At 46.6% G+C, this 137,258-nt stretch overlaps 4 protein-coding genes and 1 long non-coding RNA gene across 18 annotated transcripts; 2 read left to right on the top strand and 3 right to left on the bottom strand.

The window, feature by feature from the left end:
• Window positions 1-37,931: 37,931 nt before the first annotated feature.
• Window positions 37,932-92,454, top strand: znf385d (zinc finger protein 385D). 2 transcript variants are annotated; one of them, XM_040165967.2, is made up of 8 exons: window positions 37,932-38,227; window positions 44,033-44,175; window positions 62,480-62,587; window positions 75,241-75,409; window positions 85,130-85,486; window positions 86,634-86,815; window positions 89,664-89,765; window positions 91,475-92,454. In XM_040165967.2, exons 1-8 carry the CDS (start codon window positions 38,206-38,208, stop codon window positions 91,715-91,717), a joined length of 1,326 nt encoding a protein of 441 aa, XP_040021901.2. In that variant the 5' UTR covers window positions 37,932-38,205; the 3' UTR covers window positions 91,718-92,454. The 2 variants fall into 2 exon arrangements, with proteins under 2 accessions (XP_040021901.2, XP_040021902.2); XM_040165968.2 differs by lacking the exon at window positions 62,480-62,587 and having other exon boundaries at window positions 37,961-38,227.
• Window positions 64,136-69,275, bottom strand: LOC144389511 (uncharacterized). 4 transcript variants are annotated; one of them, XM_078094621.1, is made up of 3 exons: window positions 66,114-69,275; window positions 64,406-66,047; window positions 64,136-64,268 (listed from the first exon to the last, which is right to left on the bottom strand). In XM_078094621.1, the coding sequence occupies exons 1-3, from the start codon at window positions 68,760-68,762 to the stop codon at window positions 64,165-64,167; spliced, it is 4,395 nt and encodes a 1,464-aa protein (XP_077950747.1). In that variant the 5' UTR covers window positions 68,763-69,275; the 3' UTR covers window positions 64,136-64,164. The 4 variants fall into 4 exon arrangements, with proteins under 4 accessions (XP_077950747.1, XP_077950744.1, XP_077950745.1 ...); XM_078094618.1 differs by having other exon boundaries at window positions 64,406-69,005; window positions 69,091-69,275; XM_078094619.1 differs by having other exon boundaries at window positions 64,406-69,005; window positions 69,143-69,275.
• Window positions 92,455-100,479: 8,025 nt separating the features above from the next.
• On the bottom strand, window positions 100,480-106,952 carry rab5ab (RAB5A, member RAS oncogene family, b). 4 transcript variants are annotated; one of them, XM_040165238.2, is made up of 6 exons: window positions 106,687-106,952; window positions 104,860-105,086; window positions 104,002-104,153; window positions 103,305-103,427; window positions 103,057-103,150; window positions 100,480-102,135 (listed from the first exon to the last, which is right to left on the bottom strand). In XM_040165238.2, exons 2-6 carry the CDS (start codon window positions 105,023-105,025, stop codon window positions 102,020-102,022), a joined length of 651 nt encoding a protein of 216 aa, XP_040021172.2. In that variant the 5' UTR covers window positions 105,026-105,086; window positions 106,687-106,952; the 3' UTR covers window positions 100,480-102,019. The 4 variants fall into 4 exon arrangements, with proteins under 4 accessions (XP_040021172.2, XP_040021170.2, XP_077950743.1 ...); XM_040165236.2 differs by having other exon boundaries at window positions 106,691-106,952; XM_078094617.1 differs by having other exon boundaries at window positions 106,491-106,715.
• On the top strand, window positions 106,331-108,998 carry LOC120810578 (uncharacterized). The gene is made up of 4 exons (XR_013453619.1): window positions 106,331-106,467; window positions 107,604-107,801; window positions 107,977-108,098; window positions 108,743-108,998. It is a non-coding gene; the product is annotated as an uncharacterized LOC120810578 (long non-coding RNA).
• Window positions 108,999-110,945: 1,947 nt separating this feature from the next.
• On the bottom strand, window positions 110,946-113,155 carry LOC120810576 (m-AAA protease-interacting protein 1, mitochondrial). 7 transcript variants are annotated; one of them, XM_040165235.2, is made up of 5 exons: window positions 112,604-113,155; window positions 112,388-112,459; window positions 112,158-112,284; window positions 111,924-112,068; window positions 110,946-111,317 (listed from the first exon to the last, which is right to left on the bottom strand). In XM_040165235.2, the coding sequence occupies exons 1-5, from the start codon at window positions 112,970-112,972 to the stop codon at window positions 111,233-111,235; spliced, it is 798 nt and encodes a 265-aa protein (XP_040021169.2). In that variant the 5' UTR covers window positions 112,973-113,155; the 3' UTR covers window positions 110,946-111,232. The 7 variants fall into 7 exon arrangements, with proteins under 7 accessions (XP_040021169.2, XP_077950739.1, XP_077950735.1 ...); XM_078094613.1 differs by having other exon boundaries at window positions 111,924-112,064; window positions 112,158-112,302; window positions 112,388-112,493; window positions 112,604-113,135; XM_078094609.1 differs by having other exon boundaries at window positions 112,158-112,302; window positions 112,604-113,135.
• Window positions 113,156-137,258: the final 24,103 nt, after the last annotated feature.

The following is a 137,258-nucleotide window of genomic DNA, read 5'->3' as shown; positions in this document are numbered from 1 at the left end:
ACTGGAGACACGGGTGTTTTCTTTTCCACAACAGACCTCGTCCGAGGGTGCAGCAGAGCTCTCCACGACCGCCTCGTTCTATTTCAGGGTCACTCGTGTGAAACTCACTTTTCAAGCGAGGTTGGACGCATTCCAACCTGCTCCGAGTCGGAGCTGAAGACTGTGTTTTCAGGGCGAACACGAGAAAATACTTCTTTTAATCGGCATGAAGAAGTCGGTGTCGCCACCGAGACACGTTGCTTTTAACTTTGCTCCTTCTTTTTTTCTCCTCCTTAGGCCGTTAGGCGGAATCAACGATGCTCTTTCTGTCTTTCCTCACCTCTACGCATGCAGGCAGCGGGTTTACGGCGCATGCATGCTGTTTATCGTTCATGTGCTGGACACACAACCACAGACGGGAGTTCCCCGGCGGCCTGCAGAAACTCCACTGCAGCAGCTGCCCGTTGGATTCAAACCAGTGACCCTGTTCCTCCAATGAAACAGTCAAGCAAAAACACATGTTGTGCTACGTCACTGCAAATCAGTCTCATATTCAACTGTCACGGTGCATTTCACTTTAAACAAGGTCAGAGAGAAGTACTTTTCACGTGCCTGCTCTTAACATAGTCGCGTTTATTTCCTGTGCTGTCATCTGAGGATCCTCCGCTACTCTGACCCGTCTGAATTAACCGTTACACTGTCGCTGTACGGCTTTAAAACGGCTCTTTACTGCCTTCAGCTGTCACTTCACTTCTCCCTCGACGCACTCCTCCCTTCTCTCTGCGTCGGCTGTTTTCCGTCGCAAAATGTGACCCCAGCTCAAAGCCCTGTCCGGTTAGCTCCTCGGGAATCCTGCACAAAAACAGAGGCCTCTAATACTTCAGTGTCATTACTGCTGTAAACGCGGCGGCTGTAGTTCCGCTCTCGTCTCCACTGCTGTCCAGAGGTCAGCTAAGCACACGGGGGGAGCAAACAAACTGTAACATGAACAGACACATTACCTCATCTGTCGACATATTCCTCTTACGCTGAGCCCCCCCCCCCCCCCCCATCCCGGCTTCACACCACATTTATCTGCCATTATCCCGTGTGCCCTAAACAGCAGTGGGTTCCTGGGTACAGCACGACGACGAACAACAGCACGGAGGGAAGCCAAACACACCGTTAATCTCCACGGCGCAGACCAAAAAAACACAACCCGCGCCGCGAGCATTTTCCTAAATACTGGCCGCTGCTTATTGAGACTGCGTCGTCGAGGCCGGGAGGAAGGGATGCAAACGACAAGGCCACGGCGAATTTGCATCAAGGAAAAAAGGAACAGTTTATTACTGAGGGGAACACAGGGAGGCAGTCTGGAGACATACGAACAACGAGCCAGTGTGTGTGAGTGTGAATAAATAACTAGAAACAGCAGCAGCGCTCCATCCCTCTTGCTCTCAATTACATTCACAGTTTCTCAGCTTTTACTATCGGCCTATAACAGCACTCACGCTGCCAAAGTGTAAAGAGGGAAACAAATGATCGATAAATTAAGTACAGAAGAGAAACGTGTGTGAGATTGAGACAAAGCATGTGGCCACGTGCAGGCCGTTGTACATGGGCTCGCTGGCTGGGGTCACACAGTGAAAGTCTTCGCTTTGGAAACTGACCAAGACTCTCATGTGGAGCAATCAGATGTGATTGTGTCGGTAATTGGAGAAGAGGTTTGTGTGGCACCGTGGCACAACATGGTTGATTGTGTTTGAATAGCCGCTGATTGATTGCGGCCTCGCTGCAGCCAAGCTGTGCACGCCGCGTGAGAAAGGAGGACGGAATTTATACATACATATTTATTTATACATATATAGTTTTCTAAACCTGACTCACTCAGCCTCTTCAGGGCCAGGACTTCAGCCTCGCCACAGGCTGAAATGACTCCTTGGAAATACATTTCAATAGTGTATTTTGTAATGGAAAATGGGGGAAGTAATGCCAATACAATACAACCCGAACCATACAAGGGGGAAGTTATTTTCTCTCTGACACAAATCAACTTTTTTCAACCCGAGTGACAATTTTCAGCTTCTTTAATCAACAAACTCTGATAAACTTCCAGAACCCTTTTCTGCAGTTTGATGATACATATTAGTCTCGCCTGTTATTGAGAGACTAACCTAAAGACTTTGGTGTGGAAGTTGCTGAAGTGTTTTGCTTGTGATTAAGGTGTATGGATGCGTTCATTGAGGCAATGATCCATGAGAGGGAGTGATTCACAGCGACTTTACAACAGCTAGGGGCGTTGTTAAAGAGTCACTGCCTCAAGTAGCTTACAGCTTTAATAAAAAGGTTACTACTCATATCTGGCAAGATTTCATCAAATAAACACACAGCGACCAATAAAAAGGTTTAAAAAATCCATTCTTCCGCAAAACAATGCTTCCTCAGCAACATTTAACTACAAAAGCCACACAATCACAGCGCAGCTTTGCATTGGTCTGCTGCTCTCGCAATCCTTCAAATCAGATTCTCTCAACAATAATCCCAATGCCAGCCAAACATTTCATTGTTTCTTAAAGGAATAGTTCACTCCATTAACCATGTAATGTGTGTAGGGGCGTGTTAGCCACCAGAGACTCATGCGCTCCTGTGAAAGGTTTGAACCGAGAGGCGCTAAAGAGAGCCGGGCCCACTGAGGAAATGGAAGCACATCACTGCGAACAGACGCCGTGCACGTGTGCTCGCACAAATTGGTTGTGTTTTGTTGAGCCAAACAATGGATGCAGGATGCTTGACTTTAAACTTGTAAAAATGTTTCATAACTTTGATTTCCCTTCTTTCTTTGCCTCGGAAGTATGTGTGCACTGATATGCTTTTATTTTACCGGTGTATATACATATATACATCTATATATATGCCACTTATCATCAGAGTGAAACCCTGAGATCGACTCTAACACAAGTCCTGGTGAAGCAATCACCGACTAACGGGGCCACTCGGCCCCCAGCGGTCCCCTCTCATCATCTGAAAACCTTTCTTTTCCAAGTTCACAGCTCAGTTCTCGATTCAAACTCCAGAGCTTGAAAGACATAAGTGAGATTACAACAACTGATTCAAAAAGAATTACGAGATTTGGTATTTTTGGTATAACAAATACATGCATGGGACATTATATCAGAGTGATGCAAACAACCACGGCAGCCATAAAGGAAACTACCCGGTGAGGCTGAAGCACATTGTGAGATTTGGGAAGGCACTGAAACGCTGGGTGAGGAGAAGCTGCTTTATATGTTTGTTTATTCCTCTCCGAGGGCTGGTGGGTTCTCACACGAATCCCCCATGGACAGATTTTGAAGTCCAACAACATGATTCCTTTTGAACCAAAACACAATCGGTATCACCAGTTGAAAGGAGGCGACGATCGAGAAGATGAGAGAAACGCCGGTCTCGCTGTGGCTTTACGTGTTAATTATTGTGCTTATCTGTGTGTAGAAAAGGTGAAACGTTTCATCACTGCAATCTGAAATGTATAAACATTTCAAAAGGATGTAATTATTTCAGCATCAGAGCTTGATGTGATTGGAGGTAAAGGTCTGAAGAAGGTGATAAATTGTAATTAGTAATCTGCTTTTCACTCAGGCAGTTACTGCTTGTTATGAGCTGCGGATACAAACGTTTGAAATTAAACTTTATGACACAATGAGGTGCAAAGAAGGTTTTGTTCTTATCAAGTTAGCGCACTGTCATCTGCATGCTTGTGTTTTAACACTCACTGTCAAGACAGTGTGTTTCTCGCAGGAAGGTTGTGTTTCATGTTCATCATCATCATCATCATCATTAGGCGTCTTTGTGTGCAGTCAGTTACAGATATTCAGACGCTGAAGCTGCTCTTGCTGAAAGTTCAATAATAACACTTTCCATATTTCATCTGGACTCTGTGTTTCTTCTTTCCCCACCACGCTCGTCGATTCTGAATGTCCGCGATGACAACGTGGCCTTTTTGCATTTGTCATCTTTACTCAAACGCTGCTCTCCTCTCTGCTATCAGTGTGTTGCCTGGAAGCCCAAAGCAGGCGTTGCTTAGTTTTGGCTGAGTCTTCGTTAACAAACCCTTTGGATGTTATTCGTGGGAGGAAATCCATGCAAACATAATTCAGGACAGAGAAAGAAGCCGCTTTCTGTTTTTCAGACTCATCTATTTGTAATGATGTTGACTTTTCTGGCAAAGGAAAAAAACAGACGAGGAAACCGGATCGGTGCAGTGCTGAGTTTGACCTGCAGGTGACAGCAGTAGCATATTTAATATGTGCATACTTATGTATGTGCATGTACATGCTTTACGCGCACACACGCACGCAGACATGTAAACAAGCCTAAAGATCATTGTTTTAATATTTTTCTTTAGTTAGATTTTGCAGCTTTAGCTCCGATTCATGTAAACTGATGTTTGATCAGCTCTTTTGGGGATAAATCTCTCTCTGCCAGCAGCCCTGTTCTTGTTTGAAAAGAAAAACAAATAAGTAAATCAAATCCATTTCAATCAAAAAGGGGGATATTTCATTCAAAGTTGTGCGATATTCTAATAAAGTCTTTTGAGATGTGAAGTGCTGCGGGACCGACTCGACCGCTGCTGTTCTCACCAGACTCCAGCTGTGTTTTCACCACTTTGCCCGCCAAAGAAAGGAGCAGTGGAGTTGCTGACTTCCCCCTGTGGGTTTGAAGTGGTGACAAATAAAATGAGGTTTTCTTTGTTCTCTGCGCTTGCTTTCTGTCCTCGAGCACAACCAATTTTTTTTTTTCTTTGACAGGTTCCTTCATTTAAAAAAAAAAAAAGACCAAAAAGGATAAAAAAGAAAATCAAATCTACGGTGTGCATGGAGTTATAACTATAATGCCATGGCAACTGCTCCGAGGCGGTTCTTTTCCAACATTTGGGATGGTAGTTTTCAGAGAGCGCAGATGATGTGATATAATTGATACAAACCTTCAGCACAGAACACGGTTTCCTTCGTGGAGCTGTGAGGTTTCATTAACCCGCTGCTCACCCAAGACAAGGCTTTTGCTGAGCATGTTGTTTCACACGATTGCTCACATTCCCAGCTGGAAGCGGGCCCGGCCCCACCTCTGGAGCAGCTGGCTGTTATTAGCCTCTCTCCTCGGCAACATGAGGTAACTCTGCACACCAAAAAAGGGATTTCTCAAAAGCAGATCAATTTGCCGTCCAAGGTACGTTGACAAAAAAAACAAAACCCCAAAGGCCGCATTGATTTTTATTGGGCTGTCCTGGAACAAGGAGCCAATCTCATAAAGTCATTTTATACGACGTGAAAGTACTCAGGACAAAAAGAGGAGGTTTAACATTCGGTCAAATAAACCCACCCTTAAAAAAAAAAAGGAGGACGAAGGGGCTCTTTCGCTGCGGCAAAATGCTAAACGCCACCTCAGCAGAGGGTCGAACCTCGTGTTGAAATCCGCTGTGAACTCATTCCCTGCTGCCGGGGATCACAGTGCAGGTTTGTCTTCTGCCGGACGGTACAGAGGACGTGCTGTGATGACCTTCAGTAAGGACATCCTCCGTCCTCCCGATGGGGGAAGGGGTGGGGGGGGGGGGGGGGGGGGGCTGATGGAGTGGTTGACCCTGGGTGTTAAGTAATGAGGTGGTGGTGGTGGTGGTGGTAGTTAAATTGAGGGGGAGGGGGCCGAGGGAAGTGTTTAATGTGAAGGGAGGAGCAGCTGGCAGAGGCAGCGGTTGGATCTGTTCCTCGGGCCCAAAGATGAGGAGCTGCAGCGAACCCCCGCCCCCCCCTCCCCACCCCCCAACACCTCGGCCAGTTCGTTCAGAGAGGAGAGCCCTGATAGCCAGATCAGAGAGATCCCCCCCGCAGGAAACACCGCCATTCCTCTCCGGCGTGCTCACGGCGTCTTATCGCCTGCTCGCGGCGCCATAACGTGGCTGTTGTCGGGTTGCGCCACTCGGCACGCCTTCACGACGCCTTCCAAATCCCCGCAGGGAGATAAGCGGCGGAGGCCTTTTAGGTGTGCAAGCGATGCTGAGATGGGGAGCAAACAGACACACGAACCTTCATGCACAGGACGCTGGGGAGGAATAGGAGGGGGGAGGAGGGGGGGGTGCTTCTCCTTGTTTTAAGTTACTCCACCGAGGCCAGTGCAGGAACCTTTTTTGGGCATCAACATGTGAACTAGTGTGTCCAGGGAGAAAAAAGTCAACCCTCAGCGAGCTGCATGTAAGACGGAGGAGAGACCGATGAAGCATTGCTGGTTATTATTTTTAATACGTGACGCTTTGATAAATTACAAAAGGTTAGCACTGTTAGCACTGTTAGCTGCTATCAGCTAGCTCAGACATCAGCCATGTTGTGAGCCTTTGAGAGGCAGCAGATATGCTCCCAATCTCGTAAACAGCACCTGTAAATAAGAAGACTGCAGATTTATTTCATATTTAAATATCCGGCCCCGTCTGACGCCTCTTCTGGACCTCAATTAATGACTTCCAACTGCAGAAAAATGTCATTATTGGTAAATTGATCAAAGGACTAACTGTGCAAAGGGAAGCCTAATATGTGAAGTGCACATGATAAAAAAAAATAAAAAATCAAATTTTTTCACAGAAATAAATCCTTAATTTCAAACAGAAAATGAACAGATGGACCCACGGTAATTTTGTCTTTGTCGAGTGCAATATTAATACAATGGTAAACTCATTTTTCAACTCTGAAATGCTCAAAAATAGGGCAGCAAGGGTTTTTCTCCAGTCAATGTTCCCACATGCACGCCGACACGGTCCGGCTCTTTCTCTCTCATTCCTCTTTGCATTTGGTGCCATTCAATTTACCCAATTGCATTTGTTTTCCAGGGCTCTTGTTCATTTGTGTGCACGATAATGGACAACTGCGTGCGTTTATTTTTTTTCCTTCCCTCCAGCTCCAAATTGCGGCGAGAAGCAGGAGGAGAATTGTAAAACACATTTATCTGCCTCAGACATCCGTCTCCGGTCTGAATATTGAAAGCAGCCGGCTCGGAGTCTTGGCGGTCTGTCCTTGGGCCTCGTCGACGGTGCACCGTGCGTCCGAGGGGAGCTTCCGCGGCGGCCCCCCGGTGATTCACGTTGCCCGAGCAGCTTTACATGCAGAGGAGGTGGACTGAGTGCATCGACAGAAATAATAAACCGTATCAGAAGCCTGCAAGTAACCGGTGAAGTGACGCAGAAGGGAAAGCAATGAAGTGCGTGGAGGTGACTGTAAATAAGTAATAATATCTGTGTGGCAACAAGCAGAAGCTGCACATATTGACGGAGTACTTTGCCCACGTCTATATATAAATCTGTATATAGTCAAATATTGGAGAGCATGCATGTGTTGAAGTAATGCTGATATATGTAACTGGATAAATGACACTTCCATTATAGTCTATGAGAATTCAGAGACACACACTGCGAGTAATTGATATGCAAATAGCCAATTTGTGAAGTTGAAGTGTTTCTTTAAACTGCTTTGAGTATCATTTGAAGCATCCTTGCAGGTGTAACTTTCACAGACTAAATATGTTGACTAAATGATGATAATGGCAAGCAATAAATTCTTAATGCTACCCTCCATGCCTGGATCTGATAGCGTCAGACACAATAACATGTCTTGTGTCATTATTTTGTATACAGGCCGCCTCTCAAAGCTTTTTCTTTTGCAGAAAACACAATATTTTGGTCTCATCGGACGATTCAACAGCACGTTGTCTGTCTGTGGCCCTTTGTTGCTCGCAGGAGAACGTTGTGCGTTTTGGGGAATCTGACATGCATGTTGATCATCACATGGAATCTCGATGCGTGCGGTTATAATGTGGACGACATGTCAACACAAGTCAACTGGACAAGAAACAGTCGACACAAATACCATGTTTAGACATATTGTCCTGTGGTCCCCAACATGTGATCAGAGTTAAGAATCAGATTTCATATCGTAAACCATGAACTAAAAAGAATTTAGTAAACATATAATACTGTAAAATGAACAGATGGAACAAATATGTCGGCAAACCTCTCAAGTAGCCGGTTACCGTAAACAAGTGTTGTTTTTCCTTCTGCTTCATTTTTACACAAAAGGACGCGGTGGGCCACGTTCTTTGTTTACGTTCAGCAGTCGAGCACCTGGAGACCTCACACGTCGGAAGTTTCAACTGTACAATTCTCCAAAAGAAGAAAAGTGGACCAAAGGTCAACCTCAATCTCACATGGCAACAAGTTAGTGTTTTTTTCCTTCCAAATGAGTCTGGACTAAATAGTAATGGACAAAAAGATAAATATAAAGACGAGTTTGTAAACTTTGAGCGTAAATCCTTATTGTCTGTCTGTCAATCACTAATTACAGGCGGAAAAACACACAGAGCCCGATGGAGCCCGATGGGGCCCGATGGAGCCCAATGGAGCCCGATGGAGCCCGATGGAGCCGGATGGGGCCCGATGGGGCCGGATGGGGCCGGATGGGGCCCGATAGAGCCGGATGGAGCCGGATGGAGCGCGATGGGGCCCCATGGGGCCGGATGAGGCCACGATTCATCCTGCAGTGCGGCGCCGTATACGCGGAACTTGTTTCCGACATCTTCCTCAGCGCAGCGAGAGAAATACAAAGAGCGTTAATCCTCGGTTGCCGGCAGCTACAGCCCTTCATTTTCCCTCCTTCGCATTGTCGTGTGAGGAGAGAAAAAGGCATTGATTACCGGTAAGTGTGGATGCAGAGGATTTTCGGCAAATTAAAGCAAGCTGCGGCACATCGTAGATTCTCCACGCTTCTCTCCACGCCGCTCGGCATCCCCACCAGCACTTTCAAATCCAATAACTCCATTTTGTTTACTCAACTAATCGTCTCCACACAAAAGACTGCCGCTCATCTGGGTCGGACCAAAGAAAAGAGCGGCTTAATGAAGAACGCACGAGTGGGGAGAAAGTCGATAGAAAGTTTTTCCCCAGATTGATTTATGGCTCAGTTTGTTTATTCGGCGACAAAATGAGCTGGTTCGTACATCTCTAGTCATGATGCGCTGAATACGCTTCCTTGTCACCGGGCAAAAGTTTCCCGGGAGGAGCTTTGCGTTCAGGTCAAGCGTGTTTTGTGTCATCTGGCTGTGGCTTCGTATCATCTCGGGCTCGCCAGGCGGTTTGTCTTCCTTTACAACCACACAAGCTTAATTACGTTGCTGCCGGACCCCTGATGCAGTAAAATGAGAGGGTTTCATGAAGCGAATCTGGTGGTCGGCGGACACGACCACCTTCATCCACAGTGCAATCCACAATCCACAGAAACAAATACAAAATCAACGTTCCTTGCGTTTATTTTATCTCCAACTGTTTTGTTCAAAACACTGAACTCCACAAACACACAAAACAAATTTCCATAACAGGAGAATACCACTAAATGAAACAAACCAAACTGCAGCCAGGAATTAAAGCATTGTTCAGAACTTCACCTCTTCACATTAATACAGAAGGATATCTAAAATAACCATGAAATGAACATTATCTCTGTAATCTCCTCTACTCAGTAACTGCAGGGATCTATGCAGCGAAGCAGTGGAGGTTCACGTTACAAAAACACGGTCTGTGTGAATATCCCTCCTCATAACGACGTCCTCACTTAAGGTTTCCGCCTTTTCATTTAATGTAAATGTTTAAACTGCAGTGTGTCACTTTCCGTCATTGTGAGGCTTCTCTCAAACGAAGGGAAACTTTCATATGCCCACTGAGGCTTATAAATATTTATATACGTTGCCTTTTCATTCATTTTCTTTAGCTCCTAGTTCTTTGTTGCCAGAGTGACCCAGTTTTCACCCCCGAGGGAGTCAATTAAGTGAATCCTATTACAGCGTATTCTACCTTAACATTATTTGTACGGGTCCGTGCAAATGTGTCCTTGCGAGAACACCACATAAACAGTTTTTATGTCTGTAGAAGGAACATGAAAGCAGACTGTTCATGAAGATTCATTTGAACAAGAAGCGTTTGAGCGACGCAAGAAATGACAAAAAAATAAATAAAAATAGGCCTTGAGAGAAAGAAAAAAGCAGTGGTTTCTTCTTCCAGGCTATTCTGGTCTTTTCAATAATTGGAGGTGGCTCCCGCCGGCATTATTCATTATCATTCCAAGGAGTCGTCTGCCAGCTAATCTGCGCTGAGGAGCTCACAGGAGATAATTGACCCGCAGGTGCCTCGTGTTTTTTGTGCTCTTTAAAGCGAAGGCCGGACGGATGCGGACGGAAGCGACGGATGTGATCGGCATGTGCCGCCGCGACACGCGGGCGCCCCTCCTTCAATAAACTCACATGTCACAGGCTCAGAAATGTGGCAGAAACTTGTTTTTTTGTAGCGCCAAATTCAAGGAAAACCTGCCGCCTAAAAATCAGCCCCTTGTGTATCTACAAAAAGTGGTTGGTGACGTCCCTGCCCGTGAAAGCTGAGATCACATCTTCTCCCTTTATATTTGTAGCCGAGGCATTTTCATATTGCAAACTAAGCTGAGCTCCAAGGCCTCTTGTATCCAGCTCCATTTTGTCTACTAAAGCCCAACCATCTCCTTTTTTCCTTCTGCCCGGGAAAGCAGAAGTTACATTTAGTTTCAACTGCTGATTCATTAGAATCGCTTTTATTTAAAAGGCCGCTGCGCCCCGACCTTCCCCCCTCCCCCCCCCCTTGCACCACACACCCGTCCGCCGTGCCTCCTTCACGGGGGCGACGGCGTTTAAGTGCTTTACTCAAGGACAGCTGCATCGTCCTCTGGAGGAAAACACATTAATGCAGACTGCCAGGACGAGCGGCCCGCTCGGCCCTTCCTACTCCGGCTAATGCACGCTGATTAAAACCGCGATGGTGTTTTTGTGGCAGGTCCAAACTTTTTATCTGCCGGGGCTTTTCTGCTCAGCTGTTTTATTCATGAGAGTCTCGTCTATTACAGACCCAATAATATGCCTTTTGATCAAAAGAGTGTACCCGAGGTCCATCATTACTGGAGCGTTGTTTACTTCGTGAGGGAGTCGGTCGGGTTTTAGTTTCCGGGTGATGAAGATTTAGAGACGAGAGGACTCGCAGGCGGCCGATTCTTTCGTTTGTTTTAAGCGAAAAAATACAATACTCTTACATTTAGAACAACTGATCGACTCCTAAATATTGCCAGTTCAATGTCTACAGCTTACTGTAGCATGCAAGTACATATTTAAGTCCAACTTTATTTTGCTTTTGTGTTAAAAAGTTGCCCTTTCTTTGTAAAAAAAAAACCCCTCCATACTATTCATCTTCCCTTTGGTAATACTTCTGTAAATTTAGAAGGTTTATTATACGTCGAGAGGCGAGCAAAGCAAGTCTGGCATGTCGGCATTCTGAAGACTCAATTAATACTTTAGACATTTGAATATAAATCGGTATTTTTCTTCAGAATTCTATACAAAGCAACAAGCATGTTGAGAAAAGAAACTTCAGAAGAAAGAACAGCTCCAGAACTGGATGGAATTAAATGTGGAATCCTCCGGTGTTTTTTAAACATTGGGTAAGTTGTGCAGCGTCTGACTGGGCGGGATGAGCTTACAGCATCTCCTTGCAGCGGAACACGTATGTTACACGCAGTAATAAATCCAGGTGAGGGGCTTCACTGGTTCTGAGACCCACACCACTGCTCTTTTATCTCTTCGGCCAGGTGGTTAATGGAAATTAATTGCATTCACTTCGCATCGGGAGAATAAAATAGCTTCTGATTAAACGGCTGCAAGGAAAGCGTGCAGAGCTCGGAGCAGCGACGACCCGCCTCGGGAAGCGTCTGCTCCAAGAGCCACGGCGTCGTAGCTCGCCGGCTATATTGCCAATATAAAGACTCCCAGTATGAGGTCCATCTTCCTTCCCGCTCAGCCAGACAGCCGCTATAATTAGATATTGATAGAAGGGCCTGTAATTAATGATGAGTCGGCCGGCAACATTATCTGCTCGCAATTTCCACCAGGCGCCCCGTGCTGATTGGGCCGCTGGGTCGCTGAGACGCAGCAAATCATTCGTCAAGTTCTCTGACCTGAAACTGTTGTAATGGGATGTGGTCGAGCCGTAATGGAAACAAGCAGAATTCCCCGGCGAAGGGTTTCCAGGGGCCTTCACTGTATAGATTACCCCTTGATGTGCTTAATGGAGTCGACCAATTATCAAAGAAATAATTAAAATCTGAGTCTTTCCAGGTTTCCATGAATCTTATACGACTCTGTGTCAAAGCTCTGTTGTAACAATTTCTTGTGGAGGACAAGTTTGTGTTTTTGAGGTTTTTACGAGCTGCTAAAAGGAACTGATGGAGATAATTGAACACAATCTAGAAGTTTCCTTCCTTTTAGTGATATCTGAGAGGTCGTGTTTGTTTTGAACTTTTAGCTCCAGAACGAGGACAACGCTTCCGGAGGAATGAGCGAAGAGGTACGGCGGGAAATAGATGAAAGGATCCACGTTTCCACCAAAAAAAGGACAATAAGCCGCGTGACGGGCAGAGAGTGTGTGTTTGTGTGTACTTGTGTGTGTGACCGATGTGCAGTGTGTCTGAGCCCGGGTTACGTGCGTGCACCGATGCGCGTAATGAACGCCATCGTCAGCTCGACTCCCCCCCACATCCCCCACGTACCCCCCGTCCCCCAGTATGCATCCTGTACATGACTGCTGCCATAAACACAAACACACACACACACACACGCAGTAGCCAGCTGTACAGTATTCGCTCCTGACCGTGCTCTTGTTCGTTGACAATCACATCCAGGGAAGATCAGTTCCACGCTCCCCGGCTTTAACCCACAGCTATTTGAATAATGGCTGCAGGCTGCTGGCGTAAAACACATTATAATGAGGAATTGGATTTGAAGGACCTATCAGACTATTCAAGGACGGCGCGCCGTAAAAAAAAAGAAGGCGGCGGCACAGGAAGAGATGTGGGACGGATAGAGGAGACGAACGTATCAGTGGGTGACATTGTTTATTTTCTACTTTGGTCTCAGCGTCAGCTTCCATGTCACACGACGGTGGTCACATGGTCCCCGTCAGCGGCCTCGGGTCCTTTTGTCCTTTGAGATGTGAGACGGCAGCGATCGAGAGCGTAGCCGGCCATTTTGCTACGTCCCATCCTTCAGAACCGGCCAATCACCGCGTAGCATCAGCCGTCTCCGGCTAGGGCCTGACCACCATCCGCTCCGTTGACTCCCATGCAACAACAACAACAACAGCAACAACAAGGTAGCTGGAGGGAGGGAGGGGGGCGGGCGAAGGGTCAATGTCCCGCCATGTTTGTTTGGTTCTTCATTGATCCTTTTGATAGTTCCTCCTGTCCATGCTGGTCCATCGTTTGCTGATGCCATTTTTATAAGAGACCAAATCCACACTCTGTGCAAAAGTCAATTTAAAAGTTCAGCCAGCTTCAGTCTGACTTTGTTATATCAAGTGGGGATCTTTCAAAGTCAGTCGTTTCGTTTTCCGCAGTAGACGGATAGTGACACAAAGAGGAAAGAATGACCTTCAAAGGTACTCGACTGTTGAGGTCTCCCATCACCTCTGGCTGTGCGTTGTAATTACTTTATTTCAGAGAAAAACACACGTGGATCTTCGCCAACATCTTCTATTGAAAAATGCTTTAATAAGGAGATAACGACGTCTCTTCTTCTGCACATGGAAGTGCAAAGCAGCTGCGCACATGTTTGAATACGAAGCGGCACGTCACTGAAACCGAACTCTGCGTGAGAAATGTGAGCAGCAGAACCAGACAGACGTTCTCCCAATTAACCATTAGTATTTGAAAAAGGCCAGTTATGTGTGTGTGTGTGTGTGTGTCTCCAGTGCTGCTCTTATTCACGCATAGTTTGTCTGAATAATTGATTGGATGCATCTCATGCTACATCTACACCGTCATGTTGGTTAAACATTTCCACCCAATTAGTCCATTCGCATGAGCTCCTAGAGAGAAGAGTTACAGCGCCGAAAGGGTCACATGGCGTCAGTACGAACCAACACTTCTGATAGAAAGTTTGGCCGGCGTCTCAGTAGCTTAGTTAATGGTGTAAATGCAGATTTGATCATGCAGCTCAGAACACAAAGTATTCGCCTTCAGCGAATCCCCCCGGCTGCAGATGTTCCAGAAGAGCGTTTTTCCCTGACGGTTCATCAACGCCGACGCGATCCCCCCCCCGTGGTGTGACAACCTGGCTTCGAGCAACATCACCCCGTTCAGGGTAACAATGGCGGCGCATATGGAGTCCATATGGGTGATTCTCTGCGGGTAATAACTAGCTGAGGTGATGGAAAGCCGTGTATTCTCTCTCGCTCTCTCTGACCTGCTGTGAAAACGCCAGGATGGAAACAAGGGGCCAAACCACCAGTAATGCTTCAACTCTGGGTCAACTCTAATTGTTCAGGTTGAGCAAATCTGGCATAGTGTTTCTTACTTGGAACAATGCGAAGAGAAAACGGTCCAAGATTGATTTTTATAGCCTCGAAGGCTAAAACCCGGGAAAGCGAGCCGAGTGGCTGCAGGGACGTTTGTGTATTTTTGTTTTGCTTAATTGCTTTATTTTGAGGTTGCAAATTTTTCAGCTGATGTTGTAAAAGAAAAATCGCAAATAGTGATCCCATTTATTTATTTTCTACTTAAGGACATTTAGTCTTTTTTTTTTCCTGGAGTGCATGAGACGTCAGTGGTGAATTATTACACGTCAGCTCCGGCCTGCAGCTCGTTTTAAAAGCGTGCTGCGGGGCGCCAAAGGTCTCCCCCAATCACCAGGAGGTGCACGCCATCCAACAAAGTGCTGCACGGAGAGGAAAAATCTGCAAGCAAAGCAAATCAAGAGGGGAGGATGAGGAGGGACGCACTGGAGCTGCAAACATGCGACATGATGAACAATCAGCGCTGCTGTCAGAAATCTGATGATCCAAACAGATGCGCGGCGCTTTTCCTACCAGCCGCCGTGGAAAAATTCATCTGTTGATGGTGAGCGGAGGCCTTTTTCCTCGGGGGGGGGGAAAGACACATGTGCCCCGTTGAGTTTTTACCTCCATCATTCAAATTTCTTCCCTCTTAAGCTCGGCGTTCAGAGCTCGGTTTGATGTGCTCCAAGAAACAGCCTGTTTTGACTGTGAATGTTGATCACGAAATCCCCCATTAAACAAACATCGAGTTTAGTTTTATTCATCATTTTGAATCGAGCTGACCATCTGTAGATTTTCCTTCAGATTCTGCGCCATTAACTTTAAAATCTTTGAACAGAAATGCTACTTTGGTTAAAATTGACTAATTTCAAACTTTGCGGAGCCACAGTATCTATTTGTAAATTTCAGGATTACTTCTTCTCCACCGGTTCCCTTTCTGCATATTTGAACAGGAACATTACAAATCAGCCCGAGCTTACTTGCTGCTGTAGGAAGTAAGTCTTTAAGTAACAAAGCTCCAAATAAACAGTGTATGCTGATCCTTCGATGCAGATTGCTGAAACATTATGAGGAATGAAAGTATGAAAAGTACGTGACACAGATATCATTTATTGTTGAATGAAATCTGCGTGCAGGACGAGAAGATCTCTGGTCCAGTTTAACTACGCGGGATTGCAAAACAAGTATTCAATCTTCACTCGAATAATCCCAGAGGCCCCCTCGTTCCCCCCGAAATGTAACCGGACTAACAATAATTCTGGTGTACAAGGAAGGAAATCCCTTTCCACGAGTGCAGCAGCTCAGCCCGACCCGAAGCAGACCCACTCACCTCCACCAAAAAGGTCAAAAGTCAGTGATTTATAAGGATTTTGAAGGTGCTTTAACGACCAAAAATGAGAGCAATTCTTCAGTATGACGAGACGAGAGAGCGCTCGCCCTCCGTTTTCCCCTCCGTTCTCCCCTCCGTTCTCAACGTATGCTGACAAGCAGGAGCAATGCCTCGAGTCTCCATACAGGCGCTACATTCCCGAGCTGTTGGCGCCGGCAGAGGCGTGAACACATGGTTGTGCTGCAGGCCCACGGGGCCGATGCACCGCTTCACACAATAGAGTGCTAAGTCGAACACGTTGTCCCCGCGGAGCGATTGTCGGCGTTCATATTTCCCCCGTAAGGCCGTCTGAGAAACTTGTTTTTTATCGAGGGGATAAAAATCACAGATCAAATTAAAATGTAATGACGTTTAATTGAACCCCAGATGTAATAAATAAAAGTCTCCTACGCAGAGGGAGGGATAGCGATCAGGCAGCAGTAATTCGTCCAAATGGCTGACGTGACTCATGGCAAAATAATTTGATTTTGAAGGGGTATCTGTGGAGGACAAAAACAATGCAAGGCTGTGAGACTTCCCAGAAGCTGCAGTGGATCCTGCTCTTTGATACTGGCAGCGCCGCGCGAGAGAGAGAGAGAGAGAGAGAGAGAGAGAGAGTCAGACGGAGGCGATTCCATCACAAGACTCTTGACTAATCTCCAACAATGATCTGCTCTTTATGAGGATTACATAACGTGCCATCATTAGTTATGTTCCATGGCACATATGTTGAGCTAATTGACAACAAGGGCAACAATCGGGGGGGGGGGGGGACGTGGAAACGCTTTGGAAAGTAGCGCAGCGACCGGACCAGATGGTTTTGTTTTCGATATCTTTTTCCCCCTTAAACAAGAAAATGTACTTAGACACTCTGTCTCTTTCATTTCAGACTATAATTATCATAAAAAACATCTCAGCGCAGCCGAGGCTCAGGCTTTAAAAAAAAAAAAAATCCAGCTCAGGAAATTGTGCGCAACCTAAAGAGGCAGGAATGCTTAAAGGGTCAGTCAATAAAGATAAATGTTCCCTACAACACAAACAGCCCCGGTGGTAAGTGAGATCCATGGATTATGCTGATTAATCGACACCAGCAGCCGGTGCTTTATTTATTACAGTAGTCGTGTGCATGCAGGTACATTTAACATTTAACCCGTCCTAAGCATCACAGGCAGAAGGAGCAAGGAATCAAACCGACAACCTAAGGGAGGACCTTACGGGACCTTTCTTACGGGATTAAGAAAGCAAAACTGAAATCAAAGCTTTAAACCAGGCAGCGCTGATCCAACGTACATCAGTATGGTGTACTGCGACGCCTTCTTCTTGCCTCTAATGTTGTAAGAAACACCTTTTAAACATACTGTTTACCTGTAAATAAAGAAAGTGAAATGTCTACGACCCGGCCGTCGTGTTGAAAACAGTCAAGACGGAGACAAGCCCCGCCCACCGGCCAGGCCTTCAGGGACTTCCGTCTTTCCGTCTTTCCATTGGTCGCTTCATCTCCTCCACGAGCCAAAGTCGTCACAGTGGCCTTTATGCCCCGCCCACTTTGCTCCAGGTGCCTTCACCTGTTTCCCCTCTTTCCTGTCCGTAGTTTGTGTTTTGTAGAGACTCTGAATTCTTACTTTAACAAGGGAAGCGCTGCGCGTATAAATAGCGGCGGGTTTGATCTCAGGCCGTCGATGAGGGGCTGGAAAACTTTGATATTTATGAGGATAGTTTGGGCGCAGCTGCTAGAAATATGCCTCTCGCTCATCTAAGCTGGAGCCGTCTCCTTCGTGCTGGACGAGGGGATGCACCCGAAACTGATGGCTTCCCTTCCCAGTCCCCTCTGCAGTATGGAAGGAATATATATATAACAGTAATTTATAAAATGTATAATTTATAATAAAAGTAATTTAAAGAAGTAAAGAAATCATTTTGTGAAAGGTCTTAATCAATTAGAATTGTTACGACTCAAACTATGATTCGCGTGTGTTGACTGATACCAGCCAATATAAAAATGAAGGATCTGTCGCCGGCCGACTGATGTTAAGACGTCAGAGACACTCGCCATCTGGCCGCATGAAGTATGAATTTCTCATCGTCATTCTTGCTTAAACTTCCAACGTGGCCGACCGCCTATCGGAACCCCGTCGACGGCGCCATTGCTCAGCCGCCTGACGAGCATCGACGCTCCGTAAGCGCAGATAAAAAGGAGGATAACGACATAACTCAACCGTGTGAATTATTGATGAGCCCGCTATCGATTCCCGGGAAAAGAAGTGAAGAAGAAGACTGCAGCGGTGACTCCGGGGTCTCCACCCCCTCCCCGCCCCCCTCCGACAAGGCCATCTGCCTCGTTCCAGCGATCCCGCTGGCTGAGCGCGGCGCGTCCATCACGCCTGCAGAAAAGGACACCGGAACCTTTCAGTCGGCGGGGATCCATTGTTCCGGTGAAGGTCAGCGCTGAGGTGGGAGTGAAATAGGGTGACACCGGGGAGAGCGATAATGGCTCATCATGGCGGAGCTTTCTCATTCGCTGCCACGCACTTCACCGCGGCCCTCTCGCCGAGCGCGCGGCCTTCCGCTTTAGACAAGGTCACACCGTTCACATCTGGCGGCGCGTGTCCTCTCTCCGAAAGACTAACCTAAAAAGGTCGCGGTGGCTGCGTGAGAACCTCCCTCGCGTGAGTCGCACGGGAGTCATCGGAGTCGACGTCAATCGCGTCCGTCGGAAAACAACTGCAGGCGCTGATTTTCCGCAGCTTCCGCTTCCGAGCGAAGCCGCCGTGTTTCCAGACGTGTCTTCGCTCAACAACGTGTCCCTGTTGCTTCCCTGCGGGCCAAATAGATGCATCGTCATTTAGGGGTTTCCAAACTACAACATTTGCCGCACCACAAATACGGTTTTAAAAAAGGCCCCATTTGGTGGACAGAAGTGGAAAAAACATTTCACTACATTTTAAAGCTTGATGTGACCATGAAGCCAATTGAAACCATCTTCCCTGTGTGCTGTATTCATTGTTGATTGATCTCACTGTTATTTTTCAATTAGATGCTTATGAAATGTAGTAGGCGGGTTGATTGCCTCCCCCCTGGAAAATACAACGTCCTTCCAAATAGAGCAATAAGCCTTCTGTTATCAAGTGAGAGCATGTAGCTGCTCATGAGTGGACCAGGATCACAGTAAGCCTTCACAGTAAGGTGTACTTCACTCCAAATGGAGCATCATTTAAACGACAACATCAACTAAATTGGACACTTTTTACTGAGAGAATACATCCAGAGTGATTTCATTTTGTTATACTTCACAACTCACAGCACAAAGGTTCTCTCCGGTTCTGCGGCTCCCTCCCCTCAGTCCAAAGACATGCTCTGGGGATCAGGCTAATTGGAGCCCGTAGTTGTGTGAATGTGCGCGGGAGTGGTTCTTTGTCTCTGCGTCTGCCCTGAGATTGACTGGCGACCAGTCCAGGGTGTCCCCCCGTCTCCCCCACCGTCGTCCCCTCGCCCGATGCTAGCTGGGAGCAACCCTCGAAGACGACCGACTGAGAATCCCCGCCGTCCGAATATTACGAGGCGTCAGCGCAGTTTGATAAAACGAACGTTTGCCACGTCCCATTTGTCTTGTTGTTGTATCTAATTCCCTCCCTCGGTACTTTTAATTATCCAGGCAGAAGAATCCGCTGTTTCTCCTCCTTCACTTAGGCGTCTTTCGTAATGATGTTGAAGACGCCTAAGAGGGCTTCTCCCCGCGCTTTCCCTCCTTGTTTGATTTGAAAAGGCCGCTGCGGGCGACGGCTCTGTGAGTGTGAAGCCGCCGACGTTTGTTTTTGTGCCGCGATGCGGTTAAAGCCGTGGGAGCCTCCGAGCCTCCGACACCGACCACCAGCCGCCTTTTTACTGGAGCTGAATCCATGCGTGTCTTTTCATGTTGTTTGGCTCTTGTTTGATTTCGGGCTCGATTTGATTTCTTGTAAGCTGATACTCAACCCCAAAATCTGTCTTTTTAATATCAAACATGAATTTCCTGTAGGCCTCATTTTGTGTCTGTGACACTTAATATTGGGCTTTTTTTTAAGCTCATATTGATTATAATAGTAACATTAAAAGAACCAAAAGGATGTGAAATTGCATGTTTTTAAGACAAAAACATGGCTGCACCCAATGAATAAAAAAACAACATGACATGAACTGTATTCAGAGAGTATTCAAATGTGAGTGTGACATTTTCACGAAATGATTTGAGGTCTCCAGTGTTCATCCCATTCTTCTTATGATCATCTTGACACTGTGCAAGTCCCCTGAAAACGGGCACATAAATCATATACTGTGACCTTCATTATTAACTGATAGCCAAAAGTGATTAACTCAAGTATGCCACAATTTAATTAGTCTGCCAACCGTATATTTTTTTGTTTTAATTCTCTGGTGAAGCAGAAGCTTGAACACGACGTTCTGTGCGGAGCTCTAAAGTCCTAGTTTACGCACTCTGGCACGTTTCCCAGGAAAAAACACAGCATCTTTTACTGCTGATGTTTTCTTGCTCCCGGTGGCCTTTTTAGCTCTATTTCTTTCCTGATTAAAAAGCTTATTTATGATTAATAAGCAGAGGAGATGAGTGAACAACAACAACTCAAGAGTCTATCCCTAGAGAAAGCAATATTCTCCTTTTCTAACAAGCCACCACTCCATCGCAAATTGTAATTACTTTCATATTTTTGGACGAAGCGAATATCAAAGCCGTCCTGTTTCATATCAAGACCAATTATTTTAATAGGAAATGACGTCATCCGAGATCCAAGGTGGGCCAGTAAAGCAACAGAGGAATGCTCCCCTGCCCATTGGCGCGCAGATGCAACCGTCTCTCTCTCTCCCCAACAAATGATGTGTATTTTCTTGCTGGTCTGCCCTAACAGCGGCTGAAAAGAGATTATTGTACGCAGGCAGCTGGATGGCTCTTTGGAAGAAGAGAAAAAAAAAGAAAGAAAGAACATTGAGAAGAAATCCCCTGAAAGAAGCCCGCTATTCGTTTTCCAACGGGGGTGATGGCAGAAATCGCCTGAGCCTCGTGGAGCAGCCGGATCAAAGGAGAAACCAGGGATGACAAATAACCCCGGGGCCCTGGGAGGGGGGGGGGGAGGGGGGGGCGCGCCGGGGGGGTCGGCTGGGATACGAGTAGTGAGACGACCCGGCCGCTGTGAGAGGTCAGCCGGAACGCAGAAAGACACATTCATGCACTCAGTTTTACTCGTCTTCTGCACCTGACGTCAATGGAACGTCAACGTCTCGTCTGAAATACGCCGATAAATGAGCGCGACTGTTGATCTGCACAGATTCAGATCAGCTTCACATTCGGGCTGTTCGAGTCTCTCAGCCCGCCGTACTTCCCTCTGAATTTTAATGGCATCGCTGACAAAGGACAACTGGAGCGGCCTATTTTCTCAGTTCTGAGTCTCTGTTATTATTCGCCCCGGTTCAATGTGTCACCAGCGTGCTGTCGACGGAGCTGTCACTTTGACGAGCTCGGGGGGGATTTTCTGTGAACACGCCGCTGGTTGGAGACACAGGAAATGGTGTGTGCGTGCCCCCCCGCCCCCCCAACGGCGTTGAGAAGCTTCCCAGCTCCAAACACAGCATGATGTTTACACACTTTTGACCACAAGCACAGTTGGTAATGTCTTTTATTGCTTAGGGCTTAAAAATAAAATAAAAGAATAAAAACCAGAGCGGAGCCATCATTTAAAAAAATAAATAAAATCCATATCGTTGGAAGACGCCTTTAAACAAGTTTTTTTTTTTTGCTTGAAGAGGAAACACGGGCTTCTCTTCTACCTCGTCGTGCCATCTCTGCATTCCTTGGAAGGAGAGCGCGCGCTAATTGAGTTATAGGAATCAAACGGGGTATTTGTCTTGCTGAGTGGCTCCGTGCGTCTAACTCGGGTTAAGTGGTCGGATTCTCTAATTTGAGGAGGACGGCTAAACTGGAGTCACGCTGCTTTCATCAGGCTGACAGGAAATTACACTCATCTGTCCTTTTTTTTTTTCCCCCTCCCTCTAAGAAGTCAGGAGGTTTGTGGTGGAAATACAGAAGTGACTGAAGACAGTCTGTTAATAGGATGAAAACAATTAGCATGCGCAGGCTTTGCTGTATACAAATCTGCAATACATTTTGAGGAGATGAATGTGGGATTAATATAAAGTCTCAACACAGATGGGAAGAGACAAACATTGCATTCCTCTTGACAGGATGTGATCGTTGTATGAAATGGAACGGCAGTTTTCTTCAGCTGATTAGCTGGCAGCTAATTTCCGGCTACTGAAGCTACTGAAAACAAATGGCAGGGTTCGCTAATTTGGGGTTAAACTCAATAATGAGTTAAATAGCTGCCTGTGTTAGAATCAACAGTCCGAAGCTTCTTACATCTTGAAGCTTCCAGCTCGCTGATTTCATGTAAAAGCCCAGATGTTTTTCCCCGGCGCGATACGAGTGGTGGAAGCCGATCGGCTGAGTCAACACCCGAGGAGATGAGGTGCCGACGTTCAGCGGGGGGAAAGAAACAAGACTCAAAAGAGCTTTTCAACGTCTTTCAAAAGATTGGGAGGCCACCCAAAACCTGTATCCACCTGCAGATTTGTTTTCAATTTCAAAGAATAATGCAACAAACTGCTTATTTATGTACAAACGCCTCCGTTCGTGCGCGGCGTCGCCGAGCACGAGTGTAAACAAGTGAGATTGGTTTGGGTAAGAATTTCACGGTCAGATAAGGCCGAGGCAGAATATGGCGGATCAGAGGAAGAAAAACGTTTCTTTGCATGCTAAGCATCTTCAGATGACGTCACCGCTCGGGGGCCCTCGAGAGCCCCTCGTGTCAGCTGCCGCGACGAGCCAATACCCAGAATCCCACAGCGCCACTAGAACACGCCCACATGCACGTGGAAGACGCATGTCTTCCTTTCACAACGCGTATTCTCACTTCACTCCTGTCCCTTGAAAATAGGGGCACAGTTCAATAAGAAAAAAAGTCACATTATTTATCTTATTTTAATTTGAAAGCCGTTGTTTTTCGTTCATTGCGTTTTCTCTTTGTAGCTGAAGCGCAGAGCAAAAGGCTTAGAGTCAAAGCTCACTCGTCTTCCTTGGTGCAGGTTGCTCAACCAGATGTTTCCATTCTGTTTTTTTGGGGGGGGGGGCGGGCACATCACTCCAATAACGTCCAATAAATATCAGTCGCAAATTCCTTCCCCAAGACCCGTCTCGACCCGGGCCAAACTGTTTCCAATACGGTGATCTTGGGTCTGGCGGGGGCTCCACTGTACCCGAGGAGAAGGTGTCTCTGATTTTTCAATATGCAGCGAGCCGGCCTCTGGACGGACGAGCCCCTCGTTGACCCCGTTTTGTTGTCCCCTAAAATCCGGGCCAGGAAGGAGGCCGCAATAAGGACGCTCCTATTGGTGAATGAGAACCTCCGGCGATATCCAACAACAGCCCCCGTTAACGCCGCAGCTCTCACTCGTTACTGAAGCATCATCATTAGATTTAATAAATCACAAATGAGTCAATTCAATGGTGCTAAATGCATAATACCTCCATAAATGGAGTTTTGTGCAATAAAATGTTTTTTTAAAGTTATATAACCTGCACTAATTGGACTCAAAATATCTGAGGCCACACATGAGAGCAAACAAGTGTCTGCAGGGGTCTTAGATCAGGTCTCTGATTGGAGAGTCACCGGTTCCCGGACTGTCTGGGAACATTTGGTTAAGGGGGGAAAATAGATTAGTGGTTCTCTCGCTCCCCCAACAAGCAGCGTTCAGCATCAGATTGCTTCCGGCCCTGGGAAGCGGGTTTGAATGGGTGAATAAGGCCGGATTAACGCTGGAAAAGAAAAAAAACTCACAGAGATCTTCTCTCGGATTAGGTCTTAACTATCAGTGAAATGTGACACAGCTTCCCAGGAGTGTAAACGCGTCTCCACAGTAGTGTTTTATTACCGAAACCGCTGCTGACGTGAAACAGACCGGATCCGCGTCCCTGCTTCCTCAGATAGTCTTTAAAAGATAAGAGTTTAAAATTCTGTCGGGAGCCAAAAGTTCTACATCTGCTTGCTGTGGTGTTAAAGAAAAAAAAAAAAAACTGGTTGACGATACCACAAAGTTTTGATTTTGATTATCGCAGATGTGTCTCCTCGGTGAGTGACTTTCCCATAAGGCTTTGCAATCTGCATGCAAGGGAATCATTTTTTTCTCCCCTTTCCCTCAGTTGATAAATGAACAGGCCTCTCGGCTGTCGGCTCTTATTTGTCAGGTGAGGGGTTACCGGCCCCCCCGCATTTAACAATGGCGTACTTTTGTCCCGTATCGTGATCCATCCCAGAGTTTAACTCACGCATTAGGTATTCTAATAACACGTTCGTCTGATGAAGCTGGGGGGGCAGAGGCATTTGAACACATCAGCTCCCGTGTGTTTGATAACGAGACGCAGCCGGCGTCACTTTTCTCTGCTCACACGGGCGCCGCTGCAGATAAGGCCTCGGGGAAACGCCGCGTTCATCACTTCGCCTCGCTGTGGCCCCGCCGGCAAAGTGGGGCTCTCAGGGCCCGTGTGGAAGACAAGACTCGGGGTTCAAAAACCCGCAGCAGCTTTCTGTGTAGAATGTGCATGTTGAGGTACTCCGGCTTCCTCCCACAGTCCGTACGCAGGCTCTGTCAGGTTAACTGGTAACGCTAATTGTCCCGTAGTTGTGGGAACGGGAGAGTGAATTCAACGGCCTTTGGATTTAGGCCGGTTTAACGTTCATATCGGGTCGATTAAATCTTTTCCAGCTCTTCTGTTTTGTTGGCGGGACTTTTGCATATCAAACTTTTGTAGAACAGCTAATCACTCTAACGACCTTGCTTTGCCTTCATTTGTTCGCCGTCTCGTTTGCAATTCGCCTGTTGACTCTGGTCTCCTCCGTTGAAGTTGGCGCGTCGCGGTGTTGACGGAGTCGGCAGACTGTAACGAGAGCCTTGTAATGATGCTCTTTAGTTAACAGTAGTGAAATATCTAATCATCATTATGTTATTATTGGAATCGCTCATCAAACTCACCGTCTGCAGAATACACAGAGTTGATTTTGCGCCCTTCTCGTGACTCATATGGCACCAATTTGTCCAAACATCTTACTCAAGCTTCTGTTAGACCGCTCAGCTCGACGTGACACGCAGCAACGACACCTCGGTGTAAACCCACGCGGCCTCACATTATTTGAATGTTTTTAATTTAAATGAATTAGCTGCATGTGCATATATATCCCACCATGAGACGACCACCCTCACGGACTTGTAGCAACAAACATGTTTGCATGTAGAGGGACGGAAGCCAGCAAAGCAACGCGCGTGTTTGTAGCGCTAGAGGCCAGAAAGAGAGCAGATGAAAAACGTTCCAAGCGCGGACGTCTGCTAACTGTGGTACACGTCAGCAAAGATTCGTTTCACAGGCGAGCAGCAAAACAAAACACATGTGCACAACAAGTAATTAGCGTGTATCACAGACTGAACATGAGAGGCGGACGGTTAGATTTGAAACAAGTCGCCCGCGGCCGGCCAGCAGAAATAAATCAAGTGTAAGGAATTTCTTTTGCATCAGCTTCACTCGGCAGATCCCAGAGAACCCGACCAAAGAACACACACACACACACACACACACACACACACACACACACACACACACACACACACACACACACACACACACACACACACACACACACACACACACACACACACACACAGCAAGCAGCCGGTCTTCTTATATGCGCTGTTCTGATGTGCACACAACTGTGCGTTTGTTCCGTCACCATCAGGCAGCAAACTCTTCTTCTGGTGGAGACGAAGCTGAAGTGTGTTTAAATTTGCATTCTTTCTACGGACCACCACAAGGCAAAAATCCTCCGGGTGCAAAAAAAAAAGTCTGGTGGTGTAGAAGACGATGACAGAATGAATATAGCAGAGAAGGATTAAGGGCGGGCTTACTGTGATTGACAGGTCACGGCCACTAGCAGCGCCTCAACACGGGGGTCAAAAGGACAACGTGGGGGACGTCACACGAGCACAGATACTAACGGAGTGTCCTTTCTTTCGGTTACTGGCACGACACCAATAAAAGAGACAGTGAGCTTTACTCAAAAGTCCAAAAAAGGTTCAAAACCGGGAGAGGCCAGCTCAGAACAAACGTGTCTCGGCTACCTGGGAACCCGCTGCCAGTAACTTGGCAAACACACAAGACAACCTGACGGGGAACAGCCGAACGTGACGGCTTAAATGGCGATGAGGGGGATGTGCTGCAGGTGAGGAGGGCAAGGAGAAGCAGGTGAGGGTAATGAGATGATGATGTGGGAGGATCTGAGATGACAGGAGAGTCATGCAGGTAGGATGGAAATAAACTAGGCTGTGGTCAAATGTGTGACAGTTCCATCAAAACTCAAATTAGCTGGCAGATAACAGCTGGAAAGCAATCTTTTCCCGCACATACAAATGGCTGAAATGAAGTGAAAAAGTAAAACTAAGGAATGTAATTCTGTTACTGGATTGTATCTCACTGACTTGTCTGATTTAACTCTCCTTCAGCCCGGCCAATGATTTATAAACCCCTCAGGAATATATCTGATGTGCGGGCCAAGCGGCCGACGGGCAGGACTCCCTTTCTTTTGGGATATTAATCCCGTTATTAAGCCGTAGCGAAGGAGGAGTCTGGGCAAATGTAACTACAGTGATGCAAGTGAAGCATGGGCTCCTGGTTTATAGTCCCGTGGTTTCAGAGCCACTTCTCCCCCCACAGTTTACCACTTTTGCCTGAAGGACACGTAAACTGAGTGCAGCGCAGTAGTCTAGTCAAATGCGTGAAAGACATAAGGGACATCTCTCCAAATGGTCGACAAAATCCATCTCATCTCATGTTAAGTGCTCTTGCTGTTCTTATTTATTTGAATTCTAATCAAATTTCCTTCTTTTCCACCAGGTGACAATTTATCTTTCCTGGGATCGAAAACCCCCCCCCAAAAAGCGGTGTCTCGACTAACCAACCGGTGTGATTATTGATGCTCACGAATGCAGCTGTGTTTGTACAGAGAAAAACTGCAATCTGTGTCTGAGACATTGAGCGTGACGAGGGGAATGAAAAACAAATGAATGAGAGGAGGAGGCCCAGGGACGCGTGGCCGCATGGCGGCGTGGGTTTGACTGCTAAGCGAGGGGCCAAACACGAGAAGTGTCTGCGTTGTTTTAAAACCCCCCATGGCGTTACATTAATTAAAACTATGAATAAATAAATGCTTCTCCTTTGTTTTTTGGTGCGTTAACCCCCCCCCCCCCCCCCACTCCAACACTTCTTCCCGAGTTGACATCCTCCACTTCAGCTGTGAGGCCTCCAAGATGATGGAGAACAAAGAGCGCTGAACCCCCGTCGGAGGGCATCGCTCTGCGTAACCTTGACAGCGACTGCTGGTGGGGGTGCAGGTAGTTCGGGGGGGGAGGAGGTTCCCATTTGTCTTGCGGGGCAGTGGCAGCGGGGGGGATTTATTGGCCTTTGGGTGTCACCCTGTGACAAGGTGCACATTCTTCCGCTGCGTTACCCGCCTAGATGATAGCGGGTTTGAAGCTCCCTGTAAATAACCTCGAGGTTATGTCTTTTATGGAGTTACATACGTTGTGTTGAATTTATGATTGAAGCCTCACGGAAGAAAAAAAATGTACGAGCAGAATTTCCAGCGTAGCGTTGAACGGATGAATGCATTCGGTTAACGGGGGGGAAAGATGGGAAAAACAATGATGTTGCAGCAAAGGTTTTGGCAACAACAACAACTGCAAAATAAACCACAGCGGGGCAAAAAGAAAAAAACTCTGAAAGGAGACACGTGACGCTCATATTCAGGTTCACGCTTGCATTTTGGGTTTCTTTTAGAACATGTTTAGATGTTCAAAGAAAGAAGTTATTTATCCCCTAATTACACTTTAATCTGAAGCGCTGCCTTGTAGGACGTCCTGGGTCGTCCTCCTGTGGGACGCCGCTTGTCTTCACAGTTTAGCATCACTTCTACAGGTGAATGTACAGTTGTGACATTGCAGTTGTTAAATAAATACTAATACTAAATAGGACTGACAGCTTGAATTCTCAATCAATATGGATATTTACCAATATTGGTTGCTTATTTTAGTGCTTGATAAAAAAAAAAAATCAATCAATTGAAAAATAAAAAGTAAGAGGTAATGCAGATGCCCGCTGGTTGACAAAGATGTGCAGCCACACGGGGCCTTTCGGTTGCTAAACGATTGGCGGATTATTCCGAGGCCTCGTTGACGCGCCGGCCACATGCATTCATTTCACCGCGGCGCCTCTTCTCTCCTCTCAGCTCGCTTATCCGCCGATGCTGGAAAGTACAGCAAACATTTTCTCAGATGGTTTACAAAGGGAGCTCTTGTTGACCGGCCAAGGGAACTTTGGATCGGGTCACAAATGAATTTTAAGCGCGGCGAGCCGATGTGTGACATGCTTGTATAGGCAGCGAATACTCAGGCTGGTGCATTCCTCACGTCAGGGAAATTCTCTGTTCTTGAAAAAAAGAAAAAAAAAACGGAGGGAAGACAGATTTGATAGGAAAATGTATCTTCCAATGCCTGGAATCTGCGCTGCAAGTCAGGGAAAAATCCCCCAGGTTTTTCCCCTCTGACACTCAGGATTTCTACAGAAATGGGAAACTTTAATGCTTCATACACCGAGGGTTTTTTTCTGATTCATTTGAGCTCGTAGAACAGGACGTAGACGAAAAGGTGACGTTTTACTTTGTCAATTGTCCCCAGCTCTTGTTTTGAAGGTGAAGGAAGTCAACCGCAGAACGGACACTCATATTGGGCCGTGCCGTCTTACTAAAGGTGAATAACCTCATTATAACGCCACAGTTACAGGTTATTATTTGTAATTATATTATTTCTAAGACAGTGCACACCAGATCCACTCCTTTCCTTTCATAATAAAAGCCTGAGAAATATACAATACGCTTGTTTAGCGGTAAAATTCATTCCCTTTTTGCATTTTGCTAAAAGGTATCCTAGTAAAATAGCTTACAGTGGTTCAGGCTCATCAGACAGACGGAGTCTACATGGAATATTCACATCAATGTTGACTTGGATGTGGGATATTTGCACTTTTGCCTTTATTCACTGATGAGTTATTAATGGGGTAGTTTGTAGTGGTGTGTTGATGACAATGATGACGTTTCTTGGGTAGGTCCTTCTTAAAAAAAAAAAGAGTGCTGTTGTTTGGCAAAACGCCAACCGGCAACACAACGGACCAACCTCCCGACTTCTTCTCTGCCGCTCCATCCAGATGGAAACGCAGTGAAACAGTAAGTGCAGCGAGGGTCGTCTCAGCTGTCACTTCCTCGTCCCTCAATGATGACCTTCCCAAGACGGCGAAGCGAATCATCATCGGCCGATGCGGCCAATCGCCCAGTTGTGAAGATGACCTCTGTTTGCCGCAGACGGACGGCGGCGTGTGTTCTCTTTCTGATTCCATGTAAAAACACACGTTTATAGTAGTCGCCACCTCTTTCTCAATGATTTAGTGCCGCGTGGGGATGCGAGGGGGAAACATCAGTTTCCGATTAAGTCACTTCTCGGACTGGGAAACCCTGCGTGTGGAGTTCGGCTGCAGGAAAAGGGGTTCAAACGCCGCTCCGGTGTCAGAAAGTAGGAGGGGAGGGCGAGCGATCCTCCGGTGTCGTTTTGCGGGACGAAGCGAACTGCGACCTGTTGCCTTCGATCACGTCCACCAGACGAACCCGGTCGAAAAAGAAATGGCAGGAACCCTTGTTTTGGCTTTTCCTCCCGTGACTGAGAGTGACTTCATCGCCGAAGGCCTCCGCCGGAGCCGGCTCTTTATTTCAGCCTGGCGTGTCCGTATTATGTCTAAACACTTTGGGAAGGAGCAAAATGGTCCAAGATTAGATAAAAAAAAAAGAAAAAGAAAAGGCAGAGCTGACATTTAGATACGAGCTCAGAAGGCTTTTCCCTTTCAACAATCTATAAACTTTGATGCCTCTTTTGTCAAAGCACTTTGGTTAATCCTTTTTCTTCTCGCGTCAGATCTCTCGGAGCGGCGGTAAACATTTATCTGAGGCAGACTTGTCTTTTAGTGGCGTGATGAGCTTTTGACACCAATTTGTGTCTGTTAGACTGCAGCGATTCTCCCCTCGTCGTGAGATCAATACCCCGGCTCCTCTCCTTCTTTACAAGCTGTAGAGGCAGATAAAGTGAGAGAGTAAGAGGCAGAGCGAGCTTGAATAGAGAATCACAACAGCCGAGCTGCAGAGTAAATCTGGAATTGGTTTTATTGCCAGAGCATGACTACCCTGATGTTTTCTGCTTGGCCACTGGGATGTTTTCAGATCAAGGTCAGCAGCTTTTTTTTTTTTTTTTTTTTTGCACTATTTGAATCCAATGAAAGTAAATGTTTCAGACTACTTTCTGGAGCCGACGCGCTTAATCTTTGAAGTTAACCACTTTCATACCAAAACTCTCCGACTGTTCAGCGTTCGGGGCAAAAGAAATAACAGCGTCTCGACAACTCTTCTTTGAAAGTCAGACTAATCAAATTCCTTTAAAGATTAGCAGCTTGTCGAGGCAGAGCGACCCATTTATTGTATAGTGAAGAGTCTCTGGAACAGATTAGGCCTTTAAACGAACGATTCACTTACAACACATTCAGTATAATTCAAGTCTCGCACAGATAAAAGCATTCGGCCGAAAACGGAGAAAAGAGTGTCTCAGTTCCTCCTCCTCCTCCTCCTGTCGTGTGTTCACATCTTCTTCTCAACAGTTTCTTTATACTGAAGCTTTGTCTCATTGCTGCGGACGCCGCGTCATCCTTCCCGGTACAATAGAACAATTAAACGAAGGGATGAAACGTGCAGAAAATCCGATTCCGTGACAGAGTAACAGGGTGGAACCTCCATCGTGTCAAAGGTCGATGACATCACAGGCTGATGAAAGGCTGACACTGGCGGGTCGTCTTTTGCGTATTTTAATGTTTCTCATTTAGAGTTTTGTGGAAAAATGTCCTTCCTTGAGCTGAGACGTTTGTACACCCGCATAGGGTTCGTGTTTATTGAAAAATTAATCAATGCTTTAAATGGATCATGGAAACGCCTGAGTTTATCTGAAAGTGATGATTCAGTTAGTACCGCCTTGTTCCTGCTGGAACCGGTGCATCTGGTCGACTAGGACACTTTGACTGTTTTTCTGAAACATTTAAAAATGCTTATTTTTCACCAGCAAAAGCATTCGGTGAGATAATTAAACAGCAATGGAGGATTACTTGAAACAAGAGATGAAGTGCTTACCGAGGGAATGAATCACGTTAGAAGGGTCATTTTCTCATAGACTTCTACACCATCTGAGCTCTTCTTTGCAAACAGGAGTCGCCCCCGGTGGTCAGTAGAGGGACTGCACGCTAGGCAAGGCAAGGCAATTTTATTTGTATAGCGCTTTTCATACACAAGGCAGACTCAAAGTGCTTCACATCATCAACATTTCATACAATAAAGTGAAATAAAATGCAGGAATTAAAAGACAATTAAAAACAGCAAATAAAATTATAAATTAAAATCTTATTTAAATTGTTTAATTAAAGGCACAGGTTGAAAGTGCAATGTAGGTCAAATTTAGCAGAAGGCGAAGCTGAACATAAAAGTTTTCAGTCTTGTTTTAAACGTGGTCAGAGTTGGGGCAAGTCTTAAATCTTCAGGAAGTTTATTCCAGCTGTTTGTTGCGTAACTAAATGATGCTTTCCCATGATTTGTATTTACTCTGGGAATCACTAACAGATTAGTGTCAGAAGATCTCAGTGATCTTGAAGGCTTATGTAGTGGAAGCATATCAGTGATATACTTTGGCCCTAAACCATGTAGTGATTTATATGTGAGCAGTAGGATTTTGAAATGAATTCTCTGACATACTAGTAGCCAATGTAAGGATTTAAGAATTGGTGTAATGTGCCCACATTTTTTGGTCTTTGTTAGAACTCTAGCAGCAGCGTTCTGAACGAGCTGGAGCTGCCTGACAGTTTTTTTTGCGAGACCTGCAAGGAGACCATTACAATAGTCTGTGCTAGTCTAGACGCTATAAGACAATCCCACATCAGTTCACTCGGCAGAAGCAGGTTCTTATAGACCCACATAACTAACCCTGGTCTCAGGTGTCAAAGCCCTTTTTAAATATATGGTTTTAGAACTGACAAAAAAGCAACAGATGCAAAACATGAAAAGCAAAAATAAAGAGAAGGAAAGGAGGATATCATTACCAGTTAAAATGTTAATCTGAAAACTACCACTGTCAGATAAAAGGTAGCAATAAAAAAATGATTCCACTTGAATATGAAATATGATAATAAAAGTAAAACAATCCGTAAAAGATAAAGTGCAAGTTCCTTCCTTCACACAATAACATGCTTCTTACTTCCCCCATCCAGGATGTGCAGCCTGTGGAAATCAAGTATCAAAGACACACTATTCACAGTCAAACTATTTTCAACTACTTTGCAATCATTGTTCTTCTACGGTTTCTTGTTCCAGCTCTGAAACCTTCCCGCTAACGATCACAGTACCATCCAGGGTGCCGCACACTATCTGTTTCCAATTACCCCATCGGGTAAAAGCGAGGGGGGGTTGCGGTGACGGTGGATGTTGAAAAGTGCTGCTAGGACACTTTGATCCTCTCATGGAAGCAAAAAAAGGAAAAAAAGGGATGAGAGGCGGATCAACCGTTTGGTGAGCGGTCGCGTATGCAGCCGCAGCACTTTCAGGCTGATTACCTGAAAACCCCATTTCTATTCCATTTTCAATCTAGTGTAACCGCGGTGGTGTTACGCGTGTCATATTATTTCTTAAATGCTGCAGGCGGCCATCTACCGCGACTGACGGATTCAGTCAATGTCCCCCCCCGCCGCCCCCGTGAAGCACTTCCCTCGTCTTCGGGCGACTCTGGAACTCGCCTGCTAGCCTTGTTTTGAGGTACCGCCACTTGTTTCGATCGCCGACGTGTCCAATTTCTGGATAAATGCCCCTTTGAACACCTTGTTTGTCGGTGTTCTACCCCCACAGGTATGAGCTGCCACCCCCCCCCCCCCCCCTCCGGCTGTTCAACCGCTGATGCGAAACACATGGAGGGGAAATGGTGGGAAACCAGATTCAATCCCAGAAGGCTTAGTGGGAGGGAGGCAAGCCGCAGCGCCGCCGGGCACACGTGTAGGCGGGTCGCACACAAGCCGCAACCGGCATGGCGGCGTTTTAATGTCGCTGTGCAGTTTATAAAACCCTCCATCACGGTCAATCGGGCGCAAAGCTCGGCCTGTGGATGAAAAGCTGGTGGTCGAGGTCGCGCCTGCCGGAGCGTTCTCCTCTGATGTGCTGGTGCTGTTCTCGTTACTCCGGAGAGGTGTGGCAGTAATTGGTGTTGCACAGTGTTACAACATCTTGCATTGCGCCCTGTCTGGTCAGCGTGGGCAAGCCCTCATAAATATTCATTTTATAAAACTACTGCATGAGAATAAGAAGTGAACTCGGAAGCAAACACATTTTGTTCTCAGCGCAGTTCTTCATTCTGAGGATCAAAATCAACTAAACACGGCAGGTGATTATTGGTAGTACGGGAAAATACTTGATGAAATTGATTTAGATTCCTGATTTGGTAACCGTAGTAACAACATGTACATGTACAAGCACTTGTATAAATTGTTTCCTGTGAATTTGTTGAAGCCCGCTTTAATGCGGTCCTGCACTACCACATGGAAAAGGTAATCACAGATTGCAAAGAAAAAAAAAAAGCTTTGTTATCTGAAATCTAAAACAAAAATCTCATTTCAAGTCTGCAGACTTTACATAGCAGATTTTAATATTTCAACCCAATGATGGATTGTTTGTCAAACACAGATTGGGGGCCGATTCCAAAGAGAGATTTCAATCAAATGTTCCACCCAAAACAAAATACAACAAACTAGTGCAGCACATGATGCTTCTCTCAGAGGCTCAGCTCCGCGCGGGTCCACCTCCCACCGGGCAGAAGTCCTCCTTTCATTCTCTCTCCAAACCTTCGGCTCCTCTCCTCCCTCTCTGCTCTCCCCCGGCTGCTTGCTGGAGTCTGCCTGTTGATCAGATACCTCTATAACTAATGAAAAGTGTCACGCAAGTGACAGCGAGATTAATGAAGTGTCCCGGGCCGCACTCGCACGCCGGGCGCTGGGGCTTTTCTTCCTGCGGGGGCCCCTTAACCGCTATTTATGGTGACAAATAATGCCCCATTCTGCCACTGACACCTGCGAGTCAAGGTCAAAAAACACACTCGCCACCGGAGGACGGAAGGATGTGAGGGACGGGGGGGATGAAGCGGCGGGAGATGGGAGACAGGGGGGAGGGGGGAGCGGATGGGGAGAGAGAAGAGGAAAAGGGAGACGCGCCATATATAGGATATAGGATAAATGTATTTACTGGAGCAGGGTGCAGTGGGGGTGGAGGGAGGGAGGGAGGGGGGGAGGGGGGGGGGGCTGACAGGGAGAATGGGCATTCAGGATTAATTGAAAACATCTGTGCTTTGCAAAATGGCTGCAGCCCAGCAGCCTGAAGCCCGCGATAGCAGAGAGGAATCACAACTGGCTCCTGAGAACATTTATTATATTTCACTGTGTAGCTGCAGCTGATGATGTCACACACTGGCTCCCAGGCGTGTGTGCGTGTGTGTGTGTGTGTGTGTGTGTGTTTGTGCGTGCTAGTGCACAGGCAGACATCGCTGCTTCGATCAAGCGTCTCATTGGCAGTCGATACCGGCGGCCGGAGCTCTGATGCGGTCAATTCTGTCTGACCTTCAGTGGGCCAATCAGACAGAGTGTATGTCTGTCTGTGTGTGTGTGTCTGTGTCTGTGTGTGTGTGCCAAAAACCAAGGTGGAGGTTAAAACAAGTGCAGGAACAGCATCCGAAACACACACACACACAAACAGATACACACACATAGACAATGCTTCTGCTATCAAATGCTGTACAACCACAAGACATCTGTGCACAGATGTGCTACTTCTGGACATTGAATTTTCGTACACGTGTTGAAACGTGAGCAAACATTAAACATTAATTGCCTCCGTCAGCATGTTTTCACACCAGGATTCTTTTTTGTAGATTGAAGATTGTCAGATCAAATATATTAAGATCCAACAAAGAAAGGCAGATTTTAAAATCTACACGTCCTGCTTCTGCTGCTCCTTTTTTCCCGCCATCAACACCTTTCCACTCAGTCACAGGAGGTGTGACAAGATGACATTCATGTGAATGTCACCTTGAAATAACACTTTTTCCTTCTTTCTTTGCTACTGAGTTTAACTGTGTTCACACGTTGTCTGAAACGCTTCCGCCAAAAAAAGAAAGCCGCTCTAATTTGCCCGCTCAAAAGAAAAGATGTGGCGCAAGGACGGGCGGGGGGGTCGCGTCATTTCACGGCTTTGGACGGCGCTCCAGATATCGCAAATGTTTGTGCACGAGCATTGAGAGAGCAAGGACAACAACCAGGAGGACAGGCTCGACCCTGCACGCGACGATCTGGATCCCGACGAGGAAGTCGTGGACAAAAACAAAAGTCAAATGAAAATGAAAAATACGAAGGTCCGCCGACCAAACGCCCTCGTGCAGTTTGCGCGGACGAAGCGGACAAATCGATTTTTTGCAATTACATAGAGCAAACATCGCAGCAGGTGGGAGGCATCGGCGACGTGTCGGATCTGGGTTTGTGGCTGTTATGTAATTAACGTTTTGCATTGCGGATTACATTTGAGTACAAAAGCCCTAAAATAAAATACCAGGCAAACCCCCACCAGAACAAAAATAAACCCGGCTCGTCATTTGAGAAGGCATTCTTCTTCTAAAAGACTCCTCAATGTGCTACCGACGAGAAATAAGAGAAAATACTTCTGAAAAGGACATTCGCGGCTCCACAGAGTGCGCCTTTTTTCAGAGATGGCACATGGAAACGTAACTGGAAAATCAATTGGTTCACCATCTCTTTATAAATGATGTGTAATCTTCCACAACATTGCAGTTTCATTGTCATTTATATTTCCCTTTGTGTTGCCGGTCGTAATGTAATTGTGTGCATTTGGCCGTAATGTCTGCATCCTACCAACACGTTCATATGGTTTTGTTATTTGGATATTATCAATGTTTTTTTGTGTGTGTCATTTGATTGTATAATTTAGTAAGCGTGAGTGGTGTCTATCTCTTTCTGTAAGTCTGTGTGTGTGTGTGTGTGTGTGTGTGTGTGTGTGTGTGTTAAGAGCCAACATGTACAGGGGAGCAGCAGTCTCATGGCTGCAGGAGCAGAGCAGCAGCAGCCTGATATCAGCTCCTGTTGAGTCTGATTACACCCAGCGTGAGAGAGGGGGGAGAATAAGAGAGAGAGAGAGAGAGTTAGTGCAAAACAAGACAGAAGGAAGCGAAATGCAACGAAAAGACTGTCAGGGAATGTGCGAATGTCAGAGAGAAAACAAAAGCGTGAGTGTCAGCAACAAAGGATGGAAGGGACGTGTAAAAGAATTGTAGTGGCAGATAAAAAAACAGAATCAATCAGTGCACTTAAGTGACTGTGTTACTGTCAGATTTCTGCAGTAATCAGATTACCTAAATGTCATGTTAACAAGAAAGCCGGTGTCCATAATTGGGGTGCTGCGATTTAGGTTTCCCTAATCGCCTCGTTAGATATCTTCTGGAGAAAAGACTTTGTAGTGGGAAAGCAGAGCATGAAGGCAAAGATTTGCCGATGCGAAAGCGTTTCGAATGAATTGAATCAAAGTCGGAGCAGAATTTAAAGTCACGCAGCCTCCAAAAATATTAATAAATCAGGTTTTAGAAAGAAAATCTGTAAAATAAAATTAAAATAATGAATTAAACATCCTGGAAAACATAAAGTTGAGAATGGGAGAGAATGCAAACTGCAAAAAAAAACAACCTGTATTGTCAATATAAATCATGTCAAATGAAAGCTGGCGAGTGTCGAGTTTGGACGCGTGCTTCGAGGCAGCAGTGGGTTCATTAAGAGATTTTACAGCTAGTGATTAAAACAATTCTTCCACCGGCGGCGGCTTCGTGCAGCACGTCTCATCTAACAAGCTTTGCATTGATGTCGATGGAAGATACTTCTGTCCGTCCGGTTGAGTCACGCTCCTCTTCTCTTTCATTTGTTGGTCACTTGAGCAGAACAACATTCGTCTGAAGTTGTGTCAGGCGGCCCGGACCAAGTCTCCCTCCAGCTCTGTTTCGGTCTCCAGCTGCTCCCCTCTGGAAACATCTGGCTCTTTACGCTCGCTTCACGATTCACGACATTCGCCCTGATTTTCCACGCGTGAAAATGTTTTTGGAGATCCAACGATCAGATCAACGGGTAAAGTCCACCAACCCGACCTCCTCCCCACCCGGACTCCCATCCACTCACTTGATGATCCAGAAGCAAAATACCTTCCTCTCCAGAAGAAGAATTCACATGCAAAGACCAAGAGCCAGATGGTCGCCAGACGAATCCCGCAGGTTAATATCTAAATATCTGGAAACCTGAGGGAGGGGTCTGTCTCACAAATAGGACACATGTAGGAAAACATCTAGTCCGGCACGTTGGTGTTTAAATGTGACGTAGCAGAGTTTGGAACTTGGCTTCAGCGGCTCATTGCTTCAGTGCACCGGCTGTAGTTCCTACCGTTCTTCGTCTGCAGCGTGGGGCCATTGCTCCTAGAGAGAGGGGGGGGGGGGGGGGTGAGACAGGAAGGGAGAGAGAGGGAACAGTCAGAATAAAGAAAAACGAGCGAGCCGGAGATGCAAGCATGGGAAAGGGGAATAGGATCAAATAAATGAGATGCAGCGGGTGGAAATGCGAGCAGAGTGAGAGTCAGAGAAGCAGAGTTGACACATAAAACAAACACGAGACACCCAGAGAGAGACACACACACACGTTGGTGAAGAGGAGGCTGTTGCTGTAATAAAATAAATAAAATAAGAGTAGATAGACACATCGGAAGAAGAGTAAAGACAGAAAGAAGGGGGGGGGGGGACCCGTGTGTGGAGGGGGGAGGAGAGGAGGAGCAGACAGACAGCGGAGAAGGGGGAGCTAAAGAGGAGGGGAGGGGAAGAGACGGGCGAGGGAGGACCAGTGCTACAAGCGAGAGAGAGAGAGAGAGGGAGGGGGAGAGGGAGGGAGAGAGAGGGAGGCAGATACGGGGGTCCACAGTCAGCGGCGGCGTGCAGAGAGCAGCATGCAGGCTGGCCGTTGAGGCTGCAGTCGGATTTGAACGCACATGCACAGACGCACACACCCCTGAGGAGTGTGTGGGACGTGCACGGGCTGCCGTCCATGGACACACACACACCGGCAGGGCAGCAGAGAGGACATACAGCGTGAGGAGACATGGAGAGCAGCATGTTTTTTGGTGAGTGTGCTTACATGTTTGTTGTAATTTCATCCTCTCGTTTTATTTGTAGGTGTGTGTCTGTCTGTGTGTGTGTGTGTGTGTGTGTGTGTGTGTGTGTGTGTGTCTGTGCAGAATCCCTCATCTAAATGTGTGTTTTCTCGCTTGTTCTGGATACTGAAAGCAAGAAGAGAAGAAGCGGTGGTTTTCATTAGGAGAAAAAGAGTGTGAAGTTACACACCTGGGTTGTTTTGTGTGTGTGTGTGTGTGTGTGTGTGTGTGTGTGTGTGTGTGTGTTCCCGTCCCCTACACTCGGGTTGCCTGTTTCTTGTCGTGCAAACTAAAGACGAGGGAAAAAAGAGCCGCCTGCACACAACAACAAGAAGAAGCGATGAGAAAGGAAGTGTGAAGTTGCGCACCGAACTGTTGAGAGGAGCCGCTCACCAGGTAGCCCTCTTCCTCTTCCTCTTCCTCACCTTCTGGTTTATTACACCCAATCCCAGGCGGATGGAACCCAGGCTTTGGTTTCCACGTGTGGCCGTTCGAGCGGCTGACCGTCCAAATGAGATCGGGGACGCGCGGGTCGAGAGCACACTTGATATTCTCGGAGGAAGGCCCCTTCCATTAGATTTGATGGAGGAGGCTTAGGGAGACTTAATGCTCCTCTTCAAGGGCTCTTCTCACGGCCGGCTTACGGTCACACAGGGAGGGGGGGGGGGGGGGGGGGGGGATCCGGAGTTCTGAGAGGGGTGATTAGTTATGAAAGACTCTTTTTTTTCTCATTCCGGTGGATTAAAGTGACCCGGAGTCACAGAGCGAGGCTTGTACGGTCTGATTACGCCGTGCACGGGGGGGAGGAATCAGCTGTCAGCTCTTTGAGATCCACCAGGTCAGGTGTGCGGGCTTCTGGAGAGCAGGCGGGTGATGCAGGTCTGGTTAGCCGGTGAGATGGGTTTTGGAATGTGGCCCCTTTTTTGACCCCCCCCCCCCCCCCAAAAAAAAAAAAGAGATGGAGAAGCTGGAGACAGCCTCAAGGAAAGAGCGGCTCGGGCGGGTCGCTGCGGTTTTGTGGGTTTTCCGTGCTTCGTTTTTCTCAGACAAAATACGGTGAAACGTCTTCTCTCACTCGGTGTGAAACAACACAACAACGGGAGTAAAGGTCAGCGGGAGTAAAGGTCAGCGTGTGCGTCGACCACGCGGCTCTGAGAAAAAGGGGATGGTGTCACTTAAGAGGGTTGATAATACAGCTCTGCTGATTCATCATGAGACCCCTTGACCTCTTTACCAACAAGGCACCGACATGGAGAAGGAAAGGAGAATAAACAGAGCGTAAGTTGCATTAAACGCCGTCCTCGTGCAGCAAAAGGCAAAGCGCACCACAACCCGGCAGGCTAATGGATCTTGAGTGCGCGCTGCAATCATGCGAGCTTTCAGAGTCGTCGGGGCCTCGTATGGAAATCTATCCGGCGCGACGCCGTTTAGCGGCGCGCTAAGCGTCTTTCTGGTTAACCTGCAGAATTACACAGCTGTGTTTATTAGGCAGCGAGCGCTACAGCGTGCTAACAGGCGGGAGGGGGGGGGTTGCGTACCTCGGGGTCAAACGCACGCGATGGAATGTCACGAGAATGCGGTGAGTTTACCTTGTGAAGGTTAAGTGGAAAATCTGTGAAAGTGAAGCTTTAACGAGAAAAAGAAAAAGGAAAAGAGCGAAGGCTTTAAATCCGCCCTTTGTGCTCACTTTGTTTGATGTAATATGGGTGAAATGGTTTTATTGAAGGGAAGCACTGATCTCAGACCATGTTAAGGGGCCAGAGAATCCAATCAGCGCGCTCCAGGAAAAACACAGCGGCGTTAATCACGTCTGCGGCGTCATCCGCATACAAATGACTCCCGGCGATATTCAGATTGATCTAATAATAATTGGATTTCTGTTTGCCGAGGGAAGCAGGAAGGTTTCGCGTTTGGAGGCATCTCTCGGCCTCTCTGGACGGATCTTATCTGAGGAGCAGCCGGGTTCAGGACGTTAACGGGCGGCGGAGGCAGAGCAGCACAAGATGATTAATTATTAATGCCGGTCGGCGTCCTCCAGACATCATTTTAACTCTCCCTCTCTCGACCGCCGCAGGAACGCTTCAGCGCAGATAAGGGAATCTGTGAGGACGGGCGGTGCAGAGGACGGCCCGCGTCACTAAACAAGGCCTCGGAGGGAACGGGTGAACAAAGGCCAGCGGGGGGCGGGGGCTTTTCATCAATTCTGATCCTTTTCAAAGATTTTCAGCCCGATCGCATCTCAGTTTCATTACACTCGTGGGCAAAGCGGGCGCAGAAAAAAAAAAAAATGAAGAAAAAAAAACGAAGAACCTCCAAAGAGCCGCGGGTTCAGCGGGTGTCGACTGGTTTGTGGTAATTTAATTAAGTGTGGTGTTTAAGAGCACGAGCTCCCCCGGAGCGCAATACATCTGCGTTCATGAGTTTGGTTTCGCCACTCTGGGAGGAACCGGCAAAAAAGCACGCGCGCACTTAACCGCAACCATTAAATGTGACACATGTGATCCGCGTGTCACGTTTGCACGCGCACCCGGCCCGCGTTCATCATCGGCAGCTGCAAATAAGGCGGACGACAGTGAAAAGAAATCGTGGGCAAAATCTCATTTGAATTCCTCCTTCCGGGGGCCGCTGATTGGTTGGTGGCTCTCGGGTTCGTTGTGGCCAGCGCTCTGCAGCTTTGTGTGAGGCCTCAGATACGAATCTGTGACCACATTTCTACACCGACCAACATTTCACAACTTCAAATTCTTCCATTTAACGAGCGCATACTTGCTTTCAGCGAGTCGCGGCGGGGAGCCCCCACTTCATTCGCCGTGTAAACACACAGTTTCATTCAATCATTCAATCTTTTCATTCTCATCATTATTTCGTTGGCTTTGACTGATTACTTTTGTCTTGATCGCCTCATGAATGCCCCTTACAGAAAAACAGGATATGAGGCCAGAGTGAATTCTTTTTTTTCCCTCCCCCCCCCAAGTGTTTTATTCTGACTCTGACAGTCTTCTGCTAGTTATTTTAATGACTCTCACCAGATGACCTTTCGGCGAGGAGGTAGTCGCTCTGGAGAGACTCTCCACCCGGGGAGTCACGATATGGAACTCAAACTTCAACTCATTTTCTTTTTTTTCGACCCAAATCAAGTGAAATACGGACACCTCTTGCAAACAAAGTTGTAATTATGACTTCCGTCTGTGGCCGAGCCTTCGGGAACTGGCCTTTTCTGTCTGCCGGAGTGATGCAGCATGTGTGTGTGTGTGTGTGTGTGTGAGTGGGACTCAGAGGTTCAAGGTCATATCAGCAGCCAGGTTCCACCTTACAATACAACACTCTCGGCTGCCGCAGGCTGGAATGCGTCATTATGCTCGGGCACGTTGGCCTGAGTGTAATTGTTGCACGCCGACTTTCAAAACACGAGACAAAAGAAATGAAAGTGGTCCTTTTAGGCCTCAAACGGGTGGAGCTCCCTGAAGGTATGTGAGGTCACGGGAGGTTAAATCCAGTTAACAGTGCGTCCGGTACGTACATTTACAAATCTGGATTCTTTCTTGGCTTCACGCATGGAATCTTATCCGAGCATTATGTTGAATCCCGTCTGTACTGTCGGTGCATGTATGCGACATACCACGTATTTCTCACTAACTTTCTATATTTCCATAATTGCATTACGGGTATTTTGACATGGAGCCTCTCTGTTTTAAGTTTAAGGAAGAGCTTGGTGCTTGGAAAAATAATTACCGGAGTAACCGGAGCTGCTTGGTGTCGCTTTTATTTCAGCCCTTAAATATGACTCCGTCACATGGTTTTAACTTGTGCCACCCCAAAATAAAGACATGTAGTTGCTCGTTTAAAATGGAAGCAGCCAACTTGTATCTGATCCCAGCGTGGCTGTAGACTGTTGATTAAAAACATATAGTCTTATACTTTAAACCAGGAAGTTAAAAAGGGGCCTTTTTGATTTCCGCGCAGCTGCAACATTAAACTGTAACACAATAGTTTTAATGAGTGTGTCTACGTAGAAACATTCTGAATGCACGGTTATACTTTTAGATTATTGCTATTCATTCTGAAGCAAATTGTACCAATATTTCTGCTGCCGGTGGAGAGAAAATCTTCTTCTGTGTGTTAAAAAATAAAATAAAGAACCCTTCAGACTTCAGCCGAGGTGACACGTCACATTCCATCTCCATCACCCAGCGAACCAAACCCCCCCGCCAAACAAACCCAGCTCAGCTTGTCAATCTCCATCCCCCTGCAGACTAATCCTGCACGTCGGGCCCTGGGGGGGGTTTGAATGGCCTGTTTTGACTTTTTTGGGGCGGGGCGGGAGGGGGGGGGGGGGGGGGGGGGGAGAAGAGTGCCTTCGGGCTGACGTCAGGCCGCCCCGCCGAGGGTGAACGGCGCGCTTTGCTGAAGTCGGGTCCAAGGCGTGTGTTCTTCTTCCAACAGATGGCAGCGCTCCGGCGACGGGAGGGGGGGGACAGAAGGGGTGGGGACATGGTGAGATGGGGGGGGGGGCAGTTTGCGGTTATTCACTCATTCTCCTACGGTCTTTACAACTTTTGCTTCTCATTTACCCCACAACCCCCGACCCGGGGGACCGGAACTTTGATTGGACTTGACGGGGGTGTAATGCTGTATCTGCCAGCGCTTCGGACCCCCGCTGAGCGGCCCGGAGTTCCACTGTTGTTTAATGTGCAGCAATAAAAAAAAAAAAAATTCCTCCCTGTGGTTCTCATTACCGCTTTGCAAAATGTCTTCATAATTCCCAGAGTTTTGGAGGGCCGTGGCGTTTTCTTTTTTTTAATTCATTCTCATCCCAGAGTGTTGAAATCAACCGTGTGCTGTTTCCAATCGGTGGTTTACATAGCGCTGCGCTGGCGTAGTCGCACATGACAATAAAAGTGAAGTATTTACTCTTGTTTGTCCTGGAGACGTGAGGACCAGGCCTCCTCTGCCACTGACTCGTCTCAGATGACGCGCCGCGCTCGAGGTCGTCGTCCCGCCTCAGTTTGAGGGGACGTTTCAGGGAGAAAACATCTGTTTCGGAGGGATAAACATCGTAGCAGTGGTCCCCCGAATGTGCAACTTGTTCTCAGTGCGTAATTATTGTTTTCAACTTGTGGGTCTGGCGTGTGACTACCGTGCGGTTTTTGACCGTTTCTGCAGACATCTTTTCTTTTCGTCATCGTGATTAGCAGCAGAACCGCGCCAGAAGCAGCCTCCGAGCTTTGCAGGTGTTCGGCTCAGATGAAAATTGGGTTAGGGTTTGGCCCCGGAGCAAAGGCCCCTGGAATAAGGGTTTAGAAGGTGGGGAAGGCGCATTTGGCCGGCCACACATTAATCTGTTTGTGTCTCAACCAGCTCTTAGGAACTTTTACAATCCGACAAAAAGCTTAGAAGTGGACCTTGAATTGAGGTTATTTCGTCACAAACTCACGTTGGATGTTATCCCCCAAATGTGAGATTAATTTACGTCATTAAAAAAAAAGAGAAATTTGTTGGTTATTTTGGGGATTTCCATGCTATAAGTCACAGCAAATTTTGTAGCAAAAGTTGTTTCCACTCCTGGCATTAATCTAAATCAAATGAACTCATGCTGGAACTAATGTAAAGGATGTCTGCTTTGGCAGCGTTAAATATTTACTTAGATGACTAACAGACTTCACTGATACGCTGTGTAAAGGCTTTAATATGCACACTAAACAAACACACTGAAAGTTCAATTGGATCTAAGCTGAAAGATCAACATGTTGCCTTTGCTTTCCCCCCCTCCCGCAGGCAACACATGTCAAAATGGCCTCATGCCCACCTTGATGCGCCCCACCCTGCCGGCCGTCCAGACCTCGCTGGGCATGAAGCAGTTCCTCCCGTTTCCGTTGGATACGACCACAGCGGTGAGCCTCTTCCCGGGATTCAACGCGGTGAGTCACATCCTCGATTTATAGATCTAAATGTACGTATAAGATCAAATGTCTCCTACGGGGACCCGTTGAACATCTATTTGAATCGATGCTTTTGAATCTCTAGTGGTTGTGTATATGGAAGGAATCTGTTGACACTGCACTTAAGAGGAGGACGTCTTTCTGTGGGAGAGATGATGTGAGATGTTTTTAATGCAAGCATTAGTCATCGCATCTCATTTCTCTTTTAGAAAGATTTTTTTTTTAAAAGCAACAGAGGCCCAAACGGGAAAGCCAAGTAATTATTTTACATTCCTGACAGTTTGCATTTTGTACCCTATTGTGGAGATCTATTGGCAGCTCTGTCTTCAGGCTCTCACATCACAACTCATCAAGTGAAAGCAGGTTATTTCTCTTTGAGGAATTGAGTCAAGTTCATCTCCTTCTTAATATCCACATCTGTTATGAAGTACATATATTTATGAGACCTATTTTACGGGAGAAAATGCGTCAGTTGGTATTCTACTCGTCTACAACATTAAAGACGTGTGTTTTGAGATGTGCAGTAAGTGCTTCGAATGCCTCTTTGAAAACCTCTATCACAGTAACAGTAAAAGGCCTTTTAGCGAATCTTTTGTGAGGTGCTCGGAGCGATGCAATTTTGAGAAACGTGCTCCATGTTGCTGTCATTTGGAGTGCGATGGTCCTGATGGGTATCACCTTCTTCTCAGATTGCGATACGTTGTGCACCGTCTGAAGAAAGCAAAGGTTCCTCTGCAGAGGTGTCGCAAATCATCTGACTACACTTTCTATGTGTTGCACTACAAGTGGACCTCAAGCTTAGCTTTGATTTATATGATGCTCTCTATCATCAATCCTGTGTAACATAAATCAAGTAATTATTTAAAACGTAATGTTACTTATTAACGTTTCTGTCAAGATGTTCAACATCTAAAGAAAATGTTCGCTGAAAACATTTACTTGTTTTCCCACAAAATCTAATCTTACAAAACCATTTAGCCTGAAGCGACTGACACAAACGACGTTTTGGATAATTGATTTTGGTTATGCAAGTAAAAACGTCTGAATGTGGCGATTTGCATCGTGTCGGATTAAAGCCAATTATCTTCAGGAATTGGACCTTTTTCAGTATTTACTGACAAACAAACCAAACCATTAATTGATTAATACAGAATAAAACAAATCAGCAGACACATTAGGAAATGAAAATCATGACGTTCATGCATCAATAAGAAATACGTCCCGTCCTTTCCTGTCGGCTTTGTAAATATATTACTGCATCACGGCTCAACTGTTTATCTGTTTTGCCGACGTGGACCTTTTTAAATAACTCTCTTAGAGCTCATTGTTTTTTAAACAGGCGTGTCGTGTTTCAGAGACTACCTCTTTAATGGACCTTTTCTCCTGCATTAAGCATTAAGGTGGAGAGAGCTTCCTGAAATGCAAAGCCGGTACGACGCCGCTACACACACCTTATTGGATTTGCAATCGGTGAGGCGATGCTTTTTAAATGGAGCACTCGCCCCGCCGTGCACTTACGGTAGCAGGACTCTCGTGCACGCTGGCAATGATCTATTGATCTTATTTTTTGAGAGTGGAAAGTAATTATGAGGAAGTATGTGGCCTCACGTGGCTTGAAATCAGTGAGTTCATCGAAATAAACCGCAATGACTGTTGAAAGAAGAAAAACCCAGACAGATAAAAGTCAAAAGGGGTTTTTCTTCTTCTTTTTTTCTTCCAAGTGTCTTTCTATTGAATCACAAGGACATCTCCACATAAATCATCTGGGAAGAGACGTCGTAATATGGCACACAGCTGGATAACACTGAGAAAAAAATAAAAAATAAAAAGAGAAAAAGAAAGATAACGTAAAGGGAGACAGAGAAAGTTCAGCGTCCCGGCTAATCTCTATTTAACTGACTTGTCTGCAGATAATGTGCAAAACACTGGGAAGCCTCCGAGTGTTGCAAAGCTGGTACTAAATGAACACAAAATAATCCCCCTCTCAAACACATTCTCTTCTCGCGTGGCTCGTTCCTCCGAGATCCTGATCTCCTTGATCAGCAGGCAGAGCTTCGTGGTGACGACTTGACACTCGAGGAAAAAGTTCCTCTCTTCTTTGACTGAAGTCTCCTTCCAAGGGTGCGACACGTGGAGCCTCGGTGCCGGCGCGGAGGTCTGATCGGGTTCTGATGGGGAGGGACCTCTTTCACACGCCTTAGAAACGGGGGTTTGAAGTGATGAGATGTCAAATTCTGTCCTGGATTCAAATTATTAGTCGAGGAAAAGGTAAAAAGCTAATTGTATTTAAAAGTAAAGCAACAGACGTAGAAGACATTTTAGAAAAGATTATTAGACAATGTAGAATAGTGGCCGTATTGTAAGCTTCCCTTTCACAACACAATTCATTTGGAATTTAAGACTTAAGAAATGAGAACAAATCACACGATGATAAAAAGAGGGTATCAAATTGGCAGATCTCTTGTTAAATATAAAACATATAATACTTGGTTTTACATTTTCCTTTGAGACGTCACATTAGAATGTAAAACGCTTTCCAAATGTCGATGCTGCTATATTATCTTAAATAACTTTCTCTGCTTTAACTAAAATGCTGCTTTCTGCCGCCGCAGATGTGGCTTCAGTCAAGCAGTTTATTAGAAGATGTGGATCTCTGATTGTAAATCGTGCACAGAAACCGAGCAGCTGTTTCGATTGAGTGCAGCGCATTTGGTGATTTGCAGATGAAGCCGAAGTTGGTTTCCATCTGAACTCCCACTGACAGCGCTCTCTTTAAATCCGCTGGAGATGAGGTCAGATCTCCTCATGTGCCTCCGGGGCTGCGTAAACATAAACGCCCCCCCTATTAAAAAAAAAGATAACACACGCCAAATAATCCTATAGCTGCTGACATTTCTTTCCAGCAAGAACACACTTGAACCCGGGAAAGCTCGTAATAATGGTTGCATGTCCACATCTGTCCACATCAATGGTTGCATGTCCACGTGTGCATGTGATGGGTCTGAAACCACAGTACACTGACACAATCAGGGAGTCTTCAGCCGCAGGGGAAGAGACGACGTTTGTTATCCCGCTGCTCATTCTCGCGCTCTGTCTTTTGTCCCTCGTCGGCCTCTTAATTCACCGAAATGTAACAGAAAAATGTGCCTTGGGGGTCAAAAAAAAAAAAGACCCCATGCGTGTAACTACATGTTCCCATTAGACATACTCATAAAGGCCTTTCAGGAGGCTCAAGTTTGAAAGGAGCTTTTCAGACAAACATGTTGTAGTTTAGCGAGCAGGAAAAAAGGTCATGTTTTTTTTAATGTGACGAGCAGTTTGAGCTACTTTGTGTCTTCTTTTCTCATTTGACTGTATCCAAACAACGTGGCTGCTCCACACTGCGCATGTGTGATGTCACACCTGTACGCGGTGTCCCAGACTTCATCGGACGTCTGGCAGAACACATCTACAAGGGAAACCTAAACGAGATAATCCCAGTCGCTCAAAGTAGTAGATTTTAAGTAGAAGAGTTCAAAGATGAAATTAAGGAACTCTCAAACATGCTCTGCTTTACACAATGTTTACTAAGAGACCAAATCAAGTGAGAAGTAGAATCATTTTCTCATAGACTTTGATACAATTAAGACTAAATTTCGCAAACGCAGCCGTCGCCCCCTGCTGGATATTAAAGGAAGGCGGGTTTAAGACACTTTTCACACCCAGAGGTCGCTGCCTGACCCTTAACCCCACGAAGGCTGTTGACTGATGTCATAAAGTCTGGATTGTTTCATGCTTCCTTTTTTCCCCCCCAGCGACCCTCTTAAGTCCTTGCCAATGCTTCACCGTCGGGATGATATTGTGCAGGTCAGAGTGGCGCCTGGTTACAATTGAGGTCAAAGGGATCAATCTTTCTTCGGAGGATCTTGCTTGTCACAGACTGAGAGTCTTTTAGTGCCTTCGTCTATCAGCTGCTGGAGGTTTCTTCCATCTCCCCCATCAGGATCGATTACGTTACTCGTCTGTTTTCACATCATCAAGGAAAGGACTCAGTGTTGCTTTGTTTCTCTTTGGCTTCAGAGAAGCTAAAATGAAAAAAAGATGAACGGTGCGTCACATTTCGATGTCTCGACCATTCGAGGTGCAGTTAAATCCTTCAACTCACGTGACATTGAAAAGTCGTTTTGACTCACCTTTCGACCTAAACGTGCCGCGTGTGTCAGGATGTGTCGCATTTCACCGTTCAGAGAATAAAAGAAACAGAAAGTGAGCTTCGCAGAACTTTAGTGATTGCTCTGCAACCTTTCAATTGATGTGATCGTGGAGGTTGCAATTGAGATTGCCACCTTGAAGGATGGCTGGAGGAACCCGGGGGCGGTGGGTTACGGGCGTGGAGAGGAGAGGGGAGGGGAAGGGGGGCAGATTGGTGTGTAATGAAAGTGAAAAGTGGGAAAGGGTGTTTTTTTTGTGGAGAAGGTGTACGTGTGTGTTGGGGGTCGTCTGCCTCTGGCCCTGGAAATAAGATCCATCTTGGCCCGCAGCTTACATTCGTCTTGGAAAAACAATACAAACTCCATTTGCCCCTGTAGAGTAATCAGTAATCGGGATTCATCCATTCCACGTGCAGATCTGAAGACATCGGGAAATTGCTTTGCAGTCGTGCCGGGGCAGCGACACACGGGCCGCCGCGTGCACCAACAGCAGCACCTCGGCCCATTTCCACGAGCGCACGCCCTCCGCTACGGCAGCATCACATGTGCACAAAGCGAAGTGAGAGCGATTCTTTGCGTTCGGGGGTTCTGGAAGTAAAAATCCCATTTGTTTTTTGGCCCCGGTGTAACGGGCTGGTTGTTCCATGAATCGTGCTCGTTGGCGGCTACTGGGAGAAATGGTTGAGCTTTTACAGGTGGAGACAGACCGACCCTGCGGGCCCAATGTTGACGTTTCGGGGGCTCTCTCAAATCATCGGCGCTTTTAACTGTCACTGAAAAGCCTTATTAATTAATGTTAAAGTTTTAACTAACTATAACCCTTGTGCTACTGTCACGTATCAAAACGCTGTCCGCGAGGTTTGCTTATTTTTGCCAGTATTGTGAAATGGCGCAATGTCCTATTTCCATTAAGAATGGATCCGGTGACTTTGTTTCATTTGATAGTTGTCGGCTGTAGTCACGTATTGTCAAGTTGTTTTCCCTCTTTGTTGTATGAAGCATTTTAACATCTTTAACTTATTGTTGCGATTTTACGGCACTGAACTCATCCGCCAGATATTCTTTGTTGATAACATGTAGTTGGACATCGTAAAAAGGATAATAATCAAAAACATGGATTCTCGATAGTAAAACTAAGACCAGAACCCCCCCCCCCCCTCCCCCCACTTCCCCTTGTTCTTAATCCTTTTTCTTTCTTCCAAATGACGAACGATCACTTGAATCTTCCTAAACGAAAAGAGAAGAGCAAAGGGTGAGTCCTGCTGTTTTGCAGGCCCGTAAACACGTAATGGAGTCAGTAAATTGTCTCCCCCCCCCGGGGGGAGGGAGGCGTGCAAGACCGCAGAAACAATGATCAAAGCCGGCGCGCGAGCGGCACCACCGGGTGGGGCCTCAACCCGCAACTTCCCTCCAGCGAGCCACACCTGCTGCGGCGGAGCGCAAGCGCCTCTCCGTCTGACGCCGCGAACCCTTATCGTTCACCTCTGGGGCTCCTCGACCCCCGGCGAACCCCGTCGGAGGCCTCGTGTCGGCGCAGCTCGTCTTGATGTGATAATATTTCACTGCGACTGGGGAAGCTGCCAGCTCGCCGCTCTCTCTCTCTCTCTCTCTCTCCGGGGCCGGTGGAATGCAGAGATAATATCAGGGGAGCGCGAGATGATTCTCCGTGGAGCCGCTTAGCGCCGACTTCGCAGGCGCGGCCCGAGTCTCTCGCTCCTCGTCTTAAGTGACCCAGCGGCGCCGCGCGGCGCGGTCACGCCAACGACTCTCAGAGCTCCTCCGGCCGTTTGGATGCTGTGAAATGTCAGGCTGAGTGCGATGAGCCGCGGACGGAGGAGCTGTGGGTCTGACAGCAGGGGGCTGCTTTCGCTTATTTGAAGGCGTTGCTGTGTGCTCGGGGTTCTTTGGAGGGGTTGGAAAAACGCGCCGGCCTTAAATGCCCACCTGCTCATCTTGGAACAGGGAACACTACTCCATGCGAGAAACTCAAGGAGGCATGTAGCAATTAAAGTTGAAGGTTGAGAACCAAATATCTGGGATTTCATACCAAACGCGACGGTTACCGAGGATGAAAAGAAGTGAAAGCTTTGAGTGGTTCACATCTATGACACATTTTCCATCACGAGGAAAAACGTGGTTGATCCTTCGCCAAGTCCGGCCCCTTCAACACACACTGGCCAATCGTTAGCTGAGTCTGATAGCATATGCTATGCTACGCTAGCAACTGAAGGTATACTGATATACTTGTTTTTGCTTTTTAATCAGTTTAAGTAAGTTAAGCTGTAGCCGGCTTCACATGAACAGTGTTGTACCTCTTTGTGATGTTTTGTTCTGTTTGGCGTCCTGGATGTATCCTTTAAATGCACATTGTAGATGTGTTCCGTCGGCTTTTTTCCCAAACCGCTTTATGTTTTATTTTTCGAGAGCTACACCCTGTTTATGACGGCGTGGGCTGCATGCTAACGGGGTTCCGACGGCTTGACTAAGTAGCGAAAGGGGGCGGAGCTTAACAAAGGATCAAAGCATTTTTTAATTACTTCCCACTTTCTCTAATCCTTTAGTATCCTTTTAGTATGAAATGCTGCAGTTTTATTTCAGCCGCAGGGAATATTAGAAGATGGGAAAATTACTTTCTTATGCAACCTCTGAAAGTTCCACATGGCAGCACAAGACATCAAGGTTGTCAACTATTGTTAGAGATGACAATGGGATCGGGAGCTTCAATTTCACAAATGTATAAGAAGAGCAGGATACTTCTCTGCCAGGAAAGCTCTGGTTTGCTTTACCCCATTGAGGTTTTTCCTCAAACGGAAATTGCCTCCAGGAATTGTTTGTATCAATAGATCTCCAGTATAACAATTTGCACGTTGCGAACATATGAAATCTGAGTGCTATTACCCTTAAAAGACAGCTGTGTGCGAGTTTCCCAGTGAGCTCGGATCTCCTACATCCGTCCCTCGGTAATCTCCTCCACCGCGTGTGCGTGCCTCAGCGCCGGCCTCACGCCGCACCGCGCTTCACTGTGAAAACACAACCAGCTGGATGCGAGCAGTCTGCACCTGCAACACAATTTCTCCCGTAATGAAAAGCACAGCAGTCCCCGGAGGGAGAGGACCACGGTGTCTCTTTGCACGGAGACATGGTTGTCTGGGGGGGGGGGATTTACGAGAGTGACAGGCTCCGCGGACTGAATCAACGTTTTGATGAGACGGGCCCCGGGGGGGCGGACGCAGTTGTATGAGGTCTTCATACACGGCGTGTTTGTCTTCATTGCTACTTTCCCCTCGGCGAAGGCTTCCTCATGATTTATTTCTCTCGAGCAGTGCTTTTCTTTTTGTGAGCTTACAGAAATTTGTCCCCCTTGGGCCCGGATAACTCAAACAAGGGACAACTGTAAATCATCTCTGCAGCAGAGCTCTTTTCGGGACGGCGGCCGCCGCCTTTTGGAAATGAAGAAACCTGTGGCTGAAAGTCGACGCTTTAAATTCTTTGCATGTGCAATGAAAAGCAATAACTGTCCTCGTGTTTCTTTTTGGGGAGTGCACGAAAATACAAAAGAGTTTGAGTGCTAATGTAGAGGATTCCTGCCCAGCAAAGTGAAGCAAGAAAAGAAAAGCAGGATTAGAAAAGTGGCGTTGTCGAGGTCCCGGCCTTGCAGGTGGCTCATGCATTTTGTCTATCTAAGGGCATTGATTTTGGAAAATCCAATAGATGGTCACACTCCTCGCGCTCCTCTCTCATTACCAGAGCGTACAGGCCTTGTTTGATATTCATGGTGGAATATTATGAGAAGATAAATCGTTTAATATTAGTTTTTATTGAACCCTGTCATGAGTGAGACGCTCTCCGCCGTCCTGTGGCTGAAGTCGAAGCGCTCTGGTAGAATGATGGATTAGAAATTAGCCTGTGAGGCAATTTAGATCGAACTCCATCCTCTTGAGCTCCCCTGCGTGCACGTTGATTTATACGCAGAAAACTTTTTATGGTATATGTTGAGACAAATACATTAGAATTAGAAAAAAAGAGTTCTTTATCAGAAAACAAAATATGACATGTCTGTGATACAGATTAAGTTTTCTTTGCTTCGCTTTGTTTGTATTTAACTCTGCTGTTGTTTTTATCACTGAACTTCAGAGATTCGTCATGTCAATCAAACAATGCGGGCGTGACTGTTACAACTTTTTACTCAGCATGTGTCCACCTGTGTCTCCGTCTGCAACATAATCAACAGTAATAGTATGCGCTGAAACGATGCTAAATATGCACGCTTTGCATGCATTTTCACATTCATTCATAGGTATAATTTGCGCTGTGGCGTGATGCTGTTTCACCTTTCTGCTTAACATACTAAATTATAGGGACATTTCCACTCAGTGAACGCATTGTTTCACCGACATGAGTCGTGTTTTAAACTGTAATCATGCTCCTTGTTTACTGTCTGCATTCTGATTGCGTGTTTATTTCAGTAACTGTGATGAATGAATATGGAAGAAGAAACATGCATTAAAAATCCCATCCCAAAAAAACAGCCTTTTGATAAAAGAAGAACTCCAAAATGTCTGTGTTGGGATCGTTTCTATTTTAGGAGGGCAGATGTAAAAGCAATGCTGACCCATTAGACCTTTAATGCGATGAAAATACCACGGGTGATTAGTTTACACGCTCCACGTGGAGCTGGAACACTGCTGGTGCTGCACGAGGACTGTGACTCTGAGGTTATGGGAGGACCTGGTGTAGGAGGAGGGTGATGGTGTTACATTGTTATCTTTCATCTCAGCTGGATGGGGGGTGTTAGAGTGGCTGCCAAATGCCTTGAGGGACCTCTCCCAGTTCAATATTTCATCCTGATAGGTCCCGGTGGTGTGAGAGGGGTCAGCGCAGCGGTGGAGAGCAATGGGAAAACGTGGAGGGAACATTTTTTACGTTTTGAAAAACACTGGATCCGTGTGAGACGGTTGCAAAGGGAGCAGAGGAAGTGAGGAGAAGGGAGTGCTGACAAGAAAAGGTCAGGGTTAAAGAAAAGTAGGGGAGAAGAAATCGAAAAAAAAGAGGAGTGGAAACAAGAGGTGGTGCCTGGAGTCAGAACTATTATTTTCCAATGCAACAAAACTGTTATTTATGTTTTGGGGGAAACAATTCTGCCGCATTAAGTTCGTCCCGTGATGCCTCAGGCTTCTAATGAGCCATTTTGGTCGGTGTGGACCGGAATTTAAAAAACGAGCACAGGACTGTCGCCCAGGAGACGGATTTTTAAAACTCCCGAGGGAAGTCAATGTAACGTACCTTCGTAACTTCAATAATATAAAAAAACATTCCTATTTTAACCATATTTCTTAGTTTTGTGGTTCTGTTTTCTTCACAACCAATTGCTTTTGTTGGAGGGGAGCATCCTGTTGTAGGAGACAGGGTTGTTGAAGCCTGAAGAAAACATGTACACGCATAAACAACGGCATTTAAAGCAAAGAGAGTGCAATGTTCCACCCTCCCTACATTAAAACATCCATTTGGCCCATGCAGCCCCACTTTTTATTTGTCTCTTCTCCTACATTTGGCAATTTTATTCCTCCATCACTGAGCGACCTTGCGTCCCAGAAGAAATAATGCCAGCATTCTCTTCCTTGTGTGTACGTGTGCCTGTTTGAGTCTTCACACCTGCAGCTTTACACAAGACACAGACATTGCTGTATATGTTCTGCTTTGTGGAATCCTCAGCGGCTCAACATCGGGGGGGTCACTCCCCTCCCTCCTCATGCCTCGTACAGTTCTGTGGTTTTGTACGAACACCTGAAAGCCCGATCCCGCTCATTATACCACAATGAAATCCCCGCCCACACACCTCGGATTTGAATGGCTAATTCCTGGACTCCTTCCCGTGTGGCAACAATCTAGGGCATTGCCTGATGATGGACTAACGGGCCGGACCGGGCGGGGGGGGGGGGGGGTAATTGGGAGACGCATAGAGGGGAGGATTACTTTTGACAGGTCATTCATCCCACTTTGGTTAATATTAAGCGAGGCTGGCGGCCGCGAATGGAGCATTTACACCTCGCTAGCGGAGCCAGTCATCGACCGGTCATTCTGTCCTTCTGTAGAACGGCCAGTATGAACACGTCACCCCTCAGTCAAACACACGCAACAACGTAGTCTCCATTGTGCACAAAGGATCCAAACACCGGCGTCTCTTGGACAGGATCAGCACTTCTACAACATGCACCTCTCAAGGACATCATTGCAAAGCCTTCAAAGTCACTGGAACTAAACTCCATATTATTTTAGACTCATTCATACAGTCGAATTGCCTTTTGTCTGGGCCCATCATATCATGGAATTATTTTTCTTGAAAGACATTTAAAATTTTAAAATTGGGAGAAATGCAAAACAAGAAGCTGATTTGCAATCCTTGTTTAATTTATCTATTCTGTCAATATTCCTTAAATATTCCTGTGTTTCCTGAAAACTATTTACTTTATATACCATAATATACTATATACTCATACATGATTGATACATACAGTGTATATATTGAATTTTTTGGATGCACTATATGTAGACCTAGTGAAAAAAAGTGAAGGTGAAATTGAAAACCATCTACCCAACAGGTTGCAACAGCTAAAGTTGCTCCACAAATTCGTCATTGCTCTTAGGAATGAGGTTGCACCGACCATAATCTCAGGAGTTCAGGGTAGATGGTTTAGGAAGTGTGAGAATTTGATACCAGAGGATGCTGTTTCCTTGGTAAGAAGAGTGAACAGGCGGCCGTCTTTCCCTAATTTCAGGCTGCTTGCACACCTGTACTTAGTTCGTGGGAAAAAAGATCCCGCTCTCGCTACGCTAATGCTAGCTGTCACCAGGAAGACCAAGTGAGTCTTTTCTCACGTTCTCACTCTTGCTTTCGGGAAGCCCACGTGTGCAGGGAGAACATTTCCCGTGTGTTGTCCGTGGTGGTGAAAGATGCGCTCGGCAGGGACGTATGCTTTCAGTAGGGTCCATAGAAATAATCCAAAGGGTGGATTTAAGCTCTGCAAAGTCGTGCTTTGCTCCGCAGGTTAGTTGAAGAAACACTCATTCAACATTATTAACCTTTTAGGTGAAAACGTGTTTCTCTTTTAGTCCAAAAGATGAATTGGTTCCTCTTTTCAGTGTTTTTCATGAAGAGCAGATGTTCACCATTCTCATCGGTACATTGTTTGTCCACTTAAATTATGCATGTATGTTAACATGCATAATGAAGAAGTTAGAGTTATGGGCCACATTTGATGGAAAACCAACATTGCGCGTGTGGCTTGATGAATAACCAAACACACACAATGGTTTGACCGCTTTACTCAAGTAAACATTAATCAGACTCAATAATAAATCATTTTCAGATTGGGATTCGTTGACCAGCTTGTGTCATACGTTGCTTTTTGGAGGTAGTGTCCTTCTGTGGATTGGGAATGAAAAAGAAAAAAGTATATACATCTCATTCTTTTATTCTCATATCACGTAATAGAGTAATGAAAACGTTCATCGTGCAGTAAATAATAGACTTACTGCTCCTTCAAAAGACTTTTTAATCCCCTAAGAAGGCACTCGGGCAAAAATGTCACGTAATAGATTGTTCTACTTTTCATTGTGTATTTGATGCCAACTTGTTTGTGTGACACTTAACTCCTTCTGTCGCCCAGAAGCCTGACATCAGTGACGGCCGGCGCACAAAGCCTCGTGCGACCTTAAAAGATAACACTCAGCGTGTGTTGGTGTCTCTTTTATCTGGCGTCTCGACCGCCGCCTCAGCTCATCACTGTCTTGTCCTGTCACATTATCCGGCAGCGATGGGTGCGGGAGCGGCGGCTGTGCTGAACTTTGAGACGGACGGGCCTTCTGTGGGCTGTCAGATGGTATCCGGGCAAATGACCCGCTTATTCGGCCTCGCCGTCAACGAGAGAGACGCGTCAGCGCGGATCAGCGACGGGCAGGCGGGTGGGGAGACGACGGCCGCAGAGACAGAGATCAAACGGAGATGGAGGATGTGATGTTGTTACATTTCATCAATCTTGATAAAGACAGGCGATTACAACCAACCTTTTAAAAGGTGAAAAAAATCTGCCAAATTTCAATAACAGAAACTTCCAGAAAGGCATCAAACCGAGTGAAGATAAAACATCCAAAAAGTTTGACGAATGCCGATTTGGGGGCCATCTTGGATTATGGCCATTGCCATGGTTACCACCTCTGGATCACACATACGGCAGTATACAGCTGTGGTAGGGGCAGGTACCTGTCAATCACAGTTAGCCCGCCCTAAAGCATACTCCACCTCCTCATTAAAATAAGGATCATGCTGGACTGAAGAAGGCTATAGATTGAGACAATGAGCGCATGTTCCCAGTGTGTACAAGAGAGAAGTACTCGTCATTTTCTCGTAGACTTTTATACAATCTGTCTCTCGTCTTTTAGCAACCAGAGGAGCTTCCCCCCTGACGGCCGCTAGAGAGAATGCTTTCACTCCATGTGTACCATCGTAAACCTGACTGCCACGGCTTGTGCTAAGGCTGCTCAAAGCCACAACAGACATCTCCTCTTCTAATTGTGGATTAGCCGCGCTCGCCGTCTCCTCTCTGATCGCATGCGTTGGCTCCGCGGTTCCCTCGGCCTCAGGCGAGCGGCGGCTTCAAGGCAGAAAGCTCATCAGGATGATTGACATCTGTTAGTCCTGCTGGACCTCATCCAACAGAGTGTGTGTGTGTGTGTGGGGGGGGGGGGGGGGGAGTGCATATTAGCGCTTAAGGAAGTGATTTTGAAGGATGACAGTGAGTTCACTGCGCACTGCGGGCAAAAACGGGCCATGTGTGATGTGCTCTGGCGGGCGGGGGCGGCTGCCGCTGCCGCTGCCGTGCGTTGACTCGTGCGTGGCGGTGCATTCGCTCCGGCGACAGTTGCGTCCCCGGGCAGGCGTGGCCCATGTGGAGAGCGTGGCTCCGTGGGTGGCTGATGGGAGCAGGAGCTCGGGGGGAATAACGCGTCCCCGGCAGCGCAGCTGCTCTCTGCAGACGGGGCCCCCCCGAACACATCGTGTTTACGTGCGAGGAGGGAACCTCGAACGCTGCACGTCAGGGGGATTTCTTCTAAATGATACATGGAAAAGACACACACGGGGGGGGGGGGGGGATTTTCGGGCCGTGAATTGTGGGTAAATTAGCCGCCAAGAATAGCTCAGTGGGATGAATTCGGGCCGAGAACTTTCATTCCGCTTTATACCCCAGGTGATTAATGACTTTGCCACGCACTTAAATCTCCCGTGATGGTTTTGCAGCATCGTGCCATGTCTTGCGGCCTCAATCGCTACGGATTCATTTCGCGGCGTCTGTCCCGGAGTGACGGAGAAATAACATGTTTTTAGCCCAGTGCGTGTTTCTAGCAAGAGGTCATCCGCTCTATCGTGGCCCAGATGTTTTTAACTGGCGTAAGCCTTCCCAGAGCTCCGGCCCCGGTTTCCCAGCAGGCTGCAGCGCGTCTGCTGCTCCGCTCTGCTGTTTTTTTTCCCCCCCTCTGCCAGCGAGCCGAGCCGACTCGATGTGTCATCCTCTTCTCCCTTTTCCCAAAGACTTTGGGTGAGAGTACAGAGGTTGAGTGTTGCATAACCCTTTTCTTTTCTCTCCAATTTAGCAACAAAGTGTGTCAGGGCGCAAGCAGAAGAGAGTCCTCTCCCCGGTAATGAAATGCAGACAGTGTTTTCTGACATGTTGCTGCATATCGTATCAGAGGAGGTGGGAGTTATTTGCTTCTACCTCCTTGACTTTGCCTACGCATTCAGCGCGTCGTGTTTTATAACGCTGATTGTGCGTAGCGACGATATAGAGAGATATATAAGCTCTAATAGCAGCCGGTCAACCAGTTTAGTTCGTGACACGAGCTAAATACTCTGCCGTATAACAGGAATGTTTCATTTTCAGATAATGTATTCTCGATTAAAAGGCGATAATGTATTTCAATGTGTTAAGTAGGAGTGCGCTTTATATCATTCTGCTTCTGAGTGCTGCTGAAGCTGTAAAAGCTTTTATTGTCTCTGGACAATCATGAGCGATACAATTCAGAATAACTGCAAATGTTCCCTTAAGTGAAACCTTTTTTTTTTACATAATGGGGCCTTGACCTTGCCACAGTTTGCGTGAATCAATTTATTCTGTCTCTCATTTTCGTTAATATAAGTGTACCCTGAGCGAACAACTAAGAACTTGTTTCTGCCTTAGAGCTGCGTTTTGGCTGTGAATGTTGTGTTCCTTAGAATAAATAAATAGAAGAAAAATGCGTTTTTGTGAGTTTGATATAAGTTTGATACAACATGCCAAACTTAACGCACAAGGTACAATTTGTCACTCCAATGCACACTTATCCGCGTCAATATAAGTCGCAGATGACACAGAATAGACCCAAGTTAGTTCATGAAGCCAGAGTACAGATGGGACTCTCCCCCATCTACATCTTTCCCCTCTTACTGTATTTTCAACCTGATTTATTTATTTTTTTGTTCACAAGACTAACCACGTGTTTACTGCTACTGTGCTGGAGCGCCACAGAATGACCACTTGAGGAAGCCACAGCGTCGGAAAATGACAAGATCAGATATTCTGTGTCAATGCACTCAGGAGACGTTTCCTATCAGGAATATGAATTCTCTGCAGAGTTGAAACACAATTCCACAGCTGGGAAAAACTTTTTTTTGTTGAATGCCACAGTGATCACAAGTGTCTGTAAACACCCACTACTGCTTTGTGACACTCTGTATCGCCTGTGAACATAAGCACTGCGAGCGATTCGGGTTCACTTCGCTGACAGCTCAATTGTTGTAATTGTTTTGCTGTGACGGGGAACATTTTGTTGTTGCAGCAAGACTTTAACGACATGTGTAAAACCTATTTTGACAGACATTGACTGCATCCAATCTGTGAAAGTGGAACCAATCAAGTCGCAGTTACAACTTACTCTCTTCGAGACGCGGCCCGTAAAAAAACTGAGAAAGACGCCAGTGACTACAAAGAGGAAGGAAAATATACTTAGTATGCACAACATAGGATCACTACCTACAGATTTTGACTTCACTACTTATTTATTGTTTTTTGGTATTAAAACTGAAGTCAGCCATATTGAGAGCTCATAACTGCAGCCACGCATTACAACCCTTAAATAAATCAGTGGAGTGTTATGTCTCTGTTGTCCTTCTTTCTGAGGATGAAGCGCTTTCATTTTTCCCCAAAAGTGCTTGTCTGCGTCTCGATTGTTCTCTGACAGACTGTTTGTCTGAACATGACTGTCTCTCCTCGGCTATAACCAGTTGTTGCTTTCCGCTCACTGCCTGTTTCTTCTCCCCAGTGGGAGCCTATCGTGAGCGCGATCGTGCCAAGAATCAGTCTGAGATCACTCCTTCGTACCAATGTCAGGTTTCCAAACACGCCGCTGGCGAGCGCATGTGGCCCCTCGGGTTCACAGTGTGTCGCACACCGTTGGCTTTTCGGCCCGAATGAGCGAGTTGTTGAATAGTCCGCCGAGTCCGTCATGGACAGAAATCATTCTTTTTTTGCCGGAGCGATGATGAAAGAGCTTTTATTGAGCTATTTGGAGGTGTTGAAACAGGATATCTTATTGTGAAAGGACACAATTCGGTTCCCGGATATGTTGTCAGCGTTGATGGTCATTTTGGTGACCCTTTGACCAATATTTAATCTCCACAAAAAAATCTTTACAATGACGATGGACGTCTGTCTGACTGCAGCGAGCGGCCGTTTCGTTTCTGTGGTCAACTTCCGGTTTACTTCCGGTCCCCAAACAAAGGTACGTTAACTACGTTCAAATATTTTGTCGCATCAATCTCTGCCACATTAATTGCATAGATGAATGCGTTTATGTTGACATCCCTATGAAACAACATATTATCTAAGAAGTTAGTCCAGGTCTAGTTGGACCCGATCACCAACCATCCAGTCCTCCCCCCCTCCCACTTTCTCCTTCCATCCCATTTCTCCAACTGTGTCCTTTCTGGAAATTTCCATTCCGTGTTTTGCGTCACTGGTTGCCCTCAGCGAGTTTACCTCCTCTGGCGATCACGTGACCCCGTCAGCGGCCTAACCAGCTGCTCCTCGTTCAGTCCGTCACAGTGTTGATGCAGAGACCACTTTTCCGCCCTTCCTTGGCAGATCACATGGCTTTCCGAGCTACTGTGGCGTTCCAGCCGTTGCTGTCACCTGCACCTGATTATGCCTTCCTGCCTCGGTCCTTGAGGGATTTGCTTGGCTGGTTCTGCTGCCGATGTGGGTGACATCAGGGAAGCCTTCTAGCAGAGGCCCCCACCCCCACTTTAAACTGCATAACACCGTCACAGAAGATTGCTGATACTTTGCGAACCAGTAGTTTTCCACTTTTGTTCAAAGGGGAAAGTATCCCAGGAAACCTTTTTCCACCTCTACACTCAAACACTGATGGAGTAATGAAAAAAACAACAGAAAACAACATTGTTGTGCCGTACTCCTGCAGCACAATTGTCACGGTGGATTAATCCTCCCACACACTACCTTTCCTCCTTCTGTAGCCAAGTGGAGCCTATTGAGACACTTTCACTGCAAGGGAGACGTGTTTGTTCATTCCTCAAAGCCCTGTGAAACCACAGAGTGAGGCAGCGTGCAGCAATGCAGCAGCATGCCCGCCTCCAGTTATCAACTAAAATAAAAACGTATGTGTTTTTTGAATTCACTAAAGCAGGATTTTATATTTGTGGTTTATCATTTGTGGGCATATCTGTATTTTCATACATTTGAATTTAAAAACAGAAATTTAAAATTGTAGAGTGATTAATGTTCAGAAAATACGAACAAATAATATTCATCTGTAATATCAATCCATTTGCCAACTATTTGTCATTGCTGCATTGTGACCAAAAAGAAAATACATTTTTATTGAGCAACTTTAATAAATCTCCTATCACTCTGAATGATATATGAAAAGCCTGAAAGTCTGGACCTGGTTTGTAGGAATGACAAATCCAACAGATGATGTCACACTCTGCTCACCGTTCCTACAGCAACTCAGGAACAAAAATAAAAAGGAAATGTACGTACATTTTCCAAAATATTATGTACATGTTGCACTCGGGGGAATTTCATCTCCGTATTTTGGAAAAGGTACATCCATTTCGCTTATTATCTTTACGTTGATGGATTAATTGAATATAGCATTCAATCTCTATCTTTACTCAGACGATGCAGGAAAAATACTTCACTAACAATAACAAATGTATTTTTACGGAGTTGTTCAGTGAATTCCTCTTGCCAACAGATTTGGTCTTTGAAGCCACAGCTTGATATTAATTGCGGCTGCACGACCTGGCTGGCGTCCAAAATCTGCATTAGGCGATGTATGGCGTCTCTTCACTGCAATCCAAAGTGAGTGAATAGATGAATTTCAGATGCAACTCAGCGGCCGCGGGAGCTCTTTCTCAAAGGGTTGTCATTTGCTCGCCATTTATACGTTCCTCCGTGACTCTGCAAGCCTTGTGTCAGGTGCAAAGTGGAGCGCTGAAGCACTTTCCCGGGTTGAATTGTACCCTGTTTGTTCGGCGCTTCTAAGAAGAGCTTCTGCTCAACACAAAGGCAGTGGTCTCGCGCGTGTGATCCTGGGTTTTTTAAACGTCGCATTGATCATTCAACGAGGAATAAATTCATCACGTCGATTTGGAAAACAACGGAGAACCACTTTTACCAAACGCGGCAAGTGTGGCTCTTTTGTGTGTTTTTTTTCTTTCTTCTGGAGAGCAAATACACACCGTTAACGCAGACGGTGGGTTCTATTTGCTGCTGGTTTCGTCTCTTCTCGGGAGACGGTGACGATAAAGAGATTCGGTGATGACATTCGTTTCCCCCCCTCGGGCCCATTTGAGAGATTTAGCCGATGGTCATTACGCTGAAGTCCATGCGGTGAAACACCCGCAGTGTGTTTCGAGTCACAATGGCCGAGCCTGTTGTCACACGTCGCAGCCCACTGAGTGATGGAGGAATGAAGGTGATTTACAGGTCAGCTTTAGCGACTGTTTTAATCGGCCTTCCCCCTCCGTGTGTCCCCAGATGGACCCCGTGCAGAAAGCCGTCCTCCATCACACCCTCGGCCTCCCTCCCGCCGTAAAGAGGAGGCACGTCTCCTGCAGCGTTTGCCGGCTGAGGTTCAACTCACAGGTGAGCACGGTTTTGCTTGTGAAGAGGAGAGCGAGTTCGAAAGCCAACAGTGAAATAATCAGGAAACGTCCATTCTTGGAGCAGTCTCTGGGGGTATTATTTCGCTCTTCGGCTTTGTCTTGAATTGCAGCCGTCCAACCGAGAGCATTTACATTTCAACATCTTTCAAATGTATTGGAAAAACCTTTGAGTCTGATACATATATACATACACATTTTAGAGGCAGGTCAGCTGACCTGTAGCATCTAAACTGATTTGGAGGCTTGACCTGAAGTTGAAGGTGAAGTTTGTCTACGTTCTAACGTTAGCTTTCTACTTCTGCCGATTAAATTCACGCTTCATTTTGTCAAATATTCATCCATTAATCCCATTGTGTTATTGCGTCTGGACCTAAAACTGGTGTCAACTCCTAAGTTTCTCAAAAGGTTCTTATAGAATCTACTGCTTACACCCGGCTTGTACCGGTGTGTTTAATGACACACAAAACAAAACGTTTTGTGTTGTCAGTGGAACACATTAGTGAAGCGCCTGTGGAAAACCCATTCGCATTTAAACGAATGCACCATTAGTCCTGTGACGACAAAACAACCGAAGGGAATAAGTTGAGTACAAATGCTTTACTGAACAGTATTGTGTCTAAAAGGGTTGCTTTTATTGTGAAAGCATCTTCCTCCTCTAACTACATTGCATTTATCCAGCTCGTGATTAGCTCATGGTAGCATTGTAATGACTGGAGGTTTTTCTCTGGTTTCAATAGAATCCAGGGACGAATGCAATGTTGTTACCAACCCTGAGTGTGACACAGAGTATTTCTACAGCCATTAGCTCTTACGACGCTCCAGGATGCGATAATGAAATACATCGCACTAATACAACCGATGGACCAGCAGATGGGATTCGATTCCGCCCCCTTTTCAATTTCCATACCATTTCGAAAGTAATCAAAACATTTGAAAGGAAGAAACACTGCTGCATGTTGTTAAATTAGCAGCATCCCTAAATAGCAATGCCATCGCTCGTGCGTTAAAGGAGTAATCAATCTATTTTGCAGGCTTACTGTGTCAGTGATTACTCAGGATGAGGTTATTATTTTGTGCATGAGGAAATCCATCTCGGTGTAGATTAACTGTTCATCAGCTGTTTATTTCAAGAGCGACAGACTCTGTTTAGCTGTCAATCAACATGTAGTCTTGTTTTCAGCTGGGAAGTCTCAAATACCATCAGGGTGTGTGTGTTTTCCCCTTTTGTTTTGTAACCCCATTAACAGCAGAAGATGATCTAAATGATCCCCAGTGGCAGTTTATCATAATGTGGGCGCAGAGACGATGCCGAGCAGGATGCAGGATGCTAAAAGGAGGTGAAAAGAACTGCTTGGTTCCAAAGGATTTCGAGTCAGTTTCTGCTTTTCTAGATGCAGTCCTGTTTGTGAGACATGATCGTAAACTGGACTCACGTATTTATTTTTTGGACAGTGAGTCACCAGATACTCTGATATACTCTGTGGCAATCCACGGGTGTGGGCAAAAAGAATCTGCTGGGAGTCACGAGTGGTTGCACAAAAAAGGTTTGATTTATTTCTAAACGTCCAAACAAAAAGAAAAAAAAGCCAAAGTAAGTTCTTCCTCTTTGGAGGGTTTGGGTCCTTCGGTCCCGCTCGACGGTCCAGCACTCGATCTCCTCACTGCAGGGAAAACAGAAGAAAAGTCCTTAGGGGTTAACGCATATGTGTTAGCGCAGGCCTCGGCCTGACGTCAGCTCCTACTCACGTCTAGTTCTCCCTGGCTGTTGGAACGGTTGGTCCTTTATAGTGGGGCTCACCTTCATCAGCCTCATGAGCCGCAGCTGTGCCGCTCGTTGTCTCCCGGGGGGGGGGCGGGGCGTATCCCCTTTTAGTCACCTGACCTTGGTGCTGATTGGTGCTCCTAGGGACCTGCACCCGTGGGTTGCCACAACTCCCCCACCCCAGCAGAAAGCCGGGACCCCGCCGTCCCGCCCACATACAAACGTCCCGCCGGGACAGTGCATCCGCGTTAGCATGTTCCTTCCCTGGTCGGTGCTCCACCGTGAATTTATAGTCCTGGAGGGTCAGGAACCAGCGGGTGACCCTGGCGTTGGAGTCCTTTGCCTGCGCCATCCATTTCAGGGGGGCATGGTCGGTCACCAGGGTGAAACTCCGCCCCAGGAGGTAGTAGCGAAGCTTGTCCAGTGCCCATTTTATGGCGAGCGCCTCCTTCTCCACAGTAGAGTAAGCGCGTTCGTTTGGCAGAAACTTTCGGCTGATATACATCACCGGGTGCTCCTCTCCGTCTCGTACCTGAGATAGTACTGCGCCCAGTCCCACTTCCGACGCATCTGTGTGGACTAGGAATGGGAGAGAGAAGGCAGGCGTTACTAGCACCGGTTTGGTGCACAAAGCCTGTCGTAGGCACTCAAAGGCCCCGTTAGCTTCGGTGTTCCATTTGACCTTGTCCGGCCCCCGTTTTCTCGTCAGGTCATGCAAGGGGGCTGCCATAGTTGCGTAGCGGGGAATGAACCTCTGGTAATACCCCACCAAACCTAGGAATGATTTGACCTGGCGCTTGGTCTTGGGTCTTGGCCAGCTGAGAATGGCCTCTACCTTGGCATCCTGGGGTCGCACGTTGCCCCGTCCTATGCGGTAGCCCAGGTAAGAAGCTTCCTCTAGGCCCAGCCGGCACTTCTTTGGGTTTGCCGTGAGGCCTGCCCCGCGAAGGGCCCCCAGAACAGCTCTCAGTCGGCTCAGGTGAGTCTCCCAGTCGTCGCTGTGAATTACAATGTCATCGATATAGGCTGCGGCATACCCTTGGTGCGGCCGGAGAATCTTGTCCATTAACCGCTGGAATGTGGCGGGGGCTCCATGGACACCAAAGGGCAACACGGTGTACTGATATAGGCCTTCGGGGGTGGCGAAGGCCGTCTTCTCTCTGGCCCGAGTTGTCAGCGGCACCTGCCAGTAGCCTTTGGTGAGGTCCAAGGTGGAGATGAAACGGGCCGTTCCCAGCCGGTCTATCAGTTCATCCACCCTGGGCATAGGATAGGCATCGAACTGGGAGGCGTCATTGAGTCTACGAAAGTCATTGCAAAAACGGTAAGAGCCATCTGGCTTGGGCACCAGTACCACTGGGCTGGACCAGGCACTGTGGGACTCCTCAATGACCCCCAGCTGGAGCATTCTACTCACCTCCTGCCTGATGGCCTCTCTCCTCGCCTCGGGGACACGATACGGCTTCACCCGAACCGTTACTCCTGGCTCGGTCCTTATGTCATGGGTGGCCACGGCGGTCCTGCCCGGCAGGTCGGAGAAGACATCCAGGTGCTGCCACACTACCTCACGTAGGTCTTGCAGCTGACTCGGGCTGAGATGGTCTCCCATGGGCACATTCGGTAACGGGATCCGAGCGGTAAGGGCCGGGGTGGGTTGCGCCGGCGGTCCTGGAAGACTCTGCCATTTTTTAAGAAGGTTAACATGGTAGAGTTGTAGGGGCCTGCGCCGGCCAGGCTGACGTACCTGATAGTTGGCTTCATTGACCCGTGTCACCACCTCATAGGGTCCCTGCCACTTAGCCAGGAACTTGCAGTCTGCGCTGGGGACCAACACAAGAACACGTTCTCCTGGTTGGAAGGCACGTACCTGGGCACCCCGATTGTACACTCTGGCTTGGGCCTGCTGTGCCTGTTGCAGGTGTTCCCTCACTACTGGCCAGACTTGGGCCATCCGGGTCCTCATTTGGTCCACGTGCTCGATGATGGTGCGATGGGGTGAAGGCTGACTCTCCCAGGCTTCCTTAGCGACGTCTAAAAGTCCGCGGGGTCTTCTCCCGTACAGCAGCTCGAACGGGGAGAACCCTGTGGACGCCTGAGGCACTTCTCTTACCCCAAACAGAACGTAGGGTAGCAATTGGTCCCAGTTCTTCCCATCGGCCTCCATTACCTTCTTAAGCATCCGTTTTAGCGTCTGGTTGAACCGTTCTACCAGGCCGTCCGTTTGGGGGTGATAAACTGATGTTCGTAGTTGCTTCACCTGTAGCAGTCTTAACATTTCTTTTAAAACCCTTGACATGAAACAAGTGCCCTGGTCAGTGAGGATTTCCTTTGCTATTCCTACCCTACTGAACAATAAGAACAATTCTTTACCCACCGCTTTGGCGGTGGCAGCTCGCAGTGGTAGAGCTTCCGGGTATCTGGTTGCATAGTCTATGATCACTAGGATGTATCGATGACCCCTACTAGTTTTGGGCAGTGGACCTACAATGTCCATGGCAAGTCGCTCGAATGGTTCTTCGATAATTGGCAGGGGGATTAGCGGGTGCCTCACTGAGGGCCGGGGGGCCACTAGTTGGCACTCTGGGCAGCCGGCGCAATAATCCACGACTGCCCTTTTCATGCCGGGCCAGTAAAACCGGGTTTCTATCCTCTCCCGTGTCTTATCCATCCCTAGGTGAGCGCCCATAAGGTGGGAGTGGGCCAGATACAATACCTTACTGGTGTAGGGGCGAGGGACTACTAACTGTTCGACTGTCTGCCCTCCTTTCTGGCACATCCTATACAGCAATGAATTTTTTGTAACAAAGAAGGGGTAAGACAAGGCACTCACCGGGTCGATGGGCTGTCCGTCGTGGGCGAGCACCCGAGCCCAGGCGTGTTTCAGGGTGTCGTCTTCTTTCTGGGCTGTAGCAAACTGGCCCTTTCTGTTCCCCATCCCGTCCGCGACTAAGGGGAATTCTGAGAACTCCGTAAGGCTCCCGCCCTCCCCCCCTCTGGGGATTTGGGATCCCTCCGTAGCGGTGTCCGTATCGGGGGTTCGGCCCCCCGCCCGGTTGGAGCCTCCTGGTGCAGTCGAAGGCGAGGGGGGAAGGGGTCTTGCCTCTTCCGGGGGGCCCTCGTCGGACGAACCGGACGGAGCGTGGGCCGCACAGGCAGCCCTGGGTCTCCCGCGTCGGATGGGTCTTGGCTGGGAGGCCCTATCGTGCCCTCCCCTCGGTCGCAGACCCCAAAATCTCTCAAAAATGGGGCAGTCGCGTCCAATGATCATGGGGACCGGGAGGTCGGGAACCAGCCCAGCCCGTATGGAAAAAGATCCCCGGGGGGTACACACCTGGATCCATCTCGTTGGATATGCCTTGAGGTCCCCATGGACGCAGGTCACCTCGATGCGTGGCCCCTCTTCTCCTTCCGCCCACTCAGGGCGGATCAGGGTAACCACACTACCCGAATCTATCAGGGCTGAGGTGTCCTGGTTCCCGACCCGAACCGGCACAGTTGCGGCGCCGGGTATTGGGGGGGTCCAACAGGTAGTCATGAGGCACCTCCCTGGGCGGTGCTGTTCCTCCGTGCTGGCGGAGGGCATGGGCACATCGCCCGCAGGGCACTGCCGGGCAATATGTCCTAACTGGCCGCACGAAAAACATCTCCACTCAGACCTGTCGGGTGTTGGGCGCGGAGCGGTTCTCGGAGCCGGGCGAAGAAGGGTTGCTGATGGCCGGATCGGAGCCCGTCCCTCAAGGCCTCGGGGAGCAGGGCATGTCCCCGCCGTCATCTGCTGGCTGACCCGATGGTTCTCCAGTAGGTTAATCAGCTCGTCCACCGACGCGGGGTGGTTCTGGGCTGCCCATCGCTTGGCGTCGAGAGGCAGGGCCCGGATGCAGCGGTCCATAACGACGCGGTCGATGGCAGCTGGACCCTCCCCGGTCACCAACCAGCTACGGGTAAGCCTCCCCAGGCGCACCACCTGGCTCCGCACGGGACCCTGGGGGTCGTACACCCAATCGTGGACCCGCTGGGCGCGGCCGGCTAAATTGTGCCCATAGTGGGCCAGGATGGCCCCCTTCAGCGTTGGGTAGTCTGTAGCCTCCCTGGTCCCGAGGTCTTGGTACGCCCTCTGGGCGTCCCCTGTCAGAAAAGGCGCCAGAATGTGTGCCCACCTGTCTTCCGGCCAGCCTTCACGTTCTGCCGTTCGTTCGAAGACCTCAAGGAAGGCCTCCACATCGTCTCCGGGGGTCTGCTTTGTGAGTAGAGCTGTTGGGGACGCGTGAGGGGCCCTTGGGGTTAAGTTCTCAGCCAGCCGGTCGAATGTCCCCTGAAGGGCTGCCATGCTCTGCACCTGCTGCGCCTGGGCTTGGAGAAGCCTGGCCATCGCGACCTCCATTGCTTCTCCCATAGTCTCCTGCTTTCGGGGTTACGGCGGTGGAACTAAAGAATCGCCCGCATTCTCCACCATATGTGGCAATCCACGGGTGTGGGCAAAAAGAATCTGCTGGGAGTCACGAGTGGTTGCACAAAAAAGGTTTGATTTATTTCTAAACGTCCAAACAAAAAGAAAAAAAAGCCAAAGTAAGTTCTTCCTCTTTGGAGGGTTTGGGTCCTTCGGTCCCGCTCGACGGTCCAGCACTCGATCTCCTCACTGCAGGGAAAACAGAAGAAAAGTCCTTAGGGGTTAACGCATATGTGTTAGCGCAGGCCTCGGCCTGACGTCAGCTCCTACTCACGTCTAGTTCTCCCTGGCTGTTGGAACGGTTGGTCCTTTATAGTGGGGCTCACCTTCATCAGCCTCATGAGCCGCAGCTGTGCCGCTCGTTGTCTCCCGGGGGGGGGGCGGGGCGTATCCCCTTTTAGTCACCTGACCTTGGTGCTGATTGGTGCTCCTAGGGACCTGCACCCGTGGGTTGCCACAACTCCCTTAAAAGCTTGCTCACATACATTTAAAGACCTTCCGTTAAGTCTCTACAGGAGACTACAGAAGTCTTCCATAGTTCAACGGCTGCAAAAGATGTACTTCCAGCAACTAGTCCAGTTCAATTACGCATTAGAATTTTTTTTGTGTTTATCAGCAGTTGTGGATAGTTGTTTAGTTGTTTTGGATTCCATGCGGTCAAGTTCCAAGCAAGTTGAGCCGATAGTTGAAGGTGGGAGTAAAACTCTGCACAACGGTACTCTAGGCTCGGCAACTACTGCCAGCAATTATTCTACTCACTTCTTTTATTTCCAAATGTCGAATCAACTCCAGAAGAGCCGTATCCTCCAGTGGGGAAACAGTTTGGTCTTTTTTGCCGCCCATGAAACAATCGGGGCTCCCCGGTGAGACACAATTATCGAGCTTCCTTCTATGTACAGATTCTGTCACTCAGTGAGGTCGAACAGAAGCAGCTGCCTCGGATGGCTTTGCCACATAGTCAGAATTCAACGTCCTCTGTCCTCGGAAAGTGATATAGATACTGGTTCAAAAGGTTTTTCAATGGTGGGATTTGGGCCTGAATGGTGGATCAGACAAAGCTCCCTCCACCTAATCTGGCACCAGAGATGTGTGTGCGTGTGTGTTTGTTTGTGTGTGTGTGTGTGGGGGGGGGGGTCAAAGCTAATCAATCAGACAAGCTGCTCTGAAGAACCATTGTAGCAGTTTAAACAAGCGGCGGGTGCCACTGTTGTCAATGAATTGGATCAGGAGTAGAAAGGAAGTTCTATGGAGTTTGACTTCAATGGAATTCCCCAAAACATGAGATGGAGACAAATTGAGAGTGTAAATGAGATGAGACAAAAACTAATTAAAAATCAATTGAAATGGGATATTAACAAAAGGATCATTTAAATCAACAGCATGACAGCAGCGTATGAAGGATAGAAAAATACACGTCTTGAAAATAAATTAACCACAACAGATAAGACTGCTATAACTTTCTGTTTCTTTGTAGTGAGAGTAGAAATATATGCAAGTTATGCAGCAATTTATTACTAAATAAATAGGGTGGATTATATAATGTAAATGTATTTGTCAATGATTTTTTGGGGAAAAAAACAAGCAATGCATATATTAGGGTAACACACTTTAAATATTTGGTATAATAACTAATGCATCATGGTCATTTATGTACATGTTACCACTTTAATAACTTTCTTTGATCCCAAACACACAGTCCTCCATAATTTTCTTTTTATTAGGAGAGTAAAGCCAAAGTGAACAAAAGACTAATTTTAATCTGGTTAGACGGCCATATCATTGTGTGAGTAACAAGACTTCCTCTGGGGGGGCGGGCGGTGACATCGATGAGATTCAATAGGTTTAAACAACTGAGAGAAGTTTTTCTTGATGATCCCGAGTTCAGTTTTCATTGAATTCCCCTTTGAACAACTGGAGAAGCTCCACCCGTAGCTCGGACAACCTGGTGTGGAGGCCTTTTCATTCGGCTCCTCGCTTCACAGTGGAGTTGAACAATGGCAGTGGTCAACGTCACGAAATTATTCTTCTTCATCCTCATCTTTTTGCTTTTCGTGAGGGGAACCTTTATCGGCACTATCTCCATAGACATCTGGAGCAACGACATAGACAGCCAGATCACCGTGGACCTTACATTACATTACATGTCATTTAGCTGACGCATTTATCCAAAGCGACTTCAGAAGAACAAGAAACAAGAAAGTGCAATTTCCTCAAATAGGCCAATTTACAATTTGCTATAGATGAGTGGCGTTATAAGTACAATTTAAGTGCTACAATTTGTTAGTCTTTTAGTCGAGGTAGAGTCTGAAGAGGTGTGTCTTTAGTTGCGGTGGAAGATGTGAAGGCTCTCTGCGGTCCTGGTGTCTTCAGAGAGCTCGTTCCACCATTTCGGAGCAAGGACAGCAAAGAGTTGTGATCTAGTCGAGTGTTTTGCCCTCAGTGAGGGAGGGACGAGCAGTTTTGCAAATGCAGAGCGGAGAGTGCGGGTCGGGATGTAGGGTTTCACCATGTCCTGGATGTAAGCTGGACCCGATCCATTCACAGCATGGCAGGTGAGCACCAATGTTTTGAACTGGATGCGGGCGGCCACCGGTAGCCAGTGAAGAGAGCGGAGGAGTGGAGAAGTGTGGGAGAATTTCGGAAGGTTGAAGACCAGTCGAGCTGCTGCATTCTGGATGAGCTGCAGAGGTCGAATGGCGGTAGCAGGGAGACCTGCCAGGAGCGAGTTGCAGTAGTCCAGGCATGAGATGACAAGAGCCTGAATCAGTACCTGGGCAGAGTGAGTTGTAGAGAGTGTATCTACAGGATCGTGTTGTCGCAGTAATGTTGGGAGTCAGGGAGAGTTGGCTGTCGATTGTGACGCCGAGGTTCCTAGCGGTTAAAGTGGGCTTTAACACGGAGTTGCCAAAGTTGACAGTCAAGTCCCGGGTCGGAGAGTCTTTTCCTGGAAAGAGAAGTAGTTCAGTCTTGTCGGGGTTGATTTTCAGATGGTGGGCGGACAGCCACTGAGAGATGTCAGTCAGACAGGCAGAGATCCGTGCCGCCATCTGGGTGTCCGGGGGAGGGAAGGAGAGAATTAGTTGGGTGTCATCTGCATAGCTGTGGTAGGATAAGCCATGCGAGCGAATGACAGCGCCGAGAGAGTTGGTGTAGAGCGAGAAGAGAAGGGGACCCAGGACGGGACCCTGAGGAACTCCTGTAGTAAGAGGACAAGGTTCCGACACAGATCGTCGCCAGGTTACCAGGTAGGTAATCGGCCATCGAGGTAGGACGAGAGAAGGGAGAGAGCAGAGCCTGAGACACCAAGTTCCTGATGGGAGGAAATAAGGATCTGGTGGTTGACTGTGTCAAATGCAGCAGAGAGGTCGAGAAGGATGAGGACAGAGGAGAGAGAGGCGGCTCTAGCAGTGTGGAGTTGCTCTGAGAAAGCAAGGAGAGCAGTCTCTGTGGAGTGGCCTGCCTTGGAGCCTGACTGGCGGGGGTCAAGGAGGTTGTTATGGTGGAGATAGGAGGAGAGTTGGTTAAAGATCGCACGTTCAAGAGTTTTGGACAAAAAGGGAAGAAGAGAGACCGGTCTGTAGTTGTTTTCTTCAGAAGGGTTGAGGGTAGGTTTCTTAAGGAGAGGGTTAACTCTTGCCTCCTTCAGAGAATTGGGAAGCTAGACAGATAACAGAGCATTGTTGATGAGACAGGTGAGGAAAGGAAGAAGGTCAGTTGCGATAGATTGTAGAAGATGTGATGGAATGGTGTCAAGAGGGCAGGTGGTCGGACGGGCAGAGGTTACTAGGGTAAGAATTTGGTTAGGAAAGAGGTGAAGGAGGAAACTGAGGGCGATAGAGGTGAAGCCAGTGGGATGCAAGAAGTAGGAGGTGGGTTTTAGAAAGAGGAGCGTATGTCAGCTATTTAATGCAGGGATAATGCACCATTAGTTGTCTTAACCTTTTGTGGCATTGAACAATAAAAAAAATGTCTTTAATAACTTATGCTGGGCGAAGAAGTAAAATGATATGTATGGAGAATGCGTTTCTTTGCATTTTTTTCAGAAATCCTTTGCACCTCATTGACTCACACAAGGAATCTGTCTCCCTTGATACCTGATCTTCACTTCCCCCACAGACACGAGGTTTTATGAGCTACAACAACGTGGGCTGGCTGTTTGTAATTGAGTATCGTGCCCTCGGGTCTGAGTTATCTGAAGGAATGTGGGCGGATGAGTTTTTGTGATAAGAACCAGGAGGATCATCCAAAGGACAAACAGCCTAAAATCTGCATCCCTTAAAAACACAACTGGCTGCAAAGTTCAGCATGTTCAACATTTCTTTTACCTTCCATGACATCAGTGTAGGGCTTTGAAGATCCTTTTATTGGAACATTAAACTGAAACAGGAGTAAATGGCAACTGTAAACACACACTGATGTAACGTTTGTAAACCTTCCTACGCTTTGAGCTTTCAGTCTGTTCTGAACAGCGTTTTTTTGTGGAAGATATTGATGAAAATCTTGTTTCACGTTGAGTTGATTTAATTGTGTCTTGATACCTACAATAACCCCGTGTTACAACAAGCCAAGGACCGGATTGACAATGTAATTAAATCTTGTTCTCTAAGTTCGGTACAAAGCTTTCATTCATATGAACTGAACATTTTTATTTGCTTAGTCAGATCCTTGGACGATCTCAGAGTAGTTACAGTATTTAAAGTATCTTCACTTGATGTTTTGTCTTCTTCTTATCCAGATGAAAGTATAACTACACTTTTGCAATGATCTGGTTTCACAGACACTGGGATTTTAAAAACAAACATTTGAAGCTCTCATTTCCGCTGAATCTTTTCACCTGCTTTCAATTTTCAACTGAAGGGAAATATGTGACTCTTTTGCCATTAATGCTCCTCTACGTTCACCAGCTAGGCAGTAACTGGCAAATGTACATTAGAGCAGACACTCACTTTCAGGTTTACATAGATTGTTGCAAATGGACACAGGTCTGTCGATTGGTACGTGATGATTCAAAGCTTCGCTGAATCCAAAACCGCCAGCCTGTGATTTGTTTAACGTCTTTTCCACCTCACAGAGCACCTGCAAGGAAAACAAACGATACCCGTCCCAGTGTTCATCATGCGTGTGTCAAACTTGGAATTCAAGCCATTCCTCCACTTCGTTTCTCTAATAAAAGATGAATTATTGGTGCATTCACATTAAACATCCATCCATTTCATTGGAGTGTCCTGACAAAAAAAAGAAGAAGTTATGTCTTTGGCACCTTGACAATGATGAATGTGTGTCCAAATGAATAGCTTTCACGCATTCGCGCCAGAACAAGATGTGCACTCATTTTGAAAAGAAATTACACTTCAAAAGGGGTTTCTGGGATGAAGGGAAAAGGTCTCAAGTAACTCCGCAATTTCACCACTTTTGCCGACAAAATGATAGTACCTAGTACCTTCATTCCCCTTATATAATGATACTTCTTTATTTGTCCCTTGCTTTTAACAGATCACATACACAAAATCAACACACATCAACTAAGTTCTCAATCAATAATCCAATTAACAGAACTCCACTCTGTTCACCTGACAGTTTTGTATACATATGACACATTTCTGGAGAAGAATAAAAGAAAGCGGGACTGACATGGTAATGTGGAGAGGACTACCTAAAAGGTTCTCCTTGGCCCGGCCGTCTCTGGTGAATATCCCCAGCGTGGCCCATCAATGCAGATGCTTACAAACGTCTTCTGGGAATGAGCAGTCGGCCCACTTATTTATTCTAAAAGGCAATTGCATCTCTCCCGATAATCTTTCCTGCCACAGGCAAAGTAGTAGGGGGGGAGAGGGGGGGAGACGTAAACAAGGACAGCTCAAAGTCTTTGCATCCGTCCCTCCTCAGTGTACATCGCTGAATGCTTTGCCAAGCTGAATCTTTAATTAAAGAGGTGTTCGGACTTTAAAGCAAACTGCCACTCCAAGCGCTTTACGTCATTGAATTAGCGAATGTAAAAAAGAAATGTTGTTTTATATTTAGTTTCTTAAATCACCACTTTTTGGTTTGCAGCCAGACCCATTTTGAATCAAAACAGTTATTTTTGAGATGGAAACGAACACCGAGATGTAGAAAAATGTACTATTTACAATTACAAAATGATGCATTTATTGATATATATAGCCTTTGCTAGACCCATGGAAATATTCCCAGATTACATCTACAAATTGAAGTACTTGGATCACTTTAAAAAAACAGTGGTTATTGTTTTGTGAAATACAACATTATTTCTGGACTGCAAGACGTTGCAACTGACAGATACTGATTGTGCTCATTGTGCTCCATCGGCTGCGTCTCTCCAGTTTTCATATTGCGTTTCCCCCTGGCTCTGTGTGGTGCTGCTTCCCCGGCGATGTACTGAGCCTGCTGTTTGTTCTCCTCACAGAGCCAGGCCTTGGCCCACTACAAGGGGACCAAACATGCCAAGAAGCTAAAAGCCCTGGACACACCGAAGAGTAAGCTCAAAGGCTCAGTGGTCACCAAGGAAACCGCCAACCAGGAGACCGCCAAGGGCATCAACACCTCGCGGGTCCCTGACGGCACCGACAGGAAAGGTTTGTGTTTTCCCGCTGGCCGCACATCGCCACCGGCACGTTTTCTTTGTGTATCTGCTGCCCTGAATGTTGGGAATGAAATTTGAAAAACCCACTTTTTGGGAAATTTCCATGCAATCACTTGAGGAGTTGGACGGAGTCTCTGTTGATTGTATCGGCCGCGCGGTGGCGGCGGCGGCGGCGCCAGAGGCTGGCTGCTGACTCGTATGTTGCATTCAGAAAGTTCAGCTCTGCGGGACACACTGGTTCAGTCAAGCAATCAAAAGAAGGAGGAAGGGCCTCGGTGTGCGATGCCGGCCAGATCATCGTTACAGACAGACAATTGATGAGGATGAACAAAGGGGGTTTTTTTTCAGTCTGAATGGTCTCATCATGCGGCTTGATTTATATTGTCAGCCATGGAGATGTTGGCCTTTTCCTAATGGTGCTATACCACTAATTTCTTTCAACCGTTGCTTTATGTGCTTTATGAAACTGGTCCCAACAAGGTCTCTAGACTTTCTCGAAGAGCCGTAGGAATTCCTTTTGGGTCTTTCCGGTCAGTTGTAGTACAAAGAAGCACTCTGAATTCTTCAATATGCTGCCGCTCTTCCAAGAAAACGCTGCAACCTCCGATATTGGATTTGTACTTTGCGTTTGCCTGCAATCCCATTTTTAATTACATTTTTGCCGCTGCACATTGTTTAGCGCTGACTACGTGAAACTCAATATTCATCACGTCGCAGCCAGGTGGCTGTGTAAATCCGGTTATCTCGGCCAGGTGTCTGCCAAATAAACAATCCTATTCTCGGTTGAATTCTCTGCTTTTAAACATGTTGAATAAGTCAACAAACACCAACCGCAACTTCCAGCCCCCGACGGGGGCCAGATGCAGATTATTTTAACCGGTTTTGTCTGCCGTGCTTCGTATTGGTTCTCTGGAGGAAGACTTCGCTGGCTTCTGGAGCTGTGACCTCTCGGTCGCCACAGATGTAACGTTCCTTCAACGGGCACGTTATCATGTCATGAGATGAAAAAGTCTTCCCTGTTAACCGTCACTAGAGGTTTTCCTTTGGAATTGGAAACACATTGAGCCGTCACGTTCCGGGATCTTGTTTTACGTCTTCCAATGTTCCACAAGTATTTAAATTAGCAGCACATTTCTGGAGTTCACCGTGCGCCGTGACCTATTTGTCAAGTTTGACCTATTCATGGCCGAAGCTTAAACGGTTGTTTGAGGTGAAAAATTGGATCACGAAACGGTTGAGATGCCCAACCAGGTGTTCACCGCACGCCTCATAAGGGATGTTCAGGCAATTTTAGCTCGTAAATCCTACAAATATCAACAATTCTCCTCTCTGGAGTTGAAATGTAGGTTAAACAAACACAGTATTGCCAAGTGCTTAATTCTCCAGATTTACCCTCACGCGGGTTAAGCGCCAATCTTCATCTAATTTCCCGAGCTTCGCACCTGGCAGCGTTCTCCTGCGCCTCCCATGGAGTTGCTAAGCTGCGACGCAAACGTCAGACCGTTAAGTGGAGCGATTTGCACTCGAGCTCATCCGCGCTGCCGTTTGTCGAACACCGCCCCGTGAATTTCGCTTTCAGGAGACGCAGCGGCGCCATCTCGCAGGTCTCGGGCCGCCTTGGATGTCACCGCTCAGCCTCCCTTCCGCCCTCCCAATCAGTTCATTCACATTCCAGCTCGTCAGCTCAATCACACTCTCGCGTCTCCCCTGTCGACCCCGCTGCACTCCACTCCCTTCAGTATTTGAACCCCCGGTCACCCACTCACTGGCTGCCGGATCGGTTTCAGCAGTATGCCAGACATTGGCGCGTTTACCGGCTTCCCGTCGCCGACCCTGCCCGTCTGCGCCTTGTGCGAAAGAGACACAATCCACTGCATCTGTCTTCTTTTACCAGTAATATTCTACTCATCTTTGTACAAGCGCCTAAAGGAAGTAAACTGTTTGTATAATATATTCTAATAAGAAAATCTACTAATATTGACTGATAAATTGTTGTTTCTTCACAATTAGTTCTTTAAATGTCAGCTTTTATTTTTGATTTGTCCGTAATAAAAAACTAAATATCTACTTGGAGATAATAAGCTGTCTGCCGCGGTTGTTAATTTATGTCTTTCTCAAACATGTGAGAAATACATTTTAGGGGATTTTACCTGTAAAGTTCTGGCAGGCGATCAGCTGCAGCATGCTGCTCTTCTTAAGATTATATTATAGGTGGTTAAGGATATTTTTCATACCTTTAAGCTACTTAAATCTAGTTTAAATTAGCACATTTTTGTTGTTTGCGTCTGCGATGGTGAATTTCGTAACCTCCATCTACGAGTGCTAGAGAGTGACGATTCAGAACGTATCTCACTGGACCGGCACCATCTGTTGTGGGCACAGATCCGTTATTAAATGTTTACTCACAAAACATCCCATACGCAGACATTATATGCAGGCAGATAGCTCAAGAGACCTTAAACAACAAGCCTTCATACCCAAACAGAGAAATGGCTATTAATCATTTCAGTGCCTTCAGAGAAAAAAATAAAACGGCATCATCTCGCTATCGTGTCGACGGTGACGGGGGCGGCGGTTTGTCACAAGTGGATCTGGGTAATGAATATCAATGACTCGGATGTCAGAATAATGAATAGTCGAGGTGGGTAAACGCTGCATTATCCGCAAGGCCAAAGTATTTGAGGGTTTATCAGCAGGGCCGAGCTCGCTATAATGAAAAGCAGAGTTCAGGGAAGAATAATGGCCGCCGTGAGAGGCGGAAACAACAGAAAGGGGGATTTTGTGCAGGTCGCAGGAGGCTCTTCCACCCGGTTTGGTTTGCTAAAAAAATAAATATCTGGCTTGAAATCATTTTATTCCCAAATTGTGGCAGCTGCTATTTTGTAAGAAAGCACTGCAAAACATCTGGTTCGATTCATTTCAGAATTCTGTTTAACCTGCTGCCTTAAAAACTGGAATCAAGTGAACTAGTTGGTCAGAAGTCGACTTAGAGAAAATGGGAGATCAAATCAGTTAAATTCAGGAAATCAAATATATTACGTTTAATAGACAACTGATACGAGACACTGACGGATGGTTTAAGAGTTCAGGACGGAGAGGACACCGTTCAAGGGCTTCTGGCATATTTCTCCATCTTCTATATTAAGTAGAGAACTCTCAGCAGTTCATGGTGGACATAAACACTTATATGTTGATTTTAACTGGAAGAACCCTGCGAATTACACTTGAATGAAAAAGAATAAAGCTTTCTCGATTTTTTTCCATGATATTTTCCTTTTCTTGGACACCCTCACGGGAAGGTCTGAGTCACAACAACAGAATCGAGCAGAACACAAACACGCCGGGTCGAAATGCTGAGACACAGATTACCTCTCGGGAGCGATTGTTTGTGGAATGAAACCGTCCGTTCCGTCCGTCTGCTGGCGGCGGTGTGAGTGCATCGCAGAGGGACGGCGAGTCCGCCTGAAAGCGTGTAATCACGGGTTGGATTTCATTAAGGACGCAGGCGCCTGTGGAAGTCGTGTCTGTTGCGAGATGGACGGCCGGCGTGGAGCGGCAGGGTGACTCAGCGGCCGCCTGTCAACCTTCTGTGTGTGTGTGTGTGTCGTTGCGAGTAGAGATAGAAGGAGGGGAGAGAGAGAAATGCCCCCAGCACGGCCCGCCATCTCTCAGTTCCGGTCCGCTGCCCGAGGAAATGTACCCTGATATTAGCTATTAAAGAGCAGATTGTCAGGGGAGCCGTGACGCAGCCGGCTGCAGGGAGGCAGGAGGCCAGCTAAGCCTCCACCCCCCCCCCCCCCCCGCCTCCCCTTCAACCCTCACCCCCCACCACGTCCTTCTTCCACACTTCCCCATCGGCGGCCGCCACCATCCGAGCTCCGTACCTGCGCGGGGATTTGGAGGCCAAGCGTGCATCCGCAGGAAACTTGCCGACGGAAATCCGCCGCGGATCATTAGCGTTCGGATGACATTGATGGCGAGAGATAAATCCGTGTGAATTCAATTCAGTGCCTCGTGCCGCTGGTAAAAGTCGGGGACAATGCCCCCCCCCCCCCCCACCCTTCGACAAAAAAGATGATTGCAAGCGCCGACGCGTGCTTATTGGTGACTGCTAATTTTTCACCTTATCAATCCTTAATTTTTGAAATATTCAACCGTGACTCTTTTCTCATTTACTGACTTTGAATACTGACAAGAGCGTGTGTGTGTGTGAGTGTGAGTGTGTGTGTGTGTGTGTGTGTGTGTGTGTGTGTGTGTGTGTGTGTGTGTGTGTGTGTCAAAGTGCGTCAAATGAAATTTGACAGAACTCAAGAGCCATGAGGGATTTCTGTCCTTTAAGTTGTGACAGCATATAATAAGGCCCAATCATTTTAATTAAGGAGCTTAATCCGGCGTCGTTGAGAAAGCTAATCAGATCTCTGGGGAGTTGAGTGGAAGCATTTCCAGAGGGAGCATGAGGAGAGGCCGAGGCGGAGGAAGGTGGAAGGAGAACGAGGCGGCGTCCTGCCTCGCACCACCTGTCCTGCGCTGCCTTTCTCTTCGGCATTCCCAACCCTCCCACACTTACTTTTCCAGTTTCACTTTCATTTAACTCTGCAGCCCCACTTGTCCTCCGTATCTATCCTCCTTTTGTTCTTGTTTCTCATCCTGTCCTTTCTCTTACTCAGACCTGTCTCTCTCTCTCTCTCTTCTTCTGTCGGGCCCCGCTCGCCCACACCTACTTTGGATTGATCACAGTCATTACCTCCATTAATGAGAGGGGATTGAGTTTTTAACTGGGCCTTGCAGAGCCAATCCGGTCACTCTGGCTGGGGATATGGATTACTGGAGGCTTCTCAGAGTGCACACTGTCCTGAGCCAGCCAAAGTACTCTTTAATCACCCGCCCTCCCATCCGCAAATGGCTCTTTAATGGCATCGTGGTGGACGGGTTCACCCCGACACAAGGGCAAAGACTTCACCAACCGCCCGGCAATGCAACAAACAGGTACACGGTAGAGCAGGTCGATTTTAAATATGTTCCATGTTTAGCCGAGCAACAAGAACATGGCCAAGTTTCTTCTAACAACCCCCGAACCTGCGTTTAAATGTTGACATTTCGGAGAAATGCAGTGATTTGCTTAATTGAGAAGATTGATGCCCCTCTCATGTCCGTGGGTTATCGGCAGAGTTTGATGCAAACAAACAGAAATGCAAAAATGCCATGTTGAGGTTTTACGAGATGTAATTTGTGTGATTTCTACTTCTGGGCTTGTTGTTCCACACTTCTTGCACAATTTATGCTCAACTAAGCTCATATCCTCCTGCCTGCAGCATCACAGGATCAATCTTCACAACTTACTTTCTGCTAGAATGTGAATAATCGTACCTAAATTGTGGAACTAAACAAACTTGCACTAAAGTGAGCGGATTTCCCTCCTTCTGAAGGCTGTGAGATTCTGTCAAGAAGATAAAAGCCAGTAGGAAGTTGAGATAAGAATTCAAGCTGATGTTCGCAGGTTGAAGAATGCACCATCACGCTTAATATTAAATGCTCTGTGGGGCTTTTACCGCCCCGTGCCTCGTGTTTGTTCGGCTAAAGACAAATCCTGGACCCATTTCTCTCTCTACTGAGTTCGTCAAAATATTAGACTTTCACACGCCACCTATTAGAGAAAACAAGCGAAACGCCAAAATGTTGCCGCAGCACCCAAACCACTTACCCTCCCAAATTGGTGTTTGCTGTTGAAAACACGGGGTCGATGTGGAGTCCATGTTGGCCAAAGAAACATGATGCAGATTATAGTTTTCAGCCGTTGACAAAGGGAAAAGGGATAAATTAGGGCCATGCACAGAAACAACCAAAAGCAACAGCAGATGTTTGTGGAGATGAGAAAGCTCCTCTCTGATGGTGCGCTTCTTTTAGTCGGCAGAACATCTGCCGCAAGCGGCTCATTGGCGCTTTGCAGGTAAAAAACAACAAGCAAACCGTCGGCTCTCGTGAACGCCGAACCCTTTCGCTGGCACTCAGCGGGCCCGGTGGCCGCGCCATCGAAGAGCTGCCCGGGGGAGGGGGGGGGGGGGGAGCAGCTGTGGTGGCAGCTTTTTTGCTCGGAGTGAGTTAATCGCTGTGATTTCAGGTTGTTTTGAAGCCTGGCACACCGGAGCTCACTGGGAGTAGGTGGATCGCTAATTGCAGAGGGCAAAGAGGTCGCAGCCACTCTGCTCCTGGCATAAACATTGTTTATCACAAGTGACAAGGTCAACGCCATCATGAAAGGATCACAGAATCATTGTCAATCTGGTGGGAATGGCTTGTGCTTGATGCAAAGTTGGGACGCAAAGTTACATCTGGTGTCGTTGACGGCTAAACAAGGCAACATGAAACCTGAAAAGGTGTCTTGCTTTGGCCGTAGTTTGACTGCAAGTGCTTCTTTTTCCTACTAAGCGTGGGATTTCTTATATATACTGTAAAACTGGGAAGCAATTGGTCAATTTTCCGGCTATTGCCTGTAGCAAATTCAGCCTGAACTCCAAATTAAACAGAACATATAATACGCCGCACTCAACTGAAGCCACTGGTGCCCTCTTTAAGCGTCCAGAGGCTTTACATAAATGTTCCAGTCATGGTTTTGTGTGTAACAGACTGGAAAAATGGCCTTTTTATGCCAGATGTTCTTCCTTGGATCAGTCCACAGGCAGCCACTGCTGGAAAAGAACACGGATTTACAGGTAGAGGTCATTTAGTCAGAGCTGCACCACGTTGCATCACTGATGCTCGGTCCTCTGCCGGCAGCGGTAACCGAGACGACCTGGCTTAAGGCCGTGTGATGGAAACATCCCGTCAGCGGCAGTCAGAATAGAATAAAAGAATTGCTGCAGCAACACTGGCAGAGTGAGAAGGGAAGCTTGTGCTCATGTTTTCTGTGTCTCTGTAATTACATTGGTCACTACATTTGTGTTATTAGTAAAATAAAAAAAAGGACACACCAGTTTTCAAAATGAGAAAGAATTATATTCCATTTGTTAAAATATGCACATTAATTCAAATGGCCGACATTATAAAATATATAATTTATCTAGAAAGAGATATTTCTAAATCTTTCCCATTTTCACCAATGCAAGATTAAGATATCTGAGTCAGTATCGGCACAACATTCAACATCCCTATCGTTGCATCACTAATGACACCCTTCAGCACCTGGGTGGGCGCCCTCGCTTGAATCCAAAAGGACCCATTCTGTTAAGGTCAGAGAATTCAGTTGACTTTTGCGACCTTTTTCTGTTTACCGGTTGGTGTCTGTGTAGTCGTAGCTGCTACGACTCAAAAGGGGGAGACCCGCGTAACCGCCCGTTAGAGATAATGGCCTCGCGTTTGCACTTTAGTAGTAACAGATGTGTTTGAGGAGCTCCGACATCCTGAAAGAGCAGAAATACGTCGCCCTCCCTTCAAAGGGGGTCAGCGGAGATAGTTAAGGCATCTTATTAAGATACTTCCTGGAGCCTCCCCCCCCCTCTCCACAGAGGTACCCAAGACATTACAGAGGGGGCAGGAGGCCCCCGGGGATGAGATTATAGATCCCATCTGGCTTTAGACATCCAGGATCCTGCAGGGTGCAGCTGTAGACGGCCGATGGGTTTCTTTGCTTAGTTGCCTCTGCAGGTCGGTTGGAGTTAGAAGTAGAAGCAGAAGTCTGTAAAGGGCTTTTTAGTTTTTCGGCACTGCAGCTGTGGGAATATCTGGTCTATAAACTAAGGACCTCCAAACCCAATATCTCTCTTAGAACCTTGTAATCAGACTAATAATTGCTGATAGCGGCCGATGCACATGCCAACATCTACACAAATAAGTGGTGTTTTTTTCCCCAGAATGATAAGAAGTAGATTCATAGGGTGGAACTGCTTTGGCTGTTGGTTGTGTTTTTGTGGCTGATTCAGAGCGGGCCTGCTGTGTAAATATGGCCAACCCTGCAGTAAAATGGGTGTAGCTTGACCAGTACATTAGCAGATTGTGTTCGGGAAGTTGCTGTCAAACACCAACATCATTTGGGCTTCACTTTGTCGCTCACCAACCGTGCCGGATAATGAGTCATTTGCAATAATACAATTCATGGTTTTGTTAATAAATGTCAGTGCAAAACCTCCCACAGCTTTCCCCCTCATTTCAATGCAGAGGTCCTTTTGTTTTTCTCCATTTTCTTACCACCTGCTTCTGTTCATTATTTGAACGGCTGCATAAAAGCGCAGCAAATTCCACAGTTGGAGTCAATCAACTGTAAGAGCAGAGTATTCCAACAAGTACAAATGTGCATCAAACCCATTTCAAAAGGTTAATGGATGAGAAGAGAATAAAAAACAGTGCAGACATTTACATGTGTTTAAAGCTTTTAGTGAACCTTTTATCAAATGTGTCGGTGTAATAACCTTGGATTCCAACACCACGTTGTGCATAAATACAACTTCCGTCTGTTTAAAGGATGTATGTACTTCTTCGCCCACCGGTTACAGCACACCTGCCACTCCAAGCCGCTGTTGTATTTCTTTTAAACCTTTTGCCTAAAGTGAACCCTTTGTGAACCACGGCAACCTGGAGCGGTCGACCGCCGACACGTCCGCGGGGACAAATGACCCCCGCGTATGACGGCTCACAAAAATAGCGTGACATGATTCACTATTGATCTGCTCTCCTGGCTGGCTGATCTTCATTTGGTGACAACGTAGTGCGGAGAACTCAAAAAGGCACCGGCATCGATCAGCCGCTGCTCCCGAGGCAAAATTTAATTTTCCCGACTCCTCTGTATTCCAAACACTCACGTGCGGTGTTGTTTTGCGAGTCATATATATCGACCCACTGCTGTCCTTGTGCCTAGAAATATCAGACATTGCTTTCAGATCACAGCGGCTATTTGTGCAGCACATTAACGACGGAACAGCAGTACATTTTAGGGCTTATCTTGCAGAGCCCAATTTCAATAATAAAGACTGTGTTAATGGACACACACAGCATGATATATGCCACATTATTACCTTTATCATCAGACATCTTCGCTGGGGATCCTATGAATAAATGGAAATGCCAGTAGCCAATACAGTACTTCATTCAAAGGAACACTAAGTGACTTTTCCAATTGAGGTGTTGATATTTTGTGTCACGTTCTGAGAGGCCTAAAGAACAAACGCTACGTGCTACACTAGAAAAGAAGAAAACCCGCGGCCATCGTTGACGTAAAAGACCTGCTTGTCAAGGCAACAATCACAGTTTGTCAAGAATAACTTGATCAATCATTAAAGGTTTTAACTTTTTGATAGATCTCACTCCTCTATTAAATGTTTAGAATCTAAAACCCGTACACATCGTCTGCTTGTGTTTGACCATGAAAAGAGCAGCACGTGTTTGTTATATCTGCTAACGCAGGCAGAGCAGTTTATTTGTGGGATCTAATCTCTGGTGTTTAAGACTGTTTGCACTTAAAATCTGTTCCCAGGAAACTATTTTTGTTTTGGAAACTTATTTCCGTTGTGTGTCTTGCTGAGTTTTTTGATCATGTTTTCATAAATGCTTCTTTCTTTCTTTTCAACTGTTTGAATGTGTTTTTGTCTAAAAAGGTTCACACAGCAACATGGTGCGCAAGAGTATCAACATCTCAAAATCTGTAAAGACCACATCTAGGTTTGACGTTTCATGAACATGAGGGCGTATCACGTGAATCCAATCATCTATCTCCTCGCTGCAGATGCTATTCCTGGAGCAGGGCCCCCAGCGCTCCCCCCCCTGCTCAGACCGCCTCTACCTTTGGCACCGTTGGCCCTCTTGGCCCCGGTGGCCCCCTCGGCAGCCCGCACGACGCCGACGCCGTCACCTGAGGCCCCGCCGACGGGACGGGCCGCCGTCCCGGAGACTACGCCAGCCGCCGGAGGGGACGCCGGCCTCAAATCCCCCACAGAACAGGAGCCGGAGCCGGAGGCGGAACCGGAGGCGGAGACGGACGCGACCGCGGAGACGGAGGAGGAGAAAGCGCGACGTCTTCTGTACTGCTCGCTGTGCAAAGTGGCGGTGAACTCCGCATCGCAGCTGGAAGCTCACAACAGCGGTAAGGGACGTCTGAGAAGAACCGTCGCACAAATGTTAGAAATGCTCAGGTATATTTGTGCTTTCTAACGCTTCGGGGCCAAACCGCGTCAACAAGAGTTGTGAAAGTAAAAGCTATCATACGGAAATATGGCCTATTACCACGACAACTAAAGGTCAGCGGTATTCGTATTGGTGATCAACAAAGACAATAGATGATGACAGCCTTTGGAATCCAACCCAAACATACAAGGCTAATCTCTGAAAACAGCCACTCAACAGGCTGATAAGAGAGGATCCAAGCCTGGTATTGAGCCCCAGTAGTGACAGGAAGTCACATAATTGATCAATAGGGCAAACACACGGACATCCACTCCACACCGAAGCACAGGACTCCTCACGGGGCCTCAAAGCCACAGAGAGCCGGGCAGTGAGGAGCTCGTCCAGCAGAGCGAATGTGACCCTTCCAGCTCCAGCCGGCTGCGCCGTGTCTTTGCTTCATTTCTTCATACGTTTTGTAACAGTGTAACAGTGAAGGAAAGGTCTTTGTGTAAAGTGGTGAAGTCCAAATATGACATTTTCACAGAGATTGTGTTCCTTTTGCTTAGAATATACTGTAGAAAATAACCTGTTGAACACAACAACTATATAATAAAAAACAGTGACGAGGACAGCAACTTTGTCAAAAAACAACAACCTGAAATGTGTTTTATAGTTTTAACTGGCTCACCCCAAAGAATCTGTTCAACTGCAGTAAAGTGTCATACATTATATATATTATAGTAGAAATAACCCGGTTTCTTTTCTCATTATTACCTTGAATTGCATTTCCTGTAGAAAACAAGTGAATGACGTAATCCCTTGTTACTGTTTTAGGAGTATGTGTTAAACCAGACACGACACAATGGTGTTTGCACATGAGAGCATAACCACTGACCTCACAGGGCCCTGCAGGGACATCCAAAACAGAGAGATTTGTGTAATGGAGTTTAACAGTGTCCTCTACTTTGATCTGAGACGTCGTGGTGTAATTTAAAAGTGACTGACCTTTCATAATCACCAGAGAAAAAAAAATAACAGGCGCGAACCTCTGATCTCAACGTTCCTCGAGGCGGCAACAATCGTGTGAAGTTCACCTACCGGCTGCTTCTTCCTGTTTGAACCTGCAGGTACCAAACACAAGACGATGCTCGAGGCCCGGACCGGCGTGGGCTCCATCAAGTCGTTCCCCCGGTCGGGCGTCAAGAGCAAACTGGCCGTGACCGTCAAGTCGTCAACGGGCCTCCAGAACAAAACGTTTTTCTGTGAGACGTGTGACGTGCACGTCAACTCAGAGACGCAGCTGAAACAGGTGAGCCGAGAGAGAACGTTAGTGAAGGTGTCGCGGATGCGGGGAATGCAGGGCGCAGACTTCAAAAACAAAAAGACTTTAATAGTCAAAATCCAAAAGATCAAGGCCAAGGGGACAGAACGCAAGAACTCAAGAGGGTAGAACATGTGACAATGCCAATGACGCCACAAGTGACAAGAGACACACATGGGTTAAATACACTAGGGAGGTGCAGGTGATGGACACAGGTCAATCATGACACGACGGACAATCACAGGGGATGACAGGACAAGGCAGGAAGTGAAGTTATCCAGGGAGGCAAGAGGCAGAAAACTACAAAATAAGACAGAAGGAGAGACTTAGACACTGAATGAACTTTATTATAAGACATGACATGGACCTTATCGAATTAATGACTAAATCACCTAAACCCCCCCCCCCTAAAACTACGTCATGCAAAATTACTGACATTAAACAAATTTGTGGTTTGAAGAGACATACGGTGTCAACATTTTTTTTTTCCTGGCGGGCTGCAGAGACAAGAAAAAAAAATGTTTAGTTTTTTGTGTTTTTCTATTTCTAATTTCCTTTAGTTTATCTTTATTGTTTGATGCGTTTAGTCTCCTTTCTGCACTGCCTTCATGTGTGATTGACCAATGAATTAACTGCGTGGATCTGTGCGTTCACTCGGTTATTCCTCTGATCTTTTTGTTGGTAGAAGGATGCGCCGCCGCTACTAATGATCTTTCGTATCCTCCGGCTGCGCTGCTGTCAAACGCAAAGCGTTTCCTGGCGGAAGTCTTCTGGTGAAGCACAAACAAAGCTAAGAAATGAAGCTCCTGCTTCTGAAGTGAAGCCCACCAAGTTTCTGCTCATCTCTCTCTGCAAAGGGTTTCTAGATGGACTTGATATCAAGGAAATCAAGCGAGAGCGTGATCAATACCTGATCTGTGTGGTGTTTCCCTGTGTGGCTTGGCAGGCGTGTGTGTCTTAGTTGTTGCTTTGGGGCGCCGCACAAACCCTCCTTTGGTGTGGCTGCTGATCATTCTGTCACGGGGAGGAATTTCATCCCCAAAAACCACTCGGTTTTCTCTGAGCTAACCTTGACATTTCTCACACAAGAGAGAGAGAAAGGCTTTGTATGAATTTTTCATGCGGGGGCTTTTAGTGAGTACTTTTAAAACAGCCGCGATTCTCTGTGAAAAACAGATCCAGCGGAGAGAATTTCAGTTACAGCTCGAAAACCAGAAGAAAAGTGTGATTGTTAAATCCCCTGCAATGCCGCGTGAAATGTAGACAGCCAGAAAGCTGCTTTTTGTTGTCAAAAAAACCCACACTGAATTATTTACTGGCTGAAGTTTACAGAGGATTTCTGTCAATGACATTTCACATCCCAGTGTTTTCTCTGTTTGTTTAGATCCACTTTCTCTGATTTTCAAAAGCATTTGATCATTTGGCGAAGGCTTTTTGCATCGTACTACAACGTGCGTGTGTCTGGGTGCGATAAAGCTGAAACGTTGTCCCCGTTGAGAGAAAAGGTGTGTTTTTAGTGCTGACCTCTCGGCCCCCGTCTGGTCAGCTTCATCGACCCCGGAATGGCTTCCAGCCCGAGGCTCAGGCAGACGGCAGCTCCGTCATGAAAGGATAATGACACTTTTCACACATTTTTTAGTATCCAGCGAAAGGTGCAGCATCGCAAAAAAGTACAATGTCGGCAGATTGCCTTGAAAAATGGTCAAAGTTTCCTGTTCAGCCGCCAATTTGTCTGACAAGCTACTTGTGAATCAGACGGATTGCTGCGAATGTTCATGATTCTCTGATACCGACAAGTTCTAGAAGTCTATTCTGATGCATTTCCCCCGTGTATTAAGATTCTTTTAGTTTCACGACTACCAAATTTGACAGGAATTCCTCTGATTTTGCACAAACATCCACTTTCACTTGAAGGTAAACTGACTAGAATTCGTTAACTCGTCCTCACTGAACATGTTTTTGGCCAAAACTCAACAACGTCAAATTTTGGACGGAATTCTTTTTTTTTGACTACAAGTCAGTAACTACAGTTTCAATTATTTCACCATATCTACATCATCAGTATAAAATAATCCCATTTTGAATCAATTAAGCATCCTGGTACATTACGACAGAAGGCGGCTGGCCAGCTGGCGCCGAAAGTCGAGTACCTTTCCGTTGTCAACGTCCTGCAATTTTTGAATGGGCGCCAGCAGGGACCAACTCCGTTGCCACGGCTACATTGAATTCTTCAACAAAATGTTCCCCACGGCTTTGCCAAAATGAGTGTGTTGTAAAATACGAAAGAACGCGTCGCTCTACGTTTCGGCTGCGAGGCCGTTTCTGCTGATCGAGCGGTTTGTTGACGGCGGAATGAGAGGCGGACGGCTCCCGGGTGCAACTTACTTTTCTTTTTCCCTGAGTGGGGAGTCAGTGATTGCAAACCAGAGAGCTGTGGCCATTTGAAAAAACGTAGAAATACAGCTGCCATCATAAACGAGGGCTCTTTCCCTTTGGCCTGCGTCGTGAGTCATTGGACTCTCTGGGCCAGCATTGTTTCTCCTTCATTTCCTGGTCATCCCATGTGACCTTTGACCTTAACAACAGCAAGCTGAGTTGGTTCAGAAGTATTGCGTAAAAGACACATTTTTCCATTCAAGTTAATGTGGATTCTTTCGCAATGTGTATGGAATCATATATTCGCGCAAATGAAAAAATGAATCCTCTTTTTTCATCCCGTTGATGCATTTTGTTATTTGAATGCGAAGAAGTACATTTAGATATCTAGCCACAGCGTCTGAAACCATGTGGGGACCTGGCGGCCTCATTTTAAACTCATTTCCTGTATTACTTTCAGCATATCAGCAGCCGGCGTCATAAAGACCGAGCAGCAGGCAAACCAGCCAAGCCGAAGTACAGCCCCTACAGCAAAACGCAGAAAGGCCCGACCACGCAGCCGGTGAGTCCACAACGCGTCCCGGTTGTCTCTCGTCATCGACAAAAGTCCTCGTTTCTGCAGTTGCAATCGACCCATCAAGCCTGGAAGAGTTATTAGTACAATGAGTATCATTCGGTCTGACTTACCAAATGCAGAAATTTTGCCCATAGAAACTCCATTCCACTCCTAAGGTGTCATCAATCCGCCTCACGGCATCTAATCCAATGAAATGTCAACGTTTACAACCAGATCGGCCGTTACCTGGCTTTTAATAAAGTTCACTCACACGGATCAGCGGGATTTAATTTGATATTTTATTGACAAAAGAAAAAAAAGGCCAGTATCACGAGGCGCCTCTGAGTCAGTGCGCTGCAGGCGGAATGCAGACCGAGGTCCAACGCGATTTTTCAGTCACTGTAAATGTCGGTTTTAACTTACTTGGCGCGGCACAGCGTGGGGGTCCGGGAATACGAGAAGCCAACCGAAAAGAACTTAAAAAAAACGCGTTAATCTCGCCGTCCCGTGTGGCAAACCCCTCTGCGTTTATTTTTTCTTTAGAGTGCCACAGGATGCGGAGCAGCCACGCGGATTCAATGCGGGGGGGGGGAATAAAAGCAGCGTCTGGCTCCCCGTCCCACAGAAGCTCTCGGAAAAGACGGCATTAATCACACCCACTGTCTGCCGGGACAAAGCGCCGGGGTTACCAGTGTGGGGGAAATGACTTTTTCTGAAACCCATCATTGACTGAGTTAACGGAGAGGAGCTCCTTTGATGAGCGGAGAGCAAAAGGATGTCTCCCATAGGGTTACGATGCCTGAGTCAGTGATTGATAACCCATGACAATGGCTGCCGTCCCGGTGCCGCGAGAGCGTAGATTTTCCATTACTGATACAGAAGATTAAGCCAGATAACTTCGGCGACCTTTTCACCCTTTTAGGTTGTTCTGGGAAGTCGCGGCCATCTGTCGTTTCCCTCGTCCGCTCTTTCTCACTCTTACATACCTCCATACTTGCTCTTGAGGCATTTCTTTCTCTTGAATATCCATCAATGATATCCAGGGTACAAAAAAAGAGGACTTTCGGAATGAGTCACACGTTTTTAAATAGCTCTTCGCCAAATTGCAGGTACATGATGGAGTGATTATTCACAGATGTCTAATGCGGCTTGGCTCCGTGAGCACAAACCAGCTGCAACACTTTCTGCAATCAGCAGTTGATTTCTGGCACCTGCCCCCCCCCACATCCTCCATGCCGGCACGGCCCCCGTGTCCTCGGCCACCTCCCTGTTGATTCATGTGCATAATGTCCGAGAGGGACACCACCTCCGTGCCTCTGTTTATGCCATCTGGTAAAATCGTGACAACACAAAACAGTAGACATGATTATGATGTTTTTTGGGGGGGGGGTCCTTATCTGACGATAGAGCGTGTTGTACGCTGCAACTTGTGGTACAATTAAGGCAAGGGCTCGATGTGACGCCTTCAGATCGCGTGTTTTCACGAGATAACGATGAATATGATTGGTGTCAAATGTTCAGTCAGATTTGCACATTTTATTCATGAGCTCCTTGAACAGTAAACTGGTTTCGATTCCAGCAAAGTTTGCGCCTAACAGACATTTAAGGCAGACTTTATTTTTATTTTAAGATAAAAATAGAAAGCTTTGGAGCCAACGTGCTTCCTGTACTTGTGAAAATAGCGACTGAGCTGACTGACATTTTGCCCCCCCCAGGTGAAGCTGTCCCTGGGCAAGGATCCCCCGTGTCCGCCCCTCGCCACACAGATGCTACCCGCTCACCTGGCGGCGGTGGCGGCCGCCCTCGGCAACGCATTCACGCACCGCGCTAACCACGTCACCAACCACGGCCCGAGCCCCGCCCTCTTCCAGACGCGGGGCCTCCCCGCTGCACTGCTCCGCCCGGCCCCGGGGCCTGTCAGGACCTCCCACCCACAGGTCCTATTCGCCCCTTATTGACCTTCTTTGACCCGCCGGTTCTGCTTCACCCGCCTCCCCCCCCGCCGCCCCGACCGGACCGAGGAGCCAGGCCTCCTTCTATGCATCCGGGAAAACACCTGGTGGATTATCACGCGTTTAAAGCTAAACTCGACAGCAAGCTTCTCATGATGGATTTGATTCCTCCTGTGCCATCCTGCAGCCCACAGCCGGACCCCGGACCTACATTGTACCGCAATAATATACCACCGACCCCACGTGAACTATGCAGTGTCATTGCTTCATGATGCGAGGAACAGTTTGAGCTAAACGGCGGTGGGCACGTGCTTTTTGCAACGATACAGCGGGACACTGAGACCAGCCGAGGATCACTGTCGCTCGTTGTTTAAAGGCCGGTGTTGATCTCAAGCGAGCAAAGCCTCTGTTCACGTATGCACTTTAAGCCCCGCCTCTGTTGATGTCTACATTAGATGGCTAGATGTGCTAGATTGTATGTGATGATGTGTTAGTACGTGTCGTGAGGTGTGTTTTTGTATCTGTTCAACGCAAATGTGCGTGTGTGTGTGTGTGTGTGTGTGTGTGTGTGTGTGCGCGCGCGTGAGCTTCTCATCCATCGTACGCCATCGTAGTCGACACCCGGCACACATCGTCACCGGCCGCGTCTCGGGCCTGAGGGACCACAAAGGCTTGTGTATAGTAACCGTCAAATGTGTGTAAAAGGTGAATAATTTCAAATAAAAAGAGTCCTAATTTGTTAATGCTGGTGACGTGTATTTAGTTCAGTACTTCAGTTCATACAGTATGAATGATCATTTTGGACATGGAAATCCCCCGATCCAGTATATGAAAATGTGCATCAAATTTTACACATTTCAGAATACATCGAAACATCAAAACACAAATGCATCTCCACCACAAACAAAGAATGATGCAGAAGATCCTTCTGTCCTTATCTGTATCACAGCGTGTGCAATATAGAAAGTCCTCTATAGCCCTGATGGGAATCTTACACTATTTGCAGCCTCATATCGTTTATAACCAGGATGAGCAAGCAGAACAGATGTGTGCATTGGAGGTGTTAAATGTATTACATTTGGGTGCGTTCACACTATGCTACTGAATGACGGATCGCCTATTGGAATAATAACGCAGCAGATCGCTCAGCAGCGGCCGAGGAAGCGACTGTACTACTTCACCTCCCTTTACTTCAAAGCGTAATAGTGTTTCAAGAATCCTCGTGGAAAAAGAACACGTTATTCGATTGTAATATGTTAATATTGTAGTAATACATCTCATTTATACATCATTTAAAATAAATAAACTGCCAAGAATAAGTTAAATCATACTTTGGTTCAGACGGTATTTGCTGGCAGTAACCGGGACCCTCGTCCATCAGCGATGCCGGTCTGTGAGATTTGTTTTGGCTCGACTACATGAAAACATTCCGCTATCTCGAGACAACGGTCGGGGTAGTTTCTTCACGTGCTTTCCTCTGAACAATAAGCTGTGCTGTAATTCTCTGGACCTGTCAGAGCCGTAAGTGAGCCTGACTGGTTGCGCTCAGCGTTGATGCGCAAACAGAATAAATAAAGGTCAGCAGCACGTCGGCAACTAACTGACGAGACCGTGATGGAGCCATTATTCTGCAGCCGTTTCTATCAAAAGCAAATGTGACGTGAGAAGCACTTCACCATAAATACCCCCATGGTGTCTGACATCTTACAGCACACATTTCTTCATTTGGGAAACAACATCACTGACCAAAGCCGGTTGGAGGGACTCCAACTCGCCACAACACCACAACTCATGCAGTACATATTTCAGCTGAACTTTCCCACAAACCCTTAAACGTATTCATCCATCCTTTCTGTGTGGCACATCTAAGCCCCCCCCCCCCCCAACTCCCCGAGGGATGAAAGATGGCCGTGCAGCCAGATGAGGGAGCCTCTTTTGCGTTGCTCAATCTCCAAAAACCAATACAGACTCTCTGGGCCCCATCGAGCTTCCACTTAATCTCGCCGGAGCGATGATCACCAACATCTGCGAAGTGGGTCGCTCAGCGTCTCTGTCTGCAGCTCAGGAGAAAAACACTGCCTTTATCCTTCGCCGTGCACAGCAGGACGTCCAAGCGAAGGCGAGCAGCGGAATGCAGATTAGGCCCGAGTGCGACCCGGATCATCACCAGGAGGAGGATGAAACGGAGCGAAGCGAAAGCCTGTCAGAAGACAATGAACACAATAGGGATGAAGATCAGTAAAGAAAGAAATCTGTAACCAATAGTGTGAATATATATTTCACACTATTGTGTGATCCCCTTTCTACAACAATTCATAGAATATTTAAGGAATAATTAAAAAACACGCTGCGGTGAATAATGCAGCTTTTAATTGTTGCGTAATTAATGCGGAGCAATGTAAAAGTAATACATTTTAAATGCCAAAGATGAAATTAAAATGAGAAAGAAAAGTTTGTTATTTTGGAAATGGTCCAATTAACATATTCTTAGAAGAAACGTTCATCAAAATTATCTTTTCGGAAATCAGCTAATAAATGTAAGAATGTAACCTTCGCTCATGTTGCTGAAATCACACCAACTTGTTCCCCTGATTGATGGCTCTTCTAAAAAACAAGTCCATCGTGGATTCGCGAGAGCACCGAAAAAAAGCCACATGGCAACAAGCTGAGATGAGGTCGGCGCAGCTGCTCCCGTCGGACTGAAGGAAGAATATTTCAAAATGTGTTATTTTTCTTTGATTAACTTAAAAAGAATATTATGCCTCGCTGCACTGATCCCGGCCTCCGGAAAATAATATCTGATCACAACTCTCCCGGAACAGAGCAAAGCCAACAGCGACGTGATGTCAGTCTGAACGATGGCATGAAACGAACTGCCAATGCATCGAAACATCAGGATGTTTAGGAGCACAACTGGCAGAGATTTAAGGTTTTATATCATTTAAAAGAGCCGGTAAGAAAACAGAAGGAAGTGGAAAAAATACTGTTTCCTCGGGTATATTTATGGGAAAACTGAACTGTTGCAAAATAATGTTTTTTAAATTGAATTTACTTTTAATGGGCAAAACCTGTGTGCCATTATCATCAGGCCTGATGAAGCTGTATCCCACTAACATAACAGCTCGTTATGAACAAAAAAAGGATTGTTTTTCGTCAAGTGTGTTGTCACGGAACTTCATCACGTGACATATCCTGCTCCTACGATCCAAAATGTCCTTCCCTGATACACCAAAGCAAACAGTACAACAACGGGACAAAAGTGGCACATTGTTTACTCATTACCTGGTTGGAACAAGCACCATTCTACTCATATGTGTGAATGTTTGACTCGTTGACATAGAGGTTGTGTTGACCTCTGTTTTTATAATACTGGCCAACAGACGTCATCTTTTTAAATGTTGAACATATAGCTCATCAGTTGCCAAACAGAACTGCAGCCATCTGCAGCTTTGAACAAAACCGCTGTTGAATTATTTTGCAGGCCGCCTGTGAGATGCATCGCCTCGTGCACGTTTCACATAAACGAGAGAACAGTTGTCCGTCTCCTTCGGAGAGGAACCCCTGAAGGAGACGTCGTAACAGATGCTCGTCGTGCGCCGCGCTGACGGTGCCCTCGGGACTCCCGGCGGGACCGTGCAGGCCCCCGACCGCCCGCCTCACACGTCCCGGGTGGAAGCTTGGATCCAACGCGGCGGTAAATGCCTCCATCAACATTCCTGTCCATTTAAGTCCTTTGACATCTTCACTTCCCTACAAAAGAACGTGGCTCGCGGGCAACGCGGTGCCGCCTGTGGATTTGACACGACGTCTGCAATAAAAGCGAGCTGGTTTTAGGTTTTATTTTTTACAGAAGGCTTTTAGGCTTCAGTAACAAAAGATAAAGATTTAACGAGAGAGAAGGCACTGAAAGGTCTGAGCACCGGTTGCTCTCAGAACACTTTTTTGAGTGACTCACTGAAGCTCAAAATAGGTTTAGAGCTCAGAGGTTGAGACTTTCTTAAAGGACACACACACACACACACACACACACCCACATGCACATTTTATAAAGAAAGACGAGTCCCCTCAAGGTGACTGTGTGAATAGATCTATTTCCCCACAGGGGCATCAAATATTGAACAAACACACAGTGGTGTTTACATCAATGACATTATATTACATTCATTTCCTACTACTGGACCCATTAGCTTTGCATATTCTCAAGGACCTGTTGAGGTTTGAAGGACGCATCTCACTGAGTCCTTGTGACCGGCCGGTTGGGCTGCGGGCAAAAGGCCTTTCGGCTGCGGCCGCTTTGCAAATGAATTCCAAACCCCCCAAAAAAGGTCTCTGAGGCTAGATTGTCGTTGAAGCCTCTAAAGAACTCTGTCAACACTTCTTTGGATGAAGGAAAAGTAGGAAACCTTCTGTAATATGCAGTAAACTAAATACGAGGCGGATGGCAACTCGACAGGAAGTTGTATTCAACATGACACTTTAATGAAGGAATAAAAAACATCTTACTTAACTTTTGAATGTTTTTAAAAAATGTTAAGCAGCCTATAGCTGTAACTGATATTATAAAATGTCTTTGAATATAAACCAGGACACAAAATGTGTATTTTTTTTAAATCCTTTCCGAGCCACCTAGCAGCGGCTTTCTCTTGACCTCATCCGCTCACGAGCTTCACGCCTCGTCACAAACACGACCTAAAGGGGTCAATCTAAAAAAACAACAAAGACGTATGATTTAATGTGTTGTATCAGTTTGTGATGATGGAAATAATAGTATTATATGCTTAAATACAAGGGACAAAGCCGTCAAGCTGCTGTGGTAATTATGTTTACTGTTAAGTAAAAGTCCGGTAATGTCAAAAAAAATTAAAAGCCTTTTGAAATATATTTCCTTCCTGATTTAATTTGTTTATTAATATATTGTATCAAACTTTTGACAGATTTTTCAGAATTTTCTTGAATTTAAGAAAAAAAAAGAAAACATAATTCGCCCGTCCGTGTGATAGAATTTAAAAACTCAGGCCGTAAAGTGTCTCGCTGTCAGACGCCGGCTTGCATCTGGCTCTTAAACTCTGGGACTCATTGTCCGTGTATCCCTGTTCCAGCAATCCAAAACATTCCAAGGCCTCGGCTGACAGCTGTTTCATCAAAGTGCTCATGAATATAGACAGCGTTGTCATCTCCTGTTATTGTGACTCACGCCAAGCAGCTGACTTAGAAAATCATTGCTGCCATTAAACTGTTCATCTCCTTCAGATTCCGATGGCGATTGAAGTCCACTATTTACAACGCGGCCATGTTGTTTTGCAGGTGGAAAGTAATCGTTCGCATGGAGTCCCGAAAGCAACATTTTGAAAAGTGCACTCTTTAGACCACTTTCAGTCTGCCCTTCAAATGTGAGCAGCTGGTTAGCTTAGCTTAGCTCAGCATAGCTTAGCTTGGCGTAAAGTGCCCTGTACTGCAGGTGGCCGCAAACCTCACAGAGTGACCTCGCCTCTCCTGGTAATCTCCTTGCTCATGAGACGGGCGCCATCAATTATGGCGCCATTAATTACTTCCTCAAACTGGTGTCAGTGAAGTGAGGCGGATATTTTGACCTTGATGAACAACACGCAGCAGGAAACAAACGCACAGCGCCCGTGTGTGGACGCGCATCACGTTCAAGGACGGGGAGGTGGTAGAAGGTGAGCTTCCACGACAACGAGCGGCTCGTATAGCAGAATGCACGGCTATGTTAAACACTTACGGGAACCGCGCGAGCATTTTAATTTAGGCCAAACGGAGGGATCGCATCGCTGAGAGGAGTTTTGGAGGCAGCGGACGGTACATTATCTGGTGGCATGCCAGCTGCTGGTGGCTGGAAGATCACAATCTCTTAATACAACCTTCCTGGAGCCCTTCAGAGTGAACGCTCGGCTCAGGGACGATTTTATCTCCTGCTCAAGACTTATTGGGCTTATTTTCAGCTCGGCTCGGTTAGAGGCGAGCTGCACTCGAGCTCCAAGAGTTTGCGCTTCTGCTCCCTCCGAGGCCACCGACGTCCGTGCTCATTTACATCCGCGCGTGTAGGTAGATGCACCACCGCCCTGTATGTGTGTATCTGAAATGAAAAGAGCCGTACTGATGGATACGTTCCAAACATGGATATGTGGATATGTATATTTACTTATGGATGCGTTCCAAACATATTTACAGGGGGAACGTCTTGAAGTTCCACACATCCAGAATATGTGCAATGTAAAGAGAGGATCTGCAACCATTCATTGCTTTTGCAATACCTGGGTATGAAATATCAAAAGGACAATACACAACATCAAAGCCTTGTTTGAAAATGTTATTTTCCGACGCGCATAGAGCATCACCTGTATACTAAACAGGTGTGAGCCGGCGGGTGGATTAGATAACAATCAGCCACACGGGCCTGTGAGCTGGGGATGCTAAAGTGCTTGTCGCTGTGGTAACCGCTTCCCTCTGCCCCCTCATCCGCCTGCAGGTCGGGCGTGGACGAAATGCACCCGGTGTGGTGTTTGCAGAAGTCGATTGAACGAAACGAGATGTGGTAAAGGACAGAGAACCCAAACTTGATGCAGATTGATGGCCGTAACGTAAACGTCAGATTTCCCCTGGAGGACGTGGCGTTCACTTCTCTCCATGTGTCTCACCTGTGCACATCTCCCTTTGATTTGTTGGTCAACCCAATTATTTTTCCCTTTCTTCAAATGAACGACTTCGTGAAAATGGAATGCTGAATCACTCGAGATTTCCTTTGTAGTTGACGGTGAAACCGATGTGCCGTGAAAAGTTGTTATCAATCCAGCGGGTCAACATTTGAAGTGCAAATGCACCAGTTTTTTAAGAGGGTGTGTGATGGATGTTGTTTTCTAGGTTTTTCCCCGGCGGAGCGCTGTTGCCGCAGTGCACTGCTGCCCCCACATTGCAGTCGGAGGGAAATGCATTTGCAAATACCGAGTGCTCAGTTTGCAAATACCAAAAGCCAGTTATGCTTGGTGGAGTGCACACGGCTCGGACAGCAAGTGTATTTTCTCCTGTAGGAGTAGGTGTCGGGCTTGGTTCAGAAGGCCTCGCAGGGGGGAGTCTGTCACATGAGGTGATGCTTCAGCACCAGACGAAAGTCATCGAGTCACAAACCTGTGTGTGAATTATCACTCGCCCTTCAACTGAATGTACTTAAATGCACCTGCAAGCTGCAAGAAACGTGTAAAAAACCCATTACAGATAATGAAGATGGGAATTAGTGATGACCGGCTTCTCCTGAACGGTTTCTGTCCCTCAAGTGTAAACTGGAGCTGATCCAGGGACAATAAACAGACATCTGCCTTGAGAATTTATAATCGAAACGTGAGATTTCCAGATCGCAATGAATCAATCGGACATCCAGTGCTTGACATTTTAAAAACATTGTGTCATCACCTTCTGATGTGCTGCTGAAGGAAAAGTTGACACACAAAGGAAGTGTTATTTTTTTTAGTGCATTTCTTTCAAAATGCAGCTTTTTACGCCTCCACCTCAGGAGCTCCGTCAATGAAGGGAGCGTTCTGACGGGTTACGACCACAAAGAGCAGGAAGTTTGAGTAATGAAATCATTTGATACGTCAACAATTTCCACACTTTGAAACACCTAATTTTTCAGTTTTTTCACTACATAAAACACATTTTGTTCCCACTTCTTTGGCAGCCTGCAGGCAGTCACAACCTGCACAAATCCAAAATGGATTTTGTTGCCAGGGAAACTACTGAATGTGGTTTAAAATACTTTTATATCTTCGGACAGACTCAAGCTTTGTTGTTTTACACGTAGTCATGGTGCACAGCGGGATGAGTGGTTCAGTCCGTGCACGGGTCAACCTGGAGATAAGAAAGCTTTTTTGCCATAACGGCCCTCAACAAAATCAAATATTCACCAGTAAAGATCCCTCTGAATTTGTAAGCAGTTTGTAAACCATAAAACTCAATAAAGTATCGCACTGTGAAGCAGTTGTACCATAAAGTACATAACGTGGGGAAGATGTACAACTTAGACAAAGGTGTGTAAAAATCATTCGTTAGACATATTTCTAAACCGTGCAACGTCACTTTTTTAAATGTTAGCTGCTTTTAGTTATGCTGCTCATCCTGGATGTTTGTCCTTGGAAGTTGTGATTTGGGGAACGTGGCACTTGCTCATTATGCTCCACTAGTTCATAAATCTTCTTTTCTTCTCTCAAATGGTTTAACTGCATGTGGACATGCACGGTGCGCACGTTCGACAGGCCTAGCAACAGCGACCAGTCGCTCATCCATCGGCGAACTGCACCGCTCGGGGGAAGCGATGTTCCGTGAGGAACGCTCTTCCAAGGCTGTTGAAACCGAGAGCTAAATCTCATTCTCCGTTACCCTGACTAGATATCATCAGAGAAAAGGAAGAAAAAAAAGAAAGTAAGTTGAAAAGGACATAAAGGATGAAGAGAAGGAGACGTGTGTTTATTGGGTCACGTCTCCTCAGGACTCCTCTGTCCGTCGGGCGGACGAGGAGGCGGCTAATGAGGTTGTAAAGACACTCGACCGGAGCAGCACATCATCTGCGCACTGATGTTTGAGTATCGGCCAAACGCGTGATCGGCCCTGCTGAGGGTTCACAGGAGAAACACAGCCAGCAGCAGAGGAGAGGCAGATACAAGAGGGTTTCGTTTTCGTTCTTTATAGAGCAGAATCTGGACTTCTCATCCACAGGATGAGAAGCATCCTGTGGATGAGCAAAAAGGCATACAAGAGACTTCTTTACTGAATTTATTAAGTTGTATTCAGACACTCAAAACTGATCAGCCCATCACTAGTAATGCTGTTTTACATCATTAAAATTCATTAAGCTGTAAGAGACCACCAGTAAGGTTAATTATGCTACCCGCTTATAGCTGTAGGTTAGCCAAGTCCAATACAACCCGTCATATAAAACCAAAGGGCAAGTCATTAATTAAAACATGATCAAAACTGTGCAATGCAATAAAAGGTTCTTTCAAACGTGACCATGGACCATTTCTGGGAAAAATAATCAGACACCAGAGAGAGGTTTTGTTTTAAAACCCTACAAATACCTAAGAGAGCGAGACCACCACCGCTCAACGTCAGACCAGTTGTTGACACGGCCTACGACGAAGGGAAGGAAACAAGGTAATAGGAGAGCTATATTGAACTGTACAATTGTTCGGAATCTCTAGACGCTTTCCTTGTGAGCTCTGCAAGCTGTGCTATAGGGGGGAGAAGACAACATTGCACCGTATAACAACATTGGAGTATATATTTGTTTCCACAGTAGTCAGATATTCTTTTTGTGTGCGGTCTGAACTGGATTCAAAAAAAAAAAAAGAAAACAATCCACCCCCACCTCCCCCACCCAAATCGAAGCAGGTGGAGTATTGGGCGAGCAGAGACACGGGTTTAACGCGGCTCAGAGGGCGCGACGCTCAACCGTCTGCAGGTTTCCAGCCGACCTTCTTCTCCACGTCAAGTCGTATCCGCGTGGAAACGGGACTTCTGTGATCGACTCGCCGATGAACCTCATAAGGATTTAGTTACAATCTGCGAAGGCCGAAGCCGTCGGTTGCCGATGTTCCTGCGTTGTTGACGTGCAGCGACGTGGGAAAGGAAGCTAGATGTGTTTTCGTTAAACTCAGACCTTTTTGTATTTTTTGTGTGCTTAATAATGAGGGAAAAAAACAATAACATATATTTTGGGAGCCTCGGATGTCTTCCTGTGTAACAGCTTTGAAGGAGGGTGACAGGAGGGGGGTGGGGAGGCGGAGGGGGGGAGGGATCTTTGTTTGCACAACAGTCCGTCTCAACGCATCGAAACCGTTTGGTTTTCTTCTGATTGTGAGCGTAGCTCGGCACGCACGCACCTGTCGACCCTGTGAGGTCAACCGATGAGGCCCCCGTCGCCCCGGCGGCGGGTCGCGCATGGAGATTTACACAAATCGCACCCGCATCACGGGTTAGTCTTCCAACTTAAGAGATAAGAATGTGTTTTAGGCGTTGTAGTGATACATGCATCCATTATACTGATATACACTTCTTCTTAAAAAAAGTTTCAAGAATAAAATAAAGGAACATGGACAAAAACAAAACAAAAAAAGGTATTAGAAATGCAGCTATACAGAGTCTTTTCCCAGGGAGCGAACTTGACGGTCGGGGCTGACGTCAGGAAGCCTGATGTCCAGATGTTCAGTTGGGGGGGGTTGAAGAGGAGGGACGTGTGTGTGTGTGTGCGTGCGTGGGGGTGGGGGTGGAGGTGTGTGGGGGGGGTTGGAGCAGGAAGAGTTAGTTACTGCAGCAGGAACGGCTGGTGGGCTGAGCCGTCTCCGTCAGGTCCACCCCCCGGTTCCCCCTGCTGTTGGCTCCGGCCGCCTGGGGCTCGTTCTTGGGAAGCTTCTTTGCTGCAATGACATGGAAACATTTCTAAATCAGTGAGGAAGTGACCAGAAAGTATGCAGTGACTTTGTTCTGGTCCCATTCTGCCGTCCACGTCACTGTTCCACCTCTCTGACATTCTCTGGGACATCAACAGGTCAACATGCGAAGTGAAGCGCCTTTAACGTGCACTCTCTCTAACGTAAGGGGGGCGACTCCCGTGGTTGGGAATAAAAGTCAGATAGTAGTGAACACTGTAAACAGGAGTTTATGGTCTCAGTCATTTCTTAATACATCAGGATTTTCATTTAGTAAATTATTTTTGCTGGGAGCAAATAGAGTTGTCAACCTTTTTACAACATTTCCCTACAACCGGTGGAGAGCTGTCAATCAAGCACATCTGTTCTCAAGAAAAAGCATCATCCGCCAAAGTGAAAGAACCTGTATGGGTGGAGTACACGTGCCACACCTGAGGCCTGTGGGCCTTCTTCGCAACTGCTTAATGCCAGAAAGCAGTGTTCTCCAAAATCAAAGAACTTCAGCTTTCAGATGCTGCATCTCGGTTTAAGGGCTGCGCTCCTCAAAGGACACAGTGTCCTCTAAACCAGCTGGAGGCCGAGACTCCGTCCCTTCCAGACAGAACCAGGTCTGACAAAAAGCCCCATTACTTCAACAACCACCGGGAGGTTTGCAAAAAAAAGTACTCACTGAACATTATGGGCTGTGACATTTCCTTCCAGTATTAACCCGGCCTCCATTATTCATATCCTGCTGTGAGTCCCCCCCTCCCCCATCGGTCCAGTTCATCGTTCATCAGTGACCCCAATCACCAGCACGCAAACCCCCGACTTTACGAGTTGAAGCAAGCAGCCTGAATGCACCGCTGTCTGTCTACAGGTGGGCGGGACATTGGTGCTTCCACTAAAGAGAAGGTGGGAGAGACTCACCGATGGCCATGAATATCTCGTTCACGTTCATAGAGGTCTTCGCCGACGTCTCCATGAAGAGCAAGCTGTTATCATCTGCGTATGACTGTGCATCCTATTGGAGTGAAACCAACAGGAGATCAGTTTTTGAAGTGACTTTCCGTTTGCGTGGTTCAACTCCAGGTGGCGGAAGGATCAGCTGTGAATCTTTAATGTTGGCTCCAACGGGCCTGGTTCTGTTTGCACAAAATATCCAAAGGAACACAAACCTGGAAGTCCAGTGCTCTCTTGTTTGCGAGATCAGCCTTGTTCCCGGCCAGAGCGATTACAATGTTCGGACTGGCTTGCCTCTGAAGCTCTTTAACCCAGTTCTTCGCCCGTACAAATGACTCCTGGCAAGAGAAAGGGGGAGGGGGGGGGCAACTTGGTTAGTGCTAATAACAATAAGACCCATGTGACAGAAAGAGGACAAGGAGCCTCTCAGGCGTCTGATCAACATATAACAGAGGAACAATTAACAAAGCTTTGGAATGCAGGATACCGCCATTAGGGGGTCATACAGGCGACACGACTCACCTTTTCTAAAACATTCATTCATTCGATTTGTGTGACTATCTTTCGAATACAATTCACAAAAATAAAATAATCTCAGTCTTGAATATAGAGACCAGGTTGTTTTCAAAGTACAATATATTCTTTGTAACTACACATGTTGTCGTGTATAACCCGCGGCGCTCAAGTCACTGATGTATTTGTTCTACTTCTCTACAAACAGTGTTATAAGTGATGACTCAAGACACCAAAACAAGGGTTCCTTTCTTTGCAGAACATTTTAGGCTGATCCCCCCCCCCCCCCCCTCCCCCCCTCCACCCCCCGCTCTATCTCCCTCATACACAACAATGTTTCTGAGAGAGAGGGAGAGACGCCGACGGCGCACGGCGGGAAAAGCTGGCGACCAGACTCACCTCATTTGTTATGTCGTAGACCACGATGGCGGCCTGGGCCCCTCTGTAGTACATGGGGGCCAGGCTGTGGTAGCGCTCCTGGCCGGCCGTGTCCCAGATCTCAAACTTGACCGTTGTGTCGTCCAAACATACCGTCTGAGTCAGGAAGGCGGCTGCACAAAGTGGAGGAAACGAGGAAACGAGGAGACAGCTGGAGTCGTTATCTGGGGTGGGATCCACTGGGGCACTTTTTATTTATTAGAATTTAAAACTCCCCATTGACATTTACTCAGTTACACACATACACCGCGTTGGAAACTACCTAGAACTTCATCTTTGCACTTCTGGGGATCGTACCGCTTAACCAACCACATGATATCCAGCCAGCAGCATGTAGGTCAATAACTTGACTGCTTTAATCCAGTGTAATCAGCCGGACAAACCAGGAAGTAGATAAGGTTGCCCAGGAATTTACCTAATAGCTCCTGCACTTCTCTGTTCCCTTTTGGCCTCTCTCACACTCAAGTTCTCACTCCGCTCTTCATTTCCTTATCTTCTCACGCAAATCAAATATTGTTCTCCCCCATGCTCCTCTCGCTAACTTAAAACAACCCTTCTACCAATTTTCTCTGCTCTTATTTCCTATATTTGACACCACATATGCTGATTTTGTCCCACTTGTTTAGGTATACACTGTAAATGGGTCTCTTCAGGATAGAAAAGCCAAATGTTTGTACCCCGCCCTTTAAGATGATCTACATATTCAAATGCTCATTCCACTGTGTGACTCATCGTCTCAAGTCTCCCTGTGACAAGGTAAACAAACGCATGTCAGTCCTCGCATACAATTTTAAAGGGACTGTTCACAAAGACACGTACCTCCGATCGTGCTCTCTTGGAATTCGTGAAACTGCCCCTTGACGAATCGAAGTACGAGACTCGACTTCCCCACAGCTGACTCTCCTAAAAGCACAAGTTTGAACTGGCAGATCTTGTTGCCTGCGTTTGGCCCATTGGGTCGTGTAGCTCCGCCTCTACTTGCCATGTCACACTTCACAGGCTCTTCTTCTGGAAGCTGACTTACTGTGAAAAACTGTAGAAAATATCTGAGGAGGAGAGAGAGAGAAAAATAAAGTGTCACATAAAAGAAACAAAATCAGGAGGGAACTAGCTAGACATTGTCTGCAAACACAGATGATCAGATCAAACTGTTTTCATGAATTATTTAGGTTCAAAAGCAATGGAAAAAGGGCTAACTTATTTATCATTAGTAAGTATTTTCTCTGCAGCAAAAGGGCCTTAAACATAGTTAATAATGAACATATGTAAATTGGCCACTAACAACTAACGAATGCACTGTTCGATCTAGTACAGTCAAGAAACAGAAATATAAATCACACTATACGTCATGTGACTTTTCAAATTAAAATAACAATTATGAGGTTGGCGGATTTCAAGTATCGTCGAACAAGCAGAATAAACTTCTTTTAAAAACTAAAATGTTTGTGCATACTTTGATTATAGAATGGAGGCAATATTTAGTCATGGTTTTACGCTGGTTTCTTCCAACCTGTTTTCTTCTCGACAGAGCACAGATATGTAACTGATGATAATGACTAAGAATGGAAATGTACTGTAGGTAACTACACACAACGTCAACACGAGTTTCAGATTACGAGCCACACGCTCCCCCCCCACAAAGTAGTCACAATAACAAACAGGTAGCACACTGGCGTTTGGATGAGCACTTTTCCTCTCTGCACTTTAATTTAACTAGGACATCTAGAAATGTCCTTTGAGCGACTCGTGTACCTGTGAGGAGAAAAGGGCAAATCCTGCTGGCGGGTTCACACGATGCGAAACGGAGCGTCAATAGAATCTGAGCACATGCAGGGAAATAAGTCCCAGGCAGCTTTCTGCATAACCCTGTCTGTTGATGCAAAAAGGTAAATAAAAACATCAACCGTATTAAACACAACCCCTCTCGTCAGTACACCTGTGACATTGCCAATGAAACATAATTACCGTCTGCTGCCTCGGAATCGCATTACGACACAGAGTTAACCACAAATAACCTGTTATGTTGTTTTGTTGACTGACTCCAATTAGCAAGCTAACCATAGCCACAGTTAGCGGATGAGCTAACCGAGTAGATTCAAAATAACTCGGTTAGCGGCACCGAATATCTAAAGTTCCCGTTTGAGAAAACACAGCCGCGTACCTGCGCGGCGACGCACGCGCCGGCTAAACGCCGACATTTAACCAACGTTACATTACGTTGGAGAATGAAGACAGATGATGCCGTTTGGGGTGTGTACCGCTAGTGACAGCTAGCTGGTGTTAGCTGCATGACGTTCATTTAGGGAACTCCCTCGTCGAACGGCGTTAGAGAGTCGCAGTTGTTCGCTGCACTGCGCGTAGTTTAGGAAAAGGAGGCAATTTAAACGTGACGAATGAGCCGGATTCACCGACGTTAACATCCAGACGGTGAGATACAACGATTACGTTACCTAGCTTGGCCCTACCAGGGTCGGCTAGCCAAAGTTTGCTAGCCAGCTAGCTACCGTTAGCAAGCCAGATGATAAGACGCCGGTCTGGTGAACGCAGCCAGAAGAACGGTGTTTAGCTGCGTCCGCGTCGGGAGGAGCCCTCCGGGTAGCCATTAGCTCGCTAGCTCGCTAGCTAACGCTAACGTTAGCCACTCACCTACCAACAAGGAGAAAGCTAGCTGCGGTGAATGTTGTCTTTGTGGCGCGTCAGTGTCCGTTCGGAGTGTCGCTCGCCCAGCCGGCTACCGTAACATTGGGTTTCATACGGCTCGGCGATGTCCCTCAACCCACTTATTACAACTTCCCTTTCTGCATTGTGCGAAGGATGATGACAGATCGTACGACTGGAGTTGACAAACCCTCTGCGTACAGGTGCTGCGGACCAATCACAGGCCAGGATTCATTCCCAGCGCGCTGGTGACGTTATGCGCCTAAAAGAATTTTGGGCGTAGAATATAAAATGTTATGCAGACTTTCAGCGAGATAATGCTATTGTTTATCCATCTACTATTATTTTAGAGAGCCTGCCCAATTTAATTAATTCTTTTAACATATGTTAACATATCTAATGAAACTTGACACCAAAAAAAACTAAATAGAAGGTGCTTTATTTGGTGCTGACGTTAAGAGAACCTTTTCGTTGGTAGAGAAGACGAACGTTAGAGTTACAATTTAAAGACTACCGGTACTTTGCCGGTTGGCTGATACTCATGCATTAAAGTTAAATAGGTGAAAAAGCACATAGTCCTTTTCTCCCAGTTGACATTTTCACTTCATCGCCGTCATATCAGGAGAACACAGGTGTAATAAACCCAACGAATGAACACATTGAATGTCGGCCCTGCCACTGACTATGACTCATTGGTCCCGCCCGTGTTTGACAAGTCCAAGTGTCTCCTGTGAAAAAGGCCAGTTGTAGGGCTCGGGATAAGACACGGCCGAGTAGCAATACACCTTTAATCGCCTCACAAAAGGCTCAACGACAACAGTTTGTTTTCATGAGTGAGTCTGTTTATGTAAACTGTAAATCGCCAGGCGGTCAAGGGAATGATTGACAGAGGCAGTGTGTCACAGGTTCCAGCCGGACGGCGGGAAGGATAACTGTGACACGGCCGAGGACGGACCGATCAACTTCTTGGAGTCCTACACTGGAAGGACAAGAAGCCCAACAGCGGTGGAGAGCAACGCATTACGACAAATGCTCAGATTTGATTTGCAATCTAGAAATTTCAATGTGTTTCCTCGTGTCTCAGGGACTCAATTAAAATACAGGTACAAGTATTTCAGACTACTTCACAACACTGCAGAGAAAATTTGGCAATAAAAGACCGACCTTATTTAAGTCATGGTAGTCAAAGCGTTGCAGTTACGATTGTTTAGTTGCATTGGGATGATTCAGAGGTTCCATGTGGAGGCTCTTTTTATTCCTCGGTCCAATCCGGCACAGCTTCCTGCCACTCGGGCCTTAATTAAGCCCGAGGCCCTGGGGCCCATTGAGCCATCCGGATGACCTCCAGGCGACCCCGGCCAATCCCTAAACCGCTTCAAGACCTCCTCCTCCTGAATCCTGTGAGTCAGAAATATGTGTGCAGATGTCTCGATACTGTCTCACTCTAAAAGTCATTTCAACTTAAACCAATTTATAGTGTCTTCTGTGACACGTCACGCTCCGGCCTGTTAAGTCTTCTGATCTTAAGCAGGTAGCAGTGCAGTGTCACTAAATGACAGAATAACATTTAATGTGGGTAAATACATACAAAACCTGTGAGTGCAGTAGAAGTCACTTTTTCTAGAGCTGTAAAAGTCATGCTAGTGTTATAAATATGTTTTATGCAGTTCAATGACTAGCAGTTGTTTTTAAGGAGAGCGGTAATTATACCTCCATAGATACTGCAGCGCGGCTCCATTGCAGCTAAAAAACACCAATCTCACAGGTGTAGCGTGGCCACATTTTAAGTGAAATCCTTTATATCCATTTATTTTGTATTAACATTCTCATCATCCTCTTCACTGATTAGAGGTCATTAATAATGTGTGTTCTAATGTTTCTGGAGAGACGTTGAAGCATCCGGCCGGGGAGGTTTGTGTCGATGGACACCGTTATGTTCGTGATATCTCCACTAAACGTCCTAACGTTTCCCATTTGAGGATAATGCATTTTCCACTCACTTACTGTACATCTTCTTCTTCTTCTTTCTCACAATGTTTTCCAGCTACGTCGGAGTAAATCCTCGTCTGAAAAGGAACTGTGGCAGCTTGAGTGTTCACATGACAACCATGGTGGACAATCTCAGTAAAAACGTTTAAGACCTTTTGCAAATGGGGATCCAGAACAATAAAAAAAAAAACAGTTTTTGTCATTCCATCGTTGTTCATATAAACTCAACTGCTTCCATCTGAATGAACAAATTCAGCTCTGCCTTCCTCCAGGAGCTGCATTCTTGCATTAAAACGACAACTCCCAAGAAACAAGTTGAGTTCAAATCTTCTTTAGGTCAGCGGTGACTTCATACGGGGAATATAGAGTCTGCACGTACGCATTTGTGCTTTCACTGCTGCTAATAGACGTGTACTCTATCACGATCATGGTTATGAATCTGTTGAAGGGAAACATGTGCGACTTGTTTGATGAATCACATGCAGTGTGCAAAGCAGCCGGGAACGCATTACGGAGCACATTTAACACCCAATAAATAAACCATTACCTGTCAGGTGCACCGGCGGCTTTTCATCTTAGACAACCAGGTGCACATTTTTTCACATCATTATGCAGGAAAATGAAAGAATTGCCTTTTCCTGGAACAAAGCACGACGTGTTTCTGGTTGTCGTTAATATGTTCTCTGATGGATTCAAGTGAGCTTTTGAAATCACACATTCTGTTTCCCAACTTACTTTTAAAAAGTCTTTGTTCCTGAATATTAGAACCAGTTTTCCATCAAAACTAATTTAGAAAATGCAAACCGTCACAGGAGAATCTCCTGCACATGAGACTGAATAGCAAACAGAAAATGAATGATTATATAAAAGGTGAGATACAAATTAAAATGGAAACTAGTTCTTGTTTTCTTTGATCTCTGTGCAAAAACACAACAGACAATAAGTATTCAATTAGTCACAACACAAAATATTAATAACGCCACAACTTCAGGAGGTAAACGTGCAACACAAAGTGTTCCAATTACACGTCTGCTAGAGCATCAACGTCCATCAAAATGAAAAATAGAATTTCACGCTCGGCAACAGCTCACTTGTCTTGTCGACATCTCGCGTCGTCTTCAGTCGGCTCACCGAAGCTGTTGTGAGCCGGTGTCGCGTCTTTAGTTGATTGCTTTGGACAACAACAGTAACAGCTGACGCCCTCAGTAAACACCGAGAGCTACGCTCCTCCCGCCTTCATCGTTTCCTCGGTCAGAGTTTGACGTGCAGGCGCATTCATCTCGCCATTCTATTAATCAACCTGGAAACGGGAAGACTGACTGGGATGGAGAAATTAATCCGCGGCGTCTTGGAGCAGAGACAAACGCAGACTTCCAAAGAGGGACGGGGAATTGTTTGCAATCTGTTTCGCTAACCAGATTAATGAAACGGTTCGGCACGCCGCCTCCCCCGCAGCACGCGCCTGCTGATTACAAAACAGAGAAATAACTAATAAAAAAAATACCATTAGCTTTTTGTACATTCACCATGTGTTTTTGTTCTGCTGTTAATTTCCATTAAACTGAGTGACGCACAGGCGTGGTGAATTTTTCTTTAATGTGCTCTCGCTGAACCCACGAGCATATTGACACGTGCTAAGCTAACCGCACTCATTTAATCCCATTAAGACTCCTCGAGATGCGCCTCCCGAAAAAAAAAAAGGAAATGTAAAAAAATTTAAAAACCCACGCAAACTTCCACCAACCACAAATCGCAAGGCAGGAAAATTAGAATAATCCTCGGCGTATTTCACTACGCATGAATTAGCGGCCGCTAATGACGAGAGTCCTCTGTTTGTCAGATATGTTGTCAACATTAATGATGGCGCGGCGCGCTTTAGCAGAATGGGATGACACGCGGCATTCAGCGGCCTGTCACGCCGGAGCTTTCTGACGAGCGGCGCCTTCCTGGCAGCGACCGCGGGGCTCAGGCGCCCCGGCTTTCTGGGGGAATCTGTCGCTCTCGCTCGCAGCGCAGGGGGGGGGGAAGCTGCTCCCGCCTGGGTCGATCCCCCCCCGAGTACTTTGTTTTGATCGGTAAAAAGCGGGTAAGAGAAGTTTTCGGCGCCTGCCGCTTACTGTGGAGAACGGATTATCTACAAGTACCTTTACAAATTCGGGCACTTCTTGAAATATTTAATGTGTCGCATGCCGAGAATACGGTTATGGAAGACAAGGGCTTCAATTCTCACCTCCTTAAATAAAGGCTCCTGGGAAATATTTGATCAAGTCGTTTATTGGTACAACTCTTCTGATTGAGCTGTGATTTGACAAAAAAAATAAAATGAAGGTTCACTTATGATCTTTTCGGGCGTTTTCCGTGGCCTTCCCCCGTGGATAGTTGTCACGGCGATAGCTCTGCTGACAACAGCCGGGTGCCATTGGTCCCCATAAGTCCCGATGTCCTCGGGGTGTCGTGTCTCTGGCTCCTGTTTCGCGTCGTCCCGAAGTACGCTCCTCCAAACGGGGCCGATTCAGCCGAACTCTCCGTCCCGCCCGCGGCGTCGTCACTCCGCCGCTTCCCAGTGCCAGTGCCAGACAGTGGTGACGGTCCAGTCGGGAGACGCCCCTCTCGTCAGCTCTCGGTGGAATCTGGGGAGGGAAAGGTGGACGTGTTTAACGGGAGCTACGATGTGAACTCTTCTCGACCAGGTGCACGCTCGCCCTTCTGCTCCTGAGTGAACGCAGGAAAAATGAATCCCCGAAAACTAAAAAAATAAAAACAAAGCAACAACAACAACGAAGAGCCGGCCTGGAAAACACTCAACTCTGTCCTGCTTCTTGTCTCCCCTTGTCTGAAAATAGCCTCCTCATCCTGCCAAACTGCGTCTCCAGCCTCACGGGATGACATTTGAAGTGTCAAACGGGCTTTTCTCAGAGGGGATTTCCAGACATGAAACAATAGGGAGGAGAATGTGGCTATCAAGATAGGTGGGCATTAGGTAGAACAGCCGCCCATGTGCTGCAGCAACTAACCGGATTACCGGCGGGACGCGGAAAGAGGCTTTGACTGTTACACGCACCGGGAGTTGAATTATGACCCGTTCCGTTCCGGCGGTGAATCGTATCGGTGCTTCTCTAGACCAACATCGCAACGACGGGAGTGACAGAATTTAACATTTATAAACTTTTTATAAAAGGTCTGTATTCTGATCATACAAATGAATATGTATTAATATTTCTTCTCACTGTGCTTACTCATAGACCGCCGTCACTATTCTCCTCTGCGGGCCGCCGTCTCCACTGGGGGCCACTTGGAAGATCTTGGTGCCCTCGGGGTCGTCGGGCCCTTCGTACGTTGACAGGAGCCAGAACCTCATGGCCACGTCGCAGAACTGTCTACCTGCGAGGCGGGAAGAAGACGCAAAGGCCCGCGAGGTCAGATCGGCGGCTCGAGCGCGCTCGCGCTCTGGGTGTTGGACGTAAACTCACCGTGTTTGTCGAAGACGACGGACACGTCTTCCGGCAGCGCGAATACGATGTCGTCCATGGTGACGGCGAGCTGCCGTCGCCGAGCCTCGCTGAGAGACCCGCACCTCGTCTGGACGTAGTCGATCGTCTGAAACGACCGAAAAAGCTGCCGGTAATTGATTCGCACCAACTTGTTGATTTATTAAATTATAAGCCTTAAAGATGTTTGATTCTTGTGCGTCATTGATCACCTCGCTGGACACAATCCCCACTAGATTGTGGTATTTGCCGCTGGACAGAAGGCCGGAGACGTGGACCAAAGCCTGGACCGGACGAGGAAGAAGGGGGTTTATTCACCTGCAGTGAGGGTGGTGTTATAACGCGTTGGTGATGCAACGCATCCTCCCTTGTGGAGGAAAGTTACCCGGATGTTTAAAGACATGCGTAGACTTCCGGTCTTGGTTTACCTGCTTCACTCCTTTTTCAAACTCCTCTATGTCAAACCCGAAGTGCAGGTCGACCAGATACATGAGAACTCTGCACCGGACCCACGTGATGGGGTCCGGGATACCGACCACGGAGACGGCGGGCCCCCCCGCGGGGATCCCCGGCGGCCCCTCCTCCGAGCTGAACGGCCTGTGCTTCTGACAGGGGAACGCGAACCTCCGCTTGCACAACCTCCGGCCCGGCAGCCCGGTGAAAGGACGCGCGGGACGGGCGCACATCCCCGGACCCTGTCGGTGCGCGGCCGGCTGCTCCCCGCGGGCCGGGCCCCTCTTCCAGGCGCGGAGCGCGACGGGGGAGCGCGTCACGGCGAGGCTGATGATCCGCTGCATCACAGCGGGGGAGAGGGAGGGGGAGGCGGGGGGGGGGGGGGGTACCGGCGTTGTTTGGGTCACGAACCCGGAGCCTCCATCCGCTTCACTGTTGCCTTTGGTAACTTTACGCAACTCACCCCCATGCTGTACCCACAATCCTTCTCGCGGCTCAGACGTAAACACACACGAGCGCTGCCTTCGGGTGCTGCAGGAAAAACCCCATTCGCTTCTCAGGGTAACGGTGACGGCAGCGGGGTTTTTAGGACATTGGTTTTGAATATTGAGTCAATCTTTTTGAAATATTTCTCTTAGGTTTATATGATTATATATGGCGGAATGGACATGTGACATATCCAAATAAATACAAACAGCAGCAAACCATGTGAAGTGAAATATATATACACACGAGAACTACATTGTTAAAGCGTATTTGTGCTCACCGTCTGACAACAGTTGAATACTCTCTTCTTCCATCCTGCTGCTGCAAAAATTTAACCAGAATTTGTCAATATTGTGCTCATATTTTCTCTTTATAGTGGAGTAAGTTGAAATGTACAGACAGCACCCAAAGGCAGCAACGCTGCATTACATACTTTTACCAGTAGAGGGAGACAAATATCCACGTATCCGCCTCACGTCGTGTCTGTACGCGTGTGTGTTACAAAGTAAAGAGGAGACTGGAAAACAAACTTTTGTGAGTCCGTGCGTGCATGTATCACCATTATCACCACAAAAAGCCAATAATGTCCGCACGCACACGCACGCGTACACACACACACACACACACAGACACACTCCCACACACGGAACAAGTTGTTCCTTCGGGCCTTTCCTCCCTGCCTCGGTTATTCTGCGCAGGTGCCCCGCAATGATTGTGCAAACATGTGAAATTTGATCATCAGACCAAAACATCATTAAGTCCCCGCTGTTCTTGGTGATTACAGGTCAGCTTACCCCCCGATACCCCCCTTCCTTTCCTCTCCGCACGCACGCCCTGCAGACACCTGCACGCGGCTCCGCCCACCTGAAGTTCTCCCTAACTAGTCGTATTTATCAATCATTAGCAGCGCGGCACATTGTTATATGAAATGATATCCCGATGCTTTTTACACCAGAGAATGAAACCACTTCCACAATAAACTGAATAAAGATCAATTCTTGGGGGAATCTGCAGATAAATCCAGTAGTGAAGAAGTGTTTGAGTCCAGACTGCTATAAACAGCAATAGAAGTTCATAAGAGAGTGAGGATGAAGAGGGGAATTACTGAAGCATTGAAGGGAAAGGGCAGACAATAAATACATTATGAGAAAGAAAGAGATGGAGTAAGAATAAAGACTTATTCAGTAAATACACGACACACGAGCCTCTTTCCTCCCCTTGTAATTGTCTCCTAAAATGAAATCATCAACTGTCATAATAGAGACAAATATGTTTTTAATTTAAATTTAAATATATATAATAGTAAAAAATATATATATATATATAATTCATCAATTATATATATATGTATATCAATTTTATTTTTGTGGCTGTATTTACGATAAACTCAATGAAATTGTAAACTATATATATTCCATGACCATTAAAAATTCATGGAAGTCGCAACTCAATAATTAGAGTAGAATAAAGGACATTTCTGCTGGACGTGAGGTGGTGTCTCTCCGGCCTTCACCTCACGGTCGCTGTGGATCCCCCAGTTGAGAGCGTCTCGTGTCCCTCAGCCGTGGAGACGCCGCTCCTTTGCTGCGCCACTGAAAGGCAGTGTTGTCCACGGCTGAGCTCCCCGGGATGAAGATGTCTGCCGAGTACCCCCCCCCCCCCCCCCGCCCCCTCCAGGGTGTTTGAAGGTGGAGCGTGGGTTCAGCCCGAGGCCTGGTCTATCAATAGTCCTGACACAACTTCATCAGTAACACATGCTGCGTTAAAGGATTTACTGTTTTAAAACACCTGAGAACAACATTTGGAGGTATGGGAATGAACAATATGGAGCATGACGTTGCAACTCTGGCGTTTAAGTGGCGATATTTGTCGAAACCACGGGGGCCTCGGCCCTTCAAAAGGGGCCGCAAACTAAATGGGTGGGTCTCGAGACAGAAGATGAGAAAGTGGAAACACATTTCAAACTAAAATGATCTAAAACAAATTCTTCTTTATATTATTTACTGTGTCCCCCTTCTGAGGCAGTAAAAAAAAAAAAAAAAGCCAATAAACGCACCGCTCACTATAAAGTAGGGAGTGATGTTGGAGACGTTTTTTTTCTCCTTCTTCTTCACATTTTCCTCCTAATCTTTGTCTTTTTTTTCATGCAAATTATTCTGAAGGTTTTCTCAGAAAATGTTCTCCGAAAAAAGCAACAACAGAGTTGTGCAACAAGGTGGGGCCACCTGTGTGTCGCGGAGGGCCGCGAGGAGCCCGTCTGTTCTTTGTTTCAAGCGTCAGAAGAAGCCACAAACGGTTCGGAAGCTTCGAGGTAAAACCTGACGTCTTGACGCAGGTACATAATTATAAAACTGATTCATGTATTTTCCGTCTTCCCTGTTCGGATTCCGACTTAACACATAATTCAAAATGCTCCAGCGTGAAGCGATAAGTGACTCAAAAGAGCAGATTGGAGTTTTTGTCCTTTCTTCATCATCGGTTTTATTGGAATAATTTTGTTCAATTTTCGGCTGGAAAAAAATGGGAAAAAAGAAAATGTTGTTTTTGTCAATTTGAATTTAATCCGGGCTACAGGTATATTGGGTTTTTGCGTCTGGCAGGGAGCCACACACAATAGCAGGCACAGGTGTTGACCAAAACAACAACAACAAAAGAGAGAAAAAGGGAAAAGCAGAAAGTGATTAGAAGTATCATTGTAGAAAACATTTGGCTCCTCCGCCATAGAAAGAGCTTTAAAATAGAGCCACAAAGTTCTACATAAAATTATATTTCCAAATTGAATGTTTCCTCCATTGTTTTTTTTTACTGCTGAAGCTTTTTAACAAACTCTCCGTTTCAAAATGCGATGCTTGTTGATCAAGAGTACAGATATCTGTGACTCCCGCGTGGGGTAATGAGAGAAATTAGCACAAATGCTCTCAGTAATAGGTCCTGTTTCTCTTCTTCGTTTTTTTTCACTCGCAAATTATTTTCCAACTTTGTTTTTGGATCTATGCATAAATTTAAAAAACCTGCTGAAATTTATTATTCATCTGAGATGTGATTAATATGCAAAATTATGCAAATTAAGATGCAATTAGGCTCCAATTCTCTAGTGGAATTTTCCATTATAATTTAATACAAAGTAACAGAGTAATTGGTGTCACGTGTAATTACGGTTACTCAAGTGCACTTTCCGGCATGCAAATGATTCTCTATATGTCGCTTATCCTATGCAAATGTACCATGTGGTGCTTTAACAAGTTGGGGGGAACCCGATGGGCACGCGGGTACCCGGTGGGGTTCCAGCAAGGTGGAGACACCCCCCCACCCCACGCCGGCCTTTTTTCCTTTTGTTGGTTTTCTAAATGAAAGGAGTTGGGAGAACTTTCAGCGCTCCAATTATCACCAGCCGACACTTCCAGGTGCTCATTCTTCTCTGCGAGCGTTCACGGAGACAAACGGGCGCCACCGATCGATTGGCTGGGGGAGCGTCTGGCGCGGCGGAAGCGCGACACCTCTTCCGACCTTTGACCTAGGCCCTCCGCGCCACCTCCCCCCTGTAGGCGGCGCGGTCTTCGGCTCTGCCCCCGTTTAGATCGATGACGCTGCAAATGTCCCCGGCAATCACCACACGCATTACGCGAGGGGGGCCCGGGGGCTGGGGTGGGTGAGGGCGGGGGGCAATTACGCTTCAGCTCGGCGTGACAAACTTTCCAGTCTGCGGCCGGGCGCAGAGGAGAGGAGCGATTATGTAATTGATATCTATTTAGATGGAGGGGAAGTCCTGTGAACGGATGGCAGGGGGGGAGAAAAAAAGAAGAGGAAAGAAAAAAAAACCTCTCGCAGAGCGATTCCTTCTTGGGAGGCAAATTGATTTTAAATTGTTACATGGCTGGTTACATGTCCTGACATCTTGCTTTGCTCTCCGACACACACGCACCGAGACACACACAGACACACTGGTGCACACGCACGCTCATGCAGACACACACCCTCTGCTATCTGTCTTGTTCATGATCAACGCCCAGAACAAAGACATCTTCCCTCCCTCCTCGTGCACCCCCCCACCCATCTTCTCTCTCCCTCCCTCTCTCTCTCTCTCCCTCCGCCTCCACTCTGTGTGCCTGCATGCTTGCACAACTCTCTCAAAGAACATAATCCCTCAACAAAATGGAAACACAAAGGAAACTTGAGCTCAATCCTATAAATGCGCGGACACAGCAGACAATGCCTCCTCCCACCCGCCCCCCCCCCTCTCCCACCTCCCCAACAGCCATAAATGCCCCGTGGCACAGATCAGGCTTTATCAACCCTCCCTACCTCCTCCTCCTCCTCCATCCATCCATCCATCCCTCCATCCCTCTCCGATTAGTACACCAGCACCTCCACCCCGCCCGTCTCGCTGCTCCCCGTCAGCGAGTCCCATACCTCCACACGAGCCGCTCGGGGGGGCTGTTTGAACACTCGACCCCAGTTAGCGGGTTTGTCTGTTCTCGCGTTTCTCGGACTCGAGACGTTTGTGCTGAGCAGATTTGCGTGCACAGGTAGATCCACGCGAGCGACGCCGGTCTGAGTGTCTCCATCTTTGCAAAATGCGTCCAACTGTCTGATTGTGTAGATGGTGCTCAAGTGTTGGTAGATGTTGACCAAAGAGTCCTTCGTATTAACTGGCGGAGTACCTTCTTGCCCATGACAACATCGGAACCGTCCCACATGACTCAACCGCTGTTGGTGTGGAACTCGGTGAGGTTCATGGAGGTGTGGCGGTTTGGATTAGAATAACTCCTTTGATAAGGTAAGAGCAGCTTTGCCTTCATGGTCGAGGTTGGGAAACAGTCGCGGTGATTCCTTGAAGATAAAATGTAGACGTGGTGTTGACACGTCCTTACGCGCCAAACTTCTCCCTGCAGGAAGCGAGTCCCTTTTGTCCTCCCGCCACAGATCAGGCGACCACTAGAGGGCTTCGTCTCTTGAACATAACGGTCCCATCATAACCCGATTCGTCATGTTTCAGAGACGAATGACGTGACAATTCATCCGAGCCGGTTGCTGAATCTTGGTGCACGAGTTTACCTGAGAGTTTTCTCACCATCGACCCACGTCGGTTAGCAAACAAAAGAAAAAACGTTTTTTTGTTTCTTTTAAAAATCAAACAACCTTCAGTTGGCTCTTATCAGGCTTCACATCGCTGAACTCACGGCGCGTTGCGTGCAGGCGAGGTGTGAACTCGAGATAGCTTGTGGCTTCGGTAATCTAGGTCAGTGTCAGTTTCCACCTTTCCACTCGGCTGTTGACTGCCCCCGTTTGTTTAACGGAGATTCACCCTGAGCACCGGCTGACGGCTGACGCCGTCCTCCCGAGAAGTCGCTTCGGGGAGGGAGCCCCCTGGAGGCGGAGGTTAGATCTGCTCTAATCTGGTGGTCGGTGGCCGGGGGGGGGGGGGGGGGGGGGGGGTGGTGTTTGGCACCGGTAACTCTCCACCACCGTGTGGTCTTCGGAGAACCAGTTTCCGCCCCCGCGTTCTTCTCCAGTTCCAAGCGCTAGAAGGTGAGGTGAGGCGAGGCCCCCCCCCCCCCCCCCCCCCCTCTCTGCCGCCGCCCACACCTCCCAGCCTGCTGATTAAATCAACCCAAAGCGCGAAGAAATAGGCCGCCTTCGTTCGCTGCCACAGGAAAAGGAAGTGCACCGGTGCACCTTCACCTGTGCCTGTCGCCGCCGCTACCAATTCCCGTCGCACAGCTGGAGGCGAGAGACAGCGAGCGCGTCGGATCAGAGAAAGGCGCGGCCCACGTGTGGCGCTTGCTCCATCAGACGCAGAGAAGACGTTTTTTAATCTTGAGACGCCGTCGTAGGGTTTTGGTGAGATTCTGCGTTTGTTGCACTGAAATCACACGGCTAGTAGAACTGTAATGCACATTCGCCCTCATCAAACGCCGCGAATGTCCGGACGGCTCCATGTTGGTTAAGAAAACAGCAGGTGAGGTTTTCACATGTGGCTCAAATAATTAAAATCGATTTTCTGAAATTAGCAAAGAAAGTAACGGAAAGAGAAATAGATTTGGTTTTGGTTATTGTTATATATACGTTTCCCTACTTAAGATGCCAGTGAGCAAATCCCACAAACATCAGAGATCTGGGATGGTGAGTCCTTCTCTATAAATTCTATAAATGTCTGGTCTCCTTTCATGGATTACTGTCATTTGCCATCCGTTATTGTGAGCGGCTGCCAGACCGGCTTGCAATTTCTGGGCCTGTGTTTCCAACCTTGATATATTTGCCAAATGAATATTTGAAGCTGTAATTAAATTTATCCCACCTCTACACCTTCTGTAAGATGGCCACCTTGCACATTTCTCACGCACCATATTTCAGCTATTTTTTGTGTGAAAAAAAAGAGTAAAAAACACAGCCTGTTGCCATTTTTTAATGATTTGGAATGAGGATATTTTTACCGGAATAAATCAGATTTCAGGACATTCATAACGGTCCTGCTCTCGTATTCAGACATATTACACATCATGTGGGGAAAGAGTCTTTGACCGGCTTCATAAACAAACTTGAATGTGGAGTTATGATTTAGAAAAAATTAATCAGGGGATGAAATTGTTTCAGAATTCTAAAAAGTTCCGGTTAGCAGAGCCGAGAGCAGGCGCTGAAAATCAGCATAAATGTGATCACATGCAGAAACAGATCACGTCTCATTAATATAATAACATGTTTTTTCTCACAGTTAAGAGCTAAATCCAAAACGTGCATTTTTATTGAAGTAAAAGAAGGAACAAGTGAGCTTTACGCTGGAGGAAGGGTCCAATTAAAAGACTACATACTAGACTTTTGATTAATTCATCATAAGAAACCATTACCCTCATTGACCAAAAATAATCCCATTTACATTAATTTACAAGATGTTGCACAATCATTTACCATCTTAACTTCATAATTTCACACAATGATAGTGTTTTGGATCAATACATCTTGCATAAAATGTAGATTCCTTTTCATAATTTGTACTTATTTCCGACATTTGAAGGGGGACTGTTAGGATCTAACGAGTGGCGTGTCCGTTAGTTACACTTTAAAGGAGCCCACTCCTCATAATTAAAATCTCCAAGCCTCCCAATAATTACCACCGGTCCCCCTGCACTTTTGAATTGCACTCGGGTTGACATAATTCATTAGTGTTTGTCCAAAGAAATGATTTAGAGTCTTTAAAGTGCTCCTCCATGCAGAATAGCTATTAAAGCAGCCATATGCACATATGCTTGGAGCGTTAAACGGTTTGTTGAAGTCAGCCGGGGTACAAGCCATGATAAACATAAATTATGACTAATACACTGCACCAGTGGCTTTTTGGAAAATAAAAAATCACTGACACAGGGAAACCACTTTGGATTCGCCGCCGCAGCGCGGCAACCACACATCCTGCCCCATCACTACAACCCCCCCCGCCCTCATCCGTGTGTGCTGAAGCGAGGATGTAGGAAGCACAACACAAATGGCTCGGGCATCACCTTGAATGTTCAGATGGGTAAACTAATCGCTCATGCCTGGGCACACCCAGCCGCGATTACCCGGCTCCTCTGGCGTCGCTCCTGAGCTCTCTCAAGGCTGATCGCCGCCTTTTGTTTCCATTTAAGTTCCATTAAAAAGTTTTCGACCACGCGATGGGACTCGGCGGCTCGGAGTTCACCCACGAAATTTGGAGCAATAATTGTTGCCATTTCTTTTAACAACCTTGTGATTGCCGTGCAAAGTGAGCGGCCATCTCCTCTTTTGTGACAAACGCCCTTGAGGAGGAGTGCGTCCCGAATGACATAAGAGAGGATTTTACCAGCTAACAGCCAATATCCAGATGACTTTTAGACCAAAACTGTTCTTTCTGAAAACATCTATTTCAGAAAGAACTCATCCTCATCTTATCGTTCTGGCCATTATTGTTGACCCTCGTCTCTTCTGCGCTCCTCTTTTTTAAGCAATGTATGCAAGAAAAAATACACAAGACCGTTATCAGAAGTTAAGAGCATTTTGAGTTTTCGAGAACAGCTGCAATTGGAAGAGCGGAACCTTTGGGAAATGATAATGCACATTTTAGTCGTGTGTCTGACGATCGATGCCACCAATGATGACGCGGTTAATCGATAACGATGGACTCTTCACTTTCCCTCCTTTCTGTCAGCAACATGCTTCTGAATCAACATTGACTTGACTGCTCTCGCTGCTCCGCCTCCGCTGTGAAAGCCTCCACTTCCCGGCCCGATGCATTTACCTTACAGCCCCGCTGTACATTCATCACTTTGTATCCCTTTGTGTTTCTCCTATTTTTTTTTTTCTTTTTTGAGGGGAACCGCAGGAATTATTAGCGGCTTAGCACCGAGAGGCCCCTAAGTAGCTCTCGGGGTGTAAGCCTCCCTCCCGAGTCGAGGCCAGCAGCTCTCTGAGCCGCCGCTCCCATTCAGAGGGAATGTACATGTCAGCAGGGACATGCCGTGATCCCTCACTTCTCCATGCTAAATGATCGTTTTCTTTCTTACACTGTGTCTTTCATTCAAATAAATCCACTCCCCTGGAAAAAAAAGAAAAGAAAAACTCCCAGAAAATAATATCAAGCTGCCAAACAATAGTCCTCAGAAAGCATGAATCAGCAGATGATTCCCAATTCCACGCACACAACAGGGGATTGTGTGTGTGTGTGTGTGTGTGTGTGTCAGTGTGTGTGTGTGTGTGTGTGTGTGTGTGTGTTAGGGCGGGTGGACCGGTGGAGGGGAGGCCTCTGTTAGCGCCGACGTTCCCGTCCAACAAAATTCCAAACCCCCGGCATCAGTGCGCAGCTTATGATCTGTGGGAAAGCCGAGGCGAGTTGCGGAGCGTCGCAGCACCTCGCCCGAGCCTCCAGACGGCCTGATTTGGGAACGCCGTGAAATCCGTGGCACCTCTCCTGGCTTGCTGGCTGAACGGCTGCCATATCTTGTGATGGACTGAGGCAGCAGCGAGCGAAAAGCAGCCAAGGATGAATACGGCTTAATCTTTTACCCAGGCCACATGTGTGTGCATGATAACATGGTTGCTTTCTTCCCGTGCAGGGTTATTCCACGCCAGCTGCCAGGTTAGCTGCCTCGCTCAGCCGTGTTCCGCTGCGATATTTGCCCGCCGTAAAAGGAACCGTTGCACCTAAGGTGGGGGCTAATGCATGTTTTTGGAATTGGCGGTAATTCCTGACACATTTCGAGAGACAGATAGGGTGTCTTATAGCAAATGACAATATATGTAAAGACACCTAGTTCCCCCCCCCCCCTCACCATTTTGGTTCCTAATATTTTGTTTGTGAGGAGCTTCCTTTTGGAGGTTATTTTTATAATTAAGTGGCAGTGTTGTGATCAAAAGCAGCTTGACATGCGGCAAAATACCCAAACGTACATTTAAAGTTGGTTCTGCAGACATAAAGATTTTAATTTTTTTTTTCAGTTTGCTAAACACAATAAATTCAGACCTAAAAGTGTCTATTTTTTCATTTTTGCAAAACTACAGGCAACAAAGACAACAACATTAAAGCAGCTTTCTATTCAAAATGTCTGGATTTAATGTGTGTGTGTGTGTGTGTGTCTACATGCAGGTGCTCTTCACTCCATACATTTTTTACATCATCTACACGGGCTTTAATGCAATCACGGCAGCAGCTTGGTGTAGATGTCCCCCCCTTTCTCTCCTCCTCGCATAAACTTTCTCCCCCCTCCGCTCATCCGCCCGGCGACACAAAGCCCATTTATTATGATTGCATTACCATAAATGATTTTATAACATCTGCTTGTCAATAATTATCGCGCAAATTCCTGTGCCCTCTGACCCGTGCTCTGAACGAACCCCAGGTGTAACCCGCTGCCGGGCTAATGAGTAGCGCCGCGCTAGCACATTGTCCCCACGTCAGTGCACACGGCCACTTCAATTACAGCCTGGCGCACGCCTTAATATTAGCCAAATTAATTTTTTTTTAGGGATTCATCCGCTAATTGAAACCATTGCATGCGGGAAGAGAGAGAGAGGACATCTGATGTAAAAAAAACTAATGGTTGTTTCTGGGAGGACGCGGAGCGTTACCGAGCAGCCGCAGCAACGTGGGACACATTTTCACAAAAACCTAAACGAAAAGAAAAGATTGTATAACAAGTCAGATTACGGAGGAAACACAACAAAAATGTTCTGACATCAACTCTTAAATACTGATTATAAATGCTAAATAGGGAGGTTTGAATAAACTTTTGAAGTTTAAATGATAGGTTTTAAGTATGTTTTTGTTTTTGTCAGAAATGTCTGACAAAAGTGCTTCTTTGATTTTTGATCTTTGACTTTTCTCTTCTTTAACAAAGTGACGCTTTACAATATTTTATACAATGTCTTAATGGTCGTGCTTATGACTATTTTTACAAATGTAACTAAACCGAAACACTTTTAGAAAGTTATATCAACCACTGCAAAAAATAAACAGTAAAAAATTACACAATATTTGCACACATATTTCACAGATACCGAAATGAAAAGAAATAAACAGCACGGTCACATTACAAACCATTATGCTCACAGACGACGTGCATCCATCCATTGTACTGGTCTGTTCCTCCCCGAGCAGCCGTCTAGTTCCTCTACGGCAGACACAGTGTCAGATGCAGTCCTAATTGAAAAGTTAATTAACTTTTTCAAGTCATCAGCTGTCATTCCTGCAAATCAGACCCCAACCCGCCCCCCCGGGACCAACTTTATATCAGTCTTAATGGCTGGGGACCCACTACACGGGAACATTTGGTCATTGAAAGTACCATTTATAGAGTATTGTTTAATTAAAGTCAAATTAAGAGAACTGTATGCAGAATTTAATTTCAGGTTTGAATTATTGTCAAAAGCAGAGTGCAACTCAGATAATCAAACTTTTCATTATCCTCTCTTCCCTCCTGAGGTGCCTCCGCTGGTTCTTTGTTGACGTGCTCCCGGAGCATAAATGAGAGGAAGTTACCCACAATGCACTGCATACCCACATGTTTTCTCTCATACATGCTGCTTCCTCCTGTCAAACATTTTTTGTTTTTAACAAACAAAAGCTTCCACTTTTAGCTCCGTCTGGAACAGATAACTGTCTGAAAAGTGTTGCTTTCCGTGAGACAGATTTCATGTGAAATTAAAAAGGTACGTCGGGAACTGATTGTTCACCACCGATGGGACTGTTTTTTGTTTGGTGGGAAGACATTTTGGAAGGCGAGGACATTTTCAAAGAGTGAGGACATTCTTTGTGAGGGCATTAATGATAACTGAGGACTTTTTGGTATTGTGTATTTTTCTTATTAAAATGAATACATTTGGAAAAGTGACGACATTTTCAAGACGGGAGAACGTTTCCAAAAAGCGACACCGTTTTGAAAAGTGAGAACAGTCGTCATCTTTAGACATTTTCAAGCAGTGAAGACATTTTTGAAGAGCTCTAGAAAAGTGGGGAGAATAAGAAGACGTTCAAAACCGTTGTTGTGAAGTCACGGCACGTTTGGAAAAAGGCCAATTCAGCGGGACACGTGTTAGAAACACGTGCCGCCGTCTCATTTCGGGGCCTCTGTGGAGGCGGATCCTCCCGTTGTTGTTTCCGGGGGTCAGCGCAGGTTTAATTGATTCTCCTTCTCCCTCCGTCTCTTATTAAGGCCACAGCGCCTCTCCATGGGAACTGCTAATTGGCCGTCCCCTGTGGCCACTTGGAGAAGCAGGCAGACGTGGCCCGGCAGACACTTGTGCCGGTCCGCGGGGACGCCGGCGGATGAGAGATTCGCTCCCGACTACGGAGACGGTCTGCTTCTGTGGGGACGAGAGTCTGACGTCTCCCTCCTTCGCCATCTGGGCGCCAGATTCACCGGCCGAGACCGGAGAGACTTGACGGGATTTAAAAAACACAACACCACTGAATGGGTGTGTGTATTCTAGTATTTCTATCTTTGTGAGGACCAGATGGGGGACATTTTCGTTTGGAAAGTGAAGGTGTTTTTGGAAATTATGGAAACATTTCTTGGTCAAGAGAATTTTCAAAAAGTGAAGATATTCACTTAATATTGGGTAGCAGGCTCCTTTTTCAGTGGGTGGAAGTTGTTCATAAAAGTTCTGGCCTTTGGGCTCGAGAATGTATTATGTCGGCGAAGGTCATTACAGGTTAGTATGTCGGGGGAAGAGAGACAGAGAGATTGGCACAGAGAAAGTGTGGGACACATTGGATGATTCAAAGTTCCTGTTTGTTGTGTGCATGGTGTGTGTGTGTGAACATGTCGGTGTGAGACAGTCACTAAAAGGGAAGAACAGCTGGGGCTTCACTGTCTGCATGTTTCCTGGTGAGGTGAACTTTGCATGTTCTTCATTTATAGGAAGTCGCTGACAGGGATCTTGTTTTTTCACCCGTCAGTTTCATGCACGCTTGTCCAAAACATGCGGCGAACACAAGTGCCCAAAATGAAAGTGTTTTCACGCGTGTATTACATTTTTGTGTGCTTGCCCACGTGTGATAGGACATTAGCAGGTGCCCGCGCGTGTGTGTGTGTGTGTGTTTGTGTCACTGACCTTGATGTCTCTTACTCTGAAGTGGAGATGAGCAGCAGACTTTCACCACAGTTGTTGTTCTTCTCTCGCTTCTCTTCAACCACAAAGACACCGTTCATTCCCTGTCGGCCTGAAGTCTACTCCGCCCGTGCATCCTGCCTGCGCTTGATATAAAAGCCGCCCGTTTCCTCGAATGTGACATTTAAATCTCCTCAGGTAAACGTGTTGTAAGAGAGCAAGAAGAAGGCAGTGCCGTTTTTTTTTGCTTTTGGTCAAACTGATTCTCTATGAACCTGAGAATTGAAAAAAGAAACGGTTTCATATGCACACGTTGAGATATTCTCACCGTGCTGAAAGGCTGAGGATGCTTTTCTCTTTTTTACAGTTACTTGAATTATATCAAAACATTCACACCACTGTGACGCAACAAGTGCCCACAAAGAGAGCCTCCTCTTTCAGTCTCTTTGTTGTGGCAAAAGGTTTTAATGAAATGCCCCAAATTTACCTGAAACATTTGTCACTCGTTTTTTCGGTTTCATTTTTTATCAAAACGGAAATCATCTGAGAATGGTTTTCCCCTCTCTGCTTTTACAGTACAAGGGATTATAAATATATAATTGCTGAAGTGAACAACCTGAGCAAATGGGATCTGCAGAAATCGCTTCGAAAGATTTTGAACAAAGGAAACATTCTGTGCAACAAAAAAAAATCTAATGAAAACTCTTCAGTTATAATGGTTGTAAAACCACAGCTAACACACAACCGTGCAGGAAGAGTGGAATTGAAAATGAATCAGGCGTGAAGTTTCCCAGCGTGAGTACAGAGAAAACGCAGTGGATTCCAGAGAGAGCCCGGGAGTCAGGATTAGCGTTTGAAGGCTAAATGGTGTTATCGGTTCTGATTAAGGAGCATGTACGTGGTACTCGCTCCACCTCGGAGACAGCCACGGATGTCAATAGGGCTAATTGGCTCATTAGACCAGGTATTTAACTGTGCTATAATCATTCTGTGTCATCACTTAAGCCCTGGTGGAGCACGAGGGGCTGTGGACGATTGAATACCCCCCTAACCTCTGGAATAATTTGAGATAGGAGAGGCTCGTCTGACAGGAGGAGCGCAGGGCGGCTCATGATATCTTCAGCTGTGTGTAATCCCCCCTTTTTTTAAAGGATTTTTAGTTTACGAGCAAATGTATGAAAAGGTAAATCTGCCTGAGCACGGAACACAACGTTGCGTCCAGATGATCACCTGGATCTTCTGCAGCAACCTGGCTTTTTTCAATGAGCATTAAAAGTCCTCCAGTGAATCTCTAGGGCCTGGAAAATAGCTGCAGGTTATTTAAACCAACCAAAATTATTCACCACTCATACAACAAATAATTTCTCCCCAAATTGCCTGCAGGACGTCAGTGACGAAAGGGGGAGCATCTCAACGCTGATTGGGTATCGTGCCGCATCGTCAACCTATTTTGCCGTGCAACTGTCTCATTCGGTGCGTTCGACCATATGACACAAACTTACCGCGACGCGCCATCGCACATTTCCGTGGCTGCAGTCTCATTGCGTCTGTGCACAGACTTTGTATGTAATCCTGTGGTCGCTAAAAATGTGCACCGCGCTCGGTATGAACAGACCATCAGAAACTCATCCGAGCAGGTGAAAGATCCTGGTTGCTTAAAGTATGTATTTAAACCAAGAGAAATGCAACACACACTGTCCTGGACCTCCCGCCCAATGTGTGTTTTCTCTTTCGGTTAACAGCGACTGGCCGGACTGGAACACTCTCAGTTCAACAATCAATTATCTCCTGATGATCTACTTGGAACACGGTTGATGCAAAGTACATTACAGGCAAGTGGTGGATAAAGGTGGAGTATAAAGCAGAGATTGTCCCGCTAGACGGCATCAACTGACTCTCAGGTCGTGCAATTTTGAAGGCCCCTGGTAGCAAGTAGAATGCTTCTTACTTTGTTTATTACCTCCGTTTGACATCATTAAGTTGGAGTTATATTTAAATACAGCCTGATGTTAAATTATAATTGAGGTTTCCTCCAAGCCTTCAAGTATTGCTTGACGTCTGTTGTCTTCATGTGTAAAATACAAATTTAATTTGCATTTTCAAAGTCAAAAATAAAAAAAATCGGAAAAGTTGAGAGCAATCACATCTTCCTACTTTGTTTGTTTTCCCGATTTTGCACAGTTCCACACATCTGTTGGAAGCCGGTGCCGTGGCCTTTGCTTAAAGGAAGGAGGGGGGGTCCTGAGGGCCTGTGGAAGCTGGCATGGTGCTGACCACGCCGCCGTTTCCTCTGAAAGGAATGTCTGGTGTGGCATCAGTCACTGCTGGCATTCTGGAGATGGCCTGCCAGCCCCTCATCATTCTGCCACTGCTGCACAAAAGCACAGACGCACATAAACATAAACGTGTCACACTCGGCTCCCACCCCGTGCGCGCCAGTGATAGGCAGAGGACGAAGAGCGCGCATCCTTATCGACGCCAATCCAGATGAACCTACAGACACGCTTCCCCAACGCCCCAGACCCCTCTTCGCTGCACAGTTGGCCACCATTAGCCTTCTTTTAGCTGTGGCAGTCCTAAGGCTAAGAAGAGGAGGGGGCCTCCACTGCCAAGGTGCTCCCCTGATTTGCTACATTTCCCAGGGCTACGGGCGCCCCAGGCTTACTGGCCCATGGAGACATAAACCCCGGCCTCCCTGGAGGCTCTCGGCCAACCCAGACGCTTGGCATCGGCCGAACCGCCCAACGGGAGCCATCCAAGAGCCGTGGATGTCTATGATATGTTTCCACCGAGGGCAATTTCAATTATGTGGAATTTCGATGAATGAAAGGAATGTGTTTTTTTCGTTGGGGGTGGACCGGCAGACAGCTGCTTTCACCCGTTTCACGGCGGATATAAAAGGGCATCTTTCATCTAAATGAGAGGGAAAACGTGTACAAGCCACTGAAGTTTCATTAACCTACATGAGAGTAAAGCATTTTGTATCACCTATGTTTAGTTTATGAAATGTAGCATTTTCACAAAAGACCACAACATCGTATTCTCTTATTCAGATCAACGTCTTTGTCACTTAAAGTAGTTCCGAAGATTTCAATGAGTTTTTATAAAGCTAAAGTGAACATGAAATCTGAATACCATCTTTACCGACGGGAACGGGAACGTAACGAGAGAAAAATGTTTTTTCAGGGATTCCCTTAAAATTATTCTAGAGGCTCAGAAATATCAGCTGATGAAGACTTTAAAAAAAACAAAGGTTCAAATTCAACTGTCAATTCCTACTGAAATGTGTTAAAAAAATTCAAACAAACTCTCCTTCAACTGTAAGAGCTGACGTGGCGTGTTGCTACCGGGTTAGCTTCCTAGCTGCTTGACAAGCCCCTGTTACCCCCGTCAATGATGCTAACTGTGCTACAAGAAGGCACAATTCTTCCTGCATTTTCAATAAGAGATACAATTGGATGTAAATTGTTTTCTGCGGAATTGATCTGTGTTTTATATTTCATTAAGACGTAAAACAAATACATTTCTAAAGACCCCCTGATTTAAAGGGTTAAAGGCACAATGATGAAGGATCACGGCAATTAAAGGGTTAAAGGCACAATGATGAAGGATCACGGCAATTTCAAATTTAGACGTGTTGTTTTTAAAATTCCCTCTGACGGCCTCTGCAATTTGATGGTTTTGATTAATGCTGTCAGGAAATGTTTGTGAGCAAGACATATACTGCGATTCATCTGCAAAATAATACAATCATTACCAACTAATGACGGGAAGGGGAGGCGGTGGGGGGGGGCGCGGGGGTTGTTGAAAAATGATGCAGGCCCACAGGGGCCCCCCAACACGCATCAGGGCCCCGCCGACGCAGAGCATTGGAGGCCCCACCTGTCACCGCGATGCAGTAATTGCATTGTGGGCTCTCTCTCCTCGGCTTGCGCTCCTCTCTTCCCCATCCACCGCCGTTCAGCTGCAAAAGACTATGCTCGTCTTAATGAAGCCGTCTGATGAGGTGGCAATTACAGACCTCTGTCACTGTCACCGGGGGCAATTGGGGAGGAGGTGAGAGGGGGGGGGGCGGAGGATATCTCACCCTTGAGGACTCCTCCTCGCCCGCTGTGTCGCGCGGCTAAGCTCCCGTCAAAGGAAACTTGAGAGCGCTAGCTGGATTAGAGGTTCACTGTTAGAGTAACGCTGTGCGAGTGTGAGTGATGAAGGAGGAATGAGGTATGAAGTGATGAGCAATGAAGTGATGAGGGATGAAGTGATGCATTGCGGCGGCACGGAGACGTCTCCGCATTGACGGATGATCCGCTGGCACTCCCATGCAAACGCAAAAAATGAGGCAGCGCTTCCATGTGCAGTAGAAAAAAAAAATAGACAGATATTTTATTTTGGATGACCTTCTTCGTAACAGATCTGCTGGAGTTTTTGTAACGACACCGTCATGCATGTGCGAATGTAGGCGAGGCGATGCTTGCTGAAAGTTTACCACTACTAAGTTGAACTCCACAGGAACGTGAAGATGAAAATTACATCGCCCGAAGGGAATGTCGGTTGAATGGAAGTGAATGGGAGACTGTGCTTTCACAATACAATGGAGGTCAATGGATTCTTTCTTTTCCGTAAAAAACAGTCTGAATGAAAACTGTTCAGTGACGTATGTGACTTACGCAGACTAACAAGGACTCTCTATCCGGGAAAAAATTCTGCTCTTAAATTCTATTTTAAATGCGTATCTTTTAAATTCTGGGCACACGACAAATAAAATCCCATTCACCTCTATTGTTTTGTTGTGACGGCTGAAATCGCGGCGAGAAATCATTTTTGTAAATTGGGCAAACCGAGCCTTAAACTCAATACTCGCCAACGATTCAGGCTTTCGAAATGGTTTAAAAACACACAACCGACCCGTTGGAGCGTTGACTTACATTGTTGTTTCTGATCCGGTAAATGGTCCAGTGGTGACATTTCTTCGCATTTGTTTCACCGTATCCAGTGACATTCAGTGGAAGACATGGCTACATCTCGCTGGGATCACAGCTTAGGTAACAGTTGCAACAGTTTGCATTTAATTGTCCTCTCAATTCATGCACAGGTGCCACGTTAACTCAGTCATCAAACAATGAATTAAACTCATCCAACCTGCTGTGTTGCTTGCACGGCAACATACATTAAACACACAATTAGCCAAGCTCTGCTAAAAAAAATGTATGCAGAATTAGAAATTCTTTTGGTTGCAGTGGAAATGTGCATAAGAGGCTTAAAGGCATTCCAATTCTTAATGGTGACGTGATGGATGCACGAGCACAAAACGGCATTTCGGGCCTAGATAAGTGGTTGAGTACAGATATAGCCTTGTTAAAGGATAGCCACTCTGTTCCACGTGGAAACAACTAGAGTTGTGGATAAAATCAGATGCAGTCAATGTGAAGAAAATTTAGCTGTAACCTTTTTAAGCCTCCATTATCTTTTATTGCTCTGTAGCAGCCCAGCGTGTTCCTCATGCGTTTAAATGCAAACGTGAATGCTTCCCTCTCAAAATTGAAACGTATCTGTAACTTCTTCTTGCTAACGTTATAATGGCTGTGTCCATTTGACAAAGCAATGAAGGAAACCTCTTAAAATGTTGTTCTGTGGAGTTAATGGTGCTCTATGGAGTCAAGGTTAACCAACATTCAATTACAATTTACCCATGTTCTTAAAATAATATATTATAAAAAATCATTAATTTAATCCAAACCTCTGTATTTATTCAACTACACCTTGCAGCTGCTTAAATCCAGTATGCGTTTCTTCTGGTTCCGTGATTATGTAGTCATCGTGTATTAAAACAAATTAGTCTTCATAATTCAAACCTTTCCAGCAAACACACTGTACACCTAACAACAACGTCTGTGCACTTAATATTCTCGCTGTGCCTTTAAAGTGTCTCGTACTTGGACGAAAAGTTAATTGAATCAGATTCTTAATGCTTCGCTTCAGTGTTTTGACGTCTCCGATGGAGCTTAAACTTCAACCGTGTTTGCAAATTAGTTACACACACACACACACACACAATTTATTTCTCTCCAACACAGGTGTGCCTTTGTGCCTACATATGTTGCTATGGTTACATCATGCCTACCTGCCCCGTGTAATTATGTGGGATTCCATGACATGGTTGTTCAACTAAACAAAACGTAAATATGTCCTCCATCCCTTCTTCTTGTCTCTGTTGCTGGAGGTGCTTTGTTCTCTGCAGAACGGTAACTAAACCTAAACCTTCTTAAAATGGTAAACTGTGTGCGTTATATTTTTACCAAATCATATCAAAAAATGAAATTACTTGAATCTTTGTCCATTCTTTTTGTAATAAGTCGCATAGAAGATGTATTTTATTTCTGTTTCATCTCTGGCGGATTTTATGTCATAGAACAAAACGAGAAAAAGAAGAAGGCTGTTATTTCATATATTTAATAATAATGAATATCTAACATTATATCTTTAATGTTATTTTTTCTGGCAAAATTCTACTAGACATCTGTGTTTCCCTTGACACATTTATTCTCATCAATGTGCGACCGCCTCTTGAATAGCGTTTGCACTCTCAGAGGACACCCCGCTCCCCACAGTGAGCTGTTCGTATTCTACAAACCTGCGCCTGATAACCCCGACTGTAATCTGTAGTCAGATGGAGCGGGTTGTAAATTAAGACAGAGGATATGACTGGTTGATAAGGCAGGTTTAAGTCTTATTGGCGCAATCGGTTTTTAAAACTTTAAGCTTTGATGTTGGTCAAGACCTCTTGAAATTGTTATGTTTGGTCTATTTTTCTGCTGGTGAAGAGGTGCACAATCCAGGGAGCTCACGGTAAAATAATCTCCATCTTTTCTCTCAAGGTGGTTTCAATGGTTGCCGTAGTCACAGATGACCAAGATCAATCCTCATCAACTCAGACTCAGCAGCAAACAGCGATCCTTTTGCTTACTGACATGGCAACAGCTGGGAAAAGATGTCCAAACGTGTACTTTTCATCAATAACTTTCTGCCTGTTACTCCTAGATCTCCTGAGTTCACGGTCAGTAACACTAGGTCACTTCTGTATGCTAGTTAGCATGGCATGCTAACGCTGTAGCAGCTCACATTAGAGCAGGAAAATTCAAGCTTTTCACTTTCGTTCCTTTCTTTGCTTGTGAAGAAATGTAAAGCTTTACAGACATGCCAGTCCGTCAAGCTCCTGAAGTTTGCGGATGACACCACCCTCATTGCACTTATCTCTGGTGGGGATGAGTCCTACTACAGGTGGGAGTCTGACCATCTGGTGACGTGGTGCAGCCAAAACAACCTGGCGCTCAACGCTCTGAAGACAGTGGAGATGGTTGTAGATTTTAGGAAAAACACAGAGTTAAAAAGATTGTTGCCGACCGCTCGCGCCAGACAAAAACTGTTTGTGCCCCTTCCATCTGGCAGGAGGCTGAGGTCCATCAGGACCAAGACCTCCCGCCACACCAACAGTTTCTTCCCGATGAGCCCGGGTCCCCCACTGACTGACGTTGACGTCCCTCAATCACTCCCTTCACACTCCACATGCACCAACACTTGTCAGTTTCTGTTCGCGGGTGCACTTTGATTTTAACCTTTTATTTTAAATTGAACTTCTTGCACAATGTTGTCTTATCTGTCATTGTCTTTCATTCTGATGATATGCACCAACCACCAAGTCAAATTCCTTGTATGTCTAACATACTTTGGTAATAAATGATTCCAAGAGAAGTGATGAATTAAAGGAAACAATATCAGGACCCTTCGCACCTTTGAATGACTGGTGTGGTTATGGATGAACACGTTTATCTCAGAGCAGAACTCTCTGTAAAGCAGTAAAGTTTTTAAAGGATTGTTGTCTGTAACCAGACCAAACACGGTGAACCTTTTTTCGAAAACCATTTAAGGCATCATTAGTTTGAGTTGGCTTCGACCCAATGACATATCGGAGCCACATTACCTGCGGTGACTAATCACAACCCCTCGGTTCAGTCGGACACAGGCCGACCACTGTTTGGACCAGCACTGCTGGGCTGTGATTGAGTAATGAGTGCACAATCAGATTCAGGAGGCGCAGAGGGCACTGGAAGTTCAAACATTAACTGAGTTTCCGAGATTCTGCATATTTCTGGAACTTCTCTTCTTTGACTAAGTACTTCTGAGCAGCAAGTTGTACTTTTTTGACAGAAAGGCTTTACACTTGACGATGAATTGAAATGACTCAGAGTTGAAATCCCCCTAAACTATTAGCACACAGAGCTACTTTAGTTTCTCTCTCATCTCTCTCTCTCTGTCGGTGATTCATCGTTTACATGTTACTGGAAACAGTTGCTTTCCACCTGGTTACAACTGACAGCCATAGCCAATTCCCACCCACGCACATCTCGCACTAAACTACCAATAGTCAATCTGTTAATTCTTATCACTTTTGTCCTGATCCTCCAGGTTCCAACTATAAATGACAAACTTCAGAAGTGCACCTGAAAACGCCGCTGCCTGCACACGATACTTGTGCATTAACTCTGCAGCTCGCCGAGCTGCACGTTAGTGTGTAATAGACGCAATTAATAAAGCCGAGCCGCGCGTGACTCGACTTTCTCTCGTGGCCGACTCCTTACCGGGGATTCAGTTGTGTGAGTTCAGATCAGTCTAATCACGTTTGGTTAATTGAGCACAGCTAATAGACTCTCTGGGAAGACAGCGTGTGTCGCACTGTGACGGCGGGCGCTGCGCCGAGGTGCATGTCAAACAAGGGAGGACCCACCCTCCCCCCCCCAACATCCAGCTCCGTCGGCACGCCTGACACAAACAAGCTGGAGGTCAAATGCAATGCAATGGAGGTCACGGACGGAGGGACGGATGGCCGGCAACGTCCGGCAAAAACTTTCCTTTTGTGGCAGCGTGGTGTGCGTTGGACTTCAGCATCTCGTACACGCTCTCCCCTCCGTGGCAGAAACATCTGAGAGTCGAATGTCTCCAGCATGCAGGGAGCATCGCTCTTGGTAAATAATCTTTGTTTGCATGAAAAGAAATGTCTGCCTTAATGAGTCGACATATTGTCACTTCACGGGACCCTACAGCTTACTGCTTCTAAACACCTGTTGCCTGGTTGATCCCCTTCATACTAAAGTGGTTTGTGTTGAAATTAACTGCGAATTCGCACCAGACGCGCGTCAGTGGAGCATAAGCACCACCGAGGCGTCCATCCGTTCGATCCAAGAAACCTCCGTTACAGCGTCATTATCTCCTGAACAGCTGTGGACAAACGGACTTCGCAGCATCCGACATACAATGGACAAATATCTTATTTTGTTTTCCCCGCTTACAGAGGCTCTTAATACCCGTAGTTAGACCAGATATATAATAGTGAGACTTGATTATCAACATATAGTGAATAAACTCACATGTATTGACAGTGGGACATTTGAGTGAAGCGTATGTGCTGAAGCAAGGTAGGAAGTTTTTGCCCCCACTGACTGAAAACCAGGGGCATTTTATGAGAAATACATTTTTTGAAACCTGTGAAAGGTTTTTAACAAAGGTTAAGACCTTTGTTAAAAATAATAAATTACTGCATGCTTCTGTAAAAACAAAGAAGGGAACCTTTAAACCGTGAAACCCGCAGTCTAGCTAACGTTAATTAATAGCTAATAAGAGCTAGCTAACGTTTGCTAACTAAATATTTTTGAGATAATTAATAGCCTACTTACCGTAGGCGATGGTTTGTTTCTTGGTCGTTTAGTGACGAAAGGACACGTGCTTCTTCATGTTTTCGCTCCCCTTGGTAACGTCAGATGAATTCGCTGGTGGTCAACCACGTTGGCAGTTCGTTGTCGGCAAGTTCGAGTGCCTCAAGAGCCTTGTAAAAAATGCGGTTCTCGTTGTCTTCCTCCAGCCCAAGCTGAACTATCTTCCATTTTTCAATGGTCTGAATTTTTCATTGATGCACTGAATGTCTTCCAGAGGACCTCTGGTGTGAGCACGGTCGAACCAAGTAGTGAGGAGTCCTCATTGGATTTGGAGAACTTTACTATGGTTAGGATGAATAATTTCATCAAGGGAGGAACGAGAACGATCGATTCTAATTGAGTTTGAGCGGCTACTGCGGCGGCACGCGTAACCTCAAGATTAAAGTTGCCTCATGACTTTTAACGCAAACCCAGCCCGGGTTAAGCTTCAAAGCGGTCCTGGCTGTTCCTCCTGAGCGTAGCAGGTGATTGTGTTTCCTGTCGAGGGAGAAGACGTCAAAGCGCAGATCTGATCGACGGGGGGGGATGGATCGCTGGCAAAGTGACCCTTCGGAGTCACTCTAAGTGACCCTAAGCTGCCACAGCTGACGGGAGAGTTCACATTGGACATTAACTACGCTTTATCTTTGGCCCCCAGCTGACTGACACCCCATTAAAACGTGTGCAGGCGTCGTGGTGGTGGGTCAGCTTTCATCGGCGGCGCGCAAATGAGGATTAATGGCGTCTCATTTGAGGGATGCGGTGCTTCTGTTCCAGAAAGAGTAGAAAGGCGAGGAGAAAGAAGGCAGAGAGATCCACACTTTAATTTCAATTTCTTACCGGGGTGATCAGAGAGGGAGAAAATCCAGCGCTTAGCCCGGATAAAGCAAGGAGACAAGTGTTAAGTCTCCTCGGGAATCCTTGTTAATCTTTTAAAGGTGAGCAATTATAAAAGAGCTGCTGAAGGAAAGTTGCAAAGGGTAACCACAAAACCAGAGCAGAAGAAAAGCAGCACAGCATTCCAGATAGAGACGAGACGTCTGTCTCTTAGCTTTTGGGCATCTTTCTGAGACAAATTACTTTCAGTTGTCGATAGCCTGTAATTAAAACATACCCACTTGATGGCGAGGCAACAGTCTCTCTGTATTTAGTAACGGGTTGGAAAGATTAATTTTGGGGTGTGTAACCCTTGTAATTTTCCAAAGGCTGTTTATTGTTTTCAGGGAAAAAGAGAAAGTGTAGACGATCTAAATGTCTCCGCTCAAGTTCTGCTTTGATTTGTTCACACACATTTGCATCGTTTTTTCTTCTTTTGTGTGTGTGTGTGTGCTTTACATGTTCCCTCTTTGCCTCGGCGACATAGATGCACATTATCAAGTTTGCATTAACGTTTTGGAACTGCCAGAGGACAACTTGTTTGTCAAAATGTCTTATATGCAGAAGGTGGGGGGGTTCATCAGCTGTCCTTCTCTCCTCTTTCTCTCTCTCTGTACCTCTTTATTAATAAGATTAGACTCACCGGTCCCCCTTGTGGTCAAGGAGACAACTGCAGCACACGCAGGGGGGTGGGGGGGGGGGGGGGGGGGGGGGCGCTTTTGGAGGCAGCGACATGAAATGTTGGATAAAACACAGGCTGCATTGAAATCACCAGCTGTTGTCCGTAATGATGAAAACATCTCTAACTTCGCATGAATTTATAATTATGTAAAAAGCAAATTTGAATCTATTTACTGGAACTTTTCAATTCCCAGTCAATCTCCCAGGGGAGAGCCGGTGTGAATCGTATGCAGAGGTTGTGTGTGTGTGTGTGTGTGTGTGTGTGTGTGTGTGTGTGCTCATTTTT

This window comes from Gasterosteus aculeatus, chromosome 20 (genome assembly GCF_964276395.1).
Source record: "Gasterosteus aculeatus chromosome 20, fGasAcu3.hap1.1, whole genome shotgun sequence".
Lineage (NCBI taxonomy): Eukaryota > Metazoa > Chordata > Actinopteri > Perciformes > Gasterosteidae > Gasterosteus > Gasterosteus aculeatus.
This window is presented reverse-complemented; position numbering and strand designations above follow the sequence as displayed.

What these genes read in the sequence shown, in the direction of transcription:
- znf385d (XM_040165967.2), top strand. Translation starts at nt 38,206, where the DNA reads ATGGAGAGCAGCATGTTTTTTG. An exon ending in GGCTGAGGTTCAACTCACAG is followed by an intron (nt 62,588 to 75,240) that starts GTGAGCACGGTT and finishes TTCTCCTCACAG; the next exon opens with AGCCAGGCCTTGGCCCACTA. An exon ending in TGACGGCACCGACAGGAAAG is followed by an intron (nt 75,410 to 85,129) that starts GTTTGTGTTTTC and finishes TCCTCGCTGCAG; the next exon opens with ATGCTATTCCTGGAGCAGGG.
- LOC144389511 (XM_078094618.1), bottom strand. Translation starts at nt 68,762, where the DNA reads ATGGGAGAAGCAATGGAGGTCGCGATGGCCAGGCTTCTCCAAGCCCAG. An exon ending in GGCTCATGAGGCTGATGAAG is followed by an intron (nt 64,269 to 64,405) that starts GTGAGCCCCACT and finishes TTTTCCCTGCAG; the next exon opens with TGAGGAGATCGAGTGCTGGA.
- rab5ab (XM_040165238.2), bottom strand. Translation starts at nt 105,025, where the DNA reads ATGGCAAGTAGAGGCGGAGCTACACGACCCAATGGGCCAAACGCAGGC. An exon ending in CCAAGAGAGCACGATCGGAG is followed by an intron (nt 104,154 to 104,859) that starts GTACGTGTCTTT and finishes CACTTTGTGCAG; the next exon opens with CCGCCTTCCTGACTCAGACG. An exon ending in CGAGATATTCATGGCCATCG is followed by an intron (nt 102,136 to 103,056) that starts GTGAGTCTCTCC and finishes ATGTCATTGCAG; the next exon opens with CAAAGAAGCTTCCCAAGAAC.
- LOC120810576 (XM_078094613.1), bottom strand. Translation starts at nt 112,972, where the DNA reads ATGCAGCGGATCATCAGCCTCGCCGTGACGCGCTCCCCCGTCGCGCTC. An exon ending in TTGAAAAAGGAGTGAAGCAG is followed by an intron (nt 112,494 to 112,603) that starts GTAAACCAAGAC and finishes CCCTCACTGCAG; the next exon opens with GTGAATAAACCCCCTTCTTC. An exon ending in CGTCGTCTTCGACAAACACG is followed by an intron (nt 112,065 to 112,157) that starts GTGAGTTTACGT and finishes CCTCGCAGGTAG; the next exon opens with ACAGTTCTGCGACGTGGCCA.